The sequence below is a fragment of the Sphaeramia orbicularis genome, chromosome 12, assembly GCF_902148855.1.
Source record: "Sphaeramia orbicularis chromosome 12, fSphaOr1.1, whole genome shotgun sequence".
NCBI lineage: Eukaryota > Metazoa > Chordata > Actinopteri > Kurtiformes > Apogonidae > Sphaeramia > Sphaeramia orbicularis.
The window spans coordinates 29,992,972-30,137,150 of record NC_043968.1 but is presented as its reverse complement, the minus strand read 5'-3'; the positions used below and the strand labels follow the sequence as shown (position 1 = coordinate 30,137,150).

General features: G+C 38.7%; 1 protein-coding gene across 8 annotated transcripts; it reads left to right on the top strand.

The window, feature by feature from the left end:
- Positions 1-72,871: 72,871 nt before the first annotated feature.
- cald1a (caldesmon 1a) lies at positions 72,872-141,094 on the top strand. 8 transcript variants are annotated; one of them, XR_003936842.1, is made up of 16 exons: positions 72,872-73,000; positions 101,932-102,017; positions 112,731-112,868; positions 115,437-115,866; positions 115,959-115,991; positions 119,000-119,091; positions 120,825-121,092; positions 125,430-125,567; positions 129,200-129,243; positions 129,488-129,563; positions 130,681-130,821; positions 130,986-131,081; positions 132,552-132,620; positions 134,170-134,221; positions 135,454-135,490; positions 139,403-141,094. XR_003936842.1 is itself a non-coding variant. In XM_030149724.1 (15 exons), exons 2-15 carry the CDS (start codon positions 101,941-101,943, stop codon positions 139,414-139,416), a joined length of 1,653 nt encoding a protein of 550 aa, XP_030005584.1. In that variant the 5' UTR covers positions 72,872-73,000; positions 101,932-101,940; the 3' UTR covers positions 139,417-141,094. The 8 variants fall into 8 exon arrangements, 3 of the variants coding, with proteins under 3 accessions (XP_030005584.1, XP_030005586.1, XP_030005585.1); XR_003936843.1 differs by having other exon boundaries at positions 134,170-134,230; XR_003936844.1 differs by having other exon boundaries at positions 134,170-134,238.
- Positions 141,095-144,179: the final 3,085 nt, after the last annotated feature.

Genomic DNA, 144,179 nt, shown 5'->3' with positions numbered 1-144,179 from the left:
TTCTTAACTCAAAGGTTGTAGAAATGACAAAATATATGCAAAATATATCATTCAATTAACACTGAAACAAGTGTCTACACCCATGACATTTGTCAAACTGTTAGTGAATCAGTATTGCAGAAAATGGTGGTTTTTGTCATGTTTATTAAAGAGCCTCTGGATGTCCAAATGAACCATATCTGATGCTAGGGAATAGCTGAGAAATTGCATTTTACCTGGATTATTTCAATACACTGATAAAAGTAATGAAACATTTTCGATCAGTAGATGCTTTTGGTCTCTGGTAGCTGTTCACATCTTTGAGGGTTACTATCACAGTATGTAAAAGCTTAGACTGGACAATGTTAGAAGCATTGTGAGTGTTGTCATTTACACATGCAGGAGCTGGATTTTCTTTGTTAGATGCAACCTGTTTACTCCTGTTTACACCTGCACATAACAGTAAATTGTTTCCACAGGGACGGATGTGTGCAGACTTGTAAATGGACTTAATAAAAGACAGTATAAAAGATGTATAAATTAAATGGAAATATCCAACCAAGGCAGCACCAGTGTGATTTTACCATCAATCATCAGTCTCCTGCTGAAATATAAGCTGGAGGAGGCTTTGACTTTGACCAGAGAATGACCTTTGCCTCAGAAAGGAGTCATTGGTAACCCAATTAAAAGGAAATGTCACGCTGGTAATTGTGTCTCACAATGTGAATCATCCATGCGGGTGATGCGCACTGAATCCATGGACAGGGTGATATGTGGCTTTGAAGTCTCACCGCTTCTCTGACGCTTGATGTCCTTTTCTCACACTGTCCCATGCCAGCTAAATTGGACTTTTTCAGGTTTGTGTTGACATTTGTTTAATCTTCTGCTGCTAAAAAGTACCAATATATATCCAGACTTGTTTTGTTATAAACACTCGCGCTAACAATTTGAAGTACACTCTTTAGAGGGGCTATATGTATTTTTAAAAATGACCTGTAATTATCATTTGTGTGTTTAGAATAAAGAAATCTGAAGTTCTGCTAAAGATGTCAATGTATTGGATTGTGGACTGTCCAACAGATTTATGTGACCACTAGAGGGAGTAGTGAGTCACTCTGCTGGTCTGTCATGGTGAGGAAAATTAACACCACAGGACTGTTGACCAAACCATCCAAAAGGGACCAGATGGGATGAGAACCACTAATAAACAACTTTTAGAGTCAAAGAAAGTGACAAAAGTGATAAAAGCTAAAGCACTGTAGTTGTTTTCCCCACTGGACACAGGTCTAAATGAAAAGAATGGAATTTAATGATGAAATCATAATGTTTCTTCTATACAGGTGAGTTTGATTGTGAAGCTTATGAAGGTGTAAATTATTATGTGATGTGTTTGGTTAATCTAAACTGCCCATAGGTGTGAATGTGAGAGTGATTGTCTCTATATGTCAGCCCTGCGATGAACTGTAACTTGTCCAGGGTGTACCCCGCCTTCGCCCTTAAGTAGTTGGGATAGGCTCCAAGTGACCCCCGTGACTCTAGTGAGGATAAAGCAGGTTCAGATAATGAATGAATGAGTGATGTTATTATCTGTCCTGTTCACTGTTGGTTGATCCATGGTTCAGACTAAACTGTGACAGACCTCGTTTAGATGATTCCAAACAGACCTTTAGTGTAGATATTGACAACACAAACTGATCAGAAAATGGACGTGATTCGTGGTTTTACTGTTTTATGTTTAAACAGAGCTAAGCTAACAGAGCTATAATGTAAACTATCAGATGGTGCAGTATGAGGAGATTATAAGACCCAGTGTTATTTTAAATGTCAAACTCAGCAACTAGAAAAACCCTCAAGAGCATAGACCTCTGCCAAAGCAGATCAGCCCCCCCAATCACCTCCAAAATGTAATCATTTGTTCCTTGTACCAGTATCAACATTTCCTGAAAATTTCATCAAAATCTGTCCATAACTTTTTGAGTTATCTTGCTAACAGACAAACAGACAAACCCTGATGAATACATAACCTCCGCTGTTCCTCGGCGGAGGTAATTATGAGTTTTTGTGTAAAGAACAAAACTTGATGATACCGTAAATACAGGTGTGTGTAAACAACAGTGTTAATATTGTTTTGGTGTAGTCACAGGAGTGTTCCGGTACACGACACCCCCACGCTGTTCAGAGTTATAACATGTAACCCCTATATTTCTGCCAAGCATGTTTTACCCCTTGGCCAACTTCGGGCCAAAGGAGTATTGTAATCGTTTTGTCGTCTGTCTGTCTGTCTGTCCATTCAACAACATAATCAAATTATCTGAAGAATGCATTGAGATATCTGCACCAAATTTATACTATGGATGCATCTTGTCATGGCGCAGAAAAATATTGAAAATTGGTGACCTTGACCTAGCTTTTCAAGGTCAAATGGCCTTGTGCAGTTACAATATCTGAGTACTTTCCAATATACAGGGTGGGGAAGCAAAATTTACACTATTTTGAGGCAGGGATTGAAAGACAGTGTATGACCAATTAGTTTATTGACAGTCATGAGAATTTATTTGCCACAAGAAAATGTACATAATAGAAAATGTTTTTATTCTATGTGTCCTCCTTCTTTCTCAATAACTGCCTTCACACGCTTCCTGAAACTTGCGCAAGTGTTCCTCAAATATTCGGGTGACAACTTCTCCCATTCTTCTTTAATAGTATCTTCCAGACTTTCTCGTAATAGTTTTGCTCATAGTCATTCTCTTCTTTACATTATAAACAGTCTTCATGGACACTCCAACTATTTTTGAAATCTCCTTTGGTGTGACGAGTGTATTCAGCAAATCACACACTCTTTGACGTTTGCTTTCCTGATTACTCATATGGGCAAAAGTTTCTGAAAAGGTATGGATAATAGTGTTAGGTATGATTATGACATCAATATATGTTTGGTTTCAAAACAATTGACGTAGTGCCTGCTGAGGAAAAACAACTAAATGTTCATTGTAAATTTTGCTTCCCCACCCTGTAAATACAAGAGTCAGCCAAAATAATGTATACACACATCAGGAAAAGAAAAACTTGCAGCAATATTTATTTTGTATAAGTACTTGTATACTTATAGATACCTTTTTCGAAGTTTGATCAAATTACGATAACACTGTGAACTGTTGTACGATGTTTTCCCAACAAATAGCATTAGCCTCATGAATGTAGCATCAACAAGTGACGTCTACAGTTGTTGACTGAGGAACGTAAGATCATTTTAAGGTGGTACTTAAAATTTGAGAATGTTGTTGAAGTCGAAAGACAATGGAGACGTGAGTTTGGTTCAGAACCTTCTACACATCTGACAATTTCACAGATTTGTGAAGTTCGCCGTACACATAAACATCTGGAGGCTAATGGTCACCACTTTGAGCACCTCTTGGAATTGTAGAGGCCAAAGGTAACTTGTATTAATCTCATGCTGTCTGAATGAATTTGTTATTGAAATATTTATGCAACTTTTTCTTTTCCTGATGTGTGTATGCATGATTTTGGCTGACTCTGTGTGTATGTAATAAGTTTTACACAAAGACAATCTAATCTAAAGTATAGGTCAGTAACTTTCAACAGAATCTGATACTATCTTTGGCTGAGGGGGATTAAAAGTAGACAGCACATTATGTTTGTCATCTTGGTTTTTTACTGTGAATTTTATTTACTTATTTAGTTGTTCTTTGCATGTACATCATTTTATAGACCGAATACAGGAAAAAAATTTGAGAGTCATTGAAAGTTGTTCAAAGTTTTAACTATCCTATCTAATCTGTCTATCAGTCTCAATCCTTCTTTTGTCCTTGTTATTTATGGAACCAAAGACAGACTGGTAGAGTGATGTCTGGCAGGTGTTCAAATCTGAGACATTTGTCATAGACCCAAGGTCCAGGGGAGGAGGCTGAAAAGATGTGATGTGATTTTTGAAGAGTCCTGACATTTAAATCTCAGGAAATAATTATTTTTAGATCTGAAACACCAGTGATTTGGATGCAGTAAGAAGTTCTGCTTTTTATAATATTTTTGAAGACTGGGCTGGAATGATGATTATGAAATAGCCCACATTGTATTTGTTATTGGACGCAGTGAAAATGAGAAATGAAAATACCTGTTCCTGCAGGCACAGAGATATGATGTAGTTTATGTAGCGCTGTACATAATATATGAAGATATAGTATGGCTGTGATAGCAGATTGTCTAATCTCCGGCCTGTTATCTAGATTGGGTATTTTTCCTTCCTAAATGTTAAAACAGATTCAGGCACAGATGGCTGCTCTGCCTCTGTCCTACAGCACAGCAGATGGGAGGTTTCAGCTTCATAGCCTCACATTCATTTTGCTCTCCATTCCACTTGTAAATCAAAGTTAGAGGATTTTTCTGTCGTCCTATCTTCCTCTCTCTGCCTCGTTTGTTAAACCTTGCCTCTCTTATCATCAGCTGGGGCAGCACATCCCACAGTCTCATAAATTACGTTAAAACACACACAGTGCACCTAATGCACACTTAGTTGGTATTTTATTGTTGTAGTATTACATAGTGTTGATACACTGCTGAAACTGAATTGCAGACTCACCCATTTGGACTGAATCTTGTTTGTTTTTAAGATTTCACGAACCTCCAGAACCCCGTAACCTATATAGGGCATCAGCAGCAGCTCAACATTTTGGGAATTTGTTTTGAGATAATGGGAAATGTGCAGCTGGTTCTTGTCTCTATATGTCTGCTGTCTCTTGTGAATGCAGCAGAGAAAAGGCCTTTTGGTTGTTGCCAGTCTGAGGGCTTGACCTCAGAAATGTTAGTGCATTTCACTTTTGATAGGATTATCTTCTCCATTATTTAGAAAAAAGGAAATCTTGCAGTGTGGTGATGGCTCTCTTTTATGCATTGTTCCAATCTATAATTGCTTCTTTTCATGAATTTTGTGGGGAAAGGTTAGGCTGGTAAATCTTACAGTTGTTTGGCTCCATACTAGATTATCAACTGAACTGAACAAAAAGGGAGTCAGGAATTATGGACAAATGGTTATTGGTGGCCATTTTATATGTTCTGTGCTCTCTTTCTTATTCCTGTGATTGCACTGTTAGGGCAATGTGCCTTTTAAAAACAACTATAACATGATGTGTTTTCTGAAAAATATAAAAAAAAAAAAAAAAAAAAATAAGTGGCACAACAAACCCCACCCCTCGCACATATTATAACTTATTTTGGCATTGATCCAGCTGATGTCCTCATGTCTATCCATGTGCTAATGTCAGCATATCAATATACAGGGGTTGGACAAAATAATGGAAACACCTTCACCTCAAGATGATAATGCCCCAATCCATACAGCTAGAATTATTAAAGAATGGCATGAGGAACATTCTAATGAAGTTGAGCATCTCGTATGGCCGGCACAGTCCCCAGACCTCAACATTATTGAGCATTTATGTTCAGTTTTAGAGATTCAATGAAGACGTCGATTTCCACCGCCATCGTCTCTAAAAGAGTTGGAGGGTATTCTAACTGAAGAATGGCTTAAAATTCCTTTGGAAACAATTCACAAGTTGTATGAATCAATACCTCTGAGAATTGAGGCTGTAATTGCCGCAAAAGGCGGACCTAACCCATATTAAATTATATTTTGTTGATTTTTTAAGGTGTTTCCATTATTTTGTCCAACCCCTGTACTCTATATGTCAATGGCCAAAAAACAAAACCTCCAATCTGCAAATTTTTATATTTTGAGTTTTCATATTAAATGGTGAGAACAACGATGACTCCACATTTTCAGTCTATCTGCAAGATAATCCCGCCCTTTCTTATGACATGAAGGTCACCTGACAAAAACCTCCTAGACCATTCTATGATAAAACTAAACATTTTTTTGTTATTTCCTGAAAAAAGGGATTTTTTCAGATAGGAGGTTTTGTATTTGTGCCAAGTTTGAAGTAAACTGAAACAAAGTTGATGTTTTTATAAACATTTGAAATTTTGACCATGATAAGTAAATGGAAAAAAAAAAAGATAAAAAAAAAATCATAAAAAATAAAAAGTTTTGACCTACTTTTCCTACAATGTAACCACATCTATTCTTGGCCACTGGCAATCTATAAACCCAATTTGGTATGAATTCCACCAATAGTTTTGCTGTTACAAACATTTTAAATTTCACTTAGAAGTAAATCGAGGGAAAAAAAGATTTTAAAAATTCATTAAAAATTTGAACTTAAACCTACTTTTCCCAAAATGTAATGACATCTATTCTGGGTCACTGGCAATCTATAAACCCAATTTGGTATGAATTCACCTAATAGGTTTGTTGCTAGAGTGTCAACAAACAAACAACCAAATAAACAAACAAACCAAACCAAAAACAATACCCCTTGGCTCCCCTTCGAGGGGCGGGGTAAAAATCACAGTTGGTCAGCTGATCGGTAAACCTGATTTGAGGCCTTGGGCAAGGATTATTCAGTAGATCTTCTTGTAAGCACTAGTACATGTTTATTATAATGAATTCAATAATTTAGAGTGCTTCAGTGTTTTGGTTAGGAGGAGATTATAAAGTACCGTACTTTTACAGCTAAATTTAATGGCATGTTCTCATATGCAGCACTGGCAGATGTTCGTTAAAATGGATTAGAGTGCAGGATATCTGAAGCCCCTCTCTGTTTTAATTAACCGATACCTCTGATAAATATTTAAAACCTTGGCAATGACATTGCCACAGAAGGAGGCACCCAAGGATAGATTAAGTGAGTGAAGAGTTGTGCTTTTAAACTACCATACTGCTCGGTAAAATATTTCAGGGTACTTAAAGACTTTGAGTTTATGTATGTAAATCTCTTAGGGTGATGACTAATTTGTAGGAACGAACGCAAGGTTAGAGCTCCAGTCATGGGCAGCAAGTTAGTGTCCATATTATCTACTGGCTGAATGTGGGTATGCCCTATAGTGAAAAATGCTGCTTACTAACAGTGTGTATTAACATTGGGGTTGCACTTCTTCCCACCCCTTTTTGGGCATATAAATCGAATTATTGTGCTCTTCCTCTGTCTATGATTGTTATGATTGTTGATATTTGTATTATTACCTCTGCCAAGTGTAACAGCTGAGGAAATGTTTTCATCAGGTGTGTCTGTCTGTCTGACTGTCTGTTAGCAAGATAACTCAAAAAGTTATGGATGGATTTTCATGAAATTTTCAGGAAATGTTGATACTGGCACAAGGAACAAATGAGTAAATTTTGGTGGGGGGGGGGGGGCACATTTTGATGAAATTTTCAGGAAATGTTGATACTGGCACAAGGAACAAATGAGTAAATTTTTTGGGGGGTGGGGGGTGGATTTTGATGAAATTTTCAGGAAATGTTGATACTGGCACAAGGAACAAATGATGGTGGGGGGGAGCAGATTTTGATGAAATTTTCAGGAAATGTTGATACTGGCACAAGGAACAAATGATTAAATTTTGGTGGGGTGGAGGGGCAGATTTTGATGAAATTTTCAGGAAATGCTGATACTGGCACAAGGAACAAATTAGTGAATTTTGGTGGGGGGGGGGGATTTTGATGAAATTTTCAGGAAATGTCGATACTGGCAGAAGGAACAAATGAGTAAATTTTGGTGGGGGTGGGGATGCAGATATGATGAAACTTTCAGGAAATGTTGATACTGGCACAAGGAACAAGTGAGTAAATGTTGGTGGGGTGGGGGGGCAGATTTTGATGACATTTTCAGGAAATGCTGATACTGGCACAAGGAACAAATGAGTGAATTTTGATGGGGGGGCGGATTTTGATGAAATTTTCAGGAAATGTCGATACTGGCACAAGGAACAAATGAGTAAACTTTGGGGGGGGGGGGGGGGGGGGCAGATTTTGATGAAATTTTCAGGAAATGTTGATACTGGCACAAGGAACAAATGAGTAAATTTTGGTGGGGGTGGGGGGTGTGGATGTGGATATGATGAAATTTTCAGGAAATGTTGATACTGGCACAAGGAACAAATGATAAAATTTTGGTGGGGGGGGGCAGATTTTTATGAAATTTTCAGGAAATGTTGATACTGGCACAAGGAACATATAAGTAAACTTTTTTGGGGGGGGGGCAATTTTGATGAAATTTTCAGGAAATGTTGATACTGGCCCAAGGAACAAATGAGTAAATTTAGGTGGTGATGGGGGGGGGGGGGGGGGGGGGGGGGGCTGAGCTGCCTTGGCGGAGATGTGCACTCTCCCAGTGCTTTTTTAGTTATGTATGTTTTGGTTGTTCCCATATACGTATGTCACATTTCATTGCATGTTTGTAATAACTCACTAACTCACTAATCACTAAATCAGGTCGTGCATAGCTTTGCAATCCTCCCACCAGTCTGAGCGCTTCCTTATCCTCCAAAGAGACTGGCGTAGTTTTTCACTGTCTTCACACAGTTAATGATGGATGGTTACTGGCACTAAACCTGCGGTGGTCGGTCAAAGGGCAGTCTCACTAAACAGGACCATATATTCAGATGACAAGCCATTAATTCAGCTTTATTTACGGTATATACAGCCGAGTTATTGCAAAAATCATCTCAAGTCATTTTACTTTTACAGTAAGCCAACTTCTTGAACAAGCACTTGGTGAGAGTCAGGAGGAAAAACTCCCTATTTACCGCTGACCCCGTTCTTCAGCTTCAGTATGCGATCATTCTTAGGTCTGCTGTTATTTACAGAGAACAGATTAGCCAGCAGACATTTACTTTCAATCAATATGAGAAATTATACAGTGTTTATCCAGACTATGACTGAATAAACATCTGCAGCTCATTAGCCACTCGCTGTTTACCTCCGTCGATAAGGTTTGAAGTTAAGTGGAGATGTGTGATTAAAAAAAACTGACTACATGACATGAATACGCCATAAAACATGACAATCACCTTCAGGAGAATGGAAAAATACTGATTATATGTTTATCAACCTTTAGTATTGGCACACCTCTTACATTAGAACGGTGATAATCTCTCTGACATTACTGCATTAGTCAGAAATGTTGGCAATGAAACACTCTGCGAAATGTAGTGTGGGCCATAAGAGAGAAGCTATCTGCAGAATGACTGTGAACAGTGTAAATCCATCAGCCACAGTCTTGCCATTTTCCCATCTAATTCCTTATCATGCTGATGAATGAGTGGGCCATGGCAGGACATTTATCAGTTCAGGTGTCGGACTATTCTCATCATTTCTTAAGTGAAAAACAGGCTTTGACATTATCAGCCAGTGGAATTGCCATTTTTACCATTTAGTAATCTGGAGGAAGTCATTCATGCTTTTATCCTTCGTTGTTTAGACTACTGTATTGTATTTGGTCTGGTGCAGCAGCTACAAATTTAGCTACACTGTAAAAAAAATATAACCATGGAATTAAAACCAAAAAGTTGTAAAATTGTGAAAGTGAAAATACAAAGAAAAGTTGTTTATCTAAAAAGGTTTTTGTGTTAACAATGAAATTAAACATATAGCTGTAGTTTTTACAGGATGGTCCGATCAAGCAAAAGTGAACATCAACATGAAAAAGTACATTTGTACACATCATTTATCAAGTGGGCTCCTTTTTTTGTTTTTAGCTAAAAATCTTTATTTTATGGAGCTGTTATCCTTTTTAAAATACCATTTGAAGAAAAAAAAAAAAGTTAAAACTGATTTTATCAATTGTACTTTTTAAACCATAGCCATAGCTCGAATTTGACGCTAAAAATTATAACTAAAAATTTGGATATGTATTCAGTTTGTTGATAATATAATTATAGATGAATGTTAAGTTTCAAGTATTAGATTTTCAGTATTTTGTAAATATTGTAGACATTTATGAGTTTGAACATTTGTGGGTTGCTTTCAAGGCCCTGTCCACATGTTACCACAAAAATATCAATTTAAAATGTTCAAATTATAATAATAAAACTTTTAATTCAGATATTTGAGGGAAATTTTCAGAAAGTAATGATATTTTGATACATTTTGGTTGATGCATACAGTGGTAAAGAGTCGTCAATGTGTTACTATGGCAGCCTGTCCACGTGTTAGCACATTCTCATGTCAATAAAACAGAGACTTTTCAATATTTTACTCCAAATTTATTTTCAGCATGGTTGAACGTAATATCTAAGGGGTTTTATCCTACTTGATATCAGTTTCTTTCAAGGACCACATGTTTTGAATGTTTGCATAAACCTTAAAAAAAACTGATGTCCGTTTCAAGTCCACGTGTTACCGAGCAGTAATTTGACATTCTTCACCTAAAAATTTTATCTCCCCTAATCTTGTTATACATAATATTAAAGTGCTTATAAATACCTAATCGAATATGTATAATACATGCATATAAGTTATTCTGCTTACATGACAGAGACTGTTGAGCATGAAATGTGTCCATGTGTTAACGCTTGATAGGACCCAGGAAGAGTATGTTAACAAAAGCAGATTTGTATGCAGAAATTATGTATTTCTCTTGTTTTGAGAAAATAAAACAGTAAATTGAAAAACAATACGGTGCCGTTTAAATTGCAAGACCATAATATTGAAATAACAGCCTATTTTCATGCTTTTTTTTAATAATAAAAAAGTAAATTTTACATTTTAAACATGAAAATATCACCAAAATCTAATGTTAAATATACATGTTGAACATATTAAATCTACATGCTACTCCATAAATATGTTTACGGTTTGATGTGTTTTTTTACACATAAAATCATCAGATAACAAAGAACCATACAACATGGTCAAACTAAATTTTCAGCACTCGAAAAGGAGTGGGAAGAAGTATAACTTACAGACTCCCACCCCTTTTATTTACAAACCATTCACATACACCGTGTTAGTCACCTCACATACAATCAATTTGCATAATCAATCGTTTTTAATATAAACTATAATACTTATATGCACTTTTATTATTTACTTCAAATACAATCATTAATAAATGTGATACTATCTCCTTATCATGATAGTCTGTATTAATTAATTACAAATAGGCAATACACAATGATACCTTATTTTATGCATTCTTCTATAGTATAAGTAGATCTTCACTTATTCAGATGATTGTTCTATATTTTGTTATTATAGTGGATTTATACATCTTTTTAAATGCTCAAATTGAACAAGACATTTTAAAGTTTTGGTCCAGATTATTCCACAGATGTACCCCTCTTAACACAGATACACTGGCTTTTTAGGTTTGTTCTACATTTAATTTTCTTGTAGATTTCAGTTCCTCTTAAATCATAATTACTTTTCCTGTGCTCAAACATCTCCTGTAGACTGTAGGGGAGCATATGGTCATGGACTTTAATACATTATGATAAGAATATTAAGGTCAACAAGATCGTGTAGTTTCAGATCATTTAATTTTATAAATAGGGAATTAGTTGGAGCTCAGTACTGTGTTTGATTGACAATTCAAATTGCCTTTATTTGAAGAAAGAATATGGAATTAATATTTAATTTATAATCATTACCCCATATCTATACATAATAGTTGAGATATGGAAGAACAAGAGAATTATACAATATATGGAGAGATTTCTGGCTTAGAAGGTTTTTGGTTTTATGCATTATAGTGGTACTTTTGGCTAGTATTGTTCTGGTAACCACAGCTGCCAGGTTTTTCCTGTAAAAACAACAGGATTTTTTATTTTTTTTTACACTGTAATACATACACAAACCCTCAATTTGTTTTGTCAAAATCTAGAATTATTATTATTATTATTATTGTGACTTTGCTGATGAGCTATAAAGCATGACTGGTTCTGTCCCAAAGCTATACAACAACTCTGCTCCACAGCCACAGCACTTCTGGATTTCCTCAAATTTAGGTTTAAGGCTACAGACTTGAGCCATCAGGGACCCGAAGCTTTGAAAAGCTTTGCATTATTGGAACCAGGCCAGTAAGCTCATCATTTTTTTATCGCAGCTTTAAAAACTATTTATGTACGTGCTTTTATGCTTGGATTAATTTGCTTTACTCTAACATTACTTTCATTAATAAACTTTCATTTTGTCCAGAGGGCTGTTTTAATCTGAACTTTAATATTGTCAGTATATTCAACTTCTGCAATGAATTGGAATACTGACAAATAAGTAAAAAAAAATAATTTAATAGTCGCTGGGCTCCCATTACAACAAAAAAAATCAGAAGAAAATGTTGTCAGACAAGACGACAAGAATTTCTTTTTGTTTGCCAGGACATCTCAATTACAACTCTGTTTTCGCTCTTGTAGCCACAAAAATAACTTACTTTAATAGCAGAAAATTACATAGATGACCAGAATCTGACAGAATATGCTGTTTTCCAGTGGTTTAAACATGAGAAATATTTGTACTTTTCAGCCTGAAGCCCCTTCAACACAGTCTTAAAGCAGCAGGAGCAAAAAAGGCTGTAATTAGAAAATACACACCTCCCTTCTGCAGCTGTCTCCAAATCTAAAGACTACATATTAATACAGAAGAACTGACATTGCTTCATGCTGTTATGAAAAAGTGAAGTAACTATTCCATGTTGAGACACAAAGTAGAACAATAGAATCAGAGCCAGGTTTTTTCTTGTAGAATCTGATCAGTGATTGGTAATTACAGCTGTCAATCACAGATTTAATCCTCCTACCTGTCAAGAAGAAGAAGAAGGAGAAGAGGAAGAAGAAGAAGAGAAGAAGAAGAAAGAAGAAGAAGAAGAAGAAGAAGAAGAAGAAGAAGAAGAAGAAGAAGAAAGAAGAAGAAGAAGAAGAAGAAGAAGAAGAAGAAGAAGAAGAAGAAGAAGAAGAAGAAGAAGAAGAAGAAGAAGAAGAAGAAGAAGAAGAAGAGAAGAAGAAGAAGAAGAAGAAGAAGAAGAAGAAGATTTTATTTGTCAGTATATATTGTACATGTCACACAACAAATCTGACTGTCATTCTTTAAAGGAGTGATATTTTCCTTTTTTTAAATGGAATTATGCATTTTCAAACATTTGCCTGTGCTCTACATAAACTGTAAATGCAATGCTTTGGTCTGAATTCTTCATTAATTCAACTCCACGGGTCCATCTTCAACCCTATATCTGAGTAATGACACCAGAAAGGTGCTTTGGAGCGCCGGCCCTTTAAATGCACATGAGCCACTTCAGGCCCCGCCCAGTGCATATTAATAATACGCAGGATCATTCATAGTAAGGCTGTTGTCCATCTGTAGTCCCAACATAAAACAACAGTTCACCTAAAATAGTATAATCCAGTACTCCATTACATAAAACAGTATAATCCAGTACTCTATGACAAAAAACAGTATAATGCAGTACTTCAGTACATAAAACAGTATAATCCAGTACTCCATTACATAAAACAGTATAATCCAGTACTCTATGACAAAAAACAGTATAATGCAGTACTTCAGTACATAAAACAGTATAATCCAGTACTCCATTACAAAAAACAGTATAATCCAGTACTCCATTACATAAAACAGTACATAAAACAGTACAATCCAGTACTCCATTACAAAAAACAGTATAATCCAGTACTCAATTACATAAAACAATACATAAAACAGTACAATCCAGTACTCCATTACAAAAAAACAGTATAATCCAGTACTCCATTACATAAAATAGTATAATCCAGTACTCCATTACATAAAACAGTACATAAAACAGTACAATCCAGTATTCCATTACATAAAACAGTATAATCCAGTACTCAATTACATAAAATAGTACATAAAACAGTACAATCCAGTACTCCATTACATAAAACAGTATAATCCAGTACTCAATTACATAAAACAATACATAAAACAGTACAATCCAGTACTCCATTACATTAAACAGTATAATCCAGTACTCAATTACATAAAACAATACATAAAACAGTACAATCCAGTACTCCATTACATTAAACGCTATAATCCAGTACTCCAGTAGATAAAATAGTACAATCCAGTATTCCAGTAGATAAAACAGTACAATCCAGTACTCTGTTACTTAAAACAGTACAATCCAGTACTCCAGTAGATAAAACAGTACAATCCAGTACTCTGTTACTAAAAACAGTACAATCCAGTACTCTATTACATAAAACAGTACAATCCAGTACTCCAGTAGATAAAACAGTACAATCCAGTACTCTATTACATAAAACAGTATATATCCAGTACTCCAGTACATAAAACAGTACAATCCAGTACTACTCCATTACATAAATCAGTATAATTCAGTGTACTCATACAACAGACACGTTAAACATGTTATACATTTCTGCTATATTGTACACGACATAATTACTTTACATTTTCCATTTCAACAGAGCCTTACCTGTGGATCACAGGGTGTTGTTTTAAACTCCTACACTTGCTTCTCAGAAGTGATTATCTTTTATTAAACTCGTTTCTGACATTTCATTGCTGTTTCCATCTAATGTGGCATTATTTCTTATGTTCAATCAGTGAACATTTCAGTCTTCCCACTTGCAAACACATATAATTGTTTGCTAAATCTCTTTCCTTTGTACTTGTGTATATGTATAACTTTTTTTTTTTTTGCATTAAAAAAGGATCCTTCTGCTCACAGTCATAATAAGAAATGTAACAAGAAGTGACTCAAGGTTGCATTTCATCTATTAAATGTACAGCTTGTTATTGAAATGCCATGGTGATTGTTTAAGAGACAGAAAAAGTTGGATTTTTAACCCTTGCTTTAGGTTATCGTAATGCAAACCATTAATGTGAGTCACGTCTATCCACAGTGTGTGAGTTCTGTGTTTGCTCAGTGCTAATTACACTGAGTACAGAAAAAGGTCAAACACTGTGTTCAGAGGAGAAAGCGAACCTCATGTTAATCTCTAACTCTAATTTAGCCTCTGCAACACAAAATGATGAAAATATATTGGAAATATAGTTTTTGCATTTTCGCATAGCCAGCACATCTGCCAGTTTAATCTGAGTACATCCTAAAGATAACATACAAATCCAGGCAGATCGAGAGGATCAGGTACAAGAGAGGAGGAATTTAGAAGGAATGTTTTATTTCTGAATTCAAAGTGACAGCGCCCTACACTCCACTGCCTAGTGCACCTATCATATGAAATTGTATAATAGGCATCCATTTGTCAAATTAGATCAGAAGATGATATTGAGGTAAGACTGTTCATATCTCCTGTGGGATTCCATCAGGCAGCGAGGATATTTTCAACAGGCATTAATGCGTTTTGCAGTCTCATTTTGCTCAAGTTTGATAGCAGGCCGGAGCATCCACTGTGCTGGAATTAGACAACTGTCTTCTCCTCTATATTTCTCTCTCTTCTCTCCCTATCATCTACAGTTGTGCTCATAAGTTTACATACCCTTGCAGAATTAGTGATTCTTTGGCCATTTTTCAGAGAATATGAATGATAATACTAAAACTTTTCTTTCACTCATGGTTAGTGGTTGGGTGAAGCCATTTCTTATCAAACAAATGTGTTTGCTCTAGAGCTGTACGATATATTGTTTGAGCATCGTCATCATGATGTACGTGTGTGCAATAGTCACATTGCAGGTCCTGCAATGTAGAAGGTACATGAACTCATTGTGTTCTTATCTAATTTCATCCTGGCACTGGCGGCTGCTCGTCTTTCAGAGAGGGGAAGCTCATTGTTGGCTTACATAAAAAAATGGTCAAATTATTTAAACATAAATTCGTCCCTCCGTTCCTTTTTAAGAAAATGGTCAGTGACCTTATCGTACCAAGTAAACAAGAAAACGCTGAAATTATGTTAAATTGGAACAAGGAAGTATAATGAGTGTGTTTTATTTACAGTGCAAGAAATGAACAAGTAATTTCGTAGTGGTTTCTCTCTCGACTTCACAGCAGAATGTGTGACGGTATGAAACTGAACTCTGTCAAGTGAAGGAGTAGATCTCAAAATAGCTGTCAGTCAAACGGGATTCAGCCTTTTGACTGATCCTCCAATCAGCACGTGGAAGCCTGGCGTCCAGCCCAGCCTTGCTCCACCCACAGCTCCATTCACCCCCAGAGGCACCGAGTGTCCGGGGGCGGGACAACATCGTGGCATTTATCCAATTACCATCCAGTTTTGATGCAATGAAAAAAACTGTTACATGAAGTCCCATTGAAGTGCATGGACGCTGAGCATCTACGGGCAAATGCACTGAGCAGAGATCGTATGAGAAAACAGCACAACAGGAATGTATAAGTGAACAACATTGAGTCCATTGATTTGTGATAAAGCTGATTCTGAACGAACTCGTCTGTGAGATGAACGTGTTCTAACACATTTGTAGTCAATGAAATGCCAACACAACTGTACATATTTAACCATTTAATTTTCATAATTTTAGGGGAAGCTGAGCTTCTCTTGCAGTCTATGAGAAATCGCCACTGCATCCTGGGTACCTGACACACACTGCACACAGCGATCCACCAATCACAATTGTTCTTAATCAGTTTGCTGAAGCAGACCACGCCCCTGCATATGGAGTGTGTCACTGGTAACAACATTGAAAAATGAGCAACGAACAAGAGAAAATCACTAAAAACAAAGACTTGGAACCAAAAAAGAAAAGCAACGTCAGTTATCTGGAATTATTTTGGCTACAAGAAGGATGAAACTGAAACGTGTTCTGTGTTGATAGTGCCTTCCACCTGTCGCCACAACGAGAGGAAACGCGACTAATTTTGACTAAGTTTGACCATTTACGTCAGCTCCACAAAGCTATTATATCCTCCTGAGTATTTTTTCATATCGCAATATATATCGCAGAGTAACAAAACATCACAATGTCAGTTTTTTCTAATATCATGCAGCCCTAGTTTGCTCTTTTTAAATCATACTGACAACAGACACTATCCAAATGACTCTGATCCAAAGTGTAATTAATCCTCTGTACTGGTCCCTTTAACATCAATGACAGTTGGAAGTCTTTTGTGGTAGTTGTAGATGAGGCTCTTTATTTTCTCAGATGGTAAAGCTGTTCATTCTTCTTGACAAAACACCTTCCGTTCCTTTCAGATTTTTTTTTTTTTTTTTTTTGCATGAACTGCATGTTTGAGACCTCCCCAAAGTGGCTCAATAATACTGAGGTCAGGAGACTGAGATGGACACTCCTTCACCTTCACTGTTTTCTGCTGTAGCCAATGACAGGTCGACTTGGCCTTGTGTTTTGGGTCATTGTCATGTTGGAACATCCAAGAGTATCCCATGCACATTCTGTCAGGGTATGTCAGCTTATGAGCACGACTGTATCATATGCTCTTTACACTTCTTGAAAGAGCCCCGTCACAGGGTCCACATATGAATCCTTGTCCATCAGGAATGAACTCAGTCTCAGCTCCTCTTAGTCACTGCAGTGATGCAACCCTTGAGAATATCTTTCGAAGAAATGCACTGCAGCGACATGCCGAGTGTTACATTTGTGTCTGTTTGAGGCCACAGCATCGTAAAAACCTGACACTAACACACTGAGGTACAACCATAATGCCACCCCCCAAATCATAGCCTCTGCACTTGTAACCACCCTAACAGGTATAATAGCTGTCATTTGTCAAATGCATTTTAACCGAGGCCGTGTACTAGACAGAGTGCATTTATTTTTAGTATACATTGACACTCCAGACATGCATAATGGAATCCCACAGAGCAGTGTGAGTCTGGGTCTGCCTGTTGACATCTATAGTGAACCAAATTGCTGCTGTTGTGTGCTATGTAATTGACTGTTATAAATCAGACTTGCTGGCTGTGACTGTTTCAGGTTCTGCTTTGTCTGGTGGCCAGCTGTATGCCATGGTGTTTGAACAAAGGGTGTGGCTGATGGGGACTCGCACCTGCACTGCTGATTTAGGAAAGCTATTATTTTGGGCAGTGGTCTGGCTGATGTAATGCAATGTAAAATGAAAACACAGCATGTGCACGTTACTGTGAAGTCTTGCTGCGCATGCACGGCAGGGCAGCGACAGAATGTTCTACACTGTGTACGCAGTTTGATCACAAAGCTTGGGCAAGAACTCCTAACTTTTTCTTACCGTAGTTGCTTAGTTACCATTTCCTAGGTAAAAAAAAAATATATATATATATATAGATAAATAGTAAATTAGAATTAGAATAGAATAGAATTAAATGTGTTTCGTTTCTTAGACTGATCTGTTATCCATACCTCATGGATAAGTGCAGGAATGAGGAAAAAGTCATGACAACAAACTTTAAAATCGTAGATAAATGATGTGCTTATTTTTGTTTCTTTCTTCTTTTGTTCTTTTTTCCTTATCTGTTTTTAATAGCATTTTCTGCAACAGCTATGTGGTGTTTTTCAACTGTGTCATCTGTATTTTGTGCCTTCAGATGTCATGCATATTGCATCTTGTTTTGGGAGTAAATGGAAATCAAATCTACTCTCATTCAGGTGTAACCTCTTTACTTCCACCTTTATATATGATGTTTTTACCTAGTCAGCATACCCAAATGCATAAGCTTGTAGCAGAAGAACTGTAAGGCCAAGATGCAAGTATGATATCTCATTGGAAAGGTATTTGTTTGACGTGTAGCTAAATCAGAATCTGCATTACATCAGTTCAAACATTATTCTATTGTCTTTTTTGTCCTTCTTAAACATGGTGAAGCTGCGTTTCAGTTCCATGCAGTTAAACTCTGTTCTATCTGCTCTCTTTCTTTCACTTAATTTTAACTGATTCGTTTTTTTATGTTTTAATTGTAATTGTTTGTTAGGGTTAGGGTTAGGGTTATGAATTGTGCTCTACAAATAAATCTGCCTTGCCTTCGTAAATCCTGTCAAATTTAAATAACAGTAACTGGGATATGCTTTATGCCAGTTTTATGCCATATCACTACCATCCTCTGTATCTTGCTATCTACCCCAGTAGGTCATTTCAGATCTCTGGGCTCAACCTTAGGCGAGCTAGAGGCTGCCATATATAACATAACTGAAATATACTAATTTACAATGTACCACCATGTAAACTTGCATAAAGCTAAACAATACATCAAATTGAAAATATATAGAATGTTCATAAATTATTAAAAAAAAAAAAAAAAACTTTTTTTAAATCAAAAACATAAAAAAAACATAATTTGTGATCATTTTCATTGGTCATCCTGCCTTCACAAGAGCATTATGTGCTCAGATGTGTAAAAGACAGGATTTGGTATTACAACAAAGTGAGCTATCATATCCACAGCTGATCCATAGATGATCTTTGACTCCCTTCCACCAAAAACAATAAAGAAACATGGTTGGCTGAAATCCTGAATGACTGACATCTTTGACAGTGAATGAAAAATTGGTCCGTTATAACACATAGTAACAGGACAAACCCCATTGGACTTCCGAACAGGAGCACTTGTTTTATGTCATAAACTGTCCCATGGTGAAAACTAAACCAAATACACACCTGATCAAAATTTTAACACCAGTTGAAAACTTCCATGAATTTACATCTTGAACTGTTGGATCTTCAGACAGTTCTAAGAGAGTTTCATAATGCAAAAAGAAGAAATGGGAGTGAGACAAAAAAAAAAAAAAAAAAAAAATGAGTAAGCAATTTACTGAAAACAACAATTAAACTGAAATAGGTTGTTTACCAGCCTATCATAAGTTTAAGACCACAGCCTTTAAAAGCCAAAATCTGTGCAAAAATGTGTATTCATTGTCATTTTCTGTCAGGTATTCACACTGTCATGACCTCCTGATGGCAAAGGTTAAAAAGCTTTCTCTCTTTGAACGTGGTTGGATTGTTGAGATGCATAAGCAAGACCTTTTGCAACGCTCCATCGCTGCTGAGGTTGGACACAGGATGACAGTCATTTTGAATTCCTTAAAAGATCCTGAGGGTTATGGAACAAAAAAGTAAAGTGGTAGACCCAAAAAACTTTCATCGCCGCTGAGCCAGAGGATCCGATTGGCTGTCTGTCAAGACACAGGACGATCCTGGACCCAAATTAAAGTCGTTACTGGTGTCGACTGAAGCCCAATAATCATCAGACATCATCTGCCAGAGAAAGGCTCACTCCCATTTCTTCTTTATGCATTTTGAAACTCTACTTAGAACCTTCTTAAGATTCAAGTGTGCAAAATGTAAATTCATGCAATTTTTCAACTGGTCTTAAAATTTTTGATCAGGAGTGTAAAGGCGAAGACACACTAACCCAATTTTTAGCGGTCGGACATTATTGGGCAGTCTGGCGAGGTCGGTGACATGAGTCTGTTTGTTGTGTTCTCTGCAATCGGCCATTGTTCATGCTGTCACCAGTCTTTTCAGCCAATTCAACATGTGTAATTGGCCACTACCCATCATTCAGTCGGACCAGTCTGATTGGTGGAGGGAAAGCCCTTGACTAGTGAATCAGTGAAGGAGAAGTTTCCATATGAATCCAGCTGTGCCAAGGTACTTCACACTATAACTGTCTTCTATAATAGTCCATTCACTGCTCATATCGTCTCTGAATGAGTGACAGTCAGTGTTGACTATGGACTTCATTCATTCCATGAAGTGAACACTGTTAGCATTGTTAGCATTGTGCAATTTCTCCTTAGTTTTCGCCTGCGACATCTTTCTTCTTCCACAAGAAGAAGCCCTAGAGCTGACAACGCCAGTATCTTCTTATTACTAACCATCCGTTCAACAAGTACAACAACAACAACAACAACAACCCTTCTGGACTACTCAACACTCTCTGCTGATAACAGTGACTGACAACAGCGAGCTGTGTTTAGAGAGATGTTCCGTCATTTTCCAGTTTTGCATCTCGCGCAAGCACAGAACGTACGCAGAAGTCGATAGTCGATTTGGTGTGTTCTTCACACTTTTTTGACAGTGTCGGGGAGACGGGAGCCAGCTCATTAGTTGGGCTACCTTTTCTGGTAACGATCGGCAGCCAGGTTGGTGTGTCTTCACCTTAAGATGAGGGTGCCACCATTTTGTAAGGAACAAGGTGACTTAAACAAACGTACTACAGCAACTTTCAAGATGTTGCTGACAGGTGATCATTTGTTTATAGATTTTATTTTTATGAACAAAGTTTGCAAATAGCAAGAAATGGAGAGCAGTAATATTCATCAGATGGAATAATTGGGGAGTACTTTTATGGAAGAATTATTTTTGTTTGTTTGTTTCTTTGTTTTGACTGAAGGAATATGAAGAATCCTCAAATATACACATGATGTGGCTTCATGATGCTTTAAGAGGTAGGAATTGCAGATTTTTTTATCGTCTGTTCTGCTTGCCATGCTCCTAAATTTGAGTTAATTATTCTTTTGTTTTTATGAATTCCAGAAAATAACCCAAATAGGGAAATTATGGATGGTCTATGCTTTCTAATGATGTGTAGGATGTCATAAGTATGTGTTTATGGCTTAATAAGCATCGTGGAGAGTCTATTATCACATGTAGAGGGGTCGCTGGTGACCTGGTGGAAGTGAAGTTGTAAAGTATGTGAAGTGTTCACATCAAATGATGGATGATCACATTGAAATGGCACTACATGCGTCTGAAGCAAAAATGTAAAGGTGTCAGACTGCAATAAAAATTTATCCGAAAACCTCATACAGAATCCACAAAATATGTATTGTAGTTAATTGCTGCTTCACTTTGAATTCTGCACTGCTCACTTGTCTTCACGTTGTGGAATTGCTGCATAGAGATGTAGGCCAACTCATAAATGAATAACAGGGAACCTTTGTTGTGCACAAAAGAGAGAAACAAGATTTAGAAACAAGGTGCATCAAGTGGTTCCAGCCACAACAAACCCCGCCCCTTGCACATATTGGAGCTTATTTTGGCATCGATCCAGCTGATGTCATCATGTCTATGCATGTACTGATGTCAGCATATCAACTGCCTCTATATGTGTGCCAAGTTTGAAGTAAATTGAAACAAAATTGATGTTTTTATGGACATTTGAAATTTTGTCCATTATGCTGTAAGTAAATGGGAAAAAAAAAAAAAAAAAATTAAATTCATTAAAAATTTTAACTTTGACCACTTTTCCCAAAATGTAATCAGATCTATTCTGGGTCACTGGCAATCTATAAACCCAATTTGGTATGAATTCAACCAATAGTTTTGCTGCTAGAGTGTTAACAAACAAAGAAAAAACCAAACTGAACCAAAAACAATACCCCTTGCCTCCACTTTGGGAGGTGGACTAATTAATAAAATATGGTAACAGATCGTTCAGTTACATGTGTTGAAATTTAAAGTTTTATTTGTTTTTGCAAACATTATTAATCGCAAGGAAAGCCACAAATGGGCTGTATCTGGAGGATCTGCAGAGATGAGTCATTAGAGTCGTAGGAGGAAATTAAATATTAGAAGTCCATTTGTATGTACAATATTAAAGCAGATGTTCATCTCACTTTACTGAATGGAACTGTAGATACTCTGGACAATGATTTAAGATGTTTCTCAGATAATTTTCAGTTGAAGAAAATCAACAAAGCAAAAAAAATAGGACATTAAAAACTTACTTAGTAATGTTATAATTCATTTAGAGCATGCATTATACTGATTTTTATTTTACATGAACAGAGAAAAGAACAAAATAGGGTTGGGTTGGTGTGTTCCTACAGCTCCTACAGTACAAAACTGTGGGGGCAGTGTTATGATCTGGGGTTGATTCAGTTGGTCAGGTCTAGTTTCAGCAACATTACATGACAAACAAAAAGTTAAGGATATTTCTAATTTTTGAGCTGTTTTTTTCAGTTGGGTTTTTTTGCACAGCGCTTTTTTGTTTTTTTTTGTGTGAACTGAATTGAAACACATTTTTTTAATGACCAGACATAGTTCAATCAATCAATCAAACAATCAAACAATCAATCAATTTAATTTTATTTATATAGCACCAAATCATAACAAAATTTTTCTCATGACGCTTTACATATCAAGTTGGTTGAAACCAGAGTCTAAGCCAATTTACAGAAACTCAACAGAATCCTCCTGGAGCAAACACTTGTGACTGGTGACAGTGGAAGGAAAAACTTCCTTTTAACAGTAGAAACCTGGAGCAGACCCAGACTCCTGGAGGATGGATGTCTGCCTTGACCAGTTGGGGTAAAAGAGAGAGAGTAAAGGAGGAGAAAAAGAGAGAGAGAGAGAGACTGGGGGAGAGGGGGAGGAGGAGGGAAGTAGGGGGAGACACATGGATGCAGTTGATGCACAGATAACTGAGCTAGAACTGTCAAAAGTAGATCGGCTGGTGTTAGTATAATTACTAGAAACCAGAACAAAGGTCCATGACTGTTAATACTACTACTGCAAATACAAGTACAAACAGTGGATATACTACTATTACAACAGTTAGTACAAATAACAGAAACCTTTACCATCTATGGAACTATATAATAAATACTATCATAACTATATGGATAAGTGAGTGATGACAATGAAGGCAGGAGAGAGGCAGGACCACAGCAGCAGGTCCAGAGATGATCCATGGAAAACCTGTGAGGTGATAAAGCACAGAGACTCCGGGGAAGAAGTCAAGTCAGTAACATGTATTCACTGGGGCGTAAATGGAAGAGAAAATTAGGAGAGAAAAGGTCAGGGAGAAAGAGGAGCAGAGAGGAGGTCAGAGAGGAGGAGGAGTAGAGAAGAGCTCAGTGTGTCCAGATGACTCTCCAACAGTCTAAGCCTATAGCAGCATAACGAAGAGCAGCCTGAGCTGCCCTAACTATAGGATTCATCAAAAAGGAATGTTTTTAACCTACTCTTAAACATACAGAGGGTGTCTGCCTTCCAGACCAAGGCAAGGAGGTGGTTCCACAATCGTAGAGCTTGATAGCTGAAGGCTCTGGCCCCGGTCCTACTTTTGGAGATTCTAGGGACCACCAGTAAGCCTACATGTTGAGAGTGTAGTGCTCTAGATGGATTGTACGGAACTAAAAGCTCTTTCAGATAAGTAGGTGCCTGGCTATGAAAGGCTTTGTAGTTTTATTTACAAATGGCAAAAATGCCAAAAAAAAGACAAACCCCCCCCCCAAAAAAACAGAAATATCCTTAACTTTTTGTTTGGAGTGTATGTGTCCAAATAATGAGGCCAGCTGAACCTGAATATAGTGAAAGACTGAGTTTTTCCTGATGGTGGGGGCGTATTCCAAGATGATCAGGCTTAAATTGTATAGCAGTGGGACAACGAGCATGACAAATCTGTAACATGTATACCGGAGGAGAATTTATAGATGTAGTGACATTTACTGTGACATGGCATAAACATTGCATGACATAAGCAATGCCATGGTGACTAGATCCCATAATGAGAGCTAAAGGGGCTCCAGTAGAATATTGCATGTGTTTTTAGACAGGCAGTGTATGTTCATAACCTGTGGCAAGAAACCTGTGTTGAATGGTTTTATTTGGTTAAACGGATTTAATTAGCTGTCATTTAATTGGTAGAGGGAGCTGATGCCATGGGCAAGGCTTTCATACCGTAGAGTTAAGCAACTTTCTATCAGTCACCACATTGGAACGAGGAATTGCTCCACCAAAGGCCATTTTACCGTCCATATGCAAAAAAAGGCTTCTAATGGGATAAAGAGATGAGTTCACTACTGTTGCATGTATAAAACATAATGTCAATCCTTATATGTTCGGTACTGCACACATCCAGAGAGTGGCAGGGGGTACATTTTTATTCTCAACTGTTACATAAAGAGAAGTCATTTGTGAGCATTTTTATCAGGAGCTGTCACATCTGATGCATAGTATAGTTTATCTGCATGCAGTCACATATCACATAGAGGGAGCAGAGAAATGTGACGGGGTGGGTCTTTTGAAAGGAAAATGCAGGACCTACATGTCTACAGAGGAGCACAGAGGTGCACACCCCGCATGTAAAATACAACGGGTGAATATATAACCTATACAAGCTTTTATCTGCACACACAGACATACAATTTTGTTTGCTCTTGGGTGAGAGCTTCAGGTTTGTATAGAATATGTCTTTCTAAAACTTCGTTGGTATATTACAGGCATTTTTTTCTATGAATTTTCCCGTTCTGTATACACAGGAAAATGCAGGAGTGGTAAGCTCTGCAAAAGGCATAAGCACTAAATCTACGTGGAACCCAATGCAGTATATAAATAAGGTGTAATGCCACGAGATGTTGGCTCCAAAAAGGCTTGGATCCCACAGACTTCCATTTCACTTTTCTCTAAAAATATTACAAAATACTAAAAGCTGAGAGCTCATTTCCGTTGTTTAGATCCTCTGTGTAGGAATGATCCCTTTGGAGATTACTCTTTGACGTCTGACATTTAGGCTTTGATCGACAGGTGAGAATGACAACTCACTCATGTGTTGAAAGTCAGATTATCAAAGCGTCTGTTCATTCATTTAAACCTTCACTTTTTTCCCAACAGAAAACATGACTGTAGATACAGATAATAAAGAATACTAAGAAGACCATGCAATAGGTTCTGCTTTGCAAATGTTTAAAAAGGTTTTACCCTTTTATCAGTGAACCAGCATTAGCATAAGATCCATTTTTCCTAATGCTCTCATATTTCTGCTCTTTTGTCCTAAAAGGGTCACCTCTGGCTCCAAAAGGCCAAAAAACTATTGGCCAAATATACAAACTCATGGCTTTGATATGGCCAATGTCAGAGTAGCCCCATTTATTACACTTATGCTGTTTTAATTTTTGTCAATTTTCTATATAGAGTTGTGACCCACAGGTCAATTTTCTAGAATGGAAAACTGACCCACTCCATAGAATTTTGACCCCTTATATGAATTTGTACTATATGTTAATAAAGATGTTCTAGTACATTTCTATATCATAATAAGCTTAAATAAATGTGTATAATTTAAAAATTTCACCAGAAACTACTAAATTAATCAATTCATATCACATAGCCATTGAAGTACATAATCTGTGTTCATTTTAAAGTTGCTGGACATCATAGACATGACATTTACCCTAAATTTTGAAAAACTTGTGAAAAAAGAGGTTTATGTATTTATTTTCATATATATATATATATATATATATATATATATATATATATATATACATAGTAATATTTGTAACAAAAACTATGTAAAACTAAATGGGTGAAAACAGATAGCAGTAAAGGTTATGGGATTTGAATCCATAACAGTTTTTTGGAGTAAATAACAGGTGTTAATCACACATTCACAGATATAGTTATGTTATCATGTGCTTGTACATTTATGTAATGCATGATTCTTAATAAATTTGTGTGCTTTTCATAACATGTTTTGTGTTTATACAGTCGTGGAAAAATTATTCAACCATCAAAAGTCATCAAAAAAAACCCAATAGTTATGTAACCTAGTACTAACTCCTGAGTGTATCATGTGACTAAAACAGACAGAAAAGAAAACATGGAATGCCTAAAATCACTGTTTTTGTCAGTACAATGCCATAGCTATTGATGTAAGAACTGAAGTGATTTTGGTTATTATCAAGAAAATGTGGAAAATGTCTAGATATCAGCTCTGAAATTAAACTCTTATGAGCTATTTTTCCAAACAAATGTACCTTTAGTTGTACCAGGCATTAAAATGAACCAGAAACTGAAGAAAACAAGGGGTGGTCTAATAATTGTGTCTATGACTGTATATACTTTAAATAAACTTTTTTTTTTTTTTTTTTTTTTTTTTAACAAATTTGGTGATTTATTGGGTTGGGTCATTTTTCCATGGGGGGGGGAGGGGGGGGTCAGAATTCTATAATTGAAAACTTACCCGCGGGCCACTTTTCCATGGGGGTCACTTTTCTATCTGACACCAGTTACAAACTAGCAAAGCAAAATAAAAGTGTTAAACCTTTTTGCAGATGCAGAGATATCCCAGCACACTGCGCCACCATCAGTGTTTACCCACAGATGTCATTCAGATGACAGAGGGGGTGAATTCCCCTCAGTTTGACCTCTCCCTTGTGCCACCAGTCCTCCGCGCACCCATTACCGAGCAGACTTAGTAAATTGAACTAATCATCTTTGATTAAGTACAGACTCCGGGCTTGTGATACAGCAAAGACAAAGGTCATTCTTCATAATACGATATGACATCGCAGCTTGAATTGTTGAGGCAGTGTGCCATAGCAGCGGTTGTGCATGCACATAACACAGGGTTAGGAGGGGACTGGGAACAGTAATAATTGCACATCATTCACTTAGACAGATGTGAAGAGAGGCTGACTCTATAATATGAATGCCTACTGGAAAGTTAGCACCATTTCTTCAGTTTATACATTGTCAGGCTTTCAGATATCCACAACACTGGTGTGTGTAGAATCAGCGGGTGTATTCCATTACAATCACATTTGTCTATATATATGTGATAATTTACTGATTCAAAGATTCATAGATGAGTGGAAACATTGTGGGGAATGTATAAATCATATTGCTTTGAATATTACCAATAATTCATGCCTTTTCCCTTCACCGCCTCAGGGAGTGAAAACCTTGTCGTTTGTAGTGAAACAGATAGACGTGAAGCAGAATTCCTCCAAACATTGCTCTGATTTGCATGGGCATATGCAGAATCAATATTCTATTGGTCTGTTTAAAAGACAAAGAGATAATAACTCTACCTCATTAAAACAATTCCTGTCTCTTGAGTGTGCTGAGGTGAAGTTCTGTTTTTGTTTTCATCACCAGCCAACATTAAACCACAACAAACCAGAAGCTGCACATCCCATAAGTGCTTCTGACTTGAGAAAACACTGCGGTTAGATACAGACACCTAGCTGACAGTAAAAATACCTGTGCATTTATACCGAGGGCCGGTGTCTTACTGCCTGCGTTTTCTGCAACAAGGTGTCAGAGCTTTGCAGTTTCATCGTCATATGAATATGCAAAGTGTTGAGACTGCCAAGCTGCCAGAGCTAGAGGAAAGCAGGAATGGTAGGCATGCAGCAGAGCTCATTGCTATTGTGGGGATCCAAGCTCTACCACTGAAAGTACACATGATTTATTTTTTATACCAAGGCGAGTGCTCAGTTGCCTACAAATGTAGCGATCAAAGACACCGGGCTATTTACTGCATTCTTACTCCATTACTGCTTTGATATTGCCCTGTCCATTGCTTTTCTTCTATTATAACATTCATTTCACTCATATGACTCTATAGGGGCTCGACTGTGCCTGAGAAATGTCAGTTTGAAAAATCACCTTTTGCCTGCAGGAAACCTAGTTTAACTGGTTGTTGTTGTTGTTGTTTTTGTTGTAGTTTTAAATTATATTCAGCATTATTCAAGGAAGACTTGTGTACAAAATTAATTTGGGGCATGTTACTTTAAACATTAAGGCAGAGTTTCTTATTCTCTCCTAATGATAAAACATTTTTTCTTAAGTCAATATCAGATTACAAAACAATTAGCACATTTGTTTTCCACAATATTGTTAAATGACTTATAATCCATTTACGTCTTTGGGCATTCATTTCACAAACAAGAAGTAGCTCATTCAAGCTTCAATTTGTGCGCTTCTAGACCCAAATGTTTGCAAAGCTACTTACCAGCACTTCTCTGCAGGGAATGCAAAGCTTGCCTTGTTTATAAGAGACGGAGAAATATAATTTGAATAAGCTTTTAATCTGTGGAGAGATGATCCAAAGGACTCAGCTGCCGCTGCTTCCCATTTCAGGACACAATCTCCTTACAATGATGGGACTTTATTATCATTCTGTGGCACATACACCAGTGAACAACAAGAAAATCATCTAACGAGGAGAATGAAGACAGAACCTACAGAGCTGTTTGGTTTTTGAACTGCTTCAAGGAAAGTGGAGGTAGCCCTGTGAAACATTACTGCTAAAACTGTGAAAAAATCCCACAGATTTATGTCTTTTATCAAAAATCATCGTTCCCCACCTATCTCAAATATCTCTTGGATAACATAGAGGAATTCATATTTGCAAATGACGCATTAGAGATGCACAAGTGGTGTAAAGTTGAAGGAGGCTGTCACTAAGCAGAGTTTGTATTTCTGTGACAAAGGAGCAGTATTGTGAGTTTTTCCACAGAGGATGTTTGAAATGCCCATTTTCTTCATTAGCTTCCATTGTTGTGACAGTCTAGAGATAAATTGGCTGAAATAGCTGAGTCATGTAGATATGGAGTTTGAGGACAGACTGCACTTGGCTAATTACTGCTCTAAAAGACAACAAAACAACTCTTAGCATTTGACAAATTTAGACAATAGACCATTAAGTGTACTTGAAACCACTGCGTTATCATCAAGGCTTTTTATCCCGCTGTAATTATTTTTTATTGCAAATGTTTTAGAGTGTGTGTGTGCAGGGGGACTGTATTCATAAGCAGCAAGTATGCAGCTGAGATTTCTGGGAGCAGAATTAAACTTGCAAATTTCTATCATCTGTGATTAATGCCAATACATATTCACCACCAAAAACAAAATTAATGTTGAACCCACTCAGGGAGAAAAGATGGAAATCAGGCCAGTGCTAAAGATACTGATTGCAGCGGGCAACAAAGAGAAAGGAGGCTGAAGCAGAAGCTTTTCAAACAACTATCCATTGTTATTCTCCAGTTGTCTTGCGAGCTGACAGGAATTACATGGACAAAGAAACACGATGAGTTCAAGGTAACACTTTATTGGTATTTGTGATAAGCAGTGCTATGCTTCAGTTTAACTTTCATATTAAGTTCCTATTGTCATGATAACAAATGCAGGGAATGAAAATGTGTCCTAAATCCACATCTCCTTGGGGATTAGAGAGTGGTTTCTGCTATGATCAAACAAAGTTCCTGATGGAGGTAAAAAATAAATAAATAAATAAAAATCTTAAAAGAATGTAATTTTTTTAAACACTGTACTTAGCCTCCATCTGTTTAAACCCTGTCGCATCAAATACTGAATCAGAGAAAAGTCAGAGTGTGTGAGCAGGTATGACAAAGAAGGTTAGTCACCACATTAGGTCAGGATTATTGACCATGCTGATTTACATCAACCCGTTTAGTTTCTGGCAACACTAAAATCCTTTTTATTTGCAGAATTTCACAGAGAGATAACTAATGCTGGGAGGCATCCGCCTTCTCTCACCACTGCTGCTTCACAGCAACCATTCAGCTAAGCAGCTGAGTGGAAGTGTAATTATTGTTCAGGCAATATTCCCGTTTTTTTTTTTTTTTTTTTTTTTTTAAAGCTAAACAGATAAGACTGCTCAAGGATAAAACGTTCTAGTGCCAGTTCTTTATATTAGATGTGTAGTCTAAATACATTACAGTATATCATCTAACTCTAAAAAGCGATATTCTAATATGTGATGCATCTACTCTAGCAACATAGGTTCCCAAGTAATGAATGCAATGGCTTGTAGTAATGAAACTGCCTCCTGAATAGCTTCTTTAACAAAGCAGGGCTTTTCCACAATTACTACCCAATTTTCCGTATATAAGCAGGCCTATTTGCATTGTCACTTTAGGTGCAATGACTAATGCTAATGAACCACAGCCTGCAGAGTGCACCTCAGCTTGTGAAGCAACACTGTTTGTTTTGTTTACCGATAATTGCCGTACAGTATGTCCCACGTCTCACCAATGAATCATCTCTTTCACCTTTCACGTCTCGGGTTCATGTTTACCTCACAGATTGCATCAGAACACAGGAACCCCTCATCAAAGTTATAACGCTGCTTCTCTTAGTGAACAGGCTTGGGGATATCAGATAGTGAGACACATCTAATCACATTTCATTTTGTGCCACATCCAAACGTGGCACAGTGCATTCAGGGAAAATTCATCCATCCACATTCGCCTTATAAACATCGAAGACGAGGCACTCAGATAGCGATGTAGAAATAAAGACGTATTATTTTTATGCATTTGCGTGTGTTGTAGTGCATCTGCTGTGTTCATATCTGCGTCTGCGTTTACAGATGTGTTGTGTTTGGATAACGACGTTAGAATGGTAACACTTTATAAGACACAGTGCTCAAGATGTCGTGCAGTGCAGGCTGCACATAATAAATGTGGAGATAAAGCTAACAGCATCTGTGATAGTCTTCCTAGACTTTATTTTAGGGTGCATTGGGACTCTGTATAATAAAGGCAAGTTTAATAGGCTGTTCTGTCAGAGCAGAGCTGAGGGATGAAAAGGGTTCCTGACACCAGCTAAGCCCTTGAGAGCTAGCGGCAGCAAAGGATTGTGGGCCAGGGAGCTGGAGCCGGTGCATAGTTCCAATGATTATCCTGTTCCCAGTGTGCTGCATGGCACAAGGAGCCCAGAGTTTCTACCTCTCAATTAACATCATCACAACCGCTGTCAGGGGTTTACTAGTGCAGCGGGTTGTGTGTCTGTGGGAGTGTTCATGTGTGATAACAATGGCCAGAGTTTGTCAAACAGATTTTTCCTCTCCATAAAGCCATCATGCTGAGCCTGTGGCCTCCATGTCGCCTCAGCCAATTAAAAATCAATTAATCAGCTCAAAGTCTTTATGCCTGCTAATGGACTATGTGTGCTCGGAGTGATAAGACTCATCGTTGCTATTGATGCACTTATACCTCCATCTCCATTATTTTTGAACAAAAGTTGTGTTTTTAATCTGGTAGATCTGGAGCAGACAGAAAGCAATTTGTTCAGGGTCATAAGTTAATTAGCTTGCACCTCACGCCTTGTTTCCAAATGAAAGCTTGTTGTAATTTCAAATTGTGTTTTGCTTCTCATTCAGGAGAGATTACCAGGCATTAGTCCTACTTGCACACACACGTAGGGTTATGTGTTATTCTTTTGTTTTCTAGTCATTTGTATGATTTGTGTTTGCTCCTGTCTCATCTTTCTCAGTGCATTTGATTCTGAATATTTCCACATCACAATTTCATCTTCATTCTGCTCATGTTCCCAAGTGTCTTCTTGCCTCCAGACTGAGCAAAGTCCAGTCAATCTTCATCTCTCCTTAAGAGCCTCCTTCTTCTTATCATGTCATATAAAATTATCTTCCTTGATCCAATACATCCTTTTCCCTGGTTGCCTATCTGTGCTCCATCTCTATCCCTCATTTCTCTTATTCAGTCCTACAGCTCCATGTTAGATTCCCTTGCCTCCAGTCCAATCCATCCTTCCTTCCACTTTTTAACTCCATTCCTCTTTCCTCATCTTTCCTTGCTTTCCCCTTGGCCTTTCCGCCTGCTTTCCATCCGCTATCTCTGCTTCAGCTGCCCCAGGGCAGTCTGTATATACACTTAATGTATTTGTGTGTAGCTTCCCTGTCAAGACTCAGCAGCAGCAGCAGAGGGATGGGGTTCTCAGCAGGTCAGACCTGTGATGGACACACCTGCCGATACTGACAGTGACCCCTGGGTGCTTTGAGACAACCTACAGTGGCCCCTGTCCCACAATGCCTCCATTTCATAACAGTATATGTGATCTTATCAGGGAGAGGAGAGGAGAGGAGAGGAGAGGAGAGGAGAGGAGAGGAGAGGAGAGGAGAGGAGAGGAGAGGAGAGGAGAGGAGGAAGAGAAACGAGGAGAGGAAAGGAGAGGAGAGGTTTTGGATGTGTCCCTCTGTAGATGCCACAGACTTTGTGGGCAGCATCACTGTCACCTGTAGAAAGTCAAATCAGCCTCTATCACCAGCCCATTGTCACTGCTTAGACACTGTCACCCACACAGACAAGTTGATCAAATGTGTCAGTGCGACCCAGTCACACACATACACATCCACTGATGTACACAGGCAAGAAAGGATACGACAGCAGTCCAAAGGAACACCTGGCAGGTCTGAGTGACAGCAGCATATACTGCATCGACACACCAGCCACAACAGAGTGACAGAGATGCCACTTTTCACAACAATGCAATTAAAAGCAACAATAATTACCTACAAGAAAGAGTGAGGCTATTATGCTGTCAGAGAGCTGAAGGATTTAAGACTCATGTAGTTGATGTAAAATCAAATTTTTCACCTTCAGTTACCAGGACTCTCTCGACTTCCTTTCCATCCCCTTATGCATATTGGAAAATGGATTCATTGTGCCATGCGCCCCCATTTTATTATCATCTTAACAAGTGTCTGTGGCATGTTTACAAGGCTGAAATCATGGCATCAGTTTTTTTCTTCTTTTTCCTGCAATGTCTCTATTTAAACTGAGAGCAGAGGACCTCTACCCCCTAGTGGTTGGCACGGATAATACAACTGGGAGTCATACTGTGGCATGTGTTGCCACAAAGGAAGTGGTTGCGCACCGCTGAGTACTCATATTCATATGAATGATATGGTTCCTAGAGCCTCCTTTTCAGCTGTTTTATCAAACACTTGCTGACTAATGGTAATCCAAAATAGCAAAACATACAAAAAAGTACCTTAATTGCAAGGAGTATGTGAAATTGGGTTTGAGAGCTTAAGCCACTGGTGTGTAGTGAATCCATGCATGTGTTGTCAAGATTACTTATTGTGCAGCCTGATCATACATATGCAAATGTTCTCTCATGATCCCAGAGCATTGAAAGAATTACAGCTAGCATCCGTCACACTGAAAGCTTCTATACTGGCCCATATAATCACTCAGCTGAATTGAGGGCAAGTCGAAAGAAAGGAAGTGTTTTTCTCTTTCTCCACATCGCCATTCAAAGACATTGGCCCATAGAGAGAGAAAGAGCTCCAATGTACTGGTGCACAGATGCTTTTGAATCATTTTCAAAGACCTTTTCTATCATACACACCCCCTGCACAGTGATCGGGTGCAGCTTTTTTGGTAAATATTTGATAGTGTGGCCTTGTGTCTTTGAGACATGGAGAACGTCCGCAAGGAGTTGTTTTTAGGTCAGTTCCAAGACCGCTCTTCTTCTTCTTCTTCTTCTTCTTCTTCTTCTTCTTCTTCTTCTTCTTCTTCTTCTTCTTCTTCTTCTTCTTCTTCTTCTTCTTCTTCTTCTTCTTCTTCTTCTTCTTCTTCTTCTTCTTCTTCCTCTTCTTCTTCCTCTTCTTCTCCCTCCTCCTGCTCACTCCCGGTGTAAACTGCAGAGGACAGGATGTGATAGGCGGAGGAGATTTGTTTGAAATTTGCCCCAGTTGAGAGGAAAACGCATTGAGCCTGTGTGTGTGTGTGTGTGTGTGTGTGTGTGTGTGTGTGTGTGTAAGTGTGTGTGTAAGTGTGTCAAGAGATAACGGAGGAGGCCCCCTGCTTCTTATTTTCCTCCCGCAAGGTACACAACTGATTCAGGGTTTTCATCCTTATTAAACAGTGTGCCACCTTCTGTGAGAGAGCAGAGAAGTGGAGATAACCCCTGTATTTTGTAAATTTGGGGATAAACATATGGAGATGCTGTCCAAAATTGTAGTGTGGCATACTGTGTGGAGCCACTCCATAAAAAATCTTTATGTTTCTGTTTATTTTACATGCAGACATTCAACACACACAGAAACTGACCCTCTGTATTTAGCATTTTATCACCAGGTGAAACACGCAGGAACACACCACACACTGCAGACTGAGAACAGTTGGCTACCATGTCAGGCACCTTGGGAGCAATTGCGGTGTGAACTGCCTTGCTCAAGGGCACATCAGCCAACAATTTTTCAGTAGCGATCCTTCTGTCACATACCCATTCTCTTACCTTCTGGGCCATGGCTGTCCCTTTATTTTATTTTATTTTATTTTATTTTATTTTAATTAATTTAATTTAATTGTATTTTAATTTAATTTAATTTAATTTAATTTATTTTATTTTGTTCTCCCCTGTGGGTTCTCTCCGGGTACTCCGACTTCCTCCCACCATCCAAAGACATGCACTAATTGGTTAATCAGTTAATCTAAATTACCCATTGGTGTGAATGTGAAAGTGGTTGTTTGTCTCTATATGTCAGCCATGCGATGAACTGGTGACTCGTCCAGGGTGTACCCCACCTTCACCCATAAGTAGCTGGGATAGGCTCCAGCGACCCCTGCAACCCTATAAAGCAGGTTCAGATGATGAATGAATGAATGAATTTTATTACATGAAAATAAGAAAAGAAATGAAAAGACCAAAGAAGCTAAATATTCAGTTTCAACCTGTGTTTGAGGATTAGTAAGTAGTGCTTGCCAATATTAAGATCACTGCTTTCATTCTAATTATTATTTTTTCGGATTAAATGTTAAAAATAGTTTCCATGTATGCATCAGACCGTGCAGATACGTCCACTTTTAGCTAAATAAATTGCTGATTGAGCTTCCAAACAGAGCAGCATTTATTCTTAAAGGATCCTTCACACAGCACATACTCTTAGATATTCTTACGGGGTGGTTATTAACATTCATAAATGCAGTGCTTGTTCAAGACAGTTGTCTCAACTTGACGACTTAGCACTTGCAGACAACATTTTTATACAGCGATATTATCAGACTTGTTCCGCGTGTTAATGGTACACTTCTGGCGTTGCTAAGTAGTCACACCACCCACTGATTTCTAAGTAATGGTGTGAGCATCAGTTTGTATGTGACTATGAGCTGGAGTACGTGTGTGTGTGTGTGTGTGTGTGTGTGTGTGTGTGTGTGTGTGTTGTTGTTGGAGATATGGGAACCAGTTGGCACCATCAGTAGAGGGTCACAGGGGGCCAAGTTAATGGGAAATCGTTATGTAAATCCAATCTAATTAAAATTAGACCCGCACTAGTCAAGTCTAAGGTATGGATGGGGAGAAGGGATGTTAAATCATATTATTACTGCGCCTCATTTGCATAACCTAATTCACCGTCATGCAGCATTTCTCTTCACACTCATATCGGGTTTCATCAATCCAAATAAATAACAGAGTTGTGTTATTGGGTTCTGATACGGCACTGAATTATTAGATGCAGACCCATCTCGTCTTTGAGATATACTACTTCCTGCAGAGTCTTTACTCTTTCCAATGTAAACTCAATCTTTTTTTTTTTTTCTCTTTAGCCATGTTCCAGCAATTCCCCCTGATAATGTGCGGCATTTTCTCCACAGAGAGAAACCAGAAGATCGTAAATGTTGCATCACACCGAATGGAAAACAAAAGGATAGAAGCAAGAGATGTGTTTGGGATCTTGTTGCTGCCACTGTACCTGACAGCATGTCAAATCTCCACTTTAGCTCATCGTTAGGATTAGCCTAATAGCTGTTTTGCATGAGAGCCGAGCTGCAGGCCTCCAGTTTTAACACCATGCTCACTGTCATCTGATTAGGAGGCTTAACTCCTTCGCTTTGATACATGGCAATAGTGAGCCTGCGTGTGGGTGTAATGTATAGTATCTATATGTTTCTATGAGAGACTGTTTTTAATTTAATCTATTTGGGTGGAGCGCATTCATGCATCTCCAGCCAACATGGGATTACCAGATGATTGCACAAATTATCATGCAGTTTGTCCTGTAACTATAAATGTGTTTCCAATTATTATAATTCCTTAGCAATTATATATTTATGTTTTGATTCTCACCTTTATTGGGCAAGTGAAAATATATTTGGGGTGTGGTGGTGGGGTATTACGAGGGTTCAAGGTAGGTTCAAGGTCTGTAAAGTTGGAATATTAACATAACATTTTTAGGCTACAGATGAGGAGGTCATGTATCACTGCTCTCAGATCTGATGTCAATCTAAATCCCTACAGATATCCGTCTGAAGATTATTGGCGTGTCATTTTACTTTGAACTCTCAAACACCTCCAGCATGATTTGAAGTCATGGTTATGGGCTATTTGTACAGCTGTGTAGTGTATATGTACATGGTTCCATGGGCTTTACAGACTATCACTTCAGTCAGTACAAGTTCACATGGCCTACCAGTAGATGTGGAGTCCATATAGTATTTAGAGGAACTTCTTATCTGATCTTATTAAATATTGCTTTTTCTAGTATACTGCTACTAGTGCGACAAAACATTTACACCTATCACCAGCAGTTAACAATTAGCCTAACCTCATCCGATGTTCTAAAATTAAATTACATTTAAAGCAGGGTTTGCTTCATTTAAAAAACTTTGTTACCTCTGCCAAAATTCATCAGTCCCATTTGTAGTCCAGTTGTCTGTCTATCTATCTGTCTGTCTGTCTGTGGATGAAAACGTAACAGCTAACCTACAGCTAATTGGCTGAAGCTTTGATCATGTGGTGAGCCAATCGTATCGGTTCCCTGACAAATGTTCTCCTAATGTTTATAACAGTTATGCCGTGTTTCCACTACGTGGTACCGGCTCGACTCGACTCGACTCTGCCTTTTTGCGTTTCCATTACAAAAAAGGACCTGGAATCTGGTATCTGGTGCTAGTTTTTTGGTATCACCTTCGCCGAGGTTCCAAGACTGGGGACCAGATACTAAAATGTGACCTGACTGGTCAGAGAGTTGTCTCTGTGACCCACCATTTTACAAAAAACAGATGTGGAAGTTGACAGTAAATATATGGTAAATGGTAAATGGACTGAACTTATATAGTGCATTTTCTACACCTTCATGGTGCCCAAAGCGCTTTACAGTTCCTTACATTCACCCATTCACACATACACTCATACACCAGCGGGCGGCTGCTGCCATGCAAGGTGCTGCCTGGCCCTACCTGGAGCAATTTAGGGTTCAGTGTCTTGCCCAAGGACACCTCGACATGTGGACAGTCGGAGCCAGGATATAGCGGTAGGTTAATCCATGATGACAACCCACAAAACTACACCATGGTCGGTCGAGGAGATTCAGATGTAAAAATTAAGCATGAGCTTCATGAGACAACACAGAACGAGTGAGTTTATCAGCAACTCTCTGAGCAGATGACATTGAAGTAATGCGCCGCATCGCTATGACGTCCAGGTACTCTAAAGTCGGTAGTATCCTGTAATGGAAACGGTCTCCAAGAATAGTACGTGGTACTCGAGCCGAGCTGAGCTGAGTTGAGTCGAGCCGGTTCCAGGTAGTGGAAACACGGCATTAGTCTTATGGTACAGCAGAGTGGATTTATTAGCTTTGGTGTGAGATACTGGTTACACATCTGGTGAGCTTGGCAATTTTTACCTGGTTTTGACAATATAAAGAGGAAAAAAGATGTTTATTTGGTCCATGGTTCTCTTATAAGGCTGGACGATATGGAAAAAAATCATATTATGATCATTTTTTTCATATCAGACGATATCGATATGTATCACAGTATAAATCAAATCACTATTTTTTTCAAGTGTAAATTTTCCATGACTCATAAGTTAGTTGTGAAGACATCAGAAGGTTATTTTTGATTTAAATATGACTTATTTTCTGTCAGAGGTTGAACATGACAGATGTGCTGAAGAACATTATCCAGCTGTTTCAGATCAATAAAACAGGTTCATATATTTAAAACTAAACTAAAAGTCTGACCAGCAGGAAAAAGCTTAAAAGTTTTAAAAGAGAACACAAACAACAACAGACGGTCTTCACCAAACAATACAAGGGGTATATATGTGGGGGTGCGCTCCATAACTGCCATAACCGGTGTAAAACCGAAAATGAAACTTAACACGCTTTGAATGTCCGACTCCCGGCTTCTATTCCACACCCTACTTTTCAGTAACCTGGTCGCTGGTTCTTGGTCATATTTTCTCCTGAGGGAACAGTCATTATCTTCCGCTGCAGCCCAAACATTAGTGTGTGTGCTGCAGCAGCTCTTACACCTGTGCTGTGTGTGTCAACCTAACTTTACGTGGCTCTAGTGTAATTGGTTCAGTGCTGTGCTACTTCATTGTGATTGGCTGTTGTTATGTCTGTCTAAACATGGACGAATGAATTCTTTTGAAACTGTATCGAGCATGTCTCATATTTCTATCAGGGAAAAGTTATTTTGCGCTATATATCGTTATCATTTTATCGCCCAGCCCTAATCTCTTACATGACAGACTGTAGAGCTCCCAGAACTGTCACTAAGCTCACAAAATTATTATTTTTATTCTAATTTCAGATCTTCCCAGGAAGTGTCATTATTTGCTTGTCTATGATGATGTTAAAGATCAACACTGAGATCATCTGATTGTTACGGAATCAACAGGTTTCCCAAAAAAGTTATTTATTCAGGGAACTGAGCTGCTTCTCCCATAGGACTCCATTCAAACAGAACAGACTACTGTTTCTCTTTGAAGACCACAAGGCCATGATGTGGTTACTCTTGCAGTCTTGGTACTTTAGTCTGTGTTTGGTAAACTAACCAGTGGCACCAACTGAAAAAGAGAAAGAAAAATATGTCCAATATATATATGGACTTGGTTGAGGGGTCTTTGCGCTCTTCTTGTGGGTGAAATGTGCATCTGTGTTGGAAGTATGCAGATGACAAAATAAACAATAATCCTAATGTGAATGGTCTACTTCAGGTTGACAATACCTCCATCCATAGGGAATGAGAGCACACTGACTGTTTACATGCACATTAGTATCCCGGTCATGAGGCTTACCCAGATGTGATCAAATGTGGCGATTTCATGGAACAGAAAGCATTGATCCCTGTATACATGAGAAATACAAGTATATACAAGTATACAGGTTAATGATTACTACTGCTGTTTGCACTGTGATGTTTATGACAAAATATGGTCATTTACTCTGCCACTTTTGTTTACAGTAAAGCAGACTTGCCATGTCTAGGTGATATTGATCTACTGCCAACAAAAAAAGACGGAATCAACAGGCCGACGTGTCTTTCAGCTGTTATTCTGTTATTCTGTTACTGTCAGCATGGCCACTACGCCAAGGAGGTGGATGAAGATACACAGCCATGACTGCAGACAGAGGGGTATCATAATGACGTTCAGTGGCTGGTTTTAATGTTATTCCACTAATGTTTCTGCAGCGTTTCCTAGTGTGACCTGACTTATTGCATTGTTCATGTTAAACCAACATGCAGTATTATTGGTTGTTTCATTACAGACTTGAAATAGGTAGCTCTCTGATGCTTTTACCATCTAGTCTGCCAGCTATACTCAGTGTTTTCATTACTGACTACAAACTCTGTGTCTGAATAGCTCCAGAAATGAGATGCTTTCATCGCCATTATCATGTTGGTATTTGTTTTACATCATTTAGCTCCTGCACTTGGGGTTTTATTTTATATACCTCAGCACGTAGCACCCCCCTCATCTAATCATGACTGTCCTGCACCCTGCCCCGTCATGTAAATTTTCCATTAACATTATAACAATGGCACCGCTTCTTCTGGTATTGATACTTATATATTGTAATAACAGCCCCCCCCCATTTCTGTGTCAGCTTTGTCATTCCAAATGCCCCCTGGAAACACTGAGCTAGCATATTCGGGTTTCTTAAAATGGGGACAAGGAAGTACACAGGTGCTTGACATCTGGATATTGGAGTTTATGCAAAGATTGGACTTTTCAAAAACCTCAGAATATCCAAAATACAGATGTGCGTGTAAACACAGTCAGTGCATAGTTTGTGTATTAACCATGCTGTGGCCTGCACAGTCTCCAGATCTCAACCCACCTAAACACCTTTGGGAGACTACGTTGTGTTTGACACTATTCTCCACCTCATTTTAAACACATTGGTGAGTGTCTTACAGAACTAAAGAAAATGGTGATATTTGTTATTTTCATTCAAAAATCAACTGGCATGTGAAGACTTTCTTTGCAATGAAGAATACAGATGAAAACCTTCAGTATCTTAAAATTAAAAAGTAATCTACTTGTACTACTACTACTACAACTACTACTACTACTATTTTTTTTAAAAAATCATTTGGAGTATAGTCTACATTTTTACAACTACATAACATCAGAATCACTTTATGGTTGCGACAATAGTAGCAAAATGTGTAAAAAAAAAAAAATTTAAAAAAAATTGAAAATTGGTAACACTTTATAATAAGTACACATGACGCATTAGTTGAGCATTAACTAACACTGAATTCATCATTTATAAAGCATATTTCTGACATGAATACTCAATATATGGTTTATAAGCACAGTTATAATGGTTTTACTCATCATTAATAAGCTCATCTACATTGTGCTTCATGATTATATTTTCATACTTCAGAAGTTGTAGATTCAGCATTTAAAAATGTAGTATTGCATTACTTACAAACCAATTATGATGTGCATTTATGCTCACACATACACTATTCAGACATGTACTAATGGTTAGTGAATATGTTAGTGGATATTTTACACTAACTCACACATTCATTTTCCAATAGATGTCCTATAAACAGTTATTAATACAGGAATTCATTATTTCAGGTAGTTATAAAGCACTTACTATTCATTAAGTAAGTATATGGTGTGAGCTTATCTAAAGTGTGGACTATATATGCCATATAAAGCATTTACAAATGAGATTTAAAGGTTGGCAATGTCTAAAGACTCACAAAAGTCTCAGTTATTCTAACAAAGGAAAGACACAGTACATGGGATTATCAAACAAACTGCATGACTGAATGATGACGATTATGAATGATTAGTAAAACATTTATAACTGTGCTTATAAAACCATATACTAATGAGTAATCATGTCAGAAATATGCTTTATAAATAATGAATTCAGTATTTGTTAATGCTTAACTAATGCTTCATAATGTGTACTTCTTATAAAGTGTTACTAAAAAATTAATAAAAATAAATAAATAAAAAGTGTCATTCACTCCCTTTTGCTTTTTGGCATAGCCACATTGAGCCACTGGAAAAGGGCCCAAGACCCATATGTGGTCACAGAGCCACAGGTTTCCTACCCCTGGTCAAGACAGTTTAGAAATACATCCACCCCTGAGACAGACGGTCTGTTCCTTCACTGCCATTTTAACTTGCGGAATGTTGAATGTAGATCGTCTGTAACGTTGCTTTCATCCCGTGTGGGAAGCGTATATTGGCATGTCTTTGGTTCTGCTCTTAATCTGCTGTACTTTATGAGACGGTTTTTGGCAGCCTTAACCATGACGTTTAAAATTGTGATTAATCATAACACCATGACATCATTACAACCCTGTTCTGAGGCACATGGTTGACCAACACATGAAATGCTTTTCATGTTGATTGCCATGAATTTTTCCTCTGCACATAGACTACACTGTATGAAGCTTATATGTGTGAGTTTGTCAGTTTGTCAGTGTATAAATGTGACTGCAGTGGCATGACTCTTTGTTTGTAAGTGCTTGTGTGTGTGTTACTTGGTGTGTTTGGGGACCGTCTACAGGGGCTTGTTCAGCGTCTACAGAACCGCGCTGTGGGACAGTATCAGGTTACCCTGCATCAGTGCATGCAGACAGCTGCGGAACAGTTATTTTTGATCACAGAACAAAGCACCGTGTGAATTCCTACCTCAGCAACTTTTGTGTGTGTGCATTTGTGCAATCGGTTTGATTGTGTGCATCTCAGTATATATATGCATGTGTAGGTGGAGGTGTCTTCTTTAGCTCATCTACAGTTGCTTATTTGCAGAACAGTGTATCCTCAACCCCTCTGATGTCTGTTTGTGCTCAGACTGAAGGTCAGCCTGACATCGACTGACAGACAGAAAGCTGAGAATGTCCTCTCTCCTCCCCAAGGCTGCACACACCTTCAGCAGCTGTCTGTAGCCCACGGTGTACTAATATCCACCTGTGATTAACCTCGCATTACCGAGCCCAACGTGTTACCGCCTAAAATTCAGAGCCTTCAGGCTGCACTGACTCACAGTGTAGTCTCATAAAACGCATCATTAAACAATTATGAGGCTTTACGGCTGCACCACCTGACCATAAGCACCTAGACAGCCAGTGTTGTCTTTGGAGGTGGACGAGAGGGGGAGGAAGGTTTTGTACAAGATGTCGCGTGGGATGATTACCACAGTAAAATGATTGACCTCTCAGGCTCCCAGGCCTGCTTTTATATGAAACTATTTAAACACCCATGGAGCTGGATATTTTCCAAGTGAGTGTAGCTGGAATGGTTAGGAAAAGAAACACATATTATAGAAGGAAAAATACTGTTATGAAAAGGGCTGGTACAGTCAGATAATATTCTCATTCAGCAGTTTGATGATCTTCACTGCACCAGAATTACAAATATTTGACGTTTGATGCTATTGATGACTTTTGCTGTTCTTACATGTGACTGAAATCAGATACTTATTTACCTACCCATGTACAGGACACGAGAGGAAAAACATCATATAAGGGGAAAGAAATGGAAACTGAAATGCTCAAGTCTTAGTGTGACAGTTAAAGGTCCGCAGACTTGGAATGAGACTGTGAGCACCATAAAAGAGTCTGCATCACTGTCCATATTTAAAAAGCAATTAAAACAAAAACTGCTTCTCAGATATGTTTAACCCTTTCATGCATAGTGGTCACTACAGTGGACAGTTATTCTACAGCTGTTCTTTTATATTTATGGATTTTGTTGTTTTAGTTCCATATCAGCCAACACAGTGGATGCTTATGCATCGTCCCAAACGCTGCAATTCATACAATTACTATAACTTTGCTGTTCTAGATAAACCTGATCTGCAGTAACATGTTTGAGTGTAAATCAATTGCTTGTTATTGTTATTAAACTGCAATTAAAAGGTTTTTATTGTTATTATTATTATTATGTTGCATATTGTCTCCATGAAGTGAATAATAACTAGTATAATAGTATGTTAAAATGTGACAAAACAGCAGATTAGCAGCATTAAAAATGTTTTTATATCATAGTTTTCACACAATATATCAGTAAATACATGTTTCTTTGCTTCAAAAATTAAATGCATGGTGTCAAGATGGGTGGACATTTTTGGAACTCCATGAAAAATAGGTTCACAAAAAAATTTTCAACCGCATTGTTGTTTTTTTTTCATGTCTAAAGCAGAATAAAAACACTCAGGAAAAAACATCTTGATTAAGGTTGTAATGATTCATGCATGAAAGGGTTAATTTAAATCTGTGTTATTGTATTTTTTGCCTCATGTGCCTGATGTGTTGATACTGTGTAAATTCTATTCTGTTTGTATTGATTGGAATTACCTCATTTTTAGAGCAAGGGTTAGATTTTAGCTTAGTTAGAAATAGGGATTGTTTTTTTATAATAAATTGTACTGTTTTGCTTAATGTCTCGGACCCCCGTTTATAAGCTATGGATAGCCTCTGGGGTTACCCTTTTTACAAAATCATATCTTGCTGGAAATTATGACTAAAAGCTGTATAGGTATTTTATGATTTGTAAATAAATGTGAACTGAACTGAATTGAATTTATGCTACAGTAAAAATGGAAAATAAAAGAAAATGGCATAATATGCAATATAACTAAATCAGGTCTAGAGTCTTCCAGTTATAATTGCAAATGAGTATGAGGAGAAAAATGTTTTGAACCATTTGCAGTACTATTTTTTTTATTTTTTTTTAACCGATAATACCCCGCTGAATCCAACTTGAAGTGCAGGTCAGCATCCTTTTCTTTTTCTGTATTCAACAACACAGCTGAACACCTCCTTAGTAAATTATGTACTAATTACATGTTGTTTAGCTAAATACAATTATTCTTTGAGAGCTCTGTTTTTATGTTTCATGAGGTTTTGCAATAATCAAAAGCTGAATATAAATTGGTTGACATTGTTCAGAGTTAATTGTCTGGTGCATATCTAGTGCAACAAGATCTTTGATTGATGATGAATACAAAATAGGTCAACTTTTCTTTCTTGCCTGATTGCTTTTTAGCTGTATACTTGTATGTGTGCATTTGTTTGTGACTTTGTGTGCATGTAGTCCGTGTTAGCAGCATTTCTTTCAGTCTTCCTGGAGGTCACAGCTCATATCCTCCTTCATATTTTAAGCAAGAGATGCTCCCAATAAAGCAGCATTTTATTGGTGTCAGATCGTTTGCCTGTAAAATGGTACATTGACTTCATTCCCCCCCCTGTCCTTCTGATTCTTTTTCATTTGTAACCTGAGATCCTTCTTTGCGTGTGCGCGTGTTTCTTTGTTTGTGTGAAAAATAGAAAAATTAGTTCCTGTCAAGAGGTTCTCTGTAATGTATTGTAACCTTCTAACAAGATAGCCACATCCTGGTCTGTGACATTGTGACATACAGTACGCTGCTAATGTGCGTGTGCATGTGTGTCGTTGTGACTCTGTGTTTTAGCTCAGGGGAGCTAATAAGGCCACAGGAGCCAGCAGAATGATGTGTCACAATGAAGGTCGCAAGTTCAATCCCTGTGTGTAATGTCACACTGCTGACATTAAGGCAGACGGCCTCTTTACTCAGCTGCCTTGGTCTGGTCTTTGGTACAGCAGACACCGTGGCTGAAATGCTATTATGTTCCCTAAGCCTCAATTACAGCATGAAATCTTATCTTCTACAAGTTAATGTTCTCCTTCAAAACATCTGAAGGGCAATCGGCCACACAAGTAGGAGAGACGGTAAGGAAATCAAAGAGTGGCGAAATCAAAGTCTCTTTTTTTTTTTTTTAGAAAAGTCTACCTGCACTTTTTTCTTTTTTTTCATATCGCACACATGATTTCATCCAAGGACCCTATTAACCTGCCAGATGAACTTTGGTCCCCATCTCGGGCATCCTCATCTCTGCCTGTGATGAGGGTTAGCAGTTTTTATCCCGAGGTGAGACCACAAGAACCTTGTCCATCTGGTCCCCAGAGAGGTGGCTGTAATAGCATTTTCTGTAGAAGATCACTGGACAAGATATGATCAGAGCAGGGTTAGTGGGTGGGAGAGGTAACCAATATGGCCGTTGGACTCTAACACAATTACATCCTGATAATCAGTGCTGCCTCAGCCAATGCCTCCTTCAGTCAATGTGATGTATGTTAAATTAGAGCTGCTTGTAACCATTTATGGGCGTATTGACTTTGGCCGCTCGCTCTGTGCATGTGCGAAGATCAATGCTCCATAGGTACTAATGAAGAGAAGGTCATTGGCTTACATATTAACATCATGTTAACGGTGGATTATTCCCATTTTACTTACATTATTAAAATTATAACAACATTATTATGTAGCAGAGCCTTTGTTACTTACATTCCATCCTAATGAAGTGCTCTTATTAATGGAAATATCTTACAACATGTAATCTAATAACACATCATGAAATGTCATGATCTTATAAAACATGCCATATGGTGCCTTGTATGACTTGCCACAGCTGTGAATGTGGGCCAGCCAATTGTTTATCACACTGCATTAGCTCTCCATCAGCAAATCTAAACAAGAATAACCTGTCTGAGGGGTGATGAGGGGTGTCTGCCTGTCACACTGTTGTGCATTTCAATCAGTCATCTTCTTAATAATGTCCTTGTTATTGATTGCAGTTGGGAACGGATTCGCTTGCTCCTGTTGTTTGTTGTCCTTCGTCCTTACACAAGACATGAGAGACCAATTATTGGGCTTGATTTGTTATTTTTTTCCAGTGATGCCTCTTTTGTTATCTGTATCGTCGAGGCCATTTTTCAGTCAATTGCTGATAATAGCCTTGTCTTAGTTTTAAAACAATACGATAAAACTTTGTTGTTCCTTGACAAGAAAATACACCGTAATAACCTTAGAAAAACGATAGTACTTAAAATGCTGCTTTAATAGATTTTTGCATTATTTTCTTTACATTGCAAAGTGGAATGATCTTTGGAGGCTCAGTGTCATCTACCCCATCCACTGGATTATAGTTTGAAAATCAAAGTCTGTAATCAAACTTTACATAAAGGATCATCATATATGTTTATTTTTCAGATTATTTCACTGTTAAGCTTTTAAGCTCAGGAATAGGGAGTCGGTCAAGGGCAGCTGATGCAGCATTGGGTTGGGCAGCAAAGTGCAACAACTTTCCCACATATACAGAGCTATCATTGTGTTGGGGATCTTGGGACCAAGTAGGGGTGGGTGATATGGCAAAAATACCATATCACGATTTTAAAAATATATATATACTAGAAGCACTCGGAGAGCGCAGACCTCCGCCAAGGCTGATCAGTGGCCCCCCCCGTGGGCCCCCCCACCCCCGATCACCACCAAAATTTAATAATTTCTTCCTTATCCCATTTCCAACAAACCCTGAAAATTTCCTCAAAATCTGTCCATAACTTTTTGAGTTATGTTGCACACTAACGGACAGACAAACAGACAAACAAACCCTGGCAAAAACATAACCTCCTTGGCGGAGGTAATAAAATCACAATCTGGATTTTATCATGATTCTTTATATTGATCATTGAGACTAATTTGCAAGTTTCTGAACAGTGCCACCAAACAATTTCCTTTTGTAAAACATATTAAACTAGAAGCACTCGGAGAGCGCAGACATCTGCCAAGGCTGATCAGTGGCCCCCCCTGTGGGCCCCCCCGCACCAAGGAGGTTATGTTTTTGCCAGGGTTTGTTTGTTTGTTTGTCTGTCTGTTTGTCTGTCCGTTAGTGTGCAACATAACTCAAAAAGTTATGGACAGATTTTGATGAAATTTTCAGGGTTTGTTGGAAATGGGCCCCCCCGTGGGCCCCCCCACCCCCAATCACCACCAAAATTTAATCATTTCTTCCTTATCCCATTTCCAACCAACCCTGAAAATTTCATCAAAATCTGTCCATAACTTTTTGAGTTATGTTGCACACTAACGGACAGACAAACAGACAAACAAACCCTGGCAAAAACATAACCTCCTTGGCGGAGGTAATAAAATCACAATCTGGATTTTATCATGATTCTTTATATTGATCATTGAGACTAATTTGCAAGTTTCTGAACAGTGCCACCAAACAATTTCCTTTTGTAAAACATATTAAACTAGAAGCACTCGGAGAGTGCAGACCTCTGCCAAGGCTGATCAGTGGCCCCCCCTGTGGGCCCCCTCGCACCAAGGAGGTTATGTTTTTGCCAGGGTTTGTTTGTTTGTTTGTCTGTCTGTTTGTCTGTCCGTTAGTGTGCAACATAACTCAAAAAGTTATGGACAGATTTTGATGAAATTTTCAGGGTTTGTTGGAAATGGGCCCCCCCGTGGGCCCCCCCACCCCCGATCACCACCAAAATTTAATCATTTCTTCCTTATCCCATTTCCAACCAACCCTGAAAATTTCATCAAAATCTGTCCATAACTTTTTGAGTTATGTTGCACACTAACGGACAGACAAACAGACAACAAACAAACAAACCCTGGCAAAAACATAACCTCCTTGGCGGAGGTAATAAATAAAAAATAACAAAACAGACAATTTAACTGAAAGAACCTTCCAGAACATTTTTAATTTAAATGTTTTGTGCAATTCTGCCAACATGTGCCAAGAACATAAACATACTAAAATGTAAACAACAACACTGATTAAGTGCACTCTTGAACCTAAAAACTAAACTGCACTTAGTTTTTGAGGTGGCTTTCAATAACCATGAAGTTAAAAAAGAAAAAAATAATACAGAACAAAATATCAATGAAGAAATGCCTGTTTCAAATAATCCTCCAGGCTTACAGAACAGGTGGCTGGTAGTACTGGTTTGTCAGCTGGTAATCTGTATTGGGTGGTCTTGGATGGAGGAAGAAATCCAAACTGAGAAGAAGAATAACCCAGGCACTCCAAAAAAAGGATCAATGTGGAACGTATTTGCTCCTCTTCTCATACAAGGCCTTTACTAAATACTTGTGTTAAAGTTGTTTGCTTTTGTTCAGTTCTACCTGTTGCCTGTGGCTGGTCTTCTAGTTCAGTTTGACTCATACTGTTTGGGTTAGGGTTAGGGTTAGGGTCTGGGTGCGGTGTGGCTGGTCTTCTAGTTCAATTTGACACATACTATTTGGATTCTGTCTCTTCAGCTGATTGAACAGGTTCGTAGAGTTGACATATGTTATTCTAAGAGTATAATGTGATGGACCTGTATGTGGAGGATGTGGAGGACTCACCTCATCATTTCCCACCTGCCACCCCACCCCCACCCCCCCAAAAACAAATTTGCAACCAGGGGGTGGGGGGAGGGATATGCTCAAGCCCAGTTCAACATCCTGCTCCCTCAAATTAAAGTTTCGGAAGGTAGGGAAAAGAAAAATGAGCTGCACAACAGCTAGAGGCTTAAGTCCTTAGTTTCACTTTCACTCTTTTTACAGTCTTATGGTGTGCACGTACTCATTGTGGAGTACATACGCCACGGAAGCCCCCCACCCATATAAACCCCCCGGTTCCACAATCTCTCTGCTTTGACAGTTTGTTGATATGTCCTAATCCTTCAGGATCTAATGTTGTCGTATTACACACCCCTAGGACCAAGTAGAATCTGGGAACAGAGCTAGCCAGGATCATGTAAAGGCTCCATTAAGGGCTTCATGGATCACCTTGACCACCCTGAATCGGTGTGTCCTGCATTGTGTTGTCTAGTTGCTGATCATGTGATTACCACCAACATGGCAGCTGCAGAGAAGGGGCAGAGTGAAGAGGCTGATGACTCATTGGCGCAAACCAACACCTGTGGACTAAGTGTATGGAAATGCCTCATACACCGGCTCAGGCTGCCACTAAAGTCTGGCTCTACCCTGGCTCAGTCACTTCTGTGCAGCCCACATTTCCTGTCCACTGGCTATGGTTTTCTGCTGGCTGCTGCTGCTTTTTCAGTGAGTTGTGTGAAATATGCCAGTCCAGGAGAACATCCAGCTTACTGGAGAATGAAGATAGAAAAGGCCAAGATGTTGGAAGCTGGAGCGGAAACTGGTGCGAGCCAAGACCTGGCTGGAAGGCTGTGGTGTGGACCAAGGCTGTTGACTAGAAGCTTCATTTAGATGCATAGTGTTGGTATTGGACTCATCGAGTCACTCGTGCTTGTCGAAACAGATATTAGCCAACATTTAGAAGTAGGACTAGGCAGCATGACCAAAAAATTAAATCACATTTTTTATGTCTATATGAACTCAAGCTAAAACATCATTTATTTGCAGTTTTCTTTGTTGCTGAACAAGATACACAAAATATATACAAAATAAAACACCACTTGTAAGCAAAGACCGAAGGAACACATTGACAGTGAATATATTACAAGCAAACAGGTTGCATTTTGAATATTTATTAGGCATGAAAAGTTTCTTGGGGAAACTTTTTTTCCACGTTAATTGAAAAGCATAAGCTTGATTAACTGAATTAACTGAATGTATTGTCTGACCATATTTAGAAATATATTGGAAAATGAACAAAGTGAGGGCCATGCTCTTCTTCTCCAGGCTGAATACACCTACTGAGACAGGTGCTCTACAGGACCTTCCATCCCCTGCAAGTCCTGAGTGGACAGGCTTCCCATGATTATCTCTGGCATGTCTGCTGAGTCCATATCGGCAGATAAATACTGCTATCAAAGACCGGAAACCAGTAAGCAGTGAAGTACCTACATGTAGAGATGGAATTTAGTGACTGCATTGAAAAACAACGTATGGACAAACGGTATGCAGAACACAATATCTAGGTTCAAAATGACCCCCAGGGATAAAACAGAGTTGAGTTCATAAATTAATATTACAGTCTGGCAGAGGAAAAAGGGGGAAATGAGAAGTATGAAATGTGTAGATCACTGAATGGGCAGAATATAAGCGTGGGTGGAGAACAGGATGATGGTAGGAAACTGCAGGTGAGAGTAGGAGTGGGTGGGAAAATGAAAAATTACCAAGAAATACACTGAAAAATGGAGAGGAGCAGAGGAGCTGGGGAAAAACAGGGGAAAGGAAAACTGTGATATGCTCCATATTTATCTGATCCTCCACTGAATATTAGAAGGAGAATTAACAGTGAATAAATACACTTGCGATCTCGTGATGGTTATGGGGAATATGTGGTTTTGTAACAAATTGCATGAGAAAGTCCTGGTATTACATGTGAAATCCTTGTTTCAACATGCGACATCCTGTTTCCTATCACATGTGATCAGATGCAATTACACATGGACTACACTGGCTTCACATATGATTTATAAATTAATTTCTAAATGAAAATGTTCCAAAACCACAAGAATTTCAAATGCACAAAAACACATGGTCAAGTACAATCACTGTGGAATGAGAAATGTGTGTTTTTTCCTCTATGCTAGCGCTTAAACCACAAAAAGAGCCAATCCCTGTTCTGTAATTCTGAGGTTTTAAGGTAAGGGGACATGATGGAACAAGATGACCTACGCCTAATGCTGAAAGGATTAAGTGGAGGTCATCTTACATCAATGTAAATAGCTCGGTAACAGAAACATATGTGTGTCAGATATTTTTATTGCGAAGCCTTATCATAGTACAGATTTGAGATCTCCTGATTGGTACATTATGCTTCATTTTTGGTATCAACATAACAAACGCACATTCAGAAATAAAAAGAAAATAAAACAGCATTGATATAGTGACAAAAGAGGAAGGAAAAAAAAAAAAACAACAACACACACACACACACAATTTAACATCTCACCCACCCCCCCAACCCCCCTCCCCATCCCCAGAGCCACTGAGATAGATCGTTGTAGTGCTATGCTGTGGACTACTGCTTATATAGTGGATCTTAACTGTCCGGCCCTTCCAGATATGACCGCTAACAGAAACATATGGGTGCTTCTGTGAAACTGGGTTTATTTTGGTATCTGGCACTTTACCAGCTTTTTTAGACCCAATAATAAAAGACAAATTTAGACATATTTCCCCACAGGACGTACCTAATGATGACCTCAGATAAATGCAAAAAAATTATACTCTTGCTCTGAGCCATCCCATAATTAATGAATTTTTAATAAAGTATTGGGGCCAAAAATAGGACCAAAACTGGGACATGAAAAGCTACCTACGTGTCAGTGAATTTGATCTGAAAACATGGCTGTAAATGGTCTTATAAAGACAATAAATAAAGACACTGTGCTCACTTTGATGATCCTAGTGGTTTTTATAATCCAGACATGTGGGTTTTTCATGAATCTCAGTCTCATTCCAGGTTTCGTGTGTAACCCATCGTGTCCACTGGTGTTACATGCAGAACCTGCCCATTTAAACACAAATAAATTGTGAGTGATTTTGCAACAGTGGCCATTTTTGTGAGACACTCTGCCTTGCATATTTAGTTAAATTCCCAAAATGTACCTTTGAGAGAATAAAAAGATATTCAAAAAATAGTTGCAGGTAATTTTTGTGTCTTTTTTTTACCATGTTACATGCAGATTTTTGTATAAAAATAATTTAAAAATGTGTTTTATCTGAAAAATAGTTTTTCTTTTATCTCAGTAAATATTTATTTGTAGAATAGACCCAAAGTGTTTCCATACTTGCCTCATAACATTAATCTACATCTGGTTTTTAGCACCTCTGTCCTGCTTTTAGTGGCCAGTTTCATAGAAGCACCCATATCAGCTTGCAAGTATACACAGTCATGATGATCATATTTATTTCTGTAATTCAATCCCCTCTAGTCTTACATATAGAATATAATGAATATAAAATTTGTTATTCTGTTCAAATTCTCTATAAACACAAGTGATGAAGAGTAACCAACACAACTCACCCCAGTGTTTATGTGGTGTTTTTGTTTGGACTTGACCCTTTGGAACTGTTTGTTTGTTGTATGGGAACATTTTCTGTCTAAAGAGCTTGAAGACAGGTGAAAAAGCTTGTAATAATGGAAGTGAACACCACTGTTTTTGTGTATTTGTGTGTGTGTGGTTGTATTTGTTGTTATTGGGTAGAATCTATAGTTATTTGTGGAGACTTGACTCCCTTATTGGGGCAAAATACAGTTCCTCATAATGTAACTCATTAAATTTGAGGGTTATAAGGGTATAAGTCTCCATTAAATTAGTGTAAGTCATTGTAATGTCCCCAAAACACATTGAAACCTAGTAAGTGTATGTGTGTGTGTGTGTGTGTGTGTGTGTGTGTGTGTGTGTGTGTGTGTGTGTGTGTGTGTGTGTGTGTGTGTGTGTGTGTGTGTGTGTGTGTGTATGCCTCACTGCCAGCAGGTCTGGCAATAGGCTCTGACACTCTGCCTGTTTGGGGATTTTGGGGATAAAAAGGTCCTTACAGCAACTTCAGTCCGGGGGAGCTCCTGCTTGCAATTATCTGCAATGTTGTGACAGTTCCATGCTGTGAGAAAAATAAAAAATATTACTGCTCCATTTCAGATGCCTGTTTCCAGTGCATTATCCTTTCATATCCAAATAACTATCTGTACTGGGATACATCCCTACAGGCTATCTCTGAAGAGTAATCCACTCTGCAGTTTGTGCTATCGTGAGTCTAATGGATGCTTCTGCATTGAAAATTGAGTGCCAAACACGCTAAAAGAGCAGAGTTTACTGTCTCCGCCATGCACTATGAACTTAATATGTGGTTAATTGACATGGCAGGGCACAGGAGCAGAAAGATAAAACTGCAGGAAGAACATCACTGAGTGTAACTGGAGCTCTTCGGGTGTAGTATATATATGAATTATTATTTTATTAAAAAAAAAAAAACAGATCCTAAGGTTTATTCTGTAAACAGGTCGCACTACATGGTATCCTTGGTATCCTTCTCATCCAGTGTCACTGCTGCGAAGAAGGCTTACTATAATAACAAAATTCATTCTGCCACCGACACCAAGAAACTATTCTCAACCTTTAAAACACTACTCAACCCTCCACCTCCACCGCCCACTACTAATCTGACAGCAGACAATTTTGCTTCATTTTTCACAAATAAAGTGTCTACTATCAGCAGTCAGTTCACTGATCCACCCATAGACTGCACGCCTCCTTCTTCAACATCATCATCATCACACACTGCTTCCTCTCCCCTGACTATGGCTACTACTAACTCAACTGATAAAAGCCCAACTGCGTCATTCCCCTCATTTACTCCCCTCACAGAGAACGAGGTGTCTAAACTCCTTTCCTCTAGCCGTCCTACAACATGCTTGTTGGACCCTATTCCATCCAACCTCTTACAGTCTGTTGCCCCTACTATCACAGCACCAATCACACATGTGATTAATGCTTCACTGACTTCAGGAACATTTCCTACAGTATTTAAACAAGCGCAGGTGACACCACTACTCAAAAAACCTTCCCTCACCCCCACTCAAGTGGAGAATTATCGACCAGTCTCACTCCTCCCATACCTTTCTAAGATCATCGAAAGGGCTGTTTTCAAACAGGTCACAGAATTCCTCTCCCAAAATAACCTCCTGGACATCAACCAATCTGGCTTCAAAATCGGCCACTCCACTGAAACGGCTCTGTTGTCTGTGACAGAAGCCTTGAAAGAGGCTAGAGCAGCAGCCAAGTCTTCAGTACTCATTCTACTGGACTTATCAGCAGCATTTGACACTGTCAATCATGATATCCTGTTATCCATACTCTGGAACATGGGCATCACAGGCCACGCACACTCCTGGTTTCAATCTTACCTTACTGGTCGGTCCTTCAGTGTGTCCTGGCTAGGGCACACATCAGCAGTTCACCGCCTCACCACGGGGGTCCCCCAAGGCTCTGTGTTGGGCCCCCTCCTTTTTGCCATATACACCACCTCACTCGGTCAGATCATCCACTCACACGGCTTCTCATATCATTGCTATGCTGATGATACCCAGCTCTATCTGTCATTCCCACCTGATGACTCCACAGTCTCAGTGCGGATCTCAGATTGTCTCTCTGACATATCTGCATGGATGAAAGCCCATCACCTTCAGCTGAACCTGTCCAAAACTGAACTGCTGGTCTTCCCAGCTAAGCCAACCATACAGCTGGACATCTCCATCACTATTGACTCCATACCTCTGGCTCCTACCAGTGTAGTACGTAACTTGGGAGTCATGATTGATAATCAGTTGACCTTCACGGATCACGTTGCCTCTGTCACCCGATCATGCCGTTTCACTCTGTTCAACCTAAGAAAGATCAGGCCATACCTAACCGAACAGGCCACCCAGCTCCTGGTGCAGACTATGGTTATCTCCCGTCTTGACTACTGCAATGCTCTTCTAACGGGCCTCCCAGCTTGTGTTGTCAAACCACTACAGATGGTCCAGAATGCAGCAGCGCGTCTGGTCTTCAATCAGCCTAAAAGGGCACATGTCACCCCCTTACTCATTGAGTTACACTGGCTACCCATAGCTGCCCGCATCAAATTCAAATCTTTAATCCTAGCCTACAAAATTCTCCGTGGGTCTGCTCCTGTCTACTTAGGTGCACTAATAAAAGCTTATGTCGCCCCACGACCACTCCGCTCGTCTGGGGAACGTAGTCTGGTGGTCCCCAGACCTTGTACAAGACAATCCAGGCTCTTTTCATGGGTCGTTCCACGTTGGTGGAACGCTCTACCAAGTGCTACAAGAACAGAGTCATCCCTGCCTATCTTCAAGAAGCTCCTGAAGACCCAGCTCTTCCGAGAGCACCTCCTGTCCTAGCACTTTCAAACATTCCATTTTAAATATTCTAATAAGGTTTTTCCCAGGACAACCACAGATTCTTTCACGATTATCTCTGGACCTGCTGCGGTGGTCCGGCCTCTTCCCTGCCCTCATCATCACCACTCACTTATCCTCAACCGCCTCCATGTGTCTCCCCCTACTCCCCCCTTCTCCCCCTCTCCCCCAGTCCCTATCTCTATCGCTCTCTCTTTTTCCCCTTCTCTACTCTCTCTCTTTAACCCCAACTGGTCAAGGCAGACGGCCATCCTCCAGGAGTCTGGGTCTGCTCGAGGTTTCTGCCTGTTAAAGGGAAGTTTTTCCTCGCCACTGTCACCAGTCACAAGTGTTTGCTCCTGGAGGATTCTGTTGGGTTTCTGTAAATTGGCTTAGAGTCTGGTTTTGACCAACTCTATATATAAAATGTCAAGAGATAACTTTCTTGTGATCTGGCGCTATATAAATAAAATTTGATTGATTGAGTGATTTAATTGGTTTTCCCCTGTAAGTCGCTTTGGAAAAAAGCGTCTGCCAAATGCGTAAACATAAACATAAACTACATTGCCTTATTTACCTCAGCACCAAATACATAATACTGTGTAAAAGTCTTAAGCCACATTTAGATTTTTCTTTCATTGTTGAAATTAGCATAAATATATATTTCCAATTCCCTTTTCTTCAGATGCACAACAGGAAAATTCTTGAAACAGCCTTAAAAGACACACAAAAAGCATTAATTAAATGCATTCTTCAGGTTAAAGTCACTATTTAGTGTGACCTCCGTCCTCAAGAAGCAGCACAGTTAGAACCGTCTGACAGGTGTTGAATAAAACCTGATGTAAAACATCTGAAAATATGTAAATAATAAATCTAATATTGTTTGGACAAAAGGATTAAAGACATATTAAGTAAGTGCGGGGGGGGGGGGGGGGGGGGGGGGGGTCATATAAAGTGCCACCACTTTGGTTTATAGAAGCTGTTTTATACCAGATACTTTAGTTTTTAATGCTGTACATCAGGGGTGTCAAACTCATTTTGGTTCAGGGGCCACATTCAGCCCAATTTGATCTCAAGTGGGCTGGGCCAGTAAAATAACAGTGGAAAAAGTAAAATTATATAATGATCAGGTTTACATTTACAAAATTTCCTAAAAAATCCGAATAACATGAACAACTTGAATTGTCTTAAGAAAAACAAGTGCAATTTTAACAATATTAGGCCTCGGTTTATCAGTTTACACATGTGTATTACAATCGGACAAAACATTTAATAAGAGGCAGAATATTGGTAAAATTGCATTTACTTTTCTTAAGACATTTCCATTTGTTCATATTTGTTCAGGTTATTCACATTTTTTTTGGTAAAAGTATAGTTTGGTAATGTAAACATTTTCATGTAATTTTACTTTTTTACAGCAAAAAAACAAAGACAGAATTTGGGTTTGTCAATATTTATAGGTTATTGTGATAATATTTCACTGGTATGACCCACTTGAAAACTAATTGGACTGTATGTGTCTGTATGTGGAACCTGAATTAAATGATTTTGACATCATTGATTGTTAATATCTTCAGTGTAATTTTTGCATTTCACAAATTCATCCCGTGGGCCAGATTGGACCCTTTGGCGGGCCGGATTTGGCCCCCGGACCACATGTTTGACACCTGTGCTGTACATACTTCCCATATATCCAGATTGTATCTTAATACAGAGACTGAAAAATGCATATGCGTGGTCAGAAAAACTTTACGAAACCAATGAACGTTAATGTTGGACCAGGACTTCTGCACAGAACTGAATGTTCATCAAATGACTCAGGTTGCATCTCACCCACTATTGTTCCACAGAGTGTCAATAATTGCCAGAGAGCAATTTAATATAAATAAAATACTCTTTCTTTGACAGTTACTGAAACATTTGTGATTTCTTTTGTTTTGCTTCTCTGTGCTGTTACAGGTTAGTACAGAGGATCCTTTACCCACCTGGGTTGTACAAAATTCAGAACTTCGTAATTTGATTCAACTCAGTGAATGAATTGGAATTGGAATTACAGGAAGTGAAATTGAATTCATTGCAATTCAGAGAAATTCATTCTTATCCCATATCAGTGAGAATGTGATACTTTGAACATACATTTTTCTTCCAAATGGAAGTACAGACACTAACGTTAAGCATACATCCCTTAACCCATAAAGACCCAGTGCTACTTCTGTGGTGATTCCCAAATGATTTTTTTCTCAATATTTAGCCTTTCTTAAGTGATTTGTCATCATTTATCATTAAATAATCCTCTGTATTTAGCATTTTTCCAGTGGAAATCTGACATTTTCTAATATTTAACGATCTGATCATGTAGATGTTCATAAAAGATCAGATTATAGGTGACGGTTATTACATCAAAAACTGAGAAAACTGAATTAAAACTAACATTTTCATCAAAATATATCATTAACTGAACATAAACCCAGTGTGTCCATCCACTGTCATTGATCCAACTCCACGGGTTTTACTGGTGAATCAATGTTGTAGAAGATGAAGGTGTTTCCACGGTAACTACAGAGCCTCTGAACGTCCAAATGGGTCATATCTGATGAACATGAAAAGATGAAGAACTGTATTTTACACCAATTATTTACATGTATTAATAGGATTAATGAATCAGCAATTATTAAACATTTTAGATGAGTAGATGATTTTGGTCGCTGGTGTATGTTTGGGTCTTTATGGGTTAATGTTGAATAATCAGCAGTGTGGTCATTTCAAAGTAATAAAATGAAACAGTGTTTTGGTAAATGTAATTATCATTTATTAAAGTATCTTAGAGTAGAATAGAATTGTCTTTATTGTCACTGGAACATGAAAAATATACAATAAAATAAAAAAAGTGTCAAACAGTCAGTGCATAACAATAACAACAGACACAAACATCACAATAGTAAATAAATAATTATAAAATTATTTATTTACTATTATGATGTTTGTGCCTGTGTTGTTTTTATTATGCACAAACATCACAATAGTAAATAAATAATCTTACAGGGTAACGTTACATCTAATGGTCAACAGTTCCTCAAATGTTTTGTTTTTGAGGTGGAATAATAGATAAACAAAAAAGTATTATGTGCATAAAGTCCATCCATATGTAATATATACTGTAAAGCTTCATTATTAAATTCACCTTAATTATGTATCATGAATTTCTTTGAATTTCAAGGAATTCTAATTTTACTCTAAAGGTTGAACTAAGATGCTCTAACTGTTGTGGTCTGTTTTTAGTTTAATTGTTTGTTCTGTATACTGTAAAATTTGTATATAAAAATAAAATATAAAAAGAAACCCTGACACTCACTGCCATCACACCCTTAGTCTGACAACTGATACACTGATGATTGCTTGTTTATTAACTCTGTTTTTGCTGGTTTTTCTTGTTTGTCTCTTTTTCTTGAGTTGATGGAAAAGTGAATTTAAGTTTATCCATATCTGTACCTGTACCTTCTTTTTTTTCTACAGAATACTGCATTTGCTTCTGAGAATTGTCGTCAGTGTCAATCAGTCAGGTTTTGTTTATATACACAGAATAACAGACGGACGCTGAATTCATGGCGTACATCAGTCCTCATGTCTGTATATGTCCAGAACAGTTCAGAATAAGCTTCAGTGGTGATGAGCTTTGTCTAAGACACCAAAGTGATACTTCTAACCAAAGTTTCTCAGTGTTTCTTCATGTACAAACATCCTCTCTCTCTCCTCCATACTTTTCTCTCTAAAATTGCACCTTGAATACACCCTGCCACCTGTCTACTTGACAGCTGAGTGAGATCTTAAAGCCACAGCTTTTACATGCCATTTGATGATGAAACACTCCTTTTTTCCTTTTCATTTCAGTTTTTTATTTTTTTCCTTTTCCTTCGGCATTCTGTAGTGATTTTAAGAAGCTTGAGTGTCTTCTCTTCACAGGAGCTCTGTAAGGATTTGCACTGAAAGATTAACGTAGTGGGTGATGAGCACTGCGATACTGAGGTGAAGGTGGCCAGGAATGAGAAAAAGATACTTGTCTTTGTAATGGAAATGAACAGAACTTTTACTTTATGGCAGACATTTTACAGAAGCTAAGTGCAGCTGTACGTTTCCTTAGACAACCCCCGACCTTTGTAGATCAAACATCATAACCTCATCCTAATCCTCCTGCTGAGATTCCATGTATTTACTTCTCTAAACACACCAAAGTGCAATTATTATTTTGTATTCACTGCCTGAACTCTCATTGAAGCCATGGCTCGTGTCAGGTTGAATTCACGTTCTGCAGAATTTGTGATCTGCCGTAATCCACACAGGATATACAGAGGAAAAAAATGTTTGATATGCGTGATGTATTTGCCCAGAGCATATCCACACCAGGCCTGAACCCTGCCTTTCTCATTTTTAGTTTAACTGACCCCCCAATGAGGGTCCTGATCTTAAAAAATGTTTGAGCAGAAGGTTGAATAGGCTGAAAAAGGAATAGAAACTGGTACACGTATTTTTATATATAATGAAAACTATTTTATTAGGCTCTTTAAAAGTATAGTAATGTGAATTGTGAAATTGTTGCCCTTTGGAAACACTTTTATTTATTTATTTTTTACTTGGCAGGTTGAAAGACGTCTTCATCTGTTCTTGATCAAGATACTAAACCTGCTCAGTTTGTCATTTTGAAACCAAACATACAGTAAAGTCCACATGAATCAGATACTTCACATCCTGATACGGACCTTCAAAGCTAATATTTCTCTTACCCTTTGAGGCCTGTTCCTGAGCATGGGCAGTGTGTTCATATCATCCTCTTGGGACTGTTACATCCCATACAAAGACAAAATCTGGCAAACAGACATGCTCTCAGGAAATTATACATACTTTACAGGGAAATGTTATCTGAGGGAAGGGACTCTTTAAAAGTAAGTTTAAAAGTAAGTTTTCTATGTTATATGTTTTCTGTGGTCTATGATCACATTAATGTAGTCACAATTTGTGTTTTATACAAAGGCATATGGTTGACAGTAGATTATCATAACACAGAAGTTTGTTTCCTTATGACTTTATCTACTTTACATTCTCAACTGCTGGTGGCAGCATAGGTCAGGGTGCCGACACCAGAACAAATCCGGGCTCCAGCTAATACTTACTATGTTCACTTTATCATAATCTCCAGCAGGGGCTGTCCAAGCATCACCTTCCATTCATCCATTCATTCTTAACTGGTGCACAAAAAAGAAAGGCCATTGGCTCACTTCACTCCACCAGGTAATGGAAGTTAAATGTCCCACTGACACTGTACAGGGTTTGTGTGTATTAATGAAGCCAAGCAAGTCTGTGGAGGATATTAAGAAGAAGAGGTTATTTTTATTCAAGGGTTACCCTCAGATCAGCCTTCAGCTGCACTCAGCAACTTCCAGCAAGTGAGCAGGCAACATTTCAGTGGATTATTGAAAAACATGTATTGTGATTACAGATGGCAGTAGAGTATTCCTGTATATACAGTATACTGTATACACAACGTATAAAGTATATCAAAGAAATAGTGTGTTATCTCCCATACCCTTGCTCATGTAATTCAGCTTTTTTATGCTGAACAGATGGCCTTGTTGTGATTGGACACAGATGGGGTTTCCGTGGTAATATCAAACATCCCACACAATGTTATATTTGCCCCAGCTTTGACTCCCAAGCAGAAATTATTTCAAAGGTTTATTGTCTGCTGCTGTCTTGTGTGTCAGTGTAACTTAGATTGAAGCAAGCAAGATTTAAGAACCTTTATTGTACTGTGAATTGCTAATATTACAGCCCAATGGATCTACATGGGATGACTTTGATAGGCTTTGAAATACATCTCATGTATCAACCAAAGTCTTGGCTTTAAGATTCATCCAGAGAAGATTTACAGATTTTTATCTGTCATGTTTGCTGATGTGGTGGTGCTGAGATACAGCCTGGCCTCGCAGAGGTACCATGGGAGCGATTCAGTTAAACATCTGTGAAGGGAGGTGCCCACTTAATAACCCCAATAACATCCTCTGTCTTACTCTTCTCTCTTTCTTTCTGTCGTACAAAGCCAAGGTTCTACAGATGCAGTTATGTTAGATCCTGTGTTTTACTAAAAAAAAAAAAAAAAATCCTCATTTAGTGACAACTAAACCACTTAAGTCATTACTTAAAGTATAAAGCTGTGAAACAGGTATTGTGAATTATGGAACAGTTCATTTATGGACATTAGTTGATGCAAGTGGTGGATTTCACTCAAGTTTAGAAGCAGCTCTGGTTAAGGCAATTATCCCAATTTTGTCAGTTCATCTTTAAGCAAGTGTGTCATTTTATGAAAACAGTTTTTGCACTACTCTACTGCACAGCTCTTACACCTGACAGGTTTAGAATATGTGGTCCTAAGAAAACAGTTCTGACAGTTTAAAAAAAAAAAAAAAGATGTATTATTCTGTCTTCATAAAAGCTAATCACAGGATGATGTAAAATAGTATTTTTCTCTAGAAATGTTAGTCTGTACAGCTTTACTTGCTTTGAATTAGCTCAAAACAGTTCAGATCAGATTGACTTTTATTTCTTTAAGACATAAATGGGTTTTTACAGTTAAAGTACAAATGCGCCACATTTTTGCTCAACTCTTTTTTTCTCCTGACTGGATCCAGCGTTTCTGAAAAAGTCAACACACATGTGATTCTATGTTTGCTTAGTTTAGACCTATAGCTAGTGTGACGGAGTTCCAGAGGGACCGGTCCTGGGGCCCCTGAACATGTCAGAGAAGCAGAACTTAACCCGGATGGATCAGAGCTAGGCTTTAATCCCCCTCTGAACCTCCTGCACACTATGGATAATTGATCATTATGAATCAATTCACATGATGGAAATTAGCCTCAGAAGGGGTCAGAGTACAGAGAAACTGTTGAAAGTTAAGGTACTCATGGAGAGAATGCTCAAATTTCACATGTAACTGATACTCTGGCACCAGTCCATGGGTAGGAGCCACCTTGATCCAATGCTGTAATTATTTAGACTAATGTGATGATGATGTGCAAGGTTGCTTGGGTTTCTATTGCATGTACATGATAAATAAGGCATCAGAATCTATTAAGTTACATAGACACTGTTCAGTTCAGTTTAGTGCCATTTGCAGCAGAAAACCACATTGGAAAAAAAGGTGCAATAAGTTCAAGGTGTACAGTCAACATTTAACCTTCCTCTTGTATTAGGGTCGGCACTGACCCGTTTTAGCTTTTAAATGCATAAATGAGCCACATAAAATTTGTGTATTGCATCAAGGCTTTTTGACTTTATCGGGAACCTCTATTTTCAACAAAATACAAAAAAAAAAAATCACTAGATTATGAAATGCTCTGGCTGAAATTGACCTTTGAAAATGACCTTTGTGTTGTTCGGGTCAGTTTCAACCCAGTTATAAAAATAAGATTATAAAGCAATAATTAGAACCAAAACTGAAATCATAAGTGCACTGTCCACCAACACACTGACAGCCAGCTCCTCTAACAATCATGTGAGCTTATGGGGATTCTCATTTTGCCTTGTAATCCGGTTTACCTGCACAAAAACAAAACAAGCAAAGACGGGCATGTCCACACATGTGAGGTCAGTTCAGTATCGAGTTTGTGACTTGAAGAGTGCACATGGAGGGGTATACTGACAAAAAAGGCCCAGAGGCTCACACCAAAAATATTAAAAGCAATATTTTCATTGACAAGGAAGCCTAACAAGGTAACCAAGAGAGGAGAAACAAATTGGATGATAGATAATTGTTTTTAGTGTATTTTACAGCTGATTTAAGACATGGGTCAAAACCAAATTCAAAAGTAAATAAATATGCAATGAAAGTAGATAAAACTAAAGTGCATTGTTCAAAGTTGATACACCCTGTGGGAAAAAGCTCTTGGCATGGTGAGATGTTGTACACTTAATAGAGCGGTAGCATTTTCCAGAGGGAAGAAGTTTAAACATGTCACTGGCAGGATGGGGAGTGGGCTCATTTATGATGCATAATGCCTGAGAAAGAAGTCTGTGTTTGTGAATGTCCTCCAGGACAGGCAGTTCACACCCAATTGTCCTGTGAGCAGAAAGTACCACCCTGTTTAGGGCTGTCTTTTCTTTTGCTGTGAGATTTCCAAACCAAACAGTAACACTGGTAAAAATCTAAATCTTACCAAATGTATTTTTCTCATTTCTAGTCAAAATATCTCATCACACTTAAAATAAGACATAATCACCTAAAGAGTAACTTTTCAGCGAGATATAAGAACTTATTTTTAGACAATAGATCTGGAAAATCTGATTTCAAGAAATCTTACCAAGATAATTTTCACTTGTTCCATTGGCAGATTTTTTTTTTTTTTTTTGCTTAATTAAACTTTTTTTTTTTTTTTTTTTTTTTTTTTTGCTTAATTCAAGCAAAAAAAAATCTGCCAATGGAACAAGTGAAAATTATCTTGGTAAGATTTCTTGAAATAAGATTTTCAAGAACTGTTGTCTAAAAATGACTTCTTATATCTCACTGAAAGTGACTCTTTAAGTGATTATGTCTCATTTTAAGTGTAATAAGATATTTTGACAAGAAATGAGAAAAATACACTTGGTAAGATTTAGATTTTTTCCAGTGAATGGAGCTAAGAATAAGACTTTCTACAACATACAGTGATAAAAGTTGAAAAGAACCTGTTTGTTAAAAGTGAATTCCTTCATTTTACATAGGAAGAAAAGACGCTGACGTGTCTTTTTGACAATATTGCTGGTGTTTGTGTTCCAGCTCAGGTCCTTAGAGAGAGTCACACCTAAAAACTTAAAACTGTCCACAGTTTTTACTTCAGCATCTCTGATAAAAACAGACAAACGAGCATGCCTTTTGCTAAAATCAATGACAAACTCATATGTTTTCACGGTATTTAGTGTTAGGTTGTTTTTCTCACTCCAACAGACAACATTGTTTATCTCTGATCTGCAGTGATCTGTAGCTTGTATAGTGTCCTTTCTTTCAAAAAAAAAAAAAGTTCACTGGAATGAAGGCATGGATGTATAATAATAAGAAGTAGACACAGCCCAGCCACTCAGAACTGCTGCCAATTCCCTCACTTGCTGTATCACAGTGAAAAAATCCCCTGCGGCCCAAAAAATATGTTCCCGCCAGACCACAATGATGGAAGAGATGTCTATGATTCTGCTGACAGGACACGTACAACTGCAAAAAAGGTCAAAAATTACTCTGTTATGATCATGGAGGTTTTATGTTTTAAGTTATCTGATCACTCAAAAACATGTGACATCACCACAGGGTTCAGGCTGATCATCCATTGGTCTGCATGGGAGGGGGCAGCAGGCCTAGTTCACATGTGGAATGGGACAAACATCACAGAATAACATGGAAGCTACAATCTTGTTTTGCTCATGCACAAATGACTAATATTCCATTCTAAAGAACTGGCACAATGTTTGGGTTAAAGGGGTCATATTTTTCTAAACCCACTTTTATTAGTCTTTGGTTCATTTATTTGTGTATTTGGACCCTAATAGTTCAAAAAGTTTGAATTTGAACCGTCCAGGTGCTGCAAAGCTATCTTTATATTAATTCCGGTAAAAATCAAGTGGATTTCTACAACTTGTTTTAATTCCTGCTTAATTTGTTACGTTTTATAACTGGTTACGTCACAACATTTGCACATATAAGGTCAAAACATTTCTCCAAGTACGACATAATTGTTTATCAGCAGCAGCGGTTGTAGTAAAAACTGAAAATATGTCCAAACTTTGAGCCGATTATCTAAAATGTTCAGTTGTTGGTTGAACGGGACAGACCAGCACAGCCAACAACCTGGAGGGGGCGGGGCCTGAAGTGGCTCATTTGCATTTAAAGGGCCAGCACTCAAAACAACCTTTCTGTTGTCATTACTCATAAATAGGGTTGAAGATGGACCTGTAGAGTTGAATTAATGAAGAATTCAGACCCAAGCAGAGCATTTACAGTTTATGTAGACCACAGGGAAATGTTTTAAAATGCATGATTCTATTTTTAAAAAAAGCTAAATATCCCTCCTTTAACGTATCCATGGGCATGTGATGAAAAACTTTCTGGCTTGCAGATTTGCTTCCACATTATGGGTGCACAAATTCCACGCTGACTTAGTTTAATGCTTCCATGTTGTAAAAACTCACATATATAAATAATATCAAACCTTTTCTCGCAAGTTTAGGTGTCCTCTCAGCAGTTTTACAAACATAGCATTTGTCATTGTCATCTAAGGAGAAAAGGTTTTTTTGGGCTGCAAGTGGCGACGAGTGGCCACAGGGGGAATCTGCAACAGTTCTGAATGGAAAGCTGCATCTAGTTCTCTTTTTTTTTTTTTTTTTTTTTTTAAATCAAGGTCTTTTTTATTTTCAATCTTCAAATGCAAAACAAGAAATATATAACTTGGACATGAAACAATTGTATCCAGTTCCTATCCACCTGCCCTCCCACCCATCCTACCCACCCACCCCAAGTACTGGACCTTCGTTAAATGTACCAGACATAATATGCTTACTTACAAAAAAATAAATAAATCCCCTTCAAATAAAGTGCATGTACAGACACATATATATACACATAACATCTAGTTCCCTTAATGCATCCATAGACATGTTGCTATGTAACGTTGTGAGGCAGCTGGATTTTTAAGATCAGAGGAACTGTATGGGAACTCAGCCTTGATTTGGTGCATTGTTTGATAGCCTATATATGGTGGAGACCCACAGGGATGGCTCCCATTATGAACACATTTCACCATGTAGAATTGAGGAATACCTTCATAGTACCCCATTCTACATCCAACTATCATAATAACTCTGAGGTATGTCTTGGACACACAGTTAAATATTTACATCAGCCTGCTATTTGATTATAATGACATTGCTAATATTCCAATACCATCTTTGCCATATAATCCATCTTTGTTGGTCTAAGTCAGTGGTTCTCAAACTTTTTACAGTGGAGTAACCCCTGAAATATACTTTTTTATTCAAGTACCCCCAACTCTCACTACAGCATTTTTGATGAAAAAATTAGGCAAAATTTGTTCCTGTGCCAAAGGTCTCTGTTTATATTTTCAAAACGTTGTAAACAAACAACATATATTTAACTGTAAAGTATTAAAAATAACAAATCTTTGTAAGTAAATTTTGTATGCAAAATATAAACTGAAAAATGCCCTCTTTCATTGATAAAAAAAAAATTTTAAAAAATTAATTGGTCATTAATGAATAAATGAACCTTCCATCAAAAAATAAATAAATAAATAAATAAATAAATAAATAAATAAAATTACTGAATTACTCAAATAAACTCATTTTGAATAATATAAAATACAAATGTTCTTAAAATGTTACCAAAGCTTAAGCAAGATGATTGACAATAAAACTATTAGATGAATGTATTTATTGTGTTTTATATTTCAGCATTAATTCTCATTATTTCTTTTGTATTCAGTCTATGATGATTTATTTAATGTATTTTTTCAAAACAAATTTCAAGTACCCCCTGGGCTTCTTCCAGTACCCCCACTGGTCTAAGTCTTGTAGATCATTGATAAATCCAAGTAAAAGTGGATCACCATGGTCAGTAGGAATCATCCTCTGGGGATCATGAATGCGTTACCTCATATCCAGTAGTCCCTGGGGTACTGCGTCAGTCTGGTTTTACTGTAAAAGGAGTTTTCATTCCATGAGAACGTATGACCTGTGTAACAGTATTTCATTTTATGCTGAAATCTAAATCCTTTCTAGAAGCTGATGCAACAGACAGACACAAGAATGTGGTACTTTTTAATTTTATTTTCTGGCAGTGGAACATGTCTAGCAACATGAAGGGAGGAAAAACAACTGCAACAACTACTGTCTATCACTGTCTGAGGTCTGGTAGTACTTTGTTTGACAGATTGAGAGATACAGGAAGTGGTGGGAGATACCAAAGAAAGGGAAAAGTTGTGTACTTTGTTGGGAATGCTGGAGGTATTTGGTATGAACATCGACCAGCTCACTGATACCAACCATCCATCATTAACCCATAAATACCTGCGCTACTTCTGTGGCAGTTTGCAAATGAATTTTTCTCTATATTGCCCTTTTCTTAACTGATTTGTCATCGGTTTTTTGTAATATTAACCTCTGTATTTTGCATTTCTTCAGTAAAAATCAGGTTTTTTTAATATATTGAATTCACTGATCATGGTGATGTTTATAAAAGCTCAGAGTAAATTCAAATGTTATTATATCAGAAACAGAGAAAACTGGAGAAAAAGTGATTTTTTTTTCAGAAAATCTATCATTAACTGAACATAAATCAAGTGTCTCTATCCACTTTCATTGATCCAACTCCATGGATTTTACTGGTGAATCAATGTTATAGAAGATGACGGTGTTTCCACGGTGACTACAGAGCCTCTGAACATCCAAATAGGTCATATCTGATGACCATGAAAAGATGACAAACTGCATTTGACACCAATTATTTACATTTATTGATAGGATTAATGGATTAACAGGTATTAAACAGTTTAGATCAGTGTATGGTTTAGGTCAGCTGTGGATGTTTGGGTCTTTATGGGTTCAAAGACAGAAATTCATGATAGGTTATGTTAATTAATATGATGTCTGGCACAGATGACATTTCTTGTTAACCTGCTTATATATATATATATATTAAAAAAAATGTAAGGTCCACTATTTGCCCTGTACATGGGTTGTTCAATATTATTCAACTCTTATAATACTGTTGCAGAGTAACATATGAGGCTTTCATCATTGGCAATTTTTTGCATCTATACACAGCTTTGAGAGCAAATCCTTTTTGAAGCCATATGCTATATCAGTTAAAGACAAAATGACAAGATCCTCTTTTATCTGGCTTAAAACAACATGATTACTCTGACGTTTTGAAGGTTTGTTATGACCAAGGTAATGTTTAAACTTGAGGCATTTCAACTGATGTAACATTTCTGAGGTTTATATATCATGTAGTGAGCGTCACTGGCCCGGGGCTTTAAATATCCTGCATACGGGGCTTTGGTCTGTGCATCATTGGCAGCAGCTGCAGAAGCAGAGCCACAGCGTTTACTCCTTGGTTTGTGGCCAGATAAACATGGGCCTGAATCCATATGTGTAGCACTACCTGTACTGACACTAATAGGGGTGAGACATATAGTGACATATGCATTCAGCTGCAATAAGGTTGTGTTTTTTTTCTACCTTCCTTTTAATTATAAAACTCAAACGCTTAATCACATAAACACTCACACAGGACCATATTCTTGTGGAGGCTGGGTGTAAACTGAAGTGTGTGGGTGAAGTAAACACCTGAGCTCACCATGTAAATATAGCAAGTGAGCATCAGTATAAGCGTATGATACCAGCTATAATAAAAATTCCACAGCCACAGCATCATTTTTGGAAATCAAATTATGCCATGAACTGATTTTATAACAGCGTAATAGGAGTTTCAGGGCCAAGACATTGTGTGTAGACTGGATCAGGGATAAAAGCAATTTGAAGGGAAAAAAAAAAAAAAACCCTCAAAGATGAAGCATGACAGGTTTATCTTAAAATACATCTTTTTTCCTAAAGAAAGGGAAAGGCATTTTCAGATTTGTTGTGTAGGATGCCTCTGTGTCCCCCTCTGTACAGACACTGTCATTTTGTCACACATATACAGTATAGAAAGAAGCACATAATGCATATACACAAAACTGCATTTGTACATGCACACAATCAACAACCACATCTATTTTGCTTTATCTTAAAAAGAACACATGCAAAAGAGCAACAGCGCATATGGTGCTCATTTCTGCACTGGTGGCCTAATGCTCTTAAGTTCATTCTTTGTTCTGAGTATCATTGTTTTAAGAGAAACACAAAGCGGGGCAGTGTCTCCGCACTGCTGTTTCGTACTAAAAAGTAGAACACTGCAGCTATTGTGTTTGTCACCTCCTGACTCCCTGTATCCTTACCAAAGCTATTAATGAAAGAAGGTCACAAATTCTGGTAAACACTAGCACTTTTAGATGTAACAAAACTACTGGATTTGATCATTTACAATGAAATGTTTCATTATTTGAAGAAATCTTTAACAGGAATTTCACCATCATCATCATCATCATCATCATCATCATCATCATCATCATTCTTATTAGGTCTATTATTAAGACCAGGGGGGTCAAACTCATTTTAGTTCCGGGGCCACATACAGTCCACTATGATCTCAAGTGGGCTAGACCAGTAAAATATAATAACTTTTAAAACTTAGAAATAAGGTCAACTCCAAACTTTTCTCTGTCTTAGAGTGAAAACAGTAAAACTACATTCTGAAAATGTTTACATCTACAAACTATTGTTTAAAAAATGTGATTAATATGAATAATTATTAACAGCCTAAAATTTCTCTAAAATGGATCTACAAAAACACAAGACATTTAGTAACAGGAATAACTGTTAAAATTGGACTTACTTCTCTGAAGACATTAGAGGTTGTCTTTTGTGAAGGTATAGTTTATAAATGTAAACATTGTTATGTTATTTTGGTTTTTAACACTATGGTACAGAGAAACACTTGGAGTTGTCCTAATCTATGGGTTATTATGTTCCAGAGGGCAGGGGAATATAGACATACTCTCTGTCCGTCTAAGTTTTTTGTCCAAATGATTTCTCGGACACTATTCCCCCCGATTCTTTTCCAATTTGACAAACATGGTCTTTACCATTAGGAGAGGTGCAGTGCATAGTTTGATGTCTGAATTACAATTTTTTTTATTTTATTTTATTTTATTTTTTTACATTTTATTCAAATTTCAACTTAGGTAATTTGTCCAACTGATTTCTCTGACACAATTCACCTGATTATTTTCAGATTTCACACACACAGTCTTTACATGTACCACTTTATAAATTTTTACTTTTTTTTTTTTTTCAACAAATTTTTTGAAAAGTTTTTATAAAGATTGAAAGTTAAGACTCAAAGTTAATCCCTGGCTAGGCCGGGTATCGGTGAGCAGTGTTGTGTAACACCGGGGGTATTAGTAACTTCTGCTCACTTTTTCTCTTGTTATAAATAGTATCTCACTGGTCTGACCCACTTCAGATCATATTGGGCTGTTTGTGAATCAGAATCAGCTTGATTGGCCAAGTATGAGAACACATACACGGAATTTGGCTTTGGTTTTTCTTAGTTCATGATGTACTATTTCAACATAAACCCAAACACAGTTAAACATAGACCTAATATAAGCAAATGACTGGAGACAAAGACAACAATGGCTTGAGAATAGTTAAGATAAATATGAATAAGTGGGTAGATGTGTACAGAGAGCCGGTCTATTAAAAATATATGTATATGTTATTTATGTAATTTATGTGGCCCATGAATTAAAATATTCTTGACACTTTTTACTGTTAATATCTTCAGTGTAATTTTTGCTTTTCATCCCACAGGCTGAATTGGACCCTGTGGTGGGCAGATTTTGGCCATATGTTTGACACCCTTGGTATAGAGCAGGGGTGTCAAAGTCATGTTAGCTCAGGGGCCACATTCAGATAAATTTGATCTGAAGTGGGCTGAACTAGTAAAATAATAACTTAATAATATATAAATAATGTCAACTCCAAGCTTTTCTCTATATTTTAGAGTGAAACAAGTAAATTTACGTCATGAAAAGGTTTACATCTAGAAACTCTCCTTTCAAAAGATGTGGATAACATGAACAAAATGAAAAAATAAGTGTCATTTTAACAATATTATGCTTCAGTTGATCATTTACACATGTACATTATAATTTACACATCACAGTGGATCTACAAATACACAAAACGTTTAGTAACAGTTAGAATCTTGTTAAAATTGTACTTACTTCTCTTAAGATATTTCAGGTTGTTCATATTTGTTCAGGTTATTCACCTTTTTTGCAAAATTATACTTTGTTTTAGTGTAAATACATAAAAATATTTACATTTACAAAGAGTTAAAAAAAAAATTGGAGTTGTCATTATTTATATGTTATGATAGTATTTTACTGAATCCTGCCCATTTGAGATTGAATTAGTCTGAATGTGGAACCTGAACGAAAAGGATTGTTATTATCAGTGTAATTTTTGCATTTCACAAATTCATCCCAAGGGCCAGACTAGACCCTTTGGCGGGCCGGATTTGGCCCCCGGGCCGCATGTTTGACACCTGTGGTTTAGAGTATAGTGAAATTAAGAAGTCTTTATGTAACTTCAGTAATGTAGGCAAATTTTTATGCTTATTGTTAAAAATGAGGTGGTCATTTATTTACCAGTGATGATTTAACTTGGGATTTAAGTCTCAAATGAAACAATATCCACACTGTAAAAAAAAAAAAATCCTGTTTTTTTTACAGAAAAAAAACTGGCAGCTGTGGTTTCCAGAACAATACTGTAAAAAACTCATCCAACTGTAAACATATTTACGGAGTAACATGTAGATTTAACATTGAAACATGTAGATTTAACATTTTAAACATGTAGATTTAACATTTAAACATGTAGATTTAATATTTTAAACATGTAGACTTAACATTTAAACATGTAGATTTAACATTTTAAACATGTAGATTTAAGACTGGATTTAAATGGTAAATGGACTGCACTTATTTAACACATTTTCTACACTTTCATGGTGTCCAAAGCACTTTACAAAACCACCAGGTTCTACTGGGAGCAATTTAGGGTTCAGTGTCTTCCATGGACACTTTAACATATGGACAGTGGGAGCCAGGATTCGAACCACCAACCCTTTGGTTATTGGACGAGCCGCACTACCAACTCTATCAACCCATTAATTTACAAATTTAAAATGTTACATTGTTAAATGTTTACTTTTTTATAACTTTTTTACATATATATAAAAAAGCAAATACACTGTTATTTCAACATTATGGTTGTGCAATTTAAACAGCACCACGTTTTTCAATTTACAGTTTTATTTTCTAAAAACAATAGAAATACATCATTTCTACATACAAATCTGGTTTTGTTCACATACTCTACCTGTAAAAACTACAGCTGTATTTGATTTAATCATTAATACAAACATATTTTCAAATAAACAACTTTGCATTATATTGTCACTTACAGTTTTTTTTTTTGTTTGTTTTTTTTTTAATCTTGCAATTTTACAACTTTTTGGTGTTAATTCTACAGTCATTTTTTACAGTGCATCCATGGCTTTCCCCAGGCCTCATTTCTATTCCAGTCACACTTCCCAGAGTAATGATGATGTGACTGTCCTGCACCTCTTTTGTTTAGTTAGGATTACAGCAGTGGTGATATAAAACCTTTTAGACCCACTGGCCTGCCTGTGAGCAAACAGCTCTCCTTTATGTCCAAGATTAACATTTCATATGATCGCTCCTGACAGATGATTTTCCTTCAGAGGCCCCCTAAAGGATCACCGAAAAGGCCACTTTGTGCCTGAAGTCACTGTTGCTATTAGAGGTTTTGCCAGAGTTGACAGATTTCATTTTCCATTTAGACGTAAAGGGGCTTTGCAAATGCGGTTTGAGTGCACTTTTAAGAGCAGACTGCGCAGATAGGGGTAAGCCTAGATGTGCGATTGTGTCGTAAGGGAGGGGCTTGCACGGGTATTGAGTGGAGTGTGATCACAGTGTGGTGGAGGAGCGCAGACTGCAGCCGGACTCCCTCTCCTCTCCTCTCCTCTGCTCTGCTCTTACTCGACTCCAGATCTACTTAGAATCACAGGTAAGCGCACACACTCTGAAAACACACACAAGTTTACCGATACTGAAGCTAGTGAAAAACCTGATGCATCCCACTGCGTGTCTGTGAAAGGGCTCAGATGGATGCGTCCAGTGCGCATGGGCTGCTCACTCTACTTTTGGGAGTATGGTGTTGGCTGGAAGCCGCTCCCTCTATTGTGCGCTTTTCACTCCAAAAGTTCACTGAAGGCAAAGTAAACTCTCGATTGAATGCCATAATAAACTTTTGTCCATCCACCGAAGTGAGGCTGTCATTTCAGTGTTTAGTTAACCGCGGGGCGAACAAAGAAAAGCATATGTCCAGTCCTGTAGTGCGCGCTCTCTGCCTCAGATTCTTATCGAAGTATGAAGGGGCGTTCACTGCCCTCCGGACAGATAAGTTTCCCATCGCCCCAGTAGCACACACAGCTCCAAATGAACCCTGAAAACACAGGAAACAAATGTGGCTTTTTTTTTTTTTTTACGGTTGTCTTTTACTGGGAAATAATCTTAGTATCCTCAAACTCCAATGAAGAGATATGTTCTTGTACTAAATCTGCACAATGAAGGGAAACCTGTTGAAATTTGACATGTGGAAAGAGTATAAAGTTGCCTGTGGGCAAGAATGGGCCCCATATGGCTACCTGCGTACTGCTAACCCCTCAGATATCAAATCTGACCATAAGATCATGCTGAGATACAACAGTCAGTTGTCCTTTGGTGTGTGAACTTTAAATACATCCAGCATCTCCTGTAGACAAAGCCACAGGGCAGCCCCCCCCCCCCCCCCCCCCCCTCCCCTTAAAGCAGGCGTGCTCACAGATGAATCCACTTCTCATCATTTCAAGGTGTCGCACTCTTTGCAACCCTTCCATCCCCGAGGCATAGGACTCTCTTCATTGTACTTGAGCCGGCCAGCGAGTCTTTTGATCTCAGCTTTATTACATAGTAGTAGCTGTGAAATGGAAGCATGGAAAATGGATGGGTGTGGGTAGGGGGGGGCTGCTGAGGGTAAATCTATCTGTTCTTTCTTTTTGAATGCTTTCAGGCCAGAGACAGCATAGTAATTGTCCATGAAACTGTATCTGATAAGTTGTGCTGTGTTTGGAAAACACGTGGAGAATGCCCTCCGCTCCTTATAAGGCAGAGGCCTATCCTGGTGACAGATGATTGGAATATCCTCAGGAATGCAATGCATAACAGTACTGCAAAACTTACTTTTTCATTTCTTTTTTTTTTTCTATCAGTTCTTATATGTGTGTCCATATGACTACACACACTGGCACAACCATTTCTAGGCCAAAACCCACAGAGAAAACTACAGGCTTTTCTGTAAAATGCATGTATTACTTTGTTATGTACTTAGAAGGGGATTTCATAATTGGCACGATATGATGTGGGTGCAGACGAATCTGGAGGTAATTGCACAGAGTGATAACAGGGGTTTGGCAGTGTGGAGCTAGAGCCAGGGCCAGGGTAAGGGCTGGGCGGGCAGGATGTAGGGAACATTGCCATGCATTTCCGGAGTCTGGCTCTGGACTGCACAGTGCGGTGAAGGCTTCTAGTTACTGTACGCTGGTTTAGTCTTTTTCTCTCCACCTCATTCTCTCGGCCATTTCTCCTGAATTTGATGAAAGTTAATATTCATTCAGTGCTTTTGCTTCTTTCCCATGTGCTATAACATGAGACATTTCTAAATGAGGTCTGCGCAGGCATGCATGGATGTATTTGTTTACACATGTGCAGTATGTGTGGTGCCTTGCTACAGTTTGATACTCATAATGCAGTACAGTATCAAGTTCCAAGGCAAGAATCCAGAGTTTCCTTGCAAGGCAATAGTTTCTTACCGCCGTAGAGCCATGTGGCCAACCAAGTGGCAAAGTGAATTCGAACAGAATGGAAAACTGGCAGAGGCAAATTTCTAACACAGATGATTAGACTGCTCTGTCCTTTTTAAATAGATGTTTACCTATACTTTGTTCAGCATTAAGGTTTTCCAAATGTGCTTCAGTTTCCGGTGATCACATGTTGACATGTCAGTCCAAACATACATTGTTTCTGCACAGCAGGTGCCAGAACTAGTTTCTTCTTATAACGGACCAGTGAAACTATGTCAAGCATGTTTCCTGTGTTCAAGTCTGTTGCCCACTAGCTTGATTTCATGCAGATTCGTTTGTCATAATATGTTTTGGGAAGACAGTGTTGAAACACAAGCAGGTCTAAATGAGGTTTCAATAGCATCCATGTTATTGGTGTCCACCAGTTGCTTGGGGATGAAGGTATTGTAGGTTTTAGGTTTGTGTCTCCTGGACAACAGCAGTAGTAGGACAAGGTTCAGCTCATTTGAACTGATTGTGATTGACGTGCAGCTAACGCTCATGAGACTTTGGCCCTGGACTTGAGCCCCACAACGTACTCGTTCTGTTCCCCCTCGCCTTTGAATTCGATAGCATGTAATTTGAATGCGCTGCATCCAGAACCGCACACTAAGTTGTATAATATGGTGAGCTTGGACAAACGGGCAGATCTCAGGGTGGAAAAGAATTCTTAACTCTTCACCAAGTAACAACGGTCAGCAAGTGGTATTAAAGGCAAAACCGGTGCAGCCGTGCTCCTTAATTGCTTATGTCACGCAAGTCACAAAAGGGCATGAAACCTTAGATGATGTTTATTTAGGTTCTGGAAAATATGCAGTAAGACTTTTGCAGATGTGTGGGATATATAAAATTGAAATTCCTCCTATTTGGCGTTTTACAAAGACAAACCTCTCATGCCATGAAAGTTCCTTCTGTGTAATTTAGCTTTATATTCTGTTTGTTGTTCCTCATTATACGGCCGCACTGACATGGAACAGTTCTGTTGGGAATATCCATGGTGCTCTTGGATGTTCTGGCATTTGTTCACTGTACAATTAGACCCTGCTTGTCTCTTGGGTGATGGAGAATGCTGACTCTTATTCTTTTCCCCTCTTTTTGTTGACCCGTACTCTGAACTGGAATAGATTCTCTTTCTCCTTCAAATTAAGTCATTTTCAATCAGGCCACATTTACATAACTATATTTTGAGTCACAGATGCAATATAAGGAATTTTCCAATGAGCCTCTTCAGAACCTGAATCTTTCTTTTCCAACTAATTCTCAAACCTTGATTCTCCTGACTGAGCCAGTCATGTGGGCTTAAAAGACCTGTGTGTGAATTCCTCTGGGCTTTAGTCACACTCTGATGAAGAGGGTTTGTTAGATCAACCTCTCACTCGTGTCGTTTCGTGACTTTAAAGAGCTATCACTCAAGGCCAGATTGCCTAATAGGCAGCACGGCACGTTGGTGTTGGTAATTGGCATATTGGTCGGCCATCTGTTAGTTGCCAGATGCCGTCCCCCACCAGAAGTTTCATAGCTGTAAAAAAAAGAATGTAATGATATGTTTTTTTTAGTGGATGAAGACTTAATTCTGGTTGCAGCATTGTTTTATATCTTATAAGGTAAAACCTCCTTTCCCACTCACATGGTCTAGATTTTTAGAGTTTTGTGGATGATTGATTGTACGAGAGTGAGGTCAGTGCTCCGAAGCAGCGCTTCTGATGTCATTCTGCAAAGATGCATGTTCTCCCTTTCGATTCCCAAAGCGAGAAGTGTACAACATTGTTGAGAGGGACATTTAGCCTTTGGGCTTCTTCTCATCTGATAAAACAAGCACAGGAAATGTCTCTGTTAGCTGATTGGCCTCGTGTTTTTCTTTGGCGTTCTCCCACCGGGACCTCAGACGTGCACAGTGTATCCCTGTGGCACAGAAAGCACCTAACATGTCCCTCTCCTAACAGCTACATTAACTTTTTGTTCTCTTCCCTCCATTTCTTTAACACCAGTTGTTTCAGTCTGTGCTGCTTATCTTACTCCCCACCCCTAAACAGAATATTACTAACTTTCACTCTGGCCCGGTACCTCTTGCTTTGGTCAGCTTTCCAGCACCGTCCCTCTGCCCCTGTCCTCTCCTCACCCCCTCGCTCCTCATCCTCCCCCTGCTTTCAACCTCTCATCTTCCTCCCACAGCGTCCCAAAACTAAACAAACATAACTAATCAAAAGCCTGTCAATTTGACTTTTAAAGGGTCCATATTTTGGGGTAATGGGGAATTAAGTGAACGTAGAGGTAACAAGGTGATGTAAATCCCAGCGGTGTGTGTGAAAAATACCACAGAGTGTAAACACATGACCAGTGAGGTCATGTGTTTACACAGTTAGCAAGGTTAACCGCTCTCTGAATTGCACAGGGGAAACAGACCAGGCTGTGTGTAGGTCAGTTATAGGCCTGCAGAATTTATGCTTGTGGCTAAAGAGGTGCCGTGTGTGTTGAAGTGTGTATGGCGAATGTGAAGGACAGCATGGAGAGTCAATGTTGGACGCCTGCCATCATAGGAGTGAGTGAGGCAGTGAGACTGGGCTCGTATGTGGTAATGATGGAAGTGAGGACTTACCTCATACACATAAAATAATCACTGTGCCCTTACATGGGTATCCACATGAGTCAGACTACTGTAATTCTCTTTCATTCCTTGGAAAAGCTTCAAAGTTAAGAGGTTTTAAAACTATTCATACGCTTACTTTCAAAGAATGATAGTGTCCACTGTTTCCGTCTTATTACTTCTTAATTCACTTCTTATTGATACATTTATGGTTATCTCCTAACTATAACCTGTGCCATCTGTTGTTGGCCACTCCTTTTGTCTGTCAGCAAGATAAAGAAAAAAAAAACTATTGCACCAGTTGTTATGAAACTTGGTCGAATAATAAGGCGTAGGCCACCTTTAATGCTTGGGTAGGTCCATAAAAATGGATCATTCTTTAACATTGTAGAGCCTCGACAAAAATGATCTGACTCAAGACAGATGATTTATACCTCCTGGTGTAAACCCACCATAGCCTTGGGGTTGTTGAAGGCAGACCAGAGGTTTTTCTGTGTGAACTGAGTCTTCTGGAAGATGCAGCTTTTTTTCCCTAAATAAACTGCTCTTCAGTGAGAACAGTTGGCTTCATAACAATTAGACCACGACTGTGATAATCCTTATCATCATCCATAGACTAGTAAATGATGACACTATCAGATAAGATCTAAAGCGAATAAAATGGGTGTTCATGTGAGACGTGTGACAGCTTTAGGCGTTGTGACAGCTGAGGTCTATTTATGGCTGCTCTTCAGTCTATTGTGTGTTTTTTTTCTCATTATCTCATCTAAAATATGGATAAACAAATTGACTCACTATACATTTACAGATATCGATTAACTTCATTAACTCCTTGGCAAATTAATGTATTCTTCAGCTCAATAAGGGAAACTCAAAACAAGTAATCTTTCAACTATTTACTGAACATTTGGTCTGTTTTCAATTCAGTCCACTAAAGCACTGAACAGTCTGATTTCTGTGGGGTGAAGGATCTTATATAATGTTCAGACCTGCATCATAGTGAGGTGAGTCATCCATTGCAGCTTCTTTGGTTGGATAGAATGCAGTCTAGAGGATGATCCATCTTGTCCAAGATATTCCCCACCATATTCAACATCCACCTCTCCACCATAGTCTCCAGCGAGTCCATCTTACCTACCAGTTTGTCCTGCTGTCTTACATCCTTGTGTTTAATGCTGCCTCCCTCGTTGACCGCAGCACCACCAACTGGTAAAACATACAGATATTTAGAGTCTGAGACCTCCTTAAGATAGTCGACTCTGTCCCAGAATGCATCTGTGCGCAGGGATCAGTCTATGTTGTCCCAGATGCACACAAAGATACCAACTTAATGCCCATTCAGTGAAGGCTGACTGGCAGAAGAGAGCGTTTAGATCTTTGGAACTCAGCCACTATTTTATTGGTGTTAGTCACAGACGATTTGACCACTTTGACCATAACTCATTCATTGTGACTTTCTACAGCCACTGAGAAACATGTTCAGCTGTATCGCTAGGCTAAAGACTAGGAGATGACATGAGAACTGATGCCATTGACCCACAGTGATACATGTGACCAACATATGAGCGAGCTAGCCACAGGGTAGCTATTACATTTTCATCATTGGTGGAATGTCCAAGTTTGGAATATTTTGCCTTTAGTTAGATCATCTTCAACTCTGGTGCTTTTTTTGTCACAAGATTTGAGTCCAATATTTCAGAGATGGTCTCATGGGTGAGTGTGTGTGTGTGTGTGTGTGGGGGGGGGGGGGCAATACATAATCTCACTTATGCTAGCATGAAAACAAAACTGAAACTTAACATGCTTTCAATGTCTGACTCCCGATTTCTATTCCTCTCTAATACAGCGGATCTTTCAAGAAATTTTCACAGTTTCTACCCTGTATCCACTGGACCCCCTCCACTGCTCTATGGGCCCCCCACAAATGCTAGGCCCCATGAATTTGTCATGTTTACCCCCCCTTATCAGTGCCCCAGAGTGTATGTAGTTTGACAGTTGTAAAGAGTATAGACTAAGAGATTGGAGGAAAACATGAAACTGCAAGAAAAGTAGCTGTGTTTGTGTGCAGTTCTGGTACAGATGGACATTATATTAGCTTCCAGCTCTTAAGTAGTTACCACTTTAAGTAAAGCTTAGAGTGGTAACAGTGAAATAAAAAAGAATACAAGACAAAAAAACATACCACCAGCTGGCTTCATCTGATGAATACAATTAAACCTAGAAAGTTAAACTAAGCAGTCATAAAAAAGGAGGAACAATGGGCTGTAATTTCTAATTTAATAAGAATTGTGGCATGAGAAGAATAACAGACTATTGGTTTTGGCTGAGGTCTACACTCTGTGGGTGTCGTTTAGTCTAAATTCTTGAACATTTACTTTCAAGAGCGCGTGATGTCTAACATAGCCCTGTTTCTATCAAAATTTCATAAATTATTAACATTTTTAGGAGTGTTTCTTAATTTAATTTAGCATGTAAAATGTATTTTTATTGCTTGTTTTTTCTGAACAACAATAAATATTATAAATGTGTGATGGATAGTCTCAGAACAATTCGTCTTTGCTCGATTTTGTGGTTTTTAAATGCACTTGTGACCTCTGCTGATCAGCCAACCAGTTACCGAGTAATTACCGAAGCTCTAAATAACATTTAATTCACTGTAATGTCTCTGAAACCTCAAAGTGAAACTCAGGACATGTGCGTTAACAGAAAGGCACATTGTTGGAAATGTTCTACCTCTGTCTTTCCCACCTGGATAAGCCAGTCAAGCCTGAGCACAGTCAGAGGTCTGTGTCGGTGGGGGCTGCCGTCATCAGCGCTGGTAATTGTTTAAGAGTGCATTTATAGAGTGTACTCTTTGTGCTTCCTAATCAGAAGCATACTCAGGCATTTACATATGAGCCTCTGAGGATTGCTAAGGAATGTATTACAAGCAAGGCGAGAGAGTGCAGGAAAGCCGGCACTAGTGGGCCACTCTGCTCTTGCCATTTCTTTCCACTTCACATGTCACTGCCTTATTGGGAGGGTGTGTGTGTGTGTGTGTGTGTATGTGTGTGAAGTGGGTGAAAGTGATTAAGGCTGAAGATCAAATGCACATAATGGCTGATACAAAGCCATTCTTCCCTCAACACCAGAAACAAATGTAGAGTGTGTTTAGGCCCACTTTCAGCGCTCTCTTCCTGTTTCTTTGAGACATGGATAGCGATGATTTTTCAAAAGCTAAAAAAAAAAAAAAAAAAAAAAAAAAAAAAAAGAACTCTAATGCTTTCATGCTCTCATCTATCTACCTATCACAGCTCTTTACAGATTAGATCTATTTTTGTGGATTCATTTCAGTATCCATTAGGTGATTTGTCAATTTTTCTCTCTGTACTTTAACTCCACTCTGGCAAGGGGACAAGGAGAACAAAAATATGGCCTTAGAAAACCATTTTAATCAGACAGAGCTCCACAGGGACGGAGGCTGGCATAGGAGAGCTCTTTACCTCATCAGAGCTCTGCCAGTGGTGATTGGGAGAAACACTCAGTCAGGTTTTTATTGAATAACCTCAGCTCTGTACTGGAGGGGCTTTACTGTAATAGAACAGCTCTACGGCTGCTGAGGTGACAGCCAAATGGTACTTATTAAACTAAAGGCTGATTCATTCTATATGCCCTACTGTAGTTTAACATTGTTGAAGGTTTAGAGTCCAGCTTTAAAGCTGAGGTCCAGTTTTAATGACCGAGATACATATGTGTATGATTATGTTTTGATCAAGCAGCAGAATTCACTAATTTCTTACAAAACAAGAGATGAAAACAGTTATTTTCTATAAACAGCAATTAATTTCATTCACATAATTTCTCCTGTACATTATTATGTACACAAATCAAAGCATGTTAACACCTCAACCAACTCTGGAGATGCTGTGCTATTCCAGAATAATAACTGTGTGTCCCTTCATCTCCATTTATTTACCGAGTACACAGCTTTCTACACAAATTGAGCATGACGTCTAATGGAGTGTGAGGGTAGATTAATTACCCCTGTATTTAGACTAATGGCTCTTTCTCTACTGATTAATGATGACACATATCAAATGGCACAGAGCACAGTTGAAACATACGAACAGGTTTATGTGAAAACAGGTACTTCTACTTGAATAAGCTGGTATTTACTCAAACAAGGTCCTCTGCTGTCTCTACAGTCTACCCTCTAGAGGCAAAATCAAATTATATAAAGTAAATGTACTTGAATTGACCCTTAACTGAGTGTGAAGTGGAAAAAAAGTATTGTGCATGATTATCAGATGGAGACTTGAATAAATGGTCAAAGGGTCTGAAATATGTATTAGGCTAATCATCTTCTGATTGTAAGTGGTTTTGAACAGGAATCCAATGTTTCATACTTTTTTTTTTTTTTAAAGATTTTGATTATTCAACATGAAAAAGTATTTTTTTCTGATTTTGTCTGTGCTGTTTTAATTAGTTTCCTTTTGGCAAATCGTGTAGTGGCATGATCTGAATCGGAATGTGGTCACATTTGCAAGCCCGTCAGATAAATCTATGATTAGTTTTGTCAGCTGTTTGAGTCAAACTTGTATGCTTTATAAAAACCTGAACTGTGATTTGTGCTTATTTAGGCATTTTATGTTTATGTATATGCATTTGGCAGACGCTTTTTTCCAAAGCGACTTACAGGGGAAAACCAATCGAATCACTCAATCAATCAAATTTTATGTATACAGTGCCAGATCACAACAAAAAAGTTAAAAGTGACACTTTATATATAGAGTTGGTCAAAACCAGACTCTAAGCCCGTTTACAGAAGCCCAACACAATCATTTCACTGACTTTAACCTAATGCAGGAAGCGAACTGGTCGACTGATTTTGGACAGCTTAGCATATTGTCCTGGATGAACTGTTGACAGCTCACTGTATTACATGGTGAAGAAGGTACATGACGGTGGAGTGCACAGGAGGGATGAAATGGCATACTCACCCAGGCTAGGCCCATTAAACATACCTTAATGAGAAATAAAACACCCCGATGCCCCCACCCCACCCCCCAGTTACCCCTTATAACAGTGGATTCTTGTTATCAAAGAGTGTATGATGAAGTCTGGCTTGTGTCCCAGCAGATTTTTCATGAGACCCAGTGGGTGTGAGTCAAGTCCTGAGTTGTGCAATGCCACTCACCCCTGTGACAACCACCTGGGAGACCACCTTGGAAAATGGGCCCCTATTAGTTCAGGTTAGACTTAATGACCAGTAATGGTACCCGGGCCAAACCAAACTGTGCAAAAGGGCTCTGAGCAGGCCGAAATGAAATACCAGTCACTCAAGCTCTGAATATAAACACAAGGTGGGTGAGGGTGAATAGGTATGTCCTGAGGTGTGTGTCAGTGTGTATGTGGGGGTGCACATACGCACATATGTGTTTGAGAGTTGAGTTGAGCAAGAGGAGAAGTTTTGAGCTTTAGGAGATCGGTGAACCCCTATGGACAGATTAACGCCAAGGGGGATGGCTGTGGTTTAGGAATTATTCTCATTTAGTTTTGCTGCTTTTTGAACCAAATCTCATTTCCAGTTTTGCCATCAGCTAAAAAAAAAAGCTTGCAGCAACCCCAATGGAGCAACCAGAGAAGCCTCCTAAGAGCACCACTCAATTATTTACAATTTCATGGCTGTCTGAGATACGTGTTATTCTAATAAATTTAGGAATTAGGAGGCTTAAATACCGCACATGTATTAACCTCTAAAGCTGAATTTTATCCTCAATTTAGTGGTAAATGCCACATCATGGTAATGACATTCATTGATGATTGCGTCTTCCATGGTCTAAATAGTCTGTGGTTTTGAATTAGCACAAGCGTTAAAAAGTAAGAAACTCTACCATGTAAAATGCTGTGATACGAGTCAATCAGCCCCTGAATGAAATTAGATTTAACTCCCTGAAAGAATGAGCTGCAAAGCTTCCAGTGCTGTGAAAAGCAGACAGAGAAATGTAGTGGAATCTACAGCGAAAGAGACAAAGACATTAGAAGAGAGAGAGAGAGCTTTGTTATGTCTCATGAAGCTCTAGGGTTTCCTGGAATTTCTGGCAGTGGATTCCAGAGTCACATAACCACAGAAAAAGAGAGCGAATACAGACAGACAGGGGGTAACTCCACTGAAGGACACAGTTCAAGATGTTCTGCTGACAATACATTGACGATGTTAAGATCTACAGTGTTTGCATTAGTGGTCAGTGGCTTCTAGACCAGCAGAAACAATGAACACAGAGCACACACACCTGCACTGGATCCAGAGTATAAGGTGACATACACTAACTACTGTACGCCTACAGATTAAAACCCTGGCTCGGCCCTTTCTTCTCCAAGAGGACTGAGGGGGACGGCTGATGTGTACCCGTCCAAGACACTCGCTGGCTGGCTGCCGCACTAATAATAACAGCCAACACAGCCATGCACGAAAATGAGATCTGGTAAAGCCTGTGAATTTTAGCCCTGTTGCACCCTGAAAGGATTTGAGGTATGAGAAGTGGAATGTACTTTTTGGAAGAGTACTTGAGCTCTTTGTTGTTCAGATGATGTGCATCCACAAATACGATAGTAACGCTTAAGCTGCAACATCGTAATGCACCCTTCCACTATATCCATGCATGCTTATAAAATGGAAACTTTTGCTCAGTGTCTGATATTGTGGTGTTTTATCCTGTTATAAAAGTCACAATGAGCAGAGTGTATTTCAGGTATTTTACTGCAATATCATCTTTGCAGACTCAATGTAAATGAGTTTGATGTATAGGAATGAGATCCATGGGTTTCTGCAAATAACAGAATCAAGGAGGACATTTATTGAAAATCAACATGACCCAGAGGATAACCAGGCTTTTACTGACACCACAATCATGTTGTATAAGTTGAGGTCTCAGATACAGATAAATCAGTACAAGATTCATAAAGTGGTACAGGGTTGTTCAGTGAGTTTTCTCAGCATCTATGACAGTGTTTTTCAACCTTGGGGTTGGGACCACACATGGGGTCACCTGGAATTCAAATGGGGTCGCCTGAAATTTTAAGTAAATGTTTGAAAAAAAAACAACAAGGTTGGGAACCACTGATCTATGAACTGGGACCAGGACTGGTTTTCTGTTAAAGGAACAGAATTTTGTGCTGACATCATGTGTCACACCTCCACTTTATCTTTCTCTGTTACATTCTATTATATTTTCATGTTCTTGTACGTTCCAAATCTTTTAATAGAACCGAGCACAGACACAGACCTCTAAAGTAATCTACAAGTGATAGACTGAAAGTGTGCGGGTCGAACCTAAACTTGTTGAATGTCTCTCACTTCAAAATAGCAATTATCTTCTCCTGGTCCCTGTCATGGCTACTGAAGCCCATTCATCATCTGTCCACAGAGTATACTTTTTAGAGACATCTTTTCGTTTCCACACCTGGCTGAGGAGTCCCAGCACATCCACCATTAAATGGCTCGGTCCCGCATCAGTTCACTGAAAGCATGTCGGGGCCGCATGAATACCCAGAGAAACAGGGGGAGAGAGAGTCATAGGATTAAAACAAAACAGCCCCAGCTCTCTGATGAAAGCCTCTCTATTATCATTCCCTTTCCTGACTTGAGTATGCAGCATGTGTGTTGTATATGTGTGCTGAAGAAACCTTTAGATTCAGTCCAGTTCGAGTGAACTAAAAGCACTGTCAGGGGATCAGTGCACCTCCTTACATCAACTGTGAGTAATAGACGCTCTTGGTCAGGTCATCTTGCTCGCCTGCCACTTCACCCACACCCACCCGCTTCTTAATCTCCTCCTATCTTTCTCCAGGAATGCAGCCCCTTATTTTGAAAAATACCTTGTCATGTAATACCCTTGAAAAGCCTTGCAGCACACTTCAAAAAATTGGCATTCAGCCTTTTGATTTACTGACTTGTGTGTTAAAACAAGGCAAGAAAAATAAAGATTTATGAGATTTTGGGAGATTTAAATAAATATGTCCTCCATGCAAGTGATTTGTTTTCTGTTTTCTTGATAGGCCAGAAATAGGCCTGTGATACTTGCACAAAAAAAAAAAAAAAAAAAAGGAAAACTCGTGGCCAGGTTTGCTCTCAGCTGCCATGTTTTCAACAGGCTCTCAGTGTGTGGGGGCATTGCATCATGCTTCTTAGCCTCACTCTACCCTCATGTATGTTTCCATGTAAGGTATGATGGGAAGACATTCTCTCTTAGTGTGGTTTGAGTCAGCCACATAAATCACTCTGCAGTTTATATTCTTTTTTTTTTATCCTTCCGATTTTCTCTCCTCCTTTCCACCAGAGAGTAATTTCTCTTTGGCCACAGAGCGCCACAGGTCCACCAGGACCAAAACATGGCTTTTATAAGAAGAATGTCACAAATGTTCAGCAGATCCATTTTCTTCCATTTTTTTTTGCCTTTGTGAAACACATCAGGAACCTCTCAAGCTTTATGAGAAATACATTTTTATGTTCAGCTTAATGTTTCCAGCATGTCATGTTATTGCACATATACCAGAGGCGGAGGGCTGCCGTGGATCATGCTAATCAGGTATCCTTTAACATGTTAGTCATTGTGCATATCCTGAGTTACATATTGAAATATGTACAACTTAAGGACCTCGCCTTGGGGTCACTCAACCAGACTCACTGGCTTTTACAGGCTTTTGGCAGTGATTTTATGGTCTTTGAGTTGCCTGGTCATATGAAGCAAACTAAACTTTCCTTGCGGGTTTGAAAGAAAACAAGATATTTAATGGTTAGTCGAGGTCATTTCTGCTCTCTTCCATTTTGTTTTTTGGCTGGATAAGCCGTTCTGTAGCTACGGCGTCCGCAGTAGCAGTGCTTACACTAAGACCCACCATATATCAGCATCCTGGTTCCACTAGTCTCCCTGGTCAGCTCACTAGTAGCAGATTAATGTCCTGTTGAGGAGACACAGACTCCTACCCAGACCTCATTTACGCTGACAGAAGGCAGGTGTCAAATCAGCCTGTCCTGGAGGAACTAGAGATGGCTGCTGTTCACATGGAAATGGACAAGACAGACGGATGAGGGATGGATTCATGACAAGTCACGTGTTCTTGTGTTCAGTCTAGACATACTATTTTTTCCATCAAATGAGACAGGAACTGCCAGTGGTGTAAGAGGTTCTCAAATGATAGAACTATGTAAGAAGCATATCTTAACTTTGTTTTACAACATGTGGAGGACTGAATGACTTTGAGGATGGTGTCATTTGCAGTGCATTGAGGTTACTATAAACTCCTCTGTTTCCTCCTTCGGCATCATTCAGCAGCTGTCTGTCATTATTTATTTACAATCCTGTTTAATGGGTTTAAAAATGTCCCAGTGCACAGGTACACTTACTAAGAGACCTTGTTTTTCATCAGATTCTGCTTTATTTTGACAGGAAGATAAGATGTAAAATTATGTTTGTTTAGTCATTTGTCCATTTTTTACTCATTTTATACAATCTGAGTATTTTTCTGTAGATTTGTGCTGCTGACATTGCATTTGCCCTAGAGTGGCAAAAAGATTAAGCCTGCACCATAACGTCCTTGTGGAATTACACAACAGACTGTTAATATCGTGTGTCAAGTACAGGGTGCATATTTATTGAGATTATTTGACATTCTGGATGTTTGCACCAGAATATCTGATGTATTATTTCAAGGAGGTGCTTACATAAGAGGGCTGCAGCGCTGAAAACTAAACCCTCTCGGATCCTGAGCAAACACGGGAAGATAGAGTGGAAATGGCTTATTTTTCACTTTGATCTCTGCTGTGCATTGCTGTGCAGCAATGCAAAAAATGTCTATTTTAAAAGGTATCTTTAAAGGATGAACCAAATCAGTGGTGTCATGATGCCAGTGGAAATTCTGTACAACTAATCATGTAAAACCATGGCTTGTCATTTTTGGATTTTAGTGTTAGTGTTAAAGAAATGTGATGCTAAGCCATGCTAACCTTAGAGAGGTTCATGGATCACCTCGTCAACTTTTACCATGAGAGGAAACAAGAATATATATGAAAAGTCCTATAAGGTGCAACGGCTGGACAGTTTAGTAAAAACAGAAACACAAGTTCAAGTTACACAAGTTATTTATTGCTTTGTTCTGTGCTGAGTGCTGATTTTTTTCATCTCCCAGTAGTTTTCCTCCATTGCTGGCAGCTCACACACACTCCTAAAAATGTCCCAGATAATTTGATAAGTTTCTTGTGAAATGACATGCCTGCTTAGACATTTTTTGCAGTGCAGCAGTGGCAGGAGAATGTCAGAGCTGGTCCATAAAGCGAGGGGGGCCGGATAAACAAACCGTTTCTAACTTAAGCAGAGGACTGTGGCGTTTGAGACGGCTGCTTTTTCACCAAGAGGAATGTTCCCTTCCAGGGGGCTCCGATTCAACGTACACTGCTGAGACTACAGCATTGAGCTCATATGTGAAAGTGAAGAAAGCTTTTGTGTGTGTTTAAAAATGAAATGTCAGCATAGTGAAAAGATCGGTGTGCCTCTCTTTCATGACTCCTGAGTCTTGCAGGTGTGTGTGTGTGTGTGCGTGTGTGTGTGTCCAACGGCGTTCGCTGAGATGTCACGGCAGGTCCAACATCACCATCAGTCATGCTGTTTTGAGAGGGAGCCAACTCTGTGGCCACTGTGTAGTGAGTGTGAGAGCTCTATCTCGCTGTGCACACAGCATGCAAGAAAACCTTCCTTTTTTTCCTTTTCCCTGTTTGGTTACGGGAAAAGGCAGCATTTTTCCTTCCATATTTGGTCATATGGAGCACCGCCAGTGAGCAGTAGCCTTTTGATGCCGTACAAACATCCCTATTTTGTGTGGGATTTGTACTTTTTGGAATGCTTTTTCTCCAATTCTGCCTGATTGTGGGTGCAGTATCTGAAAGTGCACTTTTAAAAGGGGTACAAGGCTTTTAAAAGTCAAAGAATAGAGCAGAATTGTATTGGCCTTTGCTCCTTTTTAAAGTAGATAGCTTTTAACAGTGTTATTTATGATCTGGGCAACCTCTAATGCAAATGTCCCTCTTAAAACCAACTTTTAAAACTAAGACAGTGTTTTACAGGCTTAATTTCGTCCAACTGTTATATCGACTCCTTTTGGGCAGTTATCTCATTTGCCACAATTGAATTAGCAGCTGGCAAACAATAATTTATCATTTCAATTCACTATTCTAGCGCTTCAAATCAGATTCTGAGGGCTGATGAAGCCAGTTTGAAAGCTGATGACTTAAAGAGCATTGTTTGCACTTTTAAGGCAGCATCTGTGTGCTGAAACCGGCAGTGAGATTCAGATGATGGATATGCCGTGTTAGGGTAATGTTTTTACTGCAATTTAAGTGTGACTTAGCTTCAGGCATGAGGTTTAAGGACCCATAAACACATGCTCAGTCTGAAGGGGAATGCAGGCCGGTGAAGTGCAGGTGTTTTCAGCTGTCTCTGAAGAGAGGGAAGGCAGGGGTCATTGTACCTTCAGTTTGAGTGTGGCCTGAAGTTTGTTGAGCAGTCAAAAAAGCAGAGTCTGTGTGTGGGACCCTGAGAGAAGAAAACATTAACAGAACAGTGAGTCATAGTCTAAATAAACGTCAGATGATGCTCAAAGTGTTGCAAGGTTATCGTGTTGACAGCTTAAAATAAAGAGTGAAGAGAGTCATTTGTTTTAATCAGGGTAACAGTTTACAGACGATCACGGTTTCACTAAGGCATCGTCAGATACAAACACTATTTATTATCACAGGTGTATCATCACAACATCCTATGACTGTGCCATGACTATTAACAGTAAAGGATTGTACTGCTTCATTATAACCTGGGTCCGACTTTGTACGTTTCATCATATTTTAACAAAGTATGTCGAACCTTATACAGGATGACACAAAAAAACGGGAACTTTTTAACAATCCAATAAAAACCAAGAGTGATGGAAGAAAAATATTTTATTCATAGTAACTGAAACCTTAAAACATGCCATTTAAGAAACAATGATGGAATTTTCATTTTTTTTTTAAATTACTGGGTGACCCAAAAAAACGGGAATTTTTGAAGTGCGTATTGGCAGACATGAGCAAGGGGCAGCACTGTGAGACAGTGACCTTGAGCAAGTAAACACACCCCCATTTTAGTAACCATTGGCGGCTGTGCGAGAATTGTTCGGTAACCGTGTGATCTCAAGATTCGGTAACGTTCCCTGGCCCCCTAGAACGCCAGATTTGTCCGTTTGTGATTTTTTCTTGTGGGGCTATCTCAAGAGTAAAGTGTACACAACTCGACCAAGAACTCTGTATGAGTTAAAACAGAGAATTCAGGATGAAATTCACAGTATCCCAGCTGAGATGTTGTAGCGGTCAATGAGGAATCTCAACAGCAGATTTCAAGAATGCATTCGTACAGGAGGACGCCATCTACAGGAAGTAATTTTTAAAAAATGAAAATTCCATCATTGTTTCTTAAATGGCATGTTTTAAGGTTTCAATTACTATGAATAAAATATTTTTCTTCCATCACTCTTGGTTTTATTGGATTGTTAAAAAGTTCCCGTTTTTTTGTGTCACCCTGTATGTAGTGAATAAAGATGTGGAAATGTATCAATTCACAGATGCATTGTCATTCATCGATGCAGTGACAGAACATTATCTGCAGCTAACAGCTGATATAGAATCATAAACTGCTAATGTTGATTGTGTACAGGGGTTGGACAAAATAATGGAAACACCTTAAAAAATCAACAAAATATAATTTAATATGGTGTAGGTCTGCCTTTTGCGGCAATTACAGCCTGAATTCTCCAAGGTATTGATTCATACAACTTGTGAATTGTTTCCAAAGGAATTTTAAGCCATTCTTCAGTTAGAATACCCTCCAATTCTTTTAGAGACGATGACGGTGGAAATCGACGTCTTACTTGAATCTCTAAAACTGACCATAAATGCTCAATAATGTTGAGGTCTGGGGACTGTGCCGGCCATACGATATGCTCAACTTCATTAGAATGTTCCTCATGCCATTCTTCAACAATTCTAGCTGTATGGATTGGGGCATTATCATCTTGAAGTGAAGGTGTTTCCATTATTTTGTCCAACCCCTGTATGTTCAGGTTCTAATGATAATATTGTTGTAGGGTGTGTTGTTAAACTGCAACACGTGTTAAATTGTAGGCAACTATAAGGCTAACATTACTTTTATATGCTAAGACAGGGGTGTCAAACTCATTTTAGTTCAGGGGCCACATTCAGCCCAATTCGATCTCAAGCGGGCCAAACCATTAGAGTAATAGCATAAAAACCTATAAATAATGACAACTCCAAAAATTTCAGTGCAAAAAATAACTTAAATAACTTAAATTCTGAAAATTTTTACACTTTACAAACTATCCAAAATAAAAAAAATATGTAAATAATCTAAAAAACCCCCCAGTAATTTCTGAAGAAAAATAAGCACAATTTTGTCAATATTCTGCCTCAACTTATGATTTATACATGTACATTACAGATCAGATCTACCAAGGCACAAAACATTTGTTAAAATTGCACTTATTTTTCTTTAGATATTTCAGGTTGTTCATTTTTGTTTTGTTTATTGACATTTTATTGTTAAAGGATATCAGAATTTAATGTTCTTCGCAATAAATCAAAGAGAAAAAATTGGTGTTGCTATTATTTATAGAAATAATGTCATTTTTTTTTCACATTAAAGAAGAAAATTTGGAGTAATTATTTATATGTTATTATGCTATTATTTTTGAGGTGGATGCCCTTGATTTAATATCTTCAGGGTAATTTTTGCACTTTGCAAATTCATCCCGCGGGCTGGATTGGAAGTTTTGGCGGGCTGGTTTTAGCCCCCAGGCTGCATGTTTGACACTTGTGTGCTAAGAGATATAAAAAGGATCTAGTGACCAACCATTATTTTAAAAAAACAAACATATATTTATATTTATATGTATGATTTATATTAATATTATTTATATATATTATTTATTATATGTCCATATTTTGAAAAGATATATGCTTTTTGAAAACATCCCTAAACTAAATTAAATACTAATATATGTGCATTAGAGTACACAGAGTGAGTTTTACACCTCATGTTGCTAATAATCAAAATAATTGGACAGGAAGTGTATGCATTCTTCTGTTTTTGTAAACCTGTATTATCATCTGTGTACTCCAGTTGGGTTACTTGTATCAGATCTCTTAAATGAACTAGAACAGTACAATATTATAGTTTTGCTGTTGTTTGATTTATGATTTGGTTTCATATTTGACCTTTTGGTAATTGTTCAGTAATAGTTACTGCTCAGTAAATCCTAACTGCCTTTATTGTAACCTCAGCTCTCTGTAAAGTATAATGCATTGAAGGTACTTCATTGAGAGTTTTTTTTTTTTTTTTTTTTTTTTCACAGATAAGCTCAGTCCGTTTCTGTGTGTGATTCACAGGGCACACTGAGGTGTTATGGAATGTGAACCATTGTCTGGGAATGCTGGAGTCTCCTTTTTCTTCACCGAATGGAAACTTAACATCTTTAACCTTCAGGTCTTTTCCCTACACCGATGGGAAATTTCCCCTCTCTGGTTCTTCTCCAGAGGAGATGCAGGCTGATTTGAGGGAGGACTGAGTCTGATCACCAGATTTTAAGTTGCTAATGACAATACATCTGAGGCACTCAAATGCCTATTTCTTGCCCTTACCCTCAAAAATGTCTGGATGTTATCCTGTGGTATTTACTTACCACTGCAGTATTAACTTCTCAGGTTGGCCTGCTCATGCTCAGTGAAATTTTTCCTCATTTGAGCCGAAGCCACACTTTCTAAAATTTGTTTTGGAGGAGATAAAGTGTGAGCGGAAAGCAGATGGTATTGAGATTGAGCTGAGCTGTGATGCATTTGGCCACGTCATATGTTGCCTACAATATATTGTCACAGCTGAAGGCCTCATCTTTGACAACAGAGCCAGTGTAGTTGATATTCATGCTCAGGCTTACAGATGCAGACATGTAAAGGAAGTTGGATGTTTGGACATGGCTGCGTCTTATTAAATTTAAACTGAAGTACCAAACCTAATTTATAGCCCAGAAGCTAATCCAGTGAACACGTAGTGAGCAGCTGTTGTCTGTGTGATCCAAGAGGAGAGGAAAACTGTGAGAAAAGAGCGAACAACAATAAAATGGAATAAAGACAGTAGAGCCTGACAGATATGTGTTCGGTATTGACAAGTATTTACAAAATCTGACAGTAACAGCAAACTGACCAACATTAAAACGTTCCGTATGTCCACATAATGAATTGTAAGTAATACTGACCTTTAATAAACCAAAAATCAACATTTATTTCTTTTTACTACTCTAAGGGATTGACATAAAATGACCCTTGACATGTGAAGCTACAAGACTGTAAACTCATTAAACATGCTGAAAGACTCTTACATAAGCTATTGTCCATACACATTATAAAAAATGCTGGAGAAAGTATTTGAGTCAAACTTATTATGAGAATTGTAATTCCTCCCACATGCGCACCGATTCCATTAAATCTGTGATAAATGCTGTAAAAGTAAAAGCGGCTAGTGGATCAGCCTGCTGATGTATCAGTCTGGCACTGAAAGGCATGCAAAGAAAGAGGGACTCTAGATGACAGATGAAGCTGAGAGAAGGACTAGCGGAGATGGAAAGAAGAGAAATCTTGGCCTCACGGTGCCAAAAACCTCCAGTGAATTTATGAATGCTCATCCACAGCCGCTCTGCATCCTGGGATTGTAAACGTGTTAATGCTGCCGAGGTCTGGATGTTTGAGAGGAGACACATAGCACAGAGAACCACAACCACAAGGCCAGCTTTCCAAACACAGCACTGTAGGTGGTGATGGATATCGCACATGTACACACATTTACTGTACCATAAACACACATACAGTTTGCAGAGGGCTCTTGTATTGTATGTGCAATATTACAGTTGTAAAATCTTGCACACAGAGAGGGAAACACGTGTAATCCTGTCCACATTTGCAGATGCTTTCATACATTTGTACATGAATACGCAGAGAAAAACCCATGTACAAATGAAGATGTTGTTTAGTGAATGTTGTTTACCATGATACACACACACACAGGCTGAGCATATTTTAACCAGTCTGTCAGTAGTCTCCAGAGACTCTTTACCCTGCAGAAAATGTTGGTTTACCCAACTCTGGGTCCCCCGAGTCTCAGAGAAACCAGCTGTTAGCATACACCACCAACACTCACCAACACCCTGTGTTTTACTGCACAAGCATAATTTGAAAAAGCATTAGTGGCAAAGATACTTTACCAGTTTTTCTTCTCTTCTTTTTTCTGTTTCCTTATTTACTGTAATATTTGGTATTACAGTATGTGTGATATCAAGTCAAATTTCCATCTGAAGGTTCTGCAAACAGACAGAATTCAATAAGTTGTCATATGTTTTCATGACAGCAGTAGCCAGTTTTTACAGGTCCTTTATAGGGATGTCCCAATCTGATGTAAAGATCGGTATCGGCTTCCACTCTTTTCACGAGATCAGGCCGATCCGGGTCCGGTTCTGGATGGGGGGGTGATAACCAAACATCCTGCCTCCTCAAATTAGAGTTTCCATAGGTAAGGAAAAGCTGCACAACGGGGGGGGGGGGGCTTAGAGGAATTAGTAAAGCATGTATAAGTTTCATTTTCACTTTAAAGTCCAATAGTGATGCACGAGTCTGCTGGGCTTTTGTGGAATTATTTGACCTGACCCAACCTGCCCCACAAACAAACTAACATTCTTTTGACCCTCCCGAACCCGACCCGCGAGTAACCTGCTGAGCCGTGCATCAGTAACGTATGGCACAGAATGCACCCCCATATAATACCTGGACGGACCTGTCCATAGACATACGACAGCAATGGCAAATATATGACCTGCTGGCCAAAACCGACCTGCCAAAGGTTCTAATTTGGCCCACAGTATGAATCTTGAAAGTGCAAAAATTGTACTAAAGTAATTAAGATTCAAAGGTGTCATAGTTGTTTTAGTTCAGGTTCCACATTCAGCCCCATTGTGATCTCAAGTAAAATAATAGCATAATAACCTTTAAATAATGACTCCAAATTCAAATCAAAATTTAATTGTTAAAGTTGGTATCGGATCGGTATCGGCAAAACTAATCCCCCAAAAAATCGGATCGGATTGGAAGCAAAAAAATCCAGATTGGGACATGACTCGTCCTGACCCAGTGTGTCATAGACTTTACCTTCACATAATACACATTTGTGCCTGCAGCCTCATGCTGTTTCATTGGCTGGCAGTAAATGTTATGAAGTTGCAGCAGCTTAGAAATGCAAACGCTTGTCAACAATGCACATTTTTTAGATGCTTCAAGAGAAACAATCTGCATTGCAAATATTTTATGAGGACAAAAATGCATCTAACATGTCTATCAGGGCACAAGAATGCACACGATACATTTCTGAAAGAAACACAGGAGAGTAAAAGTACTAGTAGAGACAGATCTGGACAGCAGCTGAGCTCAGAGTCAGCTCTGCTGTGAGTGAAGGCCAATCAGACGAGTCAGGCCACTCTGACAGACCTGTGACACTGTTTGGAAAGAGATAGTCCTGCTGTCACAATAAAAGTCTCAGATTAGTCAGAATGTATTGACAGATTTTCATGCTCTGCAACATTTGACTGGAAGGCCAAAATGTTTTTAGTCTGACTGGCTAAATATTGATTGTTGAAGATGGCTGATGTCAAAATATTTCATACAGCAGCTTGAGACAAAAATGACTTTCTCTTCACTTTAGAGTTTCTATCCTCCAACATTCCCCCATGATACATAGCCCATTTTATATTTTTAGAATAATTGATTTTCAGGGTTTAAATCATTCAGACTTATTTCGGTATCAATAAAAGTTAGCTTCACCTTTTTTGTCCACTGAGGCGAAATATGTTGAAGTAACACTGGATGTGGTTCATGAATACACCAATTACCATTCACTGCAGCAATTTGATCAAATAATTTACTGCCTTCAAGACTCGAAAAGACCAGGCTTAGTGCCAAACGCCTCTTTCACATTCCAGATGACTGAAATGCCTGTGCTCACCTGGACACCTGCACAGCTGTGCGTCCATAGCTGCAAGACATAAACTCCTCCTCTGTTATCTGCAGCCTCATACTGCAGCTAGTAAAGACCCAGACAACCACTGCCAACGATCGCTTACCTGTGTGAACGTGTTGCTGTTGAGGATTAATGTGAGATTTGTGCAGAGGGTTCCCAAACTTTTACTGCTGCCAACCTCCCCTTTTGTGTAGCTAAAACATTTTTTAGACTCCCCAACATACAGTACACAACATAGAAAATGCTTTGTCATATTTTTTCTTTTGCTTCCAGCTGCATGCGTTACATTTGAAATATTGTCTTTAAAAATATGTACTGATGTATGGTATTTCACAAAAAGTTTCAGTCTTTTAATCAACCCTCCTGACTAGAATAACCAGACTGTACAAAAAAGTAGCCTATATTTATTTATTTATTTATTTATTTATTACTTTATTTGGTAGGGACAATGTACATTAATGAACATCTGTATTGAACATCAGATGTTAATATGATGGATTATAAGGAAAAGGCTAATTTGCATCTGTAGTCTCAGGCAGTATGGAAAGAAGGTGCAGTTTACTGCTATAAATCTAATATCACCAGCTTTCACATTTTCTAGAAATCATTAAAAAAAATTGCCAAGAGCCCATAAATCACATAACACTGTGGATCCCTCCATAGAATAGTGGTTCTTCTCAAGTTGCAAAGAGATGCATAATGTCTCTCAAAAAAAAAAAAAAAAAAGTCCATGGGTTAGAGGTGAAGAGTCTTTCTGTTTAGATGAAATAAGTCTTCTGGCAAGAAATGGGTAAAAAAAACTTCTACATCAGTCTGACATCTGGTCCTATTAACCCCTGGGGGGAGAAATCCAAATATTGTAACGTTCAATGATAGAGCAATTGTTTTCCCTGAAGCTTTGGATCAAGCCCAGTTTCCAAAAGTTTAATAGTATCAGACAAGTCCAAAACATGTGGAGTAGAGAGGCTGGAGATTGTTTACATCAATCACGTGAAGTTTCTCTTTTAAATGCAGATAATTTTTCTTTGGACCAGTCAAGTTGATGAAAAACTTTATACTGAAAAACAATGTGTTTAAGACAATGTGACAATGTGCATATTCTTCAAATTATTGGAAGTATGTATTATCTGGAATCTCCTCCCTGTTAACACTCTACTTTTTGACTTTCAGGGCGTCTATCTGATTATTGACACGGGGTATGTCGTAGATCTTTCTTATGACACTTAGCATCTACTTTGTACCTCACAATGGGATGACTGCTTCAGCCCTTTAACCACCAGTTGTAACAAGTCTCCATTGTTACTTCTTTTTATTTGCCAACCTCACAGCTGGCAAGCAAATAACATATGGCAAACTAGTTTTTACTTGTGTGTTTCACATTGTGTGTGTTCACATTAATGCCTTTTACTCAGCAACCGAAACAGTCACTACTCACAAAAGATCCAGAGGAGGAGTTGTTTTTAACTGGCATGTCAATGAGTAATTTGGAGGCTCTTTCAAGTCTCCTCTGCTAAAATCAGAGGTTAAATAGGAGCATTCCTCACATAGCTCCATCGCCATAATGTGGAGATTAATGTGTTTGTCTAAACTTTAAGAGAGGATAGTTGTGTGGCGTATTACAGTAACGAGTCTGACCGGAGAGAGAATGCTAAACCAGCATGTGGAACATTTCACTAAAGCCAAAAATAGATGTGCTGCTGGCCCATACTTCTTTTTCAGTCGAGCTCCCAGACTTTAAAGCCTGATACTTTGTGCCTCGTTTGGCCAATAGGGACCCTTTGTTTTGGTGCTTTTAACTGAGGACTTCGTGAGAAGATAGAGGCATAAGGTGGTGTAATCCCAGTGGCTGTCAGGATAATATCAACTTGGCTTTTAAGGCTTTTTAAGAGCCTGGCACTTAGACAGCGGGTTCTGTGCCAAGGTCTGGCAGTCTCGACAGGTAGTAATTTGACTGGTAAATGTGTCATTATAGCCATTGTAGAAGGTTGGGGCAGACAAAAAAAAGAGAAAGAGAGAGACCAGAGTAACAAGGGAGGGATGCAGGTTTTAGGGATTCAGTAAATGCTTCAAGAAATGGACAGATGCAGCAGAAGTAGGGTTGACATTTTAAGGTGGACGGCCGAAGACAGGCTGAACTTGTAAAAAGTCTGAAAGTGTCACAAAAGTTCTGACTCCAGGTTGCTCAACTCTGTGGAATGCTGTCTTTCTCTCGTTCTTCCTCTGTTAGCGTTTGCAAAGTGTGGGTGGTCCCTGCAGGGCTATACACAACAGCTACATGTCTGAGTCTTAAAGAAGGCCTTTTCTGGTAGCCACAAGCTTCCTCTTCCGTCCTACGCCTGGTGTCCCCCATGTCGAGGAGAGACAATGCGACTGGACTGTGTATATTTCCGTGTGCATTCCTATTGCATCATTTATCAGCTCGTAGTCGTGTGAGATGTTTTATATAAATTGTATATTGTGGATTTGTCATCATGTTGAGAAACCTGCCTTTATTTTACCTGTTGATCATGCCATAGAAGTAAATGACTTTACATTTGTTAAAATTGTCTATTATTCATTCACAGAACTCCAAATTAGTCTTATCAGCTGCACAAATCACGCATTATTTGCAACAATAGCTCTAAATTTACATACAGCCGTGCTTGCATTACTAATAACTTTGTCTCCCTTGGCGTCATTGCTTCTAGGAAGTATGTGATTAGACTGGTGATGTTTGGAGGCCTTGTCGGTTTTAGTTATTGCTCTCATTTTGTCTTAATTACGGTTATATGAATAGCCCCACATGCAAGTGGCAGTTGCCTCCCCCTGTTGCACAAATGACACAAACCGTGCATCTAAACATAAAGAGTGAATTATTGTGGTATTTAAAATATGGCTCTGAGGCTTTTATACAATGTAATAGTGGCAAAGCAAGGCTGTGTTTACTGTACAGGCTGACAGGGAGGAGGAGCCTGGGTTACAAGATGTGGTCAGGTAGGAGGGTTAGGAGTAGCTCAAGAGTAGCATTTTCTCAACTTTTTCTTCGGACTTATTCTAAAAAAAGGATAAACCACCACGACCCAGTTCACACAACGCATTATCTATGAAAGAAGAGTGAATTTGTGCATAAATGAGTGGCCCTGACCATGTCTTTATGTTATTTTGTTGGGCAGGCAAACCAGAAAATTTTAACAACTGAAAACAACGGCAAGCTTTGTACTTAGACTCTCAATAAATGTATATTGGTTGAGTTAGTCTAGATCTGGGTGATATGGCCAAAAAATTAACTCCATTCTTTTCAACGTTACAGTTTTTCACAGATTTTAAACAGTGCATGAACTGAAGATAAAAATACTTTCTTTACTAAAACTATTCACTATGTCTAACTGGAGAAACACATTCACAATTAATATATTACAAGAAACAACAGGTTGCTTTTGACTTTTTGTTGAGCAGGAAAAGTCTTGAGACGAATGATCAAAATGTTGCGATTTAGGGATTTTTCACAGTTTTCTTAAAGCAAAACCTCAATGAATGACATTTTTTATTTGTTATATTATCCAGCCCAAGGTGGAATTAACATGCTCTTCTTCTGCTTCCTGTACTTTGAAACACACATGTATTAGCCCCTAAAGAAGATCTCCTGTAACCCATGTGGATCCTGAGTCTTTGGGAATGGATGGTGTACGCTGAAAGAACATCATCAGTATTGGCAGAACGTGGCACTGGTATTACTGATGTCTGGTATTAGTAGAAATATTGATTTTGGGAGAGAACGACTTCTCAAAACATAAAAATCACCAAACTAGATGTCTTACAGTTATTTCAATTTAAGATTCAATTTGCATGTATTTACTGGTTTTATTGACTAATTAGTTCGATGATCAGCCTTCTTCTTTTCCTTTGGGCTGTTTCCTTCAGGGGTCGCCACAGCAAATCCTCTTCCTCCACTGAACCCTGTCCTCTGCATCCTCTTCTCTCACACCAACTACCTTCATGTCCTCTTTCACTACATCCATAATTCTGGTCTTGGGTCTTCCTCTAGACCTCCTGCCTGGCAGTTCCAGCCTCATCATCCTTCTGCTAATACATTCACTATCCATCGTCTGTACATGTCCAAACCATCTCAGTCTGGCCTCTATGAGTTTTTCTCCAAAACATCTAGTATGTGCTGTTCCTCTCATATACTCATTCCTGATCTGATCCATCTTTTTCACTCCCAAAGAGAACCTCAGCATCTTAACCTCTGCTACCTCCAGCCCTGCCTCCTGTCATACAACATGGCTGCTGTCACCAGTCTTCTCCACCTTTCCTTTCATTCTTGCTGACACTCTTTTATCACACAACACACCTAACACTTTTCTCCACTAAGGTTGTACTGATCAGATATTAGGATCAGATATCGGCCCTGATATCAACATTTTAGCAGGATCGGGGATTAGTTAAAGCAACTGATCCGTAAGACCAATACTTCCCCTTTAAATTTTAGTGACACAGGCTACATCATGCATGCCAAACAGAATTCTAAAAGTAATGCAATGGACCTGTATGTGGAGGACGTGGTGGGTTATATAGCCTTGCTCTTTAGATAAAGCTAATTTGCAACCAGGGGGGATGTGCCGGACGATACTGTATGCCCCCCTGCTCAAGGACCTCAATCCGCAAGTGGGGGGGTATGTGACGAGTGATTCATACTGTTGTGATGTATAACAGTAGTTACAAACACACACGCACGCCGATATGCAAGGTCCCAACATTGGTATTGGCATCAGAACTGAAAAAGTCTGTGTATCCCTATTCTCCACCCATTCCAACCGGCTTGCGTATGCTTCTTCACCTCTTTTCCACACTCACCGTTGCTCTGGACTGTTGACCCTAAGTACCTAAAATCCTCCACCTTGTTTTTCTTTTTTTAATGACCAGATGATCAGTGATTCAGGCTTATTTACAGTATGTAGGTACTTGTTTGACTTTAGTACTTTCAAGTGAAAGACTCAGATAATTTCACACGTGCATAATCTATTTCCAGTGTCACATTTTTTTGGGGGGAAAAGGGCGGTTATGATACTGGCTTTTCCCAGTTCCAAATTATCGTTATTATGTCTGCCTGTAAAAATCCACTATCATTCAGTTTCAACATGGAATGTTGCTCTATTTTTGCACATATATGCTTATATCTGTGTTCCATGCATATACTGTGATGTTGTACCTATATACTTGTGTGCTTGCATTCTTCCATGTCTTTGTGTCCCCTCTGTGAGGCTGCAGACAGAGGAAAAAGCAGACGTGAAAACATGCATACAGCACACAGGAAGCTGAGCTCAAAAGCCCACCATCTCTGAGGTTACTCATGTCCGAGAACAGAGTTTAGCCAAACTTTGACATGTCAGTAAACAGCACAGGAAAAGTTAGTGGGCGAGATAGGGAGAAAAAGAGAGGCAGGGGGAGGAGGGAGGGAGTGGGGGGTGAGACTGGGGGAGAGGAGGAAGGAGGTCATTGAGGGATGGAGGGAGGGACAACCAGCAGGGAGGGGAAGGAGCCTGTATTTGCCTGCTGACGTTCTGTGGGAGACTATTACTAGACGTGTAGCATTGTGTCTCTGCTGAGGAGGAGCTGGTATGTTGTGAAGGAAAAGACATATTGTTTGAAGGCTAATTTAAGGTATGAAAGTCACAGTTCCTCCTTTTTTTTTCACCCGATTTGTCCCACTGCACTTCACTTGTTTGTGACTCACTTGTTGCTTTCCTGCTCCTCTCTAAAGTTGTATCACAGTAGCATTAGCACTAGTCTTGCCTATGCCTCAACTCCTCTGTTCCTTGGGCTGTCATATATTGTCTTTTTCCACCAAATCCTTTGCTACCACTATGTTTGCACTGTTCCAGTGTACAGTAGATTTAAAGGGTGGTTTAGTGAGGATCTTAGATGTATGATGGAAGGCTCAGCAGCTCCTGGGTGGTCTCAGTCCTCACAGCCCCGCCAGTCACATATCTTTGCAGGCATATTTTTAGTGAGTCTTCATAACTGATTGAGTTAACATCCTGTATTCTCCCTCCTATCTCTCTGTCTAACTCTGCTTCAGTCTTCTGTTTTCCACCAAAGTTGCCGGGCCTGGGGTGAAGCCATGCTGGTTTCACTGAAGTGAGGCTTGTAAAAGTGGATATAAAGTCACACTCTCGCAGCCGCTACTCTGTGCTCAGGGATGAGCTGTACTTAAATTAGTTATGTGAAAATGTTTTTGATTCTGAAGGAGTACTTCATCCTCTCAGGACACTAAAATTGCTGCTTTTCTCATTTGTCTCGTTTCCTCCACTGTAAAACTATGTTCATTTACATTGTGGTTTTTAATAATGTCATCCTTCAGGGCACAGCCATGGAGGAAATGGACTTTGAGCGGCGCCGGGAGCTGAGGAGACAGAAGCGTGAGGAGATGCGCCTGGAAGCTGAACGGTAGGATCCAGCTGATTGTCTTTGAGTTACGCAGGCAGATTAGTACGGAAGGATCTTTAACTCATTCCACTTGTAAATAAGAGAGTGTTTGAAACATCTGACTTCCACTCTCACTTCGTTGGTAGCCATAGCCACAGTAGAGCTACAGTCCACAGAGGGCAATGTTGCTGTCATTTAAGGTCTTACTACTTAGGTTACGTAATAAGGCTCCATTTGTCGATGTGCATTGAACCTCCTCTGATGTTCATGCCAAGCTGGAACTGCAGTGCTGCTTTAATAGCTTGGACCCTCCTCTTGGTCTTTAAAAACATCACTCAGCAAATATTGGCTTCCCTGACTGAAACTAGAAGAAAAAAGCTTGATAAGAAACCCGATAAGCAATGTGATGACCTTTAAGTGGGAATGTTCAATCATGCACTCCCTCCCCCTTTCCAATTTTCTCTCCCAGATACTGCAGCCTTGTGAACTCTCTTTGATTCAGTGGAAGAAATTGATTTAACTAAAGTTCATTTCAACAAATTGATTGACTGGTAGCATGCCAAGCGCACTAATCAAAAATAGCAAAAAAACGTTTTTTACTGTGAGAACTTGATACATTGTGTGCCAAGGCATTTTATGGAGCCTCTTTACAAAAGTCTCTTCATCTGTGCTGCCCTTCCAATTAATGATGAGGCTGATGTGGATTCAGATACTGGCCAAGGTCATCAGTCTGTCTGATGCATCTCTGAGAAGCTTTTTATGAGAGCCAGTTCCTGCATCAGTATTGAAAAACAAGCTGACATAGGTCTGACCGCTGCTAAATACATAGATGTTTCTCCCTGATAATTCATTTTTATGGCACAAAGAAGACGTGCATAGCATTCACCCGAGTGATGAGGCGCTATGCCCTTTGCCCAAGGTAAAGTAGCATTTCCCACATCAAGTAAACACTGAACACAACACTGGCATGTACCTTATAACATTCTCTTTGCGTCCTAGCTGACATTTCCAGTTTAAGTACTTGTTTGTTCAAGATCAGCTTAAATTAGAAACATTATGATTAGCGTAGATCTCAAATGTCTGATATGAAAGATTTGTGCATGCTAATGTGTGCTGGAGTCCGCGTTGTGTTGGACGATACATGTTTATGTTAGCTTGCTACATCTCTCAGCCATTTATTTAAAAAAAACACTCAATTCCTCTGCATAGAAATTATTGTACCAGTTGTTATCAAAGGTGTAGGTTTAGAAAAGTAGTCACCAACAAACGATCAGTGCCTATAAAGCAAACCCCAGTATAAACTTCATGTAAACATATTAGCATGTGTGAATCTTACATAGTAAACCTTATGAATTCTGTTATAATTAGCCATATAAGAACTAAACTCAGGTTTTTATAGGACAAGTAAAAGGTTGTGAAGGGATAAGAAAATGATTAGGCAACGGCTACTGCCACAGTACTGTGGCCTGAAATGTAGGTTTGTCTATTGCCACAGACCAATCAAATGTTTTCATTTGTACTAGAGCCAATCATAGATATTGTTCCATGAACTCATTATCCTCTCGTTACCACAGTACTGTGGTGATATATGACGTATACTTCAGTGCATTCTTTTGTGCATTTTGCTACCACAGTACTGTGGCAACTGATGGAAGAAATGACTAATTAGTGATAGGATATAGTATAGAATAGGAATTATAGTTCTAAATGCTCTATATGTTGTTTTATGGTGTTCTTTGCTCTGTGCAGTCAGTGAGGCTGGAGAAGGTGGGCGGAGCTACATGTTAGATGCAGCACTGTGCCATGTGACTTCTCAGTTCTGTGTCAGTTCAGTGTATTGATAGCTGTGGTCTAAATTCTGCACTCTGAACATTGTGCCAGTGGCAGATTTATATCAATGCCAGATTTACCTATTGGCGCCGTGCCCCCCCCCACACACACACACACATTTAAAAATCTGCAGGGGAAAAAAGTGCTGCTTTGACCAGGAATCAAAACCAAGTCTTCTGTGTTACAGTCCAAAGCTTTACCAACTGAGCTAAATCTCTGCTGTCTCTATGTCTGACCTATTTGCTATCTGATTGCCTTGGTCCTTCTTAGGATGTGACAAGTTCCCAGTCTGCACATGATATAACACGGGCACTGATTGGCTCTGTGGTAATAGACAAACTGATATTTCATGCCACAGTGCTGTGTCAGTAGCCACATTGAAATGATTAATACACACAACAACCTTAATTAAAGCTGGCAAAGCCCTGTTATCTTCAACTTTTATTACCCAGGAATGCTTGCCAGGGTCATTTGCACATTGTGATATTGAGTGTCAGTTATGTTCTCTTCTCTTTTTTGGCATCTTTTAGTTTTTGTCTCCTTTAGACCTCATTCCCACAGATGCTGTCCTGATTGAGTGAAGGTTAAAACTAACATCAGCTTTCACATAATGAAAACTCCTAAACACTTGCCTGTAAAATTATTTTATGCAGTTTTTGGTTTATGTTACATGCAGATGATGGAATTTGGCAGAAAATGCAGACTAAGAAGAGCCAAAAGAGGGAGTAGAATGGAGCAAAAGTGAAAAGGAGAGTTCACGTTGTAAGCGCCTGCGACATTTACATCTTCAGCTCAGCGGGAGTTTGTTCATGACTGTTTATTTGGTCCAAGCAGCAATAATTTCAGCTGGCAGGCGACACACTGCTCCTGTTATTGATAAAAGATTACATCTCTACATTGTTTCCATTTCTGCCAATATATGGAAACAATCAATATTTACATGCCCCTCTTGGTCAGAGTAGTCAAAACCACATGTTGTCTCATTGGCCTGCTTCCATTCAACCATCACTGAACACGCTGTGAGAAGTCGGAGAATGCAGGGAGAGTGTGGGGCCATATAATAACGGCTGTAGAAATGCCAAATTCCTGACTATTATAAGTGTTTACTGGCCGGGTCTCCATGAGCTGTTTCCTGCGTGCTGGGACAGAAAGATGTCTGTGTGAGAGTTCCTTCTTTTGGTATATGTGTGTGTCCCGTAGCCTGTATAATTGTGCTCATGCTGGTACTTGGCGCTCTGCATGTACATGGCAGTATGTGCACGGTTAGGATGAGTGCGTACGTGCACTTAACCGTGCTATACAGTAGTTTACTTCACTGTTTGTGTGTGTGGGTGTTTTCAGATCAGCTTCAGGTGATGAACGTTTGACAAGCTCCATTCCCTTTTCTGTCTGCAGCTGAATGCCAATGTGTGTTTGTGTTCTGTTCAGACATTTATTTATACATTTTTTTGCTCTGCTGAGGTTTCACACACTCTCTCATCAGTGCTGCAGTATGTTTCTGTCCACTGACACAGGGCCAATCACACAGGAATGTCCTTTTTTCTCTTTTTTTTTTTTTCCAGCGAGAGCACATGGATGTGGAATTTTCCCAGTCAATTCAGTGACAGAGAGATATCAGCTTCAGCTAAAAATAGTTTCATTTTGTAACAGTGGTTTTTTGCATAGTTTCCTTTTGAAGTTTTTGAAAGCAAAATGTCGCTACAGTGTTTGAGTATTTCACCGGTCGATAGTGTAATATTTACACTTTGCTTCCCTGTTGCATACCATGCACAGGATTCCTGTGGAGTCTTTGAACATCGTTAGAAGCCTTGAATTTGTAAATCTGCATTTAAAACCCTAAAACGGTCTTTAAAAGTTATCAAATTTGATATGGTAGGTCTTAAGTTATGCTGAATAAACTTGTTTGCTCTTTTGTGTTTAAAGGTGTCTGTTCAATGTCCAAGCTGCAAAGAAATTAACGTTATTCTACTCAGTTCCAACCCGATAATTTATATTGATTTAGGAACCAATTAATGCTAACTTTGCAGCCCCTGGTGAGAAATAACTCAGAACAGTGGGAATCAAGGCACTGGAGTAAATAAATACATTTTCCTAAATTGTAGGAGTCACAAATTTTTTGCCAACTGGTGGTATGGCCATAAATATAAAATTCTGTTCTGAGTACTCTTAAAAAGGTCTTAAAAAGTCGTAAATTTAACTTGTCATAACCTGTAGGAACCCTGCATATAGTTGCTTTAGTTAAACATAATCTGTATTTGTAGAATCCACTGGCATGGACACTGTTAGCTCTGAAAAAGACTTCATATTTGATCCGTTCTGGACATATTGTCGCCTGATTCCTCTATGTCTCATACTCCATCTCTTCCTTCTGTTTTGTCTCACATCATTGCCTTGTGTCTTCTTTAACTTCATTTGTCCAACTTCATCTTCAGCACCTCATCCCTCATTCTTCTGCTCTTTCTCCCCAATGTCCTCGCTGTCATTTTACCGGTGCCTCTCGCTGTTCTTCCTTTTCTGCCTCATCATATTTCATCACATTTATCGTCAACCCCCGAACCTTCCCTTATTTCCTTCTTCCTTTTTTCACGGCCTCATTCTTCTCTTCATCTTTCTTTCCTCTCAGTCTCATCCTTCTCTAACTCCTCTCCTCTTTCTCTCTCATTCCCATCTCTTCTTCCTCTCCATTCTCTACATCTCTACTGGCCCGCTGCCTTTAGAGACCAGGAAAGGCCGAGGAAATAACACCCATCCTTCGTGAATGAGCCGTGCCAAACAGTCCCCGCCCTGAGTGAATGGACCACTCCAAACATGACCCAGTCCTGCGCCATAAACCTTGGTGCTGACAGGAAGAGAGCCGTACAGATAGAGAGGGAGAGGTAGCAACCGCATTTCAATCACCATCTTACCTCTTAACCTTGTACAGAACTGAGACCATTGTTGCAGATTTTGATCTTACTCTTGCCCTGAAGCGTGAAGCAAAGCCACACCATTAAATATTTCTGCTGAGTTCATTTGATACGTGATATTTATTTTATATGCATGCAGTACCGCTGCTTCATCTGTGAGGGGAGCTGTAAGAAAGTCAAGTCTATTCAGTGGCAGCACTTTTCACAGCGCAAAGTCAAACAGGGCTTCACAGAAACACATTTATCAGACTGTAAAAAGAGACAAACAAGAATGCAGCAGCAAGCCGTAAAGAAACACAGCAATAGCAAAGCGTGATTGTAGTGCTTGACAAAAGCAAAAATAGTTAAAAGACAACCATAAATACTAAAAACAGACAACAATAGAGCTTAAAATTGGTCAAAACTGCAATACTATAAAGCAAGAAGGGAGTTAAAGGCTAGTTTTAATAAATGAGTCTTTAGCGGGTAAAACAATTTCATAGCTCAAAGGGAGAATAAATGCAATCTTGATTCTATCAGGGCTAATGGTGTGTATTGTTGGAGGCAGCCCAGCACTGAGAGGAGGGTGGGGAAGAGAGACAGACAGGGTAGGTTGTGGTAGGAAGGGAAGTAGTCCAGAGAGGCCAGCGTGGGAATGGGTCAGCATTTCTGACAGCGTAAGCCCCCACCCTTTTTCCCTCTCCCATTTAGTCCCTCCTCCTCTCCTCTCCTCTCCTCTCCTCTCCTCTCCTCTCCTCTCCTCTCCTCTCCTCTCCTCTCCTCTCCTCTCCTCTCCTCTCCTCTCTCCTCTCCTCTCCTCTCCTCTCCTCTCCTCTCCTCTCCTCCCTCTTTCTCTCTCTACTTTCCTCCCTCCCTTCCCTCAGTCCGTCTCTTCCCTAGGAGGGGTGAAGAAGTCTTTTCTCAGGGGCTTTTCCCAAATTGTTTTCACTGACATTTCTGAGATATTTCGCTGTAAAGAAAATATTTGGACATATTTCTCCCTAATAGGCTTGCTGATGGTGATGTTTAATGCGCCTGAGCCATCCATGCAACTTTGTGACTGCAGAATCCCGCCTACATCAGCTTTAATGTGCTTTAGCCATGTTGCAAAAAACTAGCAAAAAGAGTATAAAACATGCAGTTTGGGTTAAAAGCTGCATCTTACTAGTGTCATGTTCCACCAGTTTAGGTCTGTGGCGTCAGTCTTTACATGGGGAATAATGTATAAACTATGTAGGGTCTACACTTGTCAGTCAACAGTATGTAGTTACTTTATTACATCCTGTGCTTGGCCACCCAAGACACTGGCATCTGTACCGTATATACTGACAGACACACATACCTGAAGTTTATGACCATGGCTGCACATCATTCTGTGCAGGAAAAACTTTTTGATAAAATCTGCAGATTGCTCCTTTTTCCATTACAGCGCACACCCTTTCCCTTCCTGCTTTTCATTTCTCACTTTTTTTTTTTTGCATCCCCTTTATTTTCTCTCTCCATTCACTCCTGACAATCCTCTCCCACCTCCCCCCATATTTCAGTGTCTGCATGCTGATAGAGTTTGGGGCCTAGGTAAGGAAAGGGATATTAAAGCAGGGCTTTGGTTGTGTATGCATCTGTAGCTGAGTCTGTGATTGACAGGAATGCTAATTCAGCTTTTAGGAGTTTGTTCTCCTCTCCTACTGAGGAATCTTTAACCCTGAGATTGTCGTCGGCACCGCCACCAAGGACTCTTTTGTTCCATTTTTAGCTGTTGTCGTTTTCTGTTTCTCATGACATTTGGTGATGTTTCTGGGACAGCACAGTCCTTTGGGAGTTAAGGCAGTCATTTTGCAACTTGTTTTCTTTTTTTTTTTTCTTGGCTCACAGAAACAACATGTCACTCTGGCATTTAAATAAGGGTTAATGTACTTTCTACTCATATGACGTTGATAGAATATAAATGAAACTGAAGAGTGCTTTAGAGGAGAGAGATGCACATTTTCTGTAAGACTGAGCAAAAAAGTTTTACTTCCATCTGGATTCCACCAAATTTTCATGCTTTTGATGCCTAATTATGTGAGCTAAGCACATGTGTAAAATATTGCCTGACGTCACTGATGTCACCGTCCCACAGGTCAAGCTAGGGCGTTAACAGATTCATCTGTTCTGTTATGACAACATCCCTAATCTGAGCGAAAGAAGTGAGCGGTGGGGGGATCAGGGGAGGGGGAGGAAAGGAAGAGGGAAACTGTTGTTCACAAGCTGTAAAACCTCACATAAACCCTAGCAGTTTCAGCTCGGCTCACCACACATGTTGCAATTAACATGCAATTGCACGCTTCGCTTGCTGACCTCAAAGACTGTGCTGTGATGTTAGGTAGCTAAGCATGTGGTTAGCAGTGGGAGTGTAAAGGTCAGCTGGGGCAACACAGATCAAGCATGGAGCTAAGTTCATAGATGTCAGGTGGCCACTAACACTGCAGTTTGAGTAATAATATAGAAGGAAAGTCTAATAGAATTGGACTATTAAACATCTTAAGCTTAGGATAGTCACTGGGTTGCTGGAGTTAATATCTAAACCAGTATCAAATACACTTTACTTTTCCATTAATTTTCCTACATTTCCCAAAATGACTCTGGACCAGACCCAGGGAAAAGGCCTGAACTCGTTGCTTTCAAATTTAAGCACATAAATATAGACTACTTCACTAGCCAGTCGGATCGTGAACGATGGTGTGTTGATGATTGCATGCAGCCGCACCCCTTCCTTAAACCACTGCATTTATTAAAAACATGCATAATCCTTTGCATGTCAGCTTTGGAGTTTACTTTATTAAGATCACGTTTTCCTATGTTACAATGGATTTATTCCTGTTAATGTGTCGGCGAGAGGAAGGTAGTCCATAAAGTCTGAGTAATAAAATGTGTGTTAGTGTTTATCTTTGAGACATGACCAGGTGTGACTTCATCATATGTGTGCATGCTTAGTACTAATTAAATAAAACCACAAAACAAAACATATGAAGTATGTCTGCACGACATGAAAAAAATCTGCAATAAGATAATTCAGTATTGTTCAGCAAGGGACTTTTTAGAGGGATTGGCTGTGGCCTGGAAGGTTGTAGAAGCAACATGTGATCAAAGGATTGCTGGTCTGAGAGAAACTGTTTATGTATCCACGAGCAAGGCAGTTAACCCCCCATTTGACATGGCAGCCCACTGCTCCTAGTCTGCACTATGTGATGTGGTCCTGCATATTCAAGTAGTAATGGGTGAAAGGCAGAGGGTCAGATTCAGTGTGTGTTGCATGTTCACATGTACAAAATACTGACAAATAAAGATTTTTAATTCAAGTAAAGTAGGTGAATCTGTGATTTGTGACAGTGGGCTCAAGGAGCAAAAACCGTGACTTGAAAAAGAATCTCAAAGTTGTAATACAGTTAACAGCCACTGAGGGTGGCTCCTAAAAGCCCTGGCTCCCATAGACTTACATTTGGACTCCTCTCTAAAAGACTAAGGACAAAGTTTTCCTCTGTTAATAAGATATCAGTTCAGATAGAAGCCGGTGATGACTGCCATGTCAGACTTGAATCAACAGGCCGCTCACTTGCATGCTAAACTGGACTTTGTTGAGTTGTGGATTATTTAACACTTATTTTTCTGGCAGACAATTTCACTGTAATTGTGATTCATAGGTTCCATTAACAAACAGTACTCAAGATGTAAAAATCAAAGGGGATGGTGGATTTTATCATGTGGGGACAGATAATTTGTGCTGATGACAGCCTAGAGGGTGGGAGACTCAACTATGTTATCTTTTTTGCTGAGCAGCCTGATCTCATATTTAGACCCCTCCCTCCCCCCTTCAGAGAAGAATCTTCTTTTACACACAGCTGTATATAATAAGGCAGGGTGACGAGAAGCTTAAGCCCACTCAGCCAATCACTATGAAAAATGTGAGACAACAGACCAATGAGCTTTCCTTATCATAGTAAGCAGCTAGAGCCGTAGAATACTGTTATTCGAGGGCTCTGTGCGTGGCCCGACAGTCTGGTTTTGCCCGAATACACCCGAACACGAAAACAGAGATTTCCCTAAGTCTCCACTTTGGCTGAAGTTTTCAGAATCTTTTGTTTTCGGTAGGTGCGGCCGTCACTGTTGTGTAAACAATAGGCACACACGCAGGAAAACATGTTTTTGCCAGATAACCGGCTATGTGTAAACGGCCCCTAAATGCCAAGCCTAACCTAATGTTACATCAATGCTAATGAAGTTGTTAGCTAGCTAATGTTAGTTAACACAACAGAAAATGTGAGCTCCAAACGTAAACATTAACTGTGTTGTTATATCACGAAATTCTCCCTTTGGGTTTGACTGTTGTTGGCTAATAAAAGTAATGACTGAGATTCCTCACTCTTGACTTACCTGTAACATTATTCTTTGACTTTTTTGAAAACCAGAAGTCCGTAAGAACTTTGTCCTCCTCGTTGGTCAGCCATGGTGCTAAAATTGCACCTGCATGCGCTGGTATGACACATACTGACATCGATCACATAAAAAAAATAAAATAAAATAATAATAATAATAAAATAAGGAATCATGTTGTGTCATTGCATGTGTGCCCTTTGACCCACAGTGTTTTAATGAATATGTGCAAAACACCCTAAATGTTGAAATAGCAGCAATACCACATTCATTGACAAAATTACATAAGGGATGGAAAGGTGGTGGGGGTGGGGGGGCGGCAGTTTTAGAAAGGGGATGATTTTGAGTATTTATATTTCAGGGGGGATGGCATCCCCCCCTCATCCCCCCTCAACTCGAGCACTGCTAACAAGACATACTTTGTTACGCAGTGCTTGGGGAAGTTGACTGCTTTATTGTAAGCTAGCACTTAGCGGTAGCTCACTTCTGACCACTCATGTTCCTGTTTTGTGCAAATATGGTCACTTCTGGCTCCAAAAAGCTAATTTGGTGAAGAAAGGTTACTTATATTAGCCTATAGAGGAAAGTTTCCAATTTAGCCATTATAACTGTTGATGGAAAAGTAATGGCTAATGTGTGGCTAATTAGCTTAAACTTCTATAACATGTGTCACTGTGAGCCACTGTTGTGTCCTTAGTCAGAGCATCGTTGATATAAACGGCCATATTGTAGACTGGGCTATACCAATTGAAAATATTGTGATTACCAATGCAATGTAAAAACAAACTAAACTTTTACTTGGCACTAAAATGGACACTAATGTATGCTGGGAATGATAAAATAAGCAAATAATGTAATTTTTCTCAAGCCTTGTTTTTCAGGCTCTCTTTAGTGATGTGTTTATTGTAAGTTCATATTGTAATTACGATGTAAATATGATTTATCTGTTAGTTCTTATATGCACATGGCCAGAATTGAAAATCCTAAACAATAAAGGGGAAGGGTAAGCTTTTTAAAACATTTAAAGCATCTCACAGTCTTCATCAGTTAATTACATTCTTTGTGGTTTGGGTGTAATAGCAGATATGTTGATGGTTTTTGGCAAGTACTGTAATTGGAAAAGTAAAAGAAAAAAAAAAAACAGAAAATGGACCATCAGTAATATAAACTGTGAAGTCAAAGTGGTTTATCTGCACACATGCACATCAGTTTCCTCTTTACCAACACTAACCAGACCAGTGTGGCTCTGGGCCAGTGGTACAGTTTCTCTGGGTGTTTCTTATCCTTAGCCAAGTCGTGTCTGCACACTGAGTCTTTATCAGCCCATGAAAACTGCAGCCATGATAAGAAGTATTGGTTGTTGCACAGTTGACAGGTCAGCTTGATAGGAGAGGGAGAAAAAAGGTCTCAACAAATCCACCAGGTTTGGTCAGCGTGATGACTACAGCCCAATTTAAAGAATCGTTCACTTAGAAATTTCTCTGAAGTTCAATTGTGAAGGGGAAGAAGTCAATGCAAGAGTTGAACATTGAGGTCAGAGTGGGAAAAAAATGGAGAAAATGTCTCTCATTGTCTCCTGAACTGCTGTTTCTTCTTTTCTCTCCTTCAGGTTGGCGAGGAATGACGACGATGAGGAAGAGGCGGCCCGTGAGAGGAGGCGTAGGGCGCGTCAGGAAAGGATGAGGAGCAGGGAGAGCGAGGAGCCCAGCGGTCAGCCGGACAGTCTGGTCCTGACCAACAACCACAGGTATCACACACACTGTAAAAAACATGCAGACACCAGCGATTCCAAGGCTTCCAGTTGTTAGTCAGCGGACTAGGACATGGAAGCAAATACATAACATGTAATCCTACTATTCCAATGATTATTTATGCACTGAACACACAGTCGTGGAAAAAATTGTTAGACCATCAAAATCATCAAAAACAATAGTTATGCAATCAAGTACTAACTCCTGTATGTATCATGTGATTAAAAAAAACATGGAATGCCTAAAAGCACTGTTTTTGTCAGTACAATGCCGTAGCTATTGATGTAAAAAATTAAGTGGTTTTGGTTACTGTCAAGAAAACATGGAAAAAATAACCTCTTATGAGCTATTTTTGTCGTTATCATTATATTTGTCCAAACAAATGTACCTTTTTAGTTGTACCAGGCATTAAAATGAACAAGAAATTGAAGAAAACAAGGGGTGGTCTAATAATTTTTTCCACAACTGTAGATAAATCATGATATATAAATACTTAAATACTCAGTGTGACTACCTTTGCTCTGTGGCTAAAGAAAGCAGGACATTTCAGATGATTTGATGACTCTGCACGTAATTTCAGTGACGACATTGTCTTTTTCCAATCATGCACTGCTTTCATAATCACATTATACATACAAGTTAACCTGTTCAACACAAATCCCAAGCCAGGCCCCTTTTGTCGATACAATAACCAAACCATGACCTCATATCTGTCATATACACCATAGGCCCACAGAGGCGTAACATTAAGCAGCGTATGAGATCAATTGGCCTGGCTACAGTGGAAGTTGTGGGTTGCTCTGACATCCAGTCAGACAGACACTGCTTTGTGGTCATGAATGTTTCCTCTCTATGAGCTCAGAGATACGTCCTGGCCCTGAAGAACAACAAGGGGATTGTGCAGGATGCTGAGCCACAACCTAGTGCTCGGTACCCATTGTCGATTGTTTAGATACAAGGATAATGTTTGCCAGATTGTGAGGTCAGAATATGTTGAGTCATGTTTTTAGTTTGATATATAGCTGATGGTTTTTTTACTTGTTCACTAATGACATACATATATTAAATGTAATTTGTAGTGAAACTGGCAGCACATTGATTGTATTTACATGATGTTTGTGTCCAAGTCTGTGATTTTCCTGGAGCTGGTAATGTATTGACATTAGCTAGTTCCATTTATATGATAATAGTAGGTGCTTCTGTAGAAAAAGCAGGAGATGGACATGAGTGGAAGCAGAATGAATTTCTTGCAAAGCCTTATGTAGAAATAAGTGTGCAGGCTATTTTCAGGGATGTCAGGGAATGTGATCATTCTTAAACTCCCTTTACACAGGGGTGGCGATCGTTGAGAGATCGTTGAGCGATGAAAAAATGGCCAGATCTCTCAACGATCTTTTAATGAGCGCCCAGCGATCACCAAAATCTCTCAGTGATCTTCCAGTGATCTCCACAGTCGCCACGGTCTCCTCAAAGTTTTGACTCAGTCCAAAACCATCTCTCAACAATCGCCAAGGGAAGCGATCTCTCAACAAACACTCAAGGAGCCCTCAACAATCTCATTGATCCCCCAATGATCTCTCAGCAATCTTTCATTAAACGCCAAATTTTTCCACCTCAAAGGTAGAGATGTTTGAGAGATCAATAAGAGAATGGGTATGACTATCTCGATGACACCCCCCACCTGATCTGACTGTTTAGACAGTTTAAAGTAGGGGGCCAAAGGGACAACAAGCGCACAAGGTTCTCCCAAACATTTACACAGAAACAGCTTTTTTCAAAGCTTAGAGGATCGTTGAGAGATCGGACCAATTTTTGATTGCTCAATGGTCTACCACCGATCTCTGTGCTGTGTTAAGGGGCCCTTAACCCATTCATACTTAAATGATCGATATGTCTAAGGTTTTAGCATATGTTACATACAGCGGGTCTACATGGAAGAGGTAGCTGCTACCCAAGTGATTGAATTAAACACCTACATTGTCAAAAACATGTTATTTTCAAAAATCTATTCATGTGATATTTATTTTAAGTTATGACTGAATATTTTTTTTCTGAATTTCTGTGGTACAGATTTACCAGTACAACTAAATGTCAGTATTCTCCACATGACGGCTAGAAAGCTGACAGTGATGTGGCAGCCACCCTATGTAAACTTGTTATTCCTTTCATAATTTTTAATTTTTATCTAATCCTGAAGAGGTTTACTAAGAATTAAGCTCATTTTACTTATGATGTATGTGCACATGTGACAGTGAGCTGCTTAGCCCCAAAACGTTATCTTTCTCTGTTCACCAAAAATTACTAATTCGCCACATCCAGTATTCCAGAGTCAGTCCATCTAGTTCTGTCATTTGTGGTTTATACGTTCAGAAAGCTCATCTCTCCACTCTGAGCACAAATTCAACCCTTGAACAGCTAAACTGAACATAATATAAGGAGTTGCATGGCGTGCCCAGAGGTTATTTAATTCTGTTGTGTTGCTCACATTTATTCTCAAGCTTTGTCCCTGCTGGTGCTTTGTCCTCTGTGCATACAGTGACTTTTTTGTCTCCTGTCTCTCCTAGTGTGACAGAGACAGTGTCTGTGAGCAGCTCTTACGGAGGAGGTGGTGGAGACGACGAGGACCAGGCTCTGCTGGAGCGCATGGCCAAACGCGAGGAGCGACGGCAAAGACGCATGAAAGAGGCAATGGAAAGACAGAGGGAGCTGGACCCCACTGTGACAGAGGCCAACGACAACATCACTGTGGAGAAAAACAACATGGAGGAGGAGAGGCCATCCTCCTGGCGTAGGGGTCGTTATCGTGACAATGAAGAAGAGGAGGAGAAGACAGTGATGTACAGCTCAAGGAGAGGAGAGAAGGAGCCAGAGGAGCCAAGAGAGGAGGAGGAGGAAGAGGCTGCTCCTGAGGAAACACAAGAAGTAGATGAAGACGAGGAGCAGAAAGAGGAAGTTGTGGAAGAAAAGCCTAGACGGTCTTACTTAAGAGAGCAGGTCAGTCTTATATTCACTGACTCATGTTCATTGTTACAATAGTATCACTTTGTGAGTGACAGTCACTGCAAATGTGACCCTTATTTTCATAGGAGTCCACTGAAGCGCCTAGAATGCAAAACAAGGTATGGTCATTGATTTAGTGAGTGTGTGAAATGCATATCCTTCAGTCAAACACTGATTTTGCTTTCAAAGGAGTGTTATAATCCCTTTTCATAGGAACTCACTGAGGAAGAAACACTATTGATTGTCAGTGAGAGTTCAAATCAGGTGAAGTCAGCAGAGTCAGTGTCTGAGGAAGATGCTGTTGCATCAGAGGAGGCTGAAGAGGTACCTGAGGATTATTATGTAGATAATGCTTCAGAGAAAAAGCCTATGCAACTGAGAAATTGTACTGAAGAGGACAATGAGATATCTGAGATACTGCACTCAGAGGATAATGAGGTATCCCACATGTGGTAAGAATTTCAGTAGAGGTGTGATGCACAGCACAGAAAATTGCTCTGGGTAACTTCAGTGTTGTAGAAATCTTTGAGAAGATATGGAAAAGCTTTACACCAACTTTGCAAAATCATCCTTTTAATAAGACAATCTTGTTGACTTTGTGATTAATGTTGGAGCCAGACGCTGAAATTACCCATGCACCTCATGTTGTCACAGTGTGGTTTGCACCATTTGCAAACTGGTGGTAACTGAGCCTACATTTTATGAGGTGTGGTTGCAGCCATGTGGTAAGATTTTTAATAAGGTTAATGCTACGTTCCACAGAGTGGTCACTGTTTGTCTGCATGTCTTCCACCTCAACAACAAGAGCAGCAACACATCACATGACACAGCCTCCGCTCAGAAAATGTACTATAGCAGAGGAGTAAATTCCAGTTTAAAATAATGAGTGTCTTTACTGCAGACAGTGTGAGAAAGACATCATTAAGTCGTCATTCTCCTGCTTATATACTGCCAGTCAAAGGTTTTGGACCATGTTACTCATTTCTGGTTTGCAGAAATTAGGAAATGAAATTGGACAGGCGTCAGTGAGCCAGACTTTCTTTGAGACCTTTCTATTCTATTGAAAATTACCACATTTTATGAAATCCCCAGCAAGATGAAGTTAATATTTTAATGCATTAATAACTGTTTCCATTTTTCTGCCCAGACCTTTGGCCTCACCATCCAAATACTCCTCTACACTGCTGAAATGAACAGTTTCATGTGCTGACACTCATTCAGCAGTTGCTAAATGTATGTGCATTGCAGCCTTTTCTTACAAACAAAGGTCATTATGAGCTCCGTCAGCCGACCAGATGTCTCCTTAGTTTATAAATTCCCCTAATAGTATAAACCATAGTGCGCACACACTCACTTAATGTGTCTTGGCACTTTATGTCAAGATGAAAAACACCTCTCAAGTAATAATAATAATTAGAATATTAGGGTGCATTAGCATGTTTCTGCTTGACATTCAACTCTGCAAGTTCTTAGATTCTAGTTACTCTGTTATTGAGCACTTTAAGACATATGATCTAGATAGAAATCAGCGACATTATGATGTAAAATACATCTAACATCCATCTAAGGAAGACAAGTAGCCGCTGTGAAACACACATGGTCATCTGTCCATGACAGACAGTACGTACAGAGAACGTTGCAAGTTAAAGAAAATGACAAGTAAGAATACAGATGGAGATGCTTTACAACGTGGGTGTAAAACTTATTTTAGTTCAGGGGCCAAATTCAGACAAATTTAAACTAAAATGGGCCCGACCAGTAATATAATAACATAGTTATATATAAATAATGTCAAGTCCAAATTTTCCTTACATGATGAAAATGTTTACATCTCCAAACTGTCCTTTAAAACAATGTGAATAACATGAACAACCTTAAATTGCTTAAGAAAAATAAGTGCAATTTTAACAATATTATGCTTCAGTTTATCATTTACACATGTTCATTACAACTGACAGATCACAGTGGATTTACAAATACACTAAACATTTAATAACAGGCAGAAAATAGTTAAAATTACACTTCTCTTAAGACATTTCAAGTTGTTCTCATTTGTTCAGGATATTTAAATTTTTGTGAAATTATAGTTTCTTTTGGTGTAAATTTAGTGGATAATTATTACATGAAAATGTTTACATTTATGAAGAGAAGAATTTAGAGTTATGAGTATTTGGAGGTCATTATGATAATATTTTACTGATCTGTATGTGGAACCTGAACTAAAGTTTTTGTGAATATTTTGAAGGAGTGATATTTTGCTTTTTTTTAAAAAATGAAATTATGCATTTTAAAACATTTCCCTGTGGTCTACATAAACTGTAAATGCTATGCTTGGATCTGAATTCTTCCTTAATTGAACTCCACAGGTCCATCTTCAAACCTATTTCTGAGTAATGACACCAAAAAGGTCGTTTTGAGCGCCGGCCCTTTAAATGCACATGACCCCACCCCCTTCTGGGTTGTTGACTGTGCTTTCTGTCTCATTTAGCCACTTGTATTTGTTAATACAACCAACAACTGAACATTTTAGGTAATCAGCTCGAAGTTTTGACATATTTTCAATATGGACTACAACCGCTGCTGCTGATAAACAATTATGTCGTGCTCAGAGAAATGTTTGTCAGAAGTCTTGACCTTATATGTGCAAATGTTGTGACGTAACTAGTTATAAACATAACAAATTAAGAAGGAATTGAAAAGGGTTGTAGAAATCCACTCAATTTTTCCAGGAATATAAAGATAGCTTTGCAGCATCTGGAGGGTTCAGATTCAAACTGTATGAACTGTTAGGGTCCAAATATACAAATAAATGAACCATAGACTAATAAAAGTGGGTTTAACTAAATATGACCCCTTTAAGTGTAATTTTTGCATTTCATAAGTTCATGCCATGGTCTGGATTGGAATCTCTGAGGGGGGGCACATTTGGCCTCTGGGCCTTATGTTTGACACCCCTGCTTTACAATGAGTGGACACTGTGTCATGTGATGATCTGGATGATTTATTTTGTTGTTTTTTTATCATGAGACATGATGCCACATGATAAAACCTGCCCTTCAGACCAACCCACCGTCAGCATCTGTGTTCACTGCTCCTGTGTTCGTTGTTGTGCACATTCACGCTGCAGGTGAATGAGAGGGAGGAGCAGAGGAAGCAGAACGGAGCGCTGCATGAGGAGGCGGCTCCCAAACAGCACAGGAAACCTGAGCGGACCCTCAGGTACAGACACACAACACACACCACGTCCATCCTGGCTCTTGTTTTCAGGCCACACTGGGGATAGCCAGTTGGTATGAATTATTCAGCACACTCTGTTTCTCCTAAAGCAGAAATCCTTTGATTTATATCCTAATTTGATGCCTGCTTAGAATATATTTTAGGAAATTACAATAACTGACAGGCTTTTCTGTCTATGCAGCACTGATGATATATTTTATCACTCATATTAGCTTCAAACATCCATCTGGTGTGGTTATTAAAAGATAATACGAAACTCCAGTATTATTATCAATACTTTAACACTTCATAAAAACAACTGCAACAAATGCAGGTGAGAAACAATTGAGGTGAGAATAACAACCATGCTTTTATTTTGCAGCGATAGCAGAATGAGATTTATAAAATACTGTACAGACATTGCAATTCTATAGTCACCCAAATATTGGCAATAAAAAGCAGTGGAAAAATGGGAGCACTGCTTTATAAAGCTGATATTAAAGCTGTTACCTCTGTATGATATATACTGATATATCACAGCCTCTCAGACTAGTCCAGGTGTGGAAAAGTACAGCAGTCATTGAATATTCTAGAGACAAAGGTCAGCTCAAAATAAAATATCTAACATACAAGTTTCCAAAATTAGAAAAATCATAACAAAAACGCATATTAAACAAGTGGTTCCAGGCACAACAAACCCCGCCCCTCACACATATTGTAGCTTATTTTGGCATCGATCCAAATGATGTCATCATGTCTATGTGTGTGCTGATGTCAGCATATCAACTGCCTTTATATATGTGCCAAGTTCGAAGTAAATTGAAACAAAATTTATGTTTTTATGGACATTTGAAATTTCACCCATTATAAGTAAATGGGAGAAGAAAAAAGATTTGAAAAATGTATTAAAAAATTGGAACTTTGACCTACTTTACCCAAAATGTAACCACATCTATTCTGGGTCACTGGCGATCTATAAACCCAATTTGGTATGAATTCAACGTATAGTTTTGCTGCTACATACATGTGGAATTTTGCCCATTATAAGTAAATGGGGGGGGGGGGATTTATTTCAAAAATTCATAAAAAATTTGATCTTTGACCTACTGTTCCCAAAATGTAATCAGATCTATTCTGGGTCACTGGCAATCTATAAACCTAATTTGGTATGAATTCAACCAATAGTTTTGCTGCTAAAGTGTTAAGAAACAAACAAACCAAACCAAAAACAACACCCATATTGTATGTAAGTTGTCAGTGTGCTAAATGACAGTGGATACTACTCTGTTCTAAATTTGCCAAAAACAGATGCTTGTTTTTGTCTGAATAGCATGAGGTGTTTGCATTTTAATCAAGCAGGAACATATTAGTGTTACAGCCTGACAGTTACTGTTTGTCACACAGCAGCATTGCCTGAAGGCATTTGTAAAATAATTGAGAGGCGTACTTGAGTCAAGTTGTCGAACACTGTTGCTGTTTTGGATTTTGCTTGATCAGAGCTCTTGTGTGTTTTTGACGAAGGCCACTTACAGTAAGTTCACAGTGTTAAACAGCGGCGGGAAACTCGAGATGCGCTGTAACCTTATCTTTACAGAGGTGATTGTTGCTCTTTGCATGTGCACGTGTGTTTGTGTGTTTGTGTGTTTGCTTATGCATGAAAGAACAAAATAGTCACTCAGTGTCACCTGCATTCGTGCTCTGATTTTCCTCCCGGTGTTTATGTGTTTGTGTCCCAGTCGCGGCAGCGTACGTTCCCCTGAGGTGTCCGCGGCCGACGAGCAGGACGACGCTGCCCGCTTAGAGGCAGAACGCAAGCTGGAGGAGCTCAAACGCCGCCGCGACGACGCCGAGAGCGAAGAATTTGAAAGAATGAGACAAAAACAACAGGAGGCTGAAGTCGAGCTGGAGGAGCTGAAGAGGAAGAGAGAGGAGAGGAGGAAGGTGCTGGAGGAGGAGGAGAGGCAGAAGAAGCAGGAGGAAGCAGAGAGGAAAGCCAGAGAGGAGGTGGGGAAGGACAGAGTTTTATTAGAATGTATTCTTCTTATTTTTTGTGTCTCAGCTACTCTTACTGTTTTACTATCATGTTGATTTAGCCTTCACACCTGTATGCACTGAAACACTTTAGTCTCACAGCCTCTTAAAACTCATACTGATTCTGTTTCTGCATAGACTTTAAACTGGATCATAAATAATAAGAAATCTAATCATAAAATACAGCGTTTCAGCAGACATTTGTGCCAACTGCCTGCTGCAGATTTGCCTTTTGCCCACAGCGCTCCATTCACAGATTCATTCACTTTAACAACAGATGTAGCTGAAGGTGTTTTATTTAAACATTATGTATTTTAGTTTATATTTTGTTATAGATAGCCTTGTAAAAAATTATAAATATCTGCTCTGACCTGTAGTTGGGTTGAATTGAATGGTGGATGGAGCTTTGATGGCCAGAATTCAAACTGAGTAAGTCACTGGATTTTGGGAGTCATGCTGTGAATGAAAGAAAGCAAATACAGCTAGATTTGTGCTAAATATCGTGCTCTGGTTGTAAACGCTCTCAAATAAAAAGAAAGGTTTTGACTGTTTCCCAAAGGCTCTTTCCACCCTAGTAATAGCATCATCTACTCTAAAGGCCTTTACACTCCAGGAACAGAAGCACAGACTGTATATAATTAGGCTTGACCAATAAATATCAAGAAGTAAAGAAACACTCACCCATGAATATTTTCCATAAAAATATTCACACCGACAGCAATTTGAACTTACGATAGTTGGAGCATTTATTCAGTACAAGATTTGAATATCTACGCATAGGACATTTTACAGAAATATTAATGCATTCAACATCATCTACATACTGTTTGTCAGAACCAGTGCATTCTGTTCCTTGGGGTCTATGACCAGTGTTGAGGTAAAAATAAAAAAAAACACATAATCTCTTTGCTGATTCTGTTCCACATGCTGTCCTTCACTTCATTTTCATTTATCTGTTTCATATCACATGACTAGAAATCATCAGTTCCGGGTCCATCATTGCTGATGTCACATAATTGTTTCACACAGTTGGTTCATGCCTTTATTCAGCTTGGAACGATCAAATAAATAAAACTTTTTCACCATGTAATATTCAGAGACTGACCTCATGAAATCACGTTGTATGTCACGCCAGTTCTTATGGCATTTGGCGTGCCTAACGAATGCATTTTTGACTTTTCATGTGTAATTGAACACCATCTGATCGTGTGTCATTTTTTTCTCCGGTTCACATAACCTGAACACCTAACCCTAACCCTCAGTGCATGGTATTTGATGCATTGATTCAGGTTGGACAGGGGCCAACATCGTGAACATACACGGGGAAAACTTATAATGCATACAGATAACACAGCAATTAAAAGTGGCGTGTATATTTGCACAAGTCATGATATCACATTGAATATTCATGTTTATTTTTATGTTTACGCATTTGGCAGATGCTTTTTTCCAAAGCGACTTACAGGGGAAAACCAATTAAATCACTCAATCAATCAAATTTTATTTATATAGCGCCAGATCGCAACAAAAAAGTTATCTCATGACACTTTATATATAGAGTTGGTCAAAACCAGACTCTAAGCTAATTTACAGAAACCCAACAGAATCCTCCAGGAGCAAACACTTGTGACTGGTGACAGTGACGAGGAAAAACTTCCCATTAACAGGCAGAAACCTCGAGCAGACCTAGACTCCTATTCATATTCTATGTGTTTATGCAGTAATGACATAGACAATGATTTGGAATAAATATATAATAACATGTAAATTAATCAAATGAAAAAATAACGTGGTTTGTAAAGAGCTCAACACTGAAAAGTCTTGAAAAGTCTGGGCAAAATCATGACAAGGACTACATTTTAAACTGCAATTTCATGAATACCATTTAAGATAATGAGACACTAATTGAATCCAATAAGGTCTGACATCTTGTGGCTTATTTAAAGTTCCAACCATGTGTCTATGTTAAAGTGTGACTAAGTTATGTGGCTCTATAGAAGGTGTTGATTGAATCATTTTCCCAATATATTTCCATTAGAAATGGGAAATCTTTAGCATTTATTGTGACTTTTGTTGCCATGATTACTCAGATTGTTAGCATGATGTCACCTATTTGAGGTGAATATAATGGACTCACAATTCCATTCAAGATCCATGTGTCAACAGTCCAAATCTCTGCATCTCACTGTATCACAACTGATTTTTTATGGTTACTCTTTCATCAGTTAATATAAAGTATCAAATACGTCTCTCTTTTATGTAGAAGTCGTTTTAAAAAATCAGCATTCAATCATCTATGACAGGGGTGTCAAACGTGGTATGAAGTTGTGAAATGCAAAAATTACACTAATATATTAACAGTCATTTTAGTTCAGGTTCCACATACAGACCAATTCATTCCCAAGTGGGTCAGATCAGTAAAAGAAGATAAAGTGATAAGATAATACTGTCATATTAGCATATAAATACTGACACCTCCAATTTTTTCTTTTTGTAAATGTAAACATTTGTATGTAATTTTACTGTATTTATACTAAAACAAGCTGTCATTTCACTGCCATTTCCTCTGTGATCTGTAAGTTGTAATGCACATGTGTAAATGATAAACCGAGGCAGAATATTGTTAAAATTACTCTTATTTTTCTTGAGAAATTTCTGATTATTCATGTTATTCACATTGTTTTAAAGGATAGTTTGTAGATGGAAACATTTTTATAATGTATTGTTACTTGTTTTCCACTCTAAAACATAGAGGAAAGTTTGGAGTTGACATTATTTATATATTATTATGTTATTATTTTACTGCTCTGGCCCATTTGAGATCAAATTTGGCTGAATGTGGCCACTGAACTAAAATGAGTTTGACACCCCTGACCTATGATCTAAATAACTGCATCAGTACCAGTATCTGTGTGACCACTTCAGTGCATAAACATTACAAAACCAAAACACATCTCTCTGCACTCCAATCCAATCCAACTTTATTTATAAAGCACTTTAAAACAACCGAAGTGGTGTTCAGAAGACTAAAAGCACAATAAAAAAAAGTTATAAAAGCATTAAGAAACAATAAAATCAAATAAATAAAACAAGTTAAAATATAAAAACGAAACAAAATGTTAACATTGTCAGTGTTAAAAGGATAAGGAGAACAGGTGGGTTTTAAGAAGAGACCGCACTGTGAATATTCACTGGAGCTGACATCTACATCTTTGAATGGAAACTCTTCCTCCCCTCTAATTCGGGCCCCTCTTAAAACTCATGCATGTTAATGCTTTTTACTACTCTTACAACAACTTCATTCTTATGTATTTAACATGACCTCCCGTTGACCTCCTCATTCCTACACTTTGGCGCTCTGCAGCCCTTTGGTCTCTTTTTCAGCTGGTCTCTCTCTCTCTAAGGCCCTGTATTTTTTTCACTTTTACCCTGATCGGTCTTCTTTGTTGATCTTGGCGTCGGATGTGGCGGCCCGTCTCTCACTATCTGCGCCTTTTCTTCTCCTCTAGTGTGATGTTAATGAGGACTTTTGCTTTGTAATTAAAAGATGGCCCAGAGATACAGAGCTACTAATTAACCAAGACAAGGCTGCTGGAAAGGGCTGATATACTGCCAAGTACCAGCCCTCGTCTGAACACAGCACAAATGGTTCATACATTAACTGTCAAAAAAAAACTGTTGATAGTTTCAGATATGTCTCAGGCTTTCCAAAATGGCTTTTTTCCTGTAGCGGACAATGATTGTAAATCAGAATGTGCTCCGAGTAATTGAATTTGTTCCTGACCTGCTTCATTGGATAAAGTGAGTAAATCAATTATAAAGTGGCACATATCTTTTGTTTGTGTCGAGTACATTTACGTTGCTGGTTTTCGGTTAAATATAAGCCTAGTAAACTTTATTATATGTGGATTTACATGTTATTATTCTCGTCATATGAAAGCCATTAAACATATACCAAGATGTCAAAGATTATTGCATTTGCTGTTTCCCAACACATGGGGTCTGTTCTCCCAGGAAAAATACTCAGATACACAGGAAGCGGTTTCCAGCAGCAACGGTGGTTTGTTGAAAGTAAATAGAAAACAAGTTGTCACTAAGCATGAGCAGACAAAGTAAAAGAGCGCCACCTACATGTTCTCCTCTTAAATGAACAGAAAAGCCAAGCCAAGAGGACGTCACATCACAGTAGTAATTGACTGTTATTAATTCAGATTCAGGTCAGAACCAAAGACAACAGTTTAGTTAAGGTCAAATGTTGCATCGTACAGAATGTGCATCTGCTTAACCTGTTTTAAATGTGATATTCTCAGGAGGAGAAGAGGAAGATGAAGGAGGAGATTGAAAAGAGGAGAGCAGAGGCAGCTGAGAAGAGGCAGAAGGTGGAGGACAGTATGGACGGGGAGGACAAACCCTTCAAGTGTGTCAGTCCTCGAGGCTCCTCTCTGAAGGTTAGTCAGCCACCTTTTTCTTTTTTATAACATTATTTTTTTGGAGCATTTTGCGCATTCATTTCACGGAGATTGCAAATTTGGGGAAACAGAGTTGGGTAAAGACAGCAAGTGGAGCAAATGCCAGCCTTGACTCTCTGCTCAGGGATTTTATGCCCATGTATGCAAACACCAGGCTGGTCACTGTGCTTTTAGCCTCGTATCTCTGCATTGCAATAGGCAGTTTCATTTGTCAGTGTCTCAGCCACCTGACATAAAAAAAAAACCTCAAACTAAGTTTTATTGTCCTTTGACTGATGTATTTATTTCAAATATGAATGTCAAAAAAGAAGAAATATAAATAAACAAACAAAACATTTAAACATAAGACATAAAATTCATATTCGAAAAGGAGTGAGAAATGCATAACTTATAACCCCCCCACACACACACACTTTATCCTTAAATAATTAATAACAATAATAAGCTTCCTAGTCCATGATAGATAAATGTGGATATCCAGGTCTCGGTTTGTAGCATAAGAAGATAAAGACCAAAATCTAAAATAGAATATATAAACAGTAAGTAGGGTAGAATAAAACTACCATAAAAATATGCGAAAAATAATGTAACCCTGTAAAGCCTGAACCATTTAATCATTGACAGAAAATTCCAGTTCTTTGAAACTGGAGCCTTTATTGGTTCTTTTGAACAACCAAAACTTTTTTTTTTTTTTTTTTTTCAAATATCAATTTTCATGCATGAGTTTCAATTTTGTATCATATTTGATCCATCGGGTCTCAAAGCTCAAATACTATTTTTGAATCAACAAAAACACAATATAACACAAACGTCTAATAAATTGGTACTTCCTTTTCTAAAGGGTCAAAGTTCTGCCTCCTCCCTCATTAATGACAGTCTGGTAGTGTCACTGGAAAGGCCTCTGGTGAATGAATTCCTCCCCCTGGTGGATTATCTGTGTATTGCATGTATCTAATTGTATACATCAGGTTTTTCAAGACAAAAAATAGCTCACTGATCATGAAAAGGGCCTCAAAACTCATGTATCAAATATGATACGTTTGGCGTTATAGGGTTAAAGATAAATAGTAATAAAATAAATTCTTAATATGTGCAAAAATTCACAGTACAGCTGTACAGCAACTATGAAGCACTTCTCCTCTGCTGTGTTTTGCATTTATTCATTGTACTTATAAGAATAATGTAGTCAGCAACTTATACAGCTCAAAAACGTGTAAATCCCACTCATCCGGCACCGCAGTAAAGCGCAAGTTAAACATTGAAAATATTTGGAGAGATTAAGTGCCAGATGACCTGCATCTGCCCCTCTCACCTCTTTTAGCTCTCTGCGTGAAGCATTTTTGCCTGAAGCGTAGGAGTGCACAAATTTATGACGGACCGAGATGAATTGGTGAATGAAGGTGAACAAGTCAGCAGCCTGCAGAGTTTTTATTTGCCTCATAGAAAAAACAACCCAAGTCCTCCCTGCATTCAAAAGATAAATGTTTGTCATGGTGAAGGAAGGCTTAATCAAGTCAGATGTGAATAAATATTTCCAGTGTTGCCAAAAGCTAACTCCCACCCACCGAAATCCGAGGGGGATTTTCAGCCAGTGAAGAAAATCTAATTAGTGACAGTTACCAGTAATATCCATTTGGTCCACGCTGGTGAGACTTAAGACACCGCTTGAAGCTCAACTCATCAGTAAAGTGTGAACTCTGATAACGGTTGTTTGTTTGTGGTCAATTTAGTAAATAGTGTTGAACTGTGTTTCTTCACTTGGCTGCACTCGCCTCACAGACTCGGCTTTACTTTGTCATCATGTTTACTGTAGGTACATTTGAGTGTTTGTTTGTCTCTTTGTGTGCATCTTTGTGGTTGATGTGGATTGTTATACATGTAGGTGTTTCTGTTCATCTGCCTGTACCTGCTTATAACAATACCTTTGTATATTCCAACATCATATAGTTTTATTTTAGTATGGTAGGCCTGAGCAGACAAATGCAGTGTATATTCGACTAAAATGAGCATTATGCTGCTCAACAGCAGTTCCTGCACTTGAAATTAATGCAAAGGTCTTGTTATTTTAGCAGAAAAATCAAATGGCATACGTGTTACTTGTAAAAACAGATATCAAGTTGAGTTTTCTACAGCTTTGCAGAGTGTGTCGGCTTTCCTCAGATCATTGTTTTAGTTTCATGGCCCTAAACTTCAGTGTTTGGGTTTAGTCTCACTGCTCTGTCAACTCAGTTTTCAGCAAAGCTTTAAAACCCTATTGTGTCTTCTACATACTCAAATGACAGAAAGGAAAATGTGTCGAATGACGGGGACCAAACTGAAGTTAAAATAAGGCCACTTGCTTTCGTCAGGTGTCCAGAAACCAGATAAATAATAATGTTATTCCTCTTTCTAGTGCCATAAAAATGTACAAATAGATCTGTTTTTCAGTTTCTACCCCAAACTGAACATTTTCCCCTTGATGTGCCAAGTAACTTAAATGCTTCTTCATTTCTTTGAAAAGTGTCAAAATTTCAGATTTCCAAATGTGCACCTTAAAGAACATCCTGTCTTTCCTTCAAAGATTTTCCTCTCTGAGTGTGTTTTTACTCAGCCACTGCCATATTTTTGCTTTTGTTCCATGCAATAAATGGAGAAATATGCCTTCCTATTTACTATCAGTAATCCTTTCTTGGTGGAACACACAGTTCCTGGAGCTTGCCTGCACGTTATCAGCAGTGAAGCAGCATAACCCTGCCACATACTACAGATAAAGTACAGTGTTCCCTAGGACAGAGGGACAGAATGAAGGACAGGCTGCGTGGATGCAGGAAAGCGATTAGGGATAACAGGATTACTGTAACTGCGTTCGGATGGCTACAGCTCTTTAAAACGCGTCTGAGAATGGGGAATTTCCTGTCGAGAAGTATTTTGGGAACTCCCACATTCAGTAGCCGAGCACAAGGTCCTTTTTTATGGAGAGAGGGGAGAGCGCATTTTTTCTGCTGCTTCGTCTTTTGTCTGTTTTAAGGTTCTTTTTTTTTTTTTTTTTTTATAAACGTCTAAGGAACACGTGCTGCCCCTCTTTTACCCTTTTTGTCATATATCATAAACAATCCTTTCAGATTCCCACAGTCCGAAAGCAGAAATAGGGGGAAAAAAGCTTGTGCTGTTTTTTCTACATGTGCATGCCTTTAAGACCATCTCACACACAGAGGAAACAGTCATAGTATATTGTGTGTTTCTGGTCAAGAAGAAACCCAATATACGGAGCCCATGAATTAGCTAATTACATACAGTAACTGCTGTTTTAAAAACGATCTTTTTCTAACTAATTGGCAAGAAAGTTGAATGCATTATGTTGTTTGTAGTATGGATCATATAATTATTATTTGCAACACATTTGTGTGATATTAACTTTAGTCAGAAACAGATTGTACCATTTTACAGTCAAGCTCCTCGTGCAAACAATAAAGAAGGAATGGAAGCATTAAAATTCAGTGGGAGGTTGGGTTTACCATCTGTTTCAATGCTACCGAAGAGTAAAGGAAACTGTTGTGTTGCAATGATGTATGCATGTGTGGAACATCACTGCAATATTTATGAACCACACTCCTCCCAACCTTTCTCTACAGATTGGTGAGAGGGCAGAGTTCCTGAACAAGTCTGCACAAAAAAGGTAAAAGCATAAAAATGATCCTTTAGATGAATAGCAAAGTTTTTACGTCAGTGCGTAAGTCTCAGAGTCTTGTATTGTTAAACAGGAGTTGAATTAAGTAGCACCGAATTAATTCCAAATTGTGGTTGCAAGTGTCTGCTCTCAAGACAATACAAAATATCAAGCGTTGACAACATTGTATGTGATATTCAAAGCTGTCTCATTTTTCATGCACTGACTTGCTAAACATGTTTTTCCCGAGCAGCACAGTGAAGGCGTCTCACTCTCCTGTGGTGTCCAAGATAGACAACAGGCTGGAGCAGTACACCTCAGCTGCTCAGGTTGGCATTGCATTAGTTGTGGAAATATCCAAATGTTGTGATAAAAAATAAAAAAAGGCAGGAGAGTCGCATAAACATCAACAACATAGGAGACTAAGGCTATGTTCAGACAGCCGGTCTTAATGCACAATTAGGATTTTTTGGTGAAATCCAAATTTTTTTGTGTGTGCGTTCATATTACACAATAAATGCGACTTTTATCAGTTTTGAGTATGAACTGAATGTGACCCTGAAGTGACCCACATGAGCAAAAGAGGTCCTGATGTAATATGTGACCATGCAGATGCACACTGTGTTTATGGAAGAAAATATGTTTTACTCACTGCTCCTCCTTCTGGGACACTGAATTGTGACATTTGTCGCATTTCAATGACATAAAGGTCGAATAAATGCGACCTGGCCGTTTAGACTGAAGGCGCATTGCAAAATATCAGATACGTATCGGATTTAGGACAACATATGAAAGTGGCCTGGATCAGATTTGTAAAAAACAGATTAGTGCTGTTCAAACTGTCTTTAACAGATCAGATACAGGTCACATATGGGCAAAAAAAATCCGATTTGAGCCACATTTGCCTGCAGTTTGAACATAGCCTAAAAGACAAATCTCCAGAAAGCTGAAGTAAATTCTATAAAACTGCTGCTGACAGTTTTTCATTGTGGTTTTGATGAGATAATGATGAAGAAAATCCTCTACAAGGCCTGATTATAAAATAGATTTGAGCTACCATTTCTGTGCTGAAATCGAAGCTCTTATGTATTCATCTCTCATCCTGTTTATAGAATATAAAGTGTGTTTAGCTGGAAACACATAAAGTAGGCAGAAAAGCCAGGCAGGTTAGCATTGGCATGCTGCGTCTCTGTGATGATTCTTTTTTAAGTCATGCCCAGTATATTTTGCTGTTGATTTAAATACCCAAAGCAGAACAGTAATATTTCTCAATGCACTTTGAAGACGTATCAAAGACGCTGTAGGAATTTGTCACTGTTATTATTACCAAGCTCATGAGGGAATTCTTAAAATACCTTTGAGTATTACAGACAGGTATCTTAGCTTTGATCAGAGCAGACTTCGCTGTTATTCGCCAGTTTAAACGCACCATTTTTTTCTCTGTAGAGGGAGAACAAGGAGTCTCGATCCCCTCGCTCCGGAGCGGTGGATCTGCCCATGGTCACCGACAGCATACGAAACATCAAGAGCATGTGGGAGAAAGGCAACGTGTTCAGCTCGCCTGGAGGCAGCGGGAGCACATTCAAGGTATCAAAAAAAAAAAAGTCGTCTGTGTGTGTGGCGCTCTTCATGTGCTTGTTAGAGAAAGACAGAGGGGAGAGAGGAAAGAACCCACTTCACTGGCACTTCCTGCTCAGCCCCGTTTGCAGATGACGACCGGGCTCAGCTGACCTTTGCCCCTGTCCAAACAGGAAGCAGCTGTGATGAAGACAGGCGTGGCAGGCCGCATCAACGACTGGCTGAATAAAACCCCGGAGAGCAGCAAAACGTCAGGAGGAAGGCCAACGGTAGGTCGGCGCCGTAGCAAACCCTGTCACTCCTGCTAAGAAATACACCTGATACAGTCCAGGTTAGGAATACAGCTGATTTACATATGAAAGATGGGGGAAATCTGTGCTTTAAGTGATAACGGCAGAGAAGGACATCAACAGGGCTAATCATAAAGTTTAGTCTACATTTAAACATAAAATAAGAAATATGAAATAAAAGTGGCCTACAAAATATCAGTATTTACTCACTGATAGGGGGCCAAATGATTGTTCATATTTGTTTACCATATTGATAATTTGAATACATAAACTGTGTGATATTTACAGGTGAAAAATAGCTCATGTAGTGTTTGGAGAATATTTTCTTTATCTTTCTTACATTTTCTCCTCTGCTTAAAATAATCTTCTCTCTACTCTTAACAGTTTTTCTTCCTCTCGTATCTTTACCAGGATGTACTCTACCTGCAGCTTTAAGGGGTAATTCTTCAAAAACAAGTCAAATAAGTCTATAAGTGTGTGATGTTGCACGTATTTGTATTTAGAGTCAAAACAGAACTTGATCAGCGTTGCAACGTTGACCTACTTTAACTATTGACTTATATGACTATTAGTTATATGCTATAGTCAGTGCATTACAGTATTATTATGGTAAGTCAATGCTGGTCCTGTTCTGTTTTACCATCAGTAAAGACACATTGGAAATTTTTTTTTTTTTTTTTGCACATTTGTGTGTTATCTGTCTGGCGCCATCTGGTGTCCGTTTGCACAATTACTCATGGATGGAGCTTGTCCAAAGTCATTCACTACAACTGTCATAATATCCGGATACAGCATGTGCTGTGAATGTAGATTTGGCCTCTGTTTGGTAAAAACTGTCACTTGAGCATTTTATCATAAGTTTATCATAATCGGACTGTTTTTTTTTCCCTCTCTCTTTCCTGCTGATGTATATGGATCCGTGCCAGTGCATCATGCCTCATTTAACTCCTACTTACATTTTACCTAAGCCAGTGTTTATGTGACGGCTTTTCCGACCCCGGCCTGTGTTTAACTAGTGTATGTAACATATAGCAGGGGAGAGGCATTCCAACAGTGTTCTGATTCAATTTCCCCTCAGTCTCAAAACCTGGAAATCTTTTGCTATAAATTGCTACTATTTCCAGTGTTACAATATTATGAAGTCTTCCCTAAATTTCACTTTGCATTGTGAGCGCCTTGAAAGTAAATTGCCTCTGACTCGAGCTCATAGTGAGAGTGCTATTTTCCACTTCAGCTAGATGAGCAGCTCTCTGCTTGATAGTGTCTGTCAACCCTTGCTCTCGTTGCTCAGTCCCTCCGTCCTCCTCTGTCATTCCCTTCCTCTACATTTCAGGTACTCTGCCATCACCACAGTATGACAACTATTTTCAAATTGACCTGCAAAAGCTGAGTACCCTGATCACAGCCGATGGGATGCTTTATATTCCACCTCCTGTGTTTTTTTGACAGGACCTGAAGCCTGTTGACGTCACCAATAAGAGGAGTCTATGGGAAAATAAAGGCGCCTCTCCAACCAAGGTAGTTGTTTTCATTTTACAGGGCTTACTGTATGTTATAGGCTTAGGCACCATTCACAATCTGTATCCCAATTTATTTTTTTTACCTTCATCTAAATGTAAAATGTTAGCTAGTTACAAACTAAGACATGTTTTCCTAAGGTTTGTGGAGGGTTAAGGCTGAGTTGTGATGGCTTTTTTATTGTTGGTTTGACTAAATTCTGCATTTTGCATCATTTAACACAAATATAACTGTAATACTGTATTTAGACAAACGCTAGAAAATAACCTGAAACCTACTGAATGCCAAAACTGGCAGTCTGTCGTAGTCTAATTAATCATACCATAGTTACACAATTAGAATAGTTGAAAATATTTTTCCACTTCTCACAATGACATACAAAACCTCTAATAATGTGCTTTTTACACTATTGCTTTAACAAAGAGTCTGTTTAAAACCAGACACACAGCGTGTTGGAGTTCTGCGGTCATTGTACTTTATGGTCTAATTATTTTCCTGCAGGTTAAAACAGACAAACCCAGCAGATAGATATTAAAGAATGGATTTAAATACAGTCATAAATCTCGTATTTCAAGTCAGTACTGCAGAAGGAATATTTTGAGAGTGCTGCTGTTTATTTTTTATTTATTGCCATGTGTACAATTCGTCTGAAAAGTAGATAATATGCCAAATTAGGATTGTCCACCTTGAAGGATTTGAAAGGGCCAAGGACTTCAGCTCAAAAATTAAGCCAATGAGGAAGTGTGTTAAAGTTGTCATACGGCTGACAACTCCTGTGGTTGGCTCTAAAAAGGCCTGGCGCCCATAGACGAACATTGAATTATACATAAAAGTCAATCATTTTCTTCAGGACTCATTCTTATCCATTTTGTTTGGAACCTCTAATAAGTAATCTGGTGGTCCATCTTAACATTTTCCCTCTGTTGATCAGATCTCAGAGCAAATAGAAGTGTTGATGTCTGCTGTGACAGGCTTTGATTGACAGGTCTGTATGACAGTTGGCCCGCCTGCCAAGCCAGACGTTCAGAGTTCCAGTTTATATAATAAAACACATTTTTTTCCTGACAGACAGCTCGACAGTTGTTGTGGTTAATAGGTTCCACTAACAAGACAGTAAAATGACTTTGTCACATAGTGGTTGATGAATTTCATCATTTTAGTAACGGCAGTTCAGAAACCAACGGGTGGCATTTCAGTTCACTAATAATATACAGTCTATGAAGATCAACCTACGTACAGCAGCATCATCAAATAACTGTGAACAATAAGGCAGCAGAGTACCAGTCTCACCCACTGGGGAAAATCCAAGTGAGCCTTACACATCCTGGACTGATTCCAGATAATGTTTTAACTATGCCAAATTGGTCTGTGGTCTTGGAAGGCTTTCCAGTGGTTTTTCATGGCTTCCCAGTTGTCGTCAATCAAGAACATGTTTTGTTAGAAATCCTTAAAGAGAAGACATAGGAGTATTAAAATAATCTCACAGTATGTTGACTCTGGTATAACAGCGGGGAGAATAACAATCGCTGTGTTTGTTTTTGTTTTGAAGAACTCTCATAGCTAGTTGACCTCAGCGTTAAATCTGGAATAAGCCTGGAGAGGTAACACAGGTGGTGTTGTACGTTTCTTCAAAGCTTAATCGCAGAATGACCTCACACTCTGCTGTCACGCTCTCAACTTTTTGCTCTTGATCACCGGCAAAGCTGGGCATTCTCCTGCTGTAGTTGGACACAAGTAATCATTTTAATCATAATAATTATAGATATGAAGAATTTTCAGTCCAGAGTTGGATATGACTGGTGTGATGTGTGTGATTGTGCTGGCACACTCTCTATGGATTATTATTATTTGTAAATACCAAGCCAAAAAGATAAAACTAAATGTCTATCTTGTAAAGCATGTTTGGCTAATTTTCTGTGAAATAGACGGAACAAAGTGAGCATCGACAAAGCCACAGTAAAGCCTGTTTTAAAGAAGGATTACACTCATAACTCCCATTAACACCCAGAGCTTGTTAGGACTCACTCAACAAAATCCAGAAGATTACAGTTGACTGTAAAGTCTACATCATAAAACCATTTAACAGTGTGCTTGTTGTCCAACTGCGAGTTGAATGCTTTTCACAAATGGCTGTATCCCATCACCGCTCTTTCATCTGATTCGCTTTGGACTGAGAAACCACTAATCACTGTTTCCAGCCCAACTTCACTCAACTTTTTATTGCTGTGTGAGAGAAACAACAGTCTCTACAAGTAAGACACACTGTTTAGTTTATTTACAATACTTAATCACCTTTGTCACCTCAAGGTTTTAAACAAGTCTTACTAAAGTCGATGTAATAAATGGTATTCTTTTCATATACATGAGCAGTGTTTGTACAACTGTGAGGAGGTAGTGTCAAACAAAACACTTTATAGAAGTGTACACATTTACTTTTGAAAAACTTTCCTTCCTTCTCACCCTGGTTGAGTGCGTTCCTATGTTGTGCGCAGCCTGCAGCCACTGAACAGCTGCAGCACAGGCCTGAGGCTGTGTGTCACTGAGTACTGAGCGCACTGACGTAAAATGAGCTCTAGATGGGAGAAGTAGCATTCACAGACCCTGTTATTAGCCAACCATGTTATGCTGTGATATCAGGGACAGCAAAATGAGCAGGATGCAGATGGGTGATTTGATCTGCATATGTATAGGTGTATACTGTAGGTGTTTGTGCAGAAAAAAGGTCGCAAGCTCTTGCCGCTTTGAAAGTGACTGTGGCTGTGCTGAGTTGAGTGTTTAGCTTTCTGAATCCATCTGCCTCCTTCTGTGCTCTCACTTTCTGCATGTTTTGCAGGTGGCAGGCAGGGGGGAGACGAAATCAGTCGCCAACGGTGAGTTTTTACAAGCTTGTAACTGTAGAGAATGTGAATTTGTGAGAAAGTGCACAAGTGAGGGGGGTCGTCATGGGAGGATGTTTGTCAGGTTAAACTTGCAGCATAATTTTCAGACCTTCTACTTTGTTTGTAGTTTAACCACAGAGGAGTTTTGTCATTCTTTTAGTGCTTTCAGACTGGAGTGTCCTCAACCCAAACAGAACCAGAGTTTATTAAATCTGTAGAAGCAGAAATCAGGTCAAAAGGCCAAAACACATTATAATATGAAAAAAACCCACCCCCTCCTCCTGAAGCTTTCCTGTGTCTGCCCAAAGCCTGTCCCTAACGTTAAGCACACACCTCTGTCTGTAAAGATGGCTTTTCCCTGTCACATGACAGGTTCACTGTCTTTCCAAAACAACATTTCACCTGTAGCTGTTTGGTTCCTGTAGGTTAGCTCTTATGGCAGGTCACATATATAAAACATCTTAAATACATATGCCATTCTTTTGCATTGTTGGTTCTCCTTTTGTGCAGAGATGTTGATTTACATGTGTGATTTGGACATCTCAGTGGGTAGAACCATAACATCCCACAATGTCTGTGTTTACATACACATTAGGATCCTGGATATTGTGGGGTTTTGAAGTATCCTGTCTTTGTGTTTGGACATGTAAACACTTTATCCCAATTTCAATACCCAGGTACAACCTTATCCTGGTTTCGAGAAACCTGGGTACTTTATCTGGAGTCTTGGTACTGTTTGTGATTTGTTACCTCCACCAAGGAGGTTGTGTTTTTGCCGGCATTGGTTTGTCTGTCTGTCCATGTGCAAGATAACTCAGAAAGTTATGGATGGATTTGGATGAAAATTTCAGGAAATGTTGATACTGGCACAAGGACCAAATGATTAAATTTTGGTGGTGATCGGGGTGGGGTGGGGGGGTTCTTTTCTAGTGCATTTCTAGTTTTTTGTTGATTTATTCTGAACATGCAATGAAGTTTAACATATATGTGAATGAGCAAAACATAAATAACTAGAAAAGCACTCGTAGAGCGCAGACCTCCACCAAGGCAGATCAGTGCCCGCCCTGATCACCACCAAAATTAAATCATTTGTTCCTTGTGCTAGTATCAACATTTCCTGAAATTTTCATCTAAATCTGCCCATAACTTTTTGAGTTACCTTGCACACGGACAGACAGACAAACAGACAGACAAACCAACGCCGGCAAAAATATAACCTCCTTGGTGGAGGTAATAATACAAAAATCAGCAATCGAGACAATCTTAGACAGAAGAACTGTTACATGTATACATCTTATCCCAGTTACTGACAGGTGTAAAAGACAGAAATACAAACATAATGGCAGCCTTGAAAGCATTCTACTGCTGGAGTCAAAAAGATATAGAGTTTCATCTTTCAGCAATGAAAGAAATTAAGTATCTTCATCAGATCATTTGGAAAAAGCACCAGAAAGCTGACTATTTTAAGCCTATATTAAAACAATCAACTGGATATCGTCTTCCTCAAAACAAACAGCCCAATATGTCAGGTCACAGTAGAAAACAGTGCAGAAACATTACTGTGTAGAGTTACATGAAAACAGTCACTGAACTCCAACAGTCACTGCTGCACATCTTCATTTTCCTTCTTATAAATGGTGATAATGACAGAATAACAGCAGGAGAATGTTTACCTGCTGATCATCTCCTTTTGTTGGCGGTAGATGAATACCAGTAAGACAAACCCAGAATGCCATATTACCATTTAATAGAGCTAAGTCTGACATAAACTAAGATGGCCTCAACACCTATAGCCATAGTAAACTGGACAATGGCTACTGAAATGTACAAATAAATGATCACATTCTATTGGAACATCACAGGTGTAAACACCACCAGTAATGATTAACCAGGATACTAGTATTTGTCATGTAAACAGTGATATGAGTGTCCAGATTTGTCTGTATCTGATGTAGACATCATATCCCAAACATGATCAGAACTTGGATATGCCTCCAAACTGTGATACTAGTGCACATGTAAATACAGTCAGTTTGTGTTTTGCACCTTTTGTACAGAGCACAATGGAACATGCCCTGACCCATGCTGTTCAGAAGGAGCTTCTGAAAGACCCATCAGGGCCACTACATTCAATAACAGAGTAGATTTATGTCTGAAAACACAACAAGGATGACATGCATTTGCTCTCAGATCATATGAATTACAGTCTGCTGAAAGGTTATTGTGTTATTTTTGCTCTATGATGCCAAATAACAACTATGACCCCCAGCTTTAAAGTAAAAATGGAAATAACTGAATTCGTTGCGAGGGTCTCCCTCAGGATTGGCAAATGTTTTTAGAAACATGTACAATGCAGTGTAGAGACACAAATAATGTTGTCAGAAAAATCTTTCTTGTACCAGTGGGCAGCTGTACTAGGAGGACAGAATGTGACCACAAATCTAAGCAAATCCTGACAAATCTAACCAGTGTTCTGTCATGTGGTTTGTCAGACCAGTAAAAGTAACCAGGCCACACTGAGGACATGACCCCCCTACTGGCTTTCCACAGAAAACATTTCCATGTATGTTTATTGGGAAGCTTTCCTGTGCCAGTTTCAGTTTTTGATCATGAACCATGATGAACCCTCTGGTTCATTGTTTCATCTTGTCATGGAATTTATGCAGCACCATGTGTTCCACAACCAATAAATGACCCCATCACAGTCTACCCTGCAGTCCTTTTACTCCACAGGACGCCACTTGAACATTGCTTACTACTGTATTTTACAGTGTGATGTGAGTGTAGTCTCCACCTCCTTTTGTTTCCCCCGGAGCCTCATGGAAGGTTTAGCCTTGAGGAATTCCTTATACATCTGTGCAGTGTGTTGCAAATTGAGCATACACACCGATTTCACCCCTATAAACCCACTCAACAGCCTTCTTGCTCCCATTCAGACCATTCAGCTTCTCCATTCATGTGTACTCTCATCAACACAGTCCTGCTTCTCAGAGCGTTAGAGGCAGCGTTCTTGCCAGGACAGTTTAATAACTGATATGTTGCAGATTAGCACACCATCACAGTTTGACTCTTTATGTATGTTTTCTTCATGATAGCTGTAATCTCCAGATGTCTGAGTTTAAGAGACAGATCCAAACCAGTCTCCATTTTAACCCTTTATAGGGCACTCATAGAAATACTCTGAAATTCCAAATTTCAACCTTAGTGTGTCATTGGAGGACATATAAAGACTTTATTACTTTCGTGAAATCAAAATTTTTTATTGTTATATAGAAGATCAAGGTCAGTGAAGTTACCATATATGGTTCCTTACAAAAATCTAAGAAGTAAATGTAAAAAATACAAGAAAAACATATGTAATGTGAGAGAAACATGTATTTTAGAACATTGGAACATCACTTTTCTAACATTAGACCAACATAAGTGCTGATCCAGACCCCTGTCCACATCCACATTCTCCCTTTGAACATCATTCCTTACATTAGTACCATTACTTCATGGTACCTAATAAAGCAGGTACACTCACTGTTCATGCAGAGGTGGACCTTACAGACCCTGGAGACCACATTGGACCTGAGATTGGTGACTCACTGTAACTGGTGCTGTCGCTGTCTTGTAATGTATTCAGAAATGACCAAAAATAGTCACTTACCCGATAAAGGGTTAATAGTGTAGTTGATCATAGAAGTCTCGATGACTGCTCTGTGTATTTTGTCTGTTTTACACATTGCAGCAGAAAACACCAAATATGAAGTGATCAATCCAAATGTGATCAGGTGGTTTTTGGCGATGCTGCAGTGAGATAATCCAGCAGCTTCTTGAATACTGACGTAACTAATATGAAGCTGTGATGAAGGCACGTAACATCAGTGAAATTGTTTTGTTTTGTGTTTTTTTTAATAGGTATGGGACACTAATGCCTTAAAGGAGCCACTGGGGACCATGACAATCCAAGACTATTCCTCTGACTTTGTCTTAAGAACCAAATAATGACCACACTCCCAAGAAGGACCCCCAAAAAACGGAGGGACAGGAGAAACGCTGTCCAAGCACTGTACCGACACAGCATGATATTTTTGTATGATTACGACATAAGGTGCACTTGCACAATGATTTATGCTTTCTAAAAGAAAAAAAAATGAATGCTGTGAAATTTGGACATTTGTAGTTACTATTACTAATTACTTAATACAATCCTGCCAGGAACACAAACGGATTAAAATTAGGTTTATCTGTTGTACTCCATGCCGACATAGTAGGTGAATTTACAATTTTAGATGTCTACATTCTAAAGAGATGGCTGAAATCAGTTCTTTCCCTCACACAGTTCATTTTCCATCTCTGTTTTATTTATATTTAAAGCAACAGCTTCACACATTGCTATTTTATTCAATGTTCACCAGTTCAGGATAGAAATATAAGCACTTCTAGAATTTAGCTGATTTCACTTTTATTATGTCTTACCAATAGTGCAGCAATGGTCTGAGTAATATATGTTAGCACATGTGATGTTTTGAATATCATAATGTATCCTATATAACATTTTTATACTCATAACAAAAGGTATTTTGCTTTTTTGTATCCAGAAACTATTCACCAACAGGCAGTTCATTTTGGAGGTGATTGGAGTGTTGAATATTCGAAGGCCAATATGACTTTTATTATCCTCTATGTCATTTTTATTTAAGTTTTTATTGTGTGTTGTCTTTTTCTGTTTCTAGCTGTTTTGTACCTTTTTTTTTTTTTTACCTGTTTGATCACTTTAAAATCTTCAGACATTCCTCTTCAAAGCAGGTGCACGAGGTGCCTTTTGCTGCTTAAAATCTGTAGGTTTTATAATGTAAGACATCGGCAAACCAACCTTTTTTCAGATCTGCTTTTAACTTCTTTATTGCTTCTATGCACACTTTTATGCTCAACAGTGTTTTTTTAATGGAGAGCATATTAAGTAAAATCAGGGTGCTTTAGCATTTAGTGAGATAGTATTGCAGTACAAGGATATTTACCACTATGTACGTCTTCTGGCCTTATGATTGCAATGAAAATGCTTACGACAGTTGAGGTATAGTACATGATGCCCTCAAAGCAACTCAGTATAAATAATAAAACTTCTGATTTCCATGTTTATTTCTCACATTACATGGACTTAAGTAGTACATTCCCTTGCTTACTTTTTGTGCAGTGCAAGCTTTGAGAAATGTATGAACTGTTTGCCGGGGCATTAAATTGATCTTTGTTACTGCTCAGAAGTCTGACAATCACATTCCATGGCTCCTAAAAAGAGCAGGGGAGCTTGACCAAACTATCTTTATCTGTGATTTAATGTGACATCTTTTTTTTTTTTTTTTTACGTTTCATAATGCCGTATTGTTTTTTACAACCTGTGTCCATTTTATGTTGTTTTTTTTTTCTTTTATTTGTATGTTTAACCAGACACTTGCTCTTTGTGTAGTGCTATGCCTATGCAAAACACACTATCTGTAGTCTCTCTTAACACTCCCAATGTCATATAGGTGGGCAGTTTCCAACTGGACAAATGTTTTGAACATTGTACCCTTGACTCAACAACCGCAATAAAGACATTGAGGTATTCCACATTGTGCACTTTTTGATTGATTTAGTGATTTATTCTGAAGATGCAATGAAATTTAACATATATGCACAAGCAAAACATACACAATAATACAAATATCAAGAATCATAGCAATCTTAGGCAGAAGAAAAGCACAATAATTCCATTTACATGCCCGAAAAGGGGTGGGAAGAAGTGCAACTTATTTAACCCCACCCCCTCTCCCTACAGTATTATTAATAATATATGTCCCTCTTCCTTTTACATTACTCTTCTATATTTATATATCTATTCACACACACACAAACACACATACACTCATTCATCCATATACACATATATACGTTTATACATATACACAACATACAAATACACATATAACCTTTTACCAATACCTTTCTTAGTTGTGCTAGCGAATAAATAAATAAATAAATAATAACTAACTCAAGGACGGAAATATATACATAAACAACAGTGAACATATGGTGACAAATAATAACCCTCTTCCCTATATCTTGTGAAAAACATGTTCTTATAAGTGTTTTGTTTGTTTTCAAAGTGTGTTGTCTTATGTTTTCTTCCATATCCCCAACACTTTTCTTAAAGAGAGAACGATGTATTTAAAATAACAACTGTTTCACTCTGTGCTTTAACAGTTGTATGTAATATTTTGAACAAAGAACTAAACAAGTAGTGCCAGGCACAACAAACCCTGCCCCTCACATGAATTATGCCCATTATAAGTAAACGGGAAGATTTTAAAAAATCATAAAAAATGTGAACTTTGACCTACTTTTCCCAAAGTGTAATGACACCTATTCTTGGCCACTGGTAATCTATAAACCCAATTTGGTAAGAATTGAACCAATAGTTTTGCTGCTAAAGTGTTAACAAACAAACCGAACCAAAAACAATACCCGTTGCCTCCCCTTCAGGGGGCGGAGCAAAATCTAAACATTAACCTGAAAGTATCGTTAAAGTGTTCAGAATAAAGAGTTCTGACATTATGCTAAGTATTTCAGTGTACTGTTGCAGAGACATGAACTCATTTTGTTCACAGCCATAGGTCAGCGGATCGCTGTGAATGCATGTGACCACTAGGGGGAGTAGTGAGTCATTCTGCCAGTGTCTCATGGGAAGGAAAACGACAACACAGAATGCAGGATGAGAACTGACAGGAGGAGTCAAAGAAAGTGATTTTTTTTTTTTAAATGTATTGTCATTGTTTTGACCACTGGACAAAGATCTGAAATAAAATAATGAAATGTGATGCTGAAATTGCTGCGTTTCAACTGCACTGATGAGATTAATTGTGAAGTTTATGAAGGGATAAAGTGACTATGTTATGTAATTATGTTGAAGTCAGACAGTTCACAACAGATTTTTAGTGCAGTTATTAAACATGCAACCCATTTGGAAAATGGGGAAGATGTGGTGGTTTCGCTGGATGTTTTGTGTCAAAAACAGATCAAAGCTAATTTCTATGATATGAACTGTCAGCTGACACAGCCCATGAAGATAAAATGACAGTGTGGTTTTGACCAACTGAGCTTTTTGTTTGAAGAAGAAGAAATGGTGATTGGATAAAACAGATGTATATAAACAATGAGTTTCACCCTTTATTCAGTAAGTGATACAGTCTGTTGAGACACAGCACCAATTCATCGGTGGTTTTGGTAGTCGAAATGCAACTGCCCCATGCTGTTAAGAGTTTGGAATATCAATAGTACATGTAACCCCTTGAATAAATAATTAGACTGTCAGAAAAGGACCATATTTTCATTAATTGTCTTTCTGTCAATCAAAAATATGTACTGCTTCTTTAATTACTGCTTAAGGTGTTTTATAAAAGTATGGAGATAATTTAGTGCCAAAATTTGCGTGTGTTGAAACCATAATCATCCCACATAAATCCCACTCTCTATGCACTCAAAGCCACCGTCTACGTGCTCACCATCTCTATGCGTACTTGCGATCCTTTTTTGCACACATTTACTATGCCTTCTAAGTTCTCGCAGTTACTGAATTTTGACTGGTCAGTTTAGAAACATACTGTGTCCAGGTCAGTACCAATCCGAAGCACACCAGGGCGGATCATCCCACATCAGTCTTGCACACTGAGATGAATACACTTTGTCTTGCCCTGATGACGGCCATTTAAATTTTATGCAGACCCAAAGAAAAGAAAAGAGAAAAGAGATATGTTGAGGAGTAGACACTAGGGCTGAAAGATATATCATTATCGTATCTATATCTAGATATGAAGATTCAAGATATTAATATCGAAAAAGCAACAATATAAACAATGTAGATTTCTGCAGTAAAAAAAACATTTTCTGCAGTAAAATGTTTGATTTGTAATTTTTTTATTCGTACTTTATGTTAATGTTGATGACTGACAGTGAGTTCTTACAAATAAAACTGCACTTTCCACATTTTTTTGTATTATGATGTTTGTATTTTTCTGAAAAATGCTTGGTTTTCACCGAACCCGTAGTCATATCGTATCAATATCGAGATATCTGGCACGAATATTGAGATATGAAATTTTGTCCATATCGTTCAGCCCTAGTAGACACAAATACAAAAGCAGGGGCAAGGCTGACGCAGGATGGCACCGGATGACCCGCTCTGGTCTGCTTCAGTTTGGTTCTGACCTTGAAACAGTAGGTTTTTAAACTGACCAATCAGAGGGAGAGGGGGGTCTACTCAATGCCTGCCCCCAGAGTGACAAAATTCAGCAACTGTGAGCGCTTAGAGGGCACGGAGAATGACAGTTAGCATGTAAAAAAGGATAGCGAGCACAAATAGGGACGGCGAGTGTGCAGAGAGGAGGATTTATGCACGCTGATTATGGTTTATATGTGCACAAATTTTGGCACTAAATTATCACCATAGAGATACAAATAATGCTGCATTAAGTTAATTAATTTATCTGAATACAATCCACAGGTAAATGTTGATGAAATGACTTACAATGTAAGAAGAAAAGACCTTCACTACAGTTAAAACTGAAAAAATGATTTGTTTTTATTATATTTTTTGATAATTTATTGCTGTAGGATCTGAGTACTATGGCAGAAAATAATGTCTTAAAATTCATGTATT

Bases quoted from the DNA above. Each gene is read 5' to 3' on its own strand.
- cald1a (XM_030149724.1), top strand. From the start codon at position 101,941: ATGGAGGAAATGGACTTTGAGCGGCGCCGGGAGCTGAGGAGACAGAAG. The intron at 129,564-130,680 runs GTTGGCATTGCA...TTTTCTCTGTAG, and splicing joins AGTACACCTCAGCTGCTCAG to AGGGAGAACAAGGAGTCTCG. The intron at 132,621-135,453 runs GTAGTTGTTTTC...CATGTTTTGCAG, and splicing joins AAGGCGCCTCTCCAACCAAG to GTGGCAGGCAGGGGGGAGAC.